Raw genomic sequence first — 119,275 nt, 5'->3', positions numbered from 1 at the left:
ACCCTTTACTAAATATAAGCAAAATAATTAGCCAGATGTGCTGGCATGCCTGTGATTCTAGCTACTTGGGAGGCTGAGGTGGGAGGATTGTTTGAGCTGGGCAGGCTGAGGCAAGAAGATTACTTGAGCCCAGGAGTTTGAGACTGCAATGAGCTATGATCACTTCAGCGTGGGTAACAGAGTGAAATTCCAGCTCTAAAACATTAATACATAAAATAGGCTGGGTGTGGTGGCTCACACCTGTAATCCCAGCACTTTGGTAGGCTGAGGCAGGTGGATCATGAGGTCAGCAGATCGAGACCATCCTGGCCAACATAGTGAAACCCTGTCTCTACTAAAAATACAAAAATTAGCTGGGCACAGTGGTGCGTACCTGTAATCCCAGCTACTCGGTAGGCTGAAGCAGGCGAATCTCTTGAACCAAGGAGTCGGAGGTTGCAGTGAGCCGAGATCGCGCCATTGCACTTCAGCCTGGCGACAAAGCAAGACTGCAGCTCAAAATAAATAAATAAAACAAAATAGAAGCCTGGCTTCTACCCCTATGTTCTGATTTAATTGACCTGGAGTACCTTTTATTTTTTAGTTTTTTGAGGTGGAATTTTGCTCCTGTTGCCCAGGCTGGAGTGCAATAGTGCAATCTTGGCTCACCACAACCTCTGCCTCCCAGGTTCAAGCAGTTCTCCTGCCTCAGCCTCCCAAGCAGCTGGGATGACAGGTACGCACTGTTATACCCAAGCGAGTAAAGGAATGCGCCACACTCTGAGATTTGAGTTGTGAGTCCTTTACTGCCGGTGACCAATAGATGGCTAATGCCCAAAATTCCGTCGGCCCCAAAGAAAGAATTAGGTGGTTTTCTTATACCCTAATCTGAAAAGGGAGGGGGAACCTAGCTGAAGCAATTTTTTTCACAGAAGCAGAGCAAGCAAAGAGTTAAAAGATAAACTAGTACATAAGAAGTAAACAGTGCCAGGTACAGGGGCTTAAGCTGTCACAAAAGACATACAACGTATAGATATGGAGCTCTGTGTACTTAGCAACAGCTGCATTCCCAGGGGCTGCTGGTACCGCTTGACTCGGTGTCTAGCAAATGCATTCCTGGATGTGCCTGGTGTCATCCTGCTCCCGCCACACGCTACAGCTACGTACTTAATGGAGGGGAAACAACTAGAAGTGAAGAAGCTAAGGTGGAGTTTGTCTGGCTTCTTCAATTAAGAATGAGTTAGTAAGGCCAACACAAGGTAGGATAACACATTCCCCACTTGTGTTTTTGGGGATTCAAATCATTGATTCCTCAGTTATAGTGAGGGGGTAAGAGTGGGTTCTAAGATACGTAAATTTAACAGAAGCTATGCACTGTTTTACAAATTAATTGACCAATTTACTATACAGGGCCCAAAAATTAAACCCAACAAGAGGAGGAGAAGAGGTCCCGTTAATCCAGTTATGAAAGTAGTCAGCCAAGGGTTCCAGTTAAACATGCTTTGGTACCATGGGGTGTTACTTTCCCGCTCCTGTTGGCATTTATCTAGATTTTCTCAAACTCTTTATGACTCCAGACTGGTTAGCATAAAAACAGCAACGTCCCCCCAAAGCAGTGCATAAACCTCCTTGGGAGAGGAATAGTAAATCTAAGCCCTGGTGGTTTTTGAGAACAATCTCAGCCAGGGATTCTACCTAGGTATGTAGCATATTTACGGCTGATTGGAGATTTCTTAAGTCGGCATCTACTTGTTGAGTTAGGGACACTAGTCCAATTTTTCCTCGGACCAAAGCGGCAGTGCCGATTGCTGCCAACCCAGCTACACTAAGGCCGGCCAGAAGGGGCCCTAGGAATGGGGCATCCTGGCAGATCCTGGGGTGCAGTTCAGGCGGAGCAATAAGAAGTTGTCCCTCTGGTCAGCTGTACCAGAGGAACCTAGAGAAGTACATGAACTAACACGCACAGGAGAGGTCCAGGTTCAGTTCCATTGATGCAGTGGGTGAGGCCTGAGGTGTAAGCCAGCCAAGTATTGTTGGGTGCCTGGTAGGAGACTGAAGGGTTTAGGGAAGTAAGCAGAGACTGGTTACAGGTGACCTGAAATGGGGAAGCAGATAGGTTATATCCATTACTGACTAGGCAGGAGGCATTTCCTGAAACATCTCTTAGTATAAGGGAACGGGGATGAGCATGACAAGAAAAAGGGCCAATATTAAGCTTAACCTCAACTCCCAATCCAACATAATACTGGGGGTTTTGCCTTTAGGGATAACCAACAATCTTGGGCCAGTTTAGGCTGAGTAACACTAGGAAGGTAATGTACTCCATTTAGAATGGACATTAAGCTGGGTTGGAGGTGCTGATGCTGCAGCCGAGGTTTAGGAGCTTGGACTGGCAATGAGACAGTTGGGCCGATGGGGCTGACTCTATCTGGATGTGGGCGGAACACAGGGTCTCCTAAATCAGTTAAGGGACCGATTGGTTTAGGGGGGCTCCAGGGGATCAGGACCTTCTTCTGAATGGTGAACGTAGTTCCGAGATCAAACCCTGTGATATAGAGTCGCAGTCCCCATGTCATACTGTAGTACCATTGAACTGAACTAGGGTTATGGACAGTTATGGTAATAGGATTACAAGCTCCCATGGTACATGGTCTAGGACGAGAGGTACGAGCTATAGAAAGGGTCAGGGACCGAGTCAGTCCCCCCGGTAAGTATCCAAGGTTACACATGACCAGAAAGGGCAGAAAAACTCGTAACCATCCCCAGCAGGTGGCATCAAGGTGATCTCCAGGACAGAGGGAGAAATCTACACGTTGGAGTCCCTTTTCTGCACCCCTAGAGCTGCCGCATCCACTCTCACTTCTGCTGTGTCCAAACCCAGCAGCAAGGTCGACAAATCCCACTCCTGCCCAGAGGGACATATTTCGCTGCTCTTCGAGGGTATGGCTGGGCTTTGGGAATAAAACACATAAATCAATTGTAAAAGAGACTTCATCGGAGGTACTCTCCTTCCAGGTGGAGTTCGCAAGCACACAGCCTGTTGCAAAAGAACTAAGGAGAAAGGCCTAGGAGGGGACAGAAGGCTTAACGACTGAAAGCAGACAAGAGCCTGATGGAGCCTGACCTGGGCTTGGGGACCCATATTTCTTGCTGCGTTTTGTTGGCCTACTTGATATGGGAATGGTGAATCCAAGCAGGAATGCCATCCACTTTTAGGGCTGTGGGCATGGTTAGGATGACAATGTGAGGTCCTTTCCAAGCAGGAACGAGTCCTTCCTTCTGGAACTTTTTGACATACGCCAGGTCACCAGGACAGAAGGGGTGGCAGGGTCCCGTCAGGTCAGGAACCAGATTAGGATGTGCTCCCTGGACGAGTGGCTGGATGATACCTTGAACCTGTTGGAGAGACTGCAAGTAGTATAACAAGTTAGCTTGGGGTATCTCTGCTAACTGCATGTCCCTCAGTTTAGGCCAGATAGGTGGGGCCCTCCCATACATGATTTCAAACAGAGAGAATCCCACCTTCTAACTTTTAGAAGGGCTGAAAGAAGGAGCTTTATCCAATTTTCACTAGTTTCCAGGATTAATTTGGTAAGAGTACTTTTTAAAGTACAATTCATGTGTTCTACCTGTCCAGAGCTCTGGTGGCAATAGGCACAAAGGAGTTTCCACTGAATATTTAACGCCTTGCTGACTGACTGCGCGGTGGAAGAGGTGAAGGCCGGTCCATTGTCATACCCTATGGTGACAAGCAGCCCATATTGAGGGATGATTTCATTGAGTAAGAACTTAACTGGGCAGCCCCCTGGCACCGGGCAGCCTGCAAGTGCCCCAGCCCAGAAGCTAAGAACTTAACTACCATAGTGGTAATTTTGTTGTTGGTGGCAAATGTCTAAGGTGTTTACTAGTCCAGGAGGTACTTATACCCTGCCCAGTGTGGTTTTACTTTGGTAAAGTCAACTTCCCACCTCTCTCCTGGGCTACATCCTCGGAGACGATGGCCCAATTCAGGCTTCGGACCTTGTTTGGCGTTCACCTGGGCACAAGCCATGCATCGGGAGACCACTTGGCCAGTTAAGTCCTGGAGGTGTGGAATTTTAAAATGGGTCCTTAAAAGCTGGGCCAACTTCGTTCCTCCCAGAGGAGGGGAAGAATGGAGGTGGCTGATTAAGGTTTCCCAGAGGGCCCAGGGTAGGAAGATTCTGGAGTCTGGGAGGATCCACCACCCATCCCGATTTTTACTGGCCTGAAGATCCGATGCTTGCTTCTCTTCTTCAGAGGAGTACGTCGGGTGGTTGGGTAGATCAGGTTGTGATCTACCCAAAAGAAAGAGATGGCTGGAAGCAGAGTTAATGGGGTAACTGGGAATGCCTTGGCTTCATGGGCTGCAAAAATATGCCTTTTGGTTTCTCCTGGCAACAGCCGTGTTTTTCTTCTGGTGTCCTTTGCAATGAATTACAGCCACATGGAGGGGAGCCAAACAGCCTCGAGCAGGGCTAAAATTTCTTCCTTGATTTTAGTAGTCTTTCCTGCTGAAGTGAGTAGCCCACGCTCCTGATAGATGGTCCCATGAACATGCACAGTAGCAAAGGCATATTGGCTATTGTTGTAGATGTTAACACGTTTGTCCTTACCCCAATAGAGGGCTTGAGTGAGGGCAATTAACTGAGCCTTCTGTGCAGAGGTACCAGCTGGCAGTGCCTGGTCCCACAGTATGTCAGTCTCCCTGGGGACGGCCGCACCAGCTGTTCGTACCCCTTGCTCAAGGAAACTGCTACCATCTGTAAACATGGTGGCATACACCTTCCCCAAAGGAGTGTCCTGGAGATCAGGTCGACCTGTTTCTGTAGTTTCTAGCAGTTCCTGGCAGTCATGGACAGGGGTGGTGAAGTCTGGATCAGGGAGTAGAGTAGCTGGATTTAAACACCTTGTGGGGGAGAAAGTTAAGCAAGGCTGATAATAGCAAACTGTGATATTGCGGGATACGGGCATTAGGCATCCATTTGCCGGGAATACCTTGTAGTAGTGTCTCTATGGCATGCGGTGCCGTGAGGATTAAATTCTGGCCCAGAGTGAGCTTATCTGCCTCATGAACTAGGCTTGCTGTTGTAACTGCTCGCAGACAGCTTGGCCACCTGGAGGCCACGGGGTCCAATCTTTTAGACAAATATGCCAGGGGGCATTGCCATGGCCCCAAAGTTTGAGTGAGTACCCCTTTAGCAACTCCCTGATTTCCATGGACAAAAAGGTGAAATGGTTTTGAGATATTTGGGAGGGCTAAAGCAGGGGACTCAGTCAGTGCCTTCAAGTTTTTGAAGGCCTGTTCTTCAGTGTCAGTCCAAACTAAGGTGCCATTTCCTCCTGTAGTGGTGTACAGAGGCTTGGCAATTTCCATGAACCCTGATATCCACAGTCGACAGTATCCCACAGCCCCCAAGAATTCACGTACCTGTCTCTTGGTGGTGGGGGTAGGGATTAGCAAGATGGCTTCCTTCCAAGCATTGGCGAGTGCTCTTTTTCCTTGGTTTAGTTCGTATCCCAGAGAGGAGACCCTAGATAGACAAAGCTGGGTCTTTTTGGCTGAGACCCAGTACCCAAACTCCTGAAGGAGGTGAAGTAAGTCTGTAGCATGTTGCAGGCACCTTTTGGTAGTCTCAGTAGTCAATATCAAGTCATCCACGTATTGGAGTAAGGTACTGTTGGGATGGCTGGCTCAGAACATCACAAGGTCCTACTGAGAGCTTTCCCAAAAAGAGTGGGGGAATTCTTAAAACCCTAAGGTAACTGAGTCCAAGTTAATTGGGTTGTGTCTCCCAAACCAGTATCTGTCCATTTGAAAGCAAAAACAGGTTGGCTTTTAGGAGCCAGAGGAATGGCAAAGAAAGCATCCTTTAAGTCAAGGATGGTATACACGGTATGCTCTGGCAGGAGCAAGCTGAGTAGTGTGTAAGGGTTAAGGACAGTGGGATGGGCTGTGACTGTCCATTTGTTAACTTCCCGTAAGTCCTGTACAGGCCAGTAATCATTTGTCCCAGGTTTCTGAACCGGCAGGAATGGAGTGTTCCAAGCAGACTGGCAGTGTGTAAGTATATTGGCTTGTAAGAGCATTGAATATGGGGCTTATTCCCTCTCTAGCACGCTGACTCATAGGATATCGCTTGACCCAAACAGACAGGGCAGTAGCCAGAAGTTCTACAACTACCGGCGGTTGGTGCTTTGCCAGTCCTTGAGGGTTTGATTCTGCCCAGACCCGGCAAAAAAGAGTTTGTAGATCTAGTAGGTGAGGGTTAGTTTTGTCTTTTTTCATTGGTGTTGATGAGACTAAGAGCTATTCCTCTAATAGAGGGGCAGTCAGCAGGAGCAGAGCAAGAGAGGGCTCTGTGTCCCCTAACTTGAGGTGAATTTGCTGAGCTGACAAGGAGATGCATGCCTGCAACTTGTGAGCAGGTCTCACCCAAGGAGAGGGAAGGGGCACTCTGGAACTACTAGAAATGAATGGGTTACTCGGTTTTAACCTATGTTCGCCTCACGTGAATGGGTGACAAGATATTCCTGAATACCTCCAGTAGCCCTTCTTGTTAGAGACATTGCCCAAGGGTGTTTGCAGTACAGAATGTTCAACCCCCATGTTGATTAAAAAATGTACAGGCTGGTGCCCCACAGTAGCGGTAACCATGGGCTCCCTAGGGCCAAGTGAAAAGGAGCCCCCGTCCCATCAATCATCAGATTCCTCCTCTGCAGGCAGTGTGAGGACCCTTTTCTGTTCGGTTTCTTCTCTGACTTTAAAGGACATGCAGTCTTCCAGTGTCCAGTTTGTTTGCTATAGGCACACTGGTCCTTTTGTAAGAGAGCCTGCTCACCTTTCTGGCCTTTCTGGTGGGGGTCCAGGGTCCTCTGACTGGTGCTCTGTGATGGAAGCTCTTCCTTTTTAGTTCCCTGGAGGGCAGCCACTAAGATTTTTGCCTGTCTTTTTTTTTTTTTTTAAGATGGGGTTTCACCATGATGGCCAGGCTGGTCTCTTGAACTCCTTACCTTAGGTGATCCACCCACCTCAGCCTCCCAAAGTGCTAGGATTACAAGTGTGAGCCACCGTGCCCGGCCTAGATTTTTGTCTGTCTTTTTCCAGCTCTGTCAGCTGCCCTATCGAGCTGCCTGCTTTTGTTTTCAAGCTCTCAATTGTCAAAAACTTTCTGGGCTATTTCTAAAAGCTGAGGGATGTTCATTTCAGCAAATCCCTCCAGTTTTTGTAACTTTTTTCGAATGTCTGGCGGTGGCTGGGCCACAAATACTAAATTAATAGCGTGGCTATTTTCTGAAGCCGCTGGATCAAACGGGGTGTAAATTTGATAAGCCTCCTGTAGGCACTCTAACAACACTCCAGGTGACTCATCGGGCCCCTGGACAACTTTGGTTGTTTTAGACAAGTTCATGGGTTTCCAAGTGGCCCCCTTTAATATCTGTGGAAATCTTCCAAAGCCCTTCTTCCCTCTGAGGTATGGGGATCCCACTCTGGTCGCGTAGAAGGAAAAACCTCCTCCAAGAGGTTTTGGGCTTCTGCCTCTGGCCTATCAGCTGAGGTAAGGAAATACTTTCTGGCTTCCCTTTGAATTCAGTCCCTCTCTTCAGAAGTGAAAAGGGTCAGAAGGAGTTGCTGGCAATCATCCCAAGTGGGCCTATGGGTCCAGAACACAGACTCCATCAGTGAAGTTAGGACCTGGGGCTTTTCAGAAAAGGGAGGGTTTGGGGCCCTCCAATTGTACAGGTCAGAGGTGGAAAGGGGAACATAAACCAGAAAGGGGGCAGAACGCTTGTTACCCAATGGGGGTGGTGCCTCACTCAAGGGGAGGAGTGAGGTAGCTTCCTTTGACGGAGGCCATACCCAAGAGGCAATAGGCAGAGAGACCACAGGAGACAATGGCTCAGGGGCTGGTGGCAGTGGAGGGGCCACAGGAGGTACCAACTCTGGGGGATCCTTGGGGAGCAGGAGGGTTGTAAGGTGGAGGCAGTGGTGCAGGTAGCTTTCCTCTTCTTCAGAGGAAGGAAGTACAGGAGGAGCAGAAGGTGCCACTTGAGCAGTAGGTTGAGGCAGGGAAGGGGTTTTACTCAGAAGGACCTTAGAGGTGGGGTTATGAATGCTGCAAGACTGGAGCCATGGGGGAGGATTCTGAACCAAACTAAACCATTGATCAATGTAAGGAAACGGATCAGGGTGTCTGGGCATTCTGTTAACAACTTGCCACACAGCTTGAACCATTATGGGGTCCAATGACCCTTCTGGGGGCCACCGGTTTCAAGTTTTGGCCATTCCACTTCACAGAGAGTCTGGAGTTTGCCTTTCTTAAGGCGGACTCCATAGTCTTCTGAGAAGCCCAGAGAAAAATTCTTTAACACACACTGCAGAGGGCTTAGCAATTGGGGATGGGAGGAAGAGTTTCCCATTTCAGGAAAAAAAGTCAACAGGATTTAAGCAGAGATATTAAACCCAGCATGGACAAAAGTATTCATGGCCTGGGGGTGTGGAGAATCAGAAAAACAGAAAGACAGAAAGATTATGACCAGGAGAAATAAGAAAACGACTATAGCCACTATTTCTTATAGCCACAACATTGGATATTCTTGAACCTTGAATTACGGGGAGAAGACAGGATGCTGGGGCCAAGGGGTCCCTGGTCTATAGAATCTAGGTGGCCCCCTCCTCAATTTATATCTGAGATACCTCAGATGCCTCCACATCTTAAAGGCAGAATGGTCAAATTCGGCCCTTTCTTTCAAGGATTTTAGGAAGGATAACAAAGCCAAGTCCCGGAGATGCTGGACTTGCTGAGACATAGGAAAATGAGATGTTCGGGGTAAAGGATGGGGATGAAGAGGAAAAGGGCCACCTGAATCCTTCTGAAGATTCGAGAACAGCCATGAGGGAACGTAGTAGGTGAGCAGAAGAATTAGAGCATTACGAGCATAGGTTTCCCTACACAGTGCCCTATTTAGGGGCACTGGGAAAGTCATGGGGTGACAGAAAAGGTGGGTGAGGAGATCTGCAGGATGGCTATTTTGAATCCACCAGTGCTTTGAGAAGGAGAAATTTAAACAGGCGTTGGGGCATGGAGTCTGACAAAACAGGCACCAACAATTTTTGTGGTGCCAGAAATCCCAAACTGGTGAATGTTTTTCACAATGTTCCCCGTAACAACACCTGAACTGTTTTTGACAGAAAACACAGGACTGGGATCGTCAGCCCAACTGGCAAATAAGGGATTTGACCTTCTCAGATAGGAAGTCTGCACTGAGTACCTTAAAGAAGTTCTTTCCCAGTCGTCTCTGACGGTAGCGATGACGGGACATACAAATTCAGACATCAGGAACAAACAGGACACCAGAGGCTTAGGTATATAAACGCTAATGGCAATTTTAAAGACAAACAAAGTTGGGGGGGTCCCATATTGGGATCATTCAGATACCCGCCTGGCCACGCCCCTTACAGGGACTTAGGCTCCTCTTGGCAGTGGCAAGTTGGTATAAACCCCAAACTCAGATTGAGCTAGACTCGATACCACCATAAGCCTTATGACGTTGCCACGGAACCACAGGTTAGGGCCCACCTGGACTCCATACTTTTCACCGTGAAGCCACAGACTGGAGATTCAGGCGCAAGCCCCTGAATTCCACATTCACTCACTCACTCACTCACTCATTCAGAGTTTATTACAATTCCAAAGTAGAGGCCTCTCTAAAAGAAAAAGAGAAAGAACGAGGGGGAGAAAAAGAGAAAGAGAGAGAGAGGGAGTGAAAGAAAGGTTAAATTCAACAAAAAGCTTACTGACAGAAACCCCGACTCTGTCCTCCAGTATCCTGGATTGTTGACAGAGTCATGAGGGAGGATCACCATCAGGGTCAATTCCCTCTCAGAGGCAGACAGAGTCAGATCTGACTTAGCTTCCCGGGACCAGAGACAGAGGACTTAGGGCCCGAATTTGGTGAGCACATCGACAGTTGATACATTCCCCTATGGAAGACAATGACCTCCGGGACCCTGGAATGTCTCGGGAGGCGCCTCTGCTATAGCCCGCCGTTCATCCAGGGAAGGCCAGAACGAGTCTGGTCATGCCCGGTGGCAATATAATATCTCGCTGGGGCCTCCAAATGTTATACCTGAGCAAGTAAAGGAATGTGCCACACTCTGAGATTTGAGTTGTGAGTCCTTTACTGCTGGCGACTGAGAGATGGCTAACGCCCAAAATTCTCTTGGCCCTGAAGAAAGAGTTAAGAGGTTTTCTTATATCCTACTCTGAAAAAGGAGGGGGAATCTAGCTGAAGCAATTTTTTTCACAGAAGCAGAGCAAGCAAAAAGCTAAAAGATCAACTAGTAGGAAACTAGTATATAAGAAGGAGACAGGCAGGGCACGGTGGCTCATGCCTATAATCCCAGCCCTTTGGGAGGCCGAGGCGGGTGGATCACAAGGTCAAGAGATGGAGACCATCCTGGTCAACGAGGTGAAACCCCGTCTCTACTACAAATACAAAAATTAGCTGGGCATGGTGGCACGTGCCTGTAATCCCAGCTACTTAGGAGGGCGAGGCAGGAAAATTGCTTGAACCCAGAAGGCGGAGGTTGCGGTGAGCCGAGATCGTGCCATTGCACTCCAGTCTGGGTAACAACAGCGAAACTCCGTCTCAAAATAAAATAAAATAAAATAAAATAAAAAGATAATAAAGGAGACAGTACTAGGTGTAGGGGCTTAAGCTTTCACAAAAGACATACAACTTATAGATATGGGGGCTCTGGGTACTTAGCAACAGCTGCATTCCCAGGGGCTGCTGGTACTGCTTAACTCGGTATCTTATCAGCAAATGCATTCCTGGATGTGCCTGGTGTCATCCTGCCCCAGACATGCGCTACAGCTACATACTTAATGGAGGGAAAATAACTAGAAGTGAAGAAGCTAAGATGGAGTTTGTCCAGCTTCTTTAATTAAGAATGAGTTAGTAAGGCCAACACAGGGTAGGATAACACAGTGCCACCATGACCAGCTAATTTTTTCTACTTTTAGTAGAGACAGACACATGCTGGTCAGGCTGGTCTCCTGACCTCAGGTGATCCATTTGCCTCAGCCTCCCAAAGTGCTGGGATTACAGGCATGTGCCACTGCCCAGCCATACACTTGGAATTTTTAAGCTTTCCAGGTAATTCTGAAGTACAGTCAAGATTGAGAACAGTATTCCAGGGTTTGGCAACCAAAAAATGTATATATATTGTGAATGACTAGTCTCATGGAACACACATGGAAATGTTGTTTTTGCAGAAAGCTATAATGGAGTTGGAGAAAGGCTCACATTTTTACTTTACCTGCCTCTGTACTGTTTTACTTCCTTACACCTAAAGATGAGAGAAAAGTTCTGTATCTTGATTTTGGTGATCACTGAATGAATTTGAACATTTTTCAAAATTCAATAAACTATACCCTCTAAATTTGTCCATGACTTACTGTATGTAAATTTTACCTCAACAAGGTCAATTTAAAAAACAAAAAAAGCAAACAAATGAGTGACACTCCAAGAGGATTTTATGCTCCTCTGCTGTGGCTTGCTGCTCACTTGAGGTAGCCATGAGAAGCACTGAAGAGGGATAGAGCCTGGAGGATCTGGCAGTCCATGCCAAGGGTAAGAAAGTCTGAGCTAATTAATGAGTGACAAGATGGACATCAAGGAGGGTTTGAAATCACCCTGTAAACCATTTGGATATGGGCTGCAGGTAGGGAATGTCAATTTCAGTCTAAGAGACATAGGAAACCACCAGTGGCTTAGACAGTGGAGACTGAGAAGTGATCAGATTCTGGGTTTATTCTGGAAGGAAGCAGCTCTCAAAGCACCAGTTGATAAACTGGATGTGAGCTATGAGGGAAAGGAAGGAATAAAGGATGACTGCCAGGTTTGCAACAGAGCTAGTGTGGACTGTGGTGAATTTGAGATGAGAAAGGCATGGGAGCAACAGATTTGGTAGAGGAAAGAGAAAGTCGTTGCTTCTGTTTCAGTCATGTGATATTTGAGGTGCTACTTGACATCCAGGAGATAACAGCTACAAATAGAGGTGGGAGCGATATGGGTCCTCACCATTTTATAGAATGCATAATACATGGTATTAGAAGCCATAGAACTGGATGAGGCCATGCAGAAGTGAATGGAAGTAAGTCCTTAATTTCTGAAATTAACACAATTTGAATATTGCTTAGAATCATAGGATTATTCCAAGTAAAGAACCAAGAAAAAAAAAAAAAGAATCATAGGATTAGAGCTGGGTGGAATGGCTCACGTCTGTCATTCCAGCACTTTGGGAGGCCGAGGTGGATAGACCAACATGAGATCAGGAATTCGAGACCAGCCTGCCCAACATGGTAAAACACTGTCTCTACTAAAAATATGAAAATTAGCTGGGTGTGGTCGTAGGTCCCTATAATCCCAGCTATTGGGGAAACTGAGGCAGGAGAATCACTTGAACCTGGGAGGCAGAGGTTGTAGTGAACTGAGATCATGCCACTACACTCCAGCCTGGGCAACAAGAGCAGACTCCGTCTCAAAAAAAAAAGTGACTGTAGTCATCTGTCTTCCAATACTTAACTTTCTTTTTTTTTTTTGAGACGAAGTTTCGCTGTTGTTACCCAGGCTGGAGTGCAATGGTGCGATCTCGGCTCTCCGCAACCTCCGCCTCCTGGGTTCAGGCAATTCTCCTGCCTCAGCCTCCTGAGTAGCTGGGATTACAGGCACGTGCCACCATGCCCAGCTAATTTTTTGTATTTTTGGTAGAGACGGGGTTTCACCATGTTGACCAGGACGGTCTCGATCTCTTGACCTTGTGATCCACCCACCTCGGCCTCCCAAACTGTTGAGATTATAGGCATGAGCCACTGCGCCCGGCCAAAACCCAGAAATTTCTAAATAAAAAACATTTTAAACTATTCCAACCACTAAGAAACTTCAATTCCCAGGCCAGGTATGGTGGCTCATGCCTATAATCCCAGCACTTTGGGAGGCCGAGGTAGGTGGACCACCTGAGGCCAGGAGTTTGAGACCAGCCTGGTCAACATGGTGAAAACCCGTCTTTTGTAAAAATACAAAAATTAACCGGGTGTGGTGGCAGGTGCCTGTAATCCCAGCTACTCAGGAAGCTGAGGCAACAGAATCACTTGAATCTGGGAGGCAGAGTTTGCAGTGAGCAGAGATCACACCACTGTACTCCAGCCTGGACAACAGAGCGAGACTCCATCTCAGAAAATAAAGAAAAAAAAAAGAAACTTCAGTAACTTCAATTCCCTGGCCAGGTGCAGTGGCTCTCGCCTGTAATCCCAGCACTTTGGGAAGCCACGGTGGGTGGATCACATGAGGCCAGGACTTTGAGACCAGCCTGGCCAACATGGTAAAACCCGTCTCTACTAAAAATACAAAAAATTAGCCACGTGTGGTGGCACACATCTGTAATCCCAGCTACATAGGAGGCTGAGACATGAGAATTGCTTGAACCCGGGTTGGGAGCAGGCAGAGGTTGCAGTAAGCCGATATTGTGTCACTGCATTCCAGCCTGGGCAACAGAGTAAGACTCTGTCACTCCCATCAAAAAAAAAAAAAAAAATTGCCAGGCATGGTGGCACATGCCTGTGGTCCCAGCTACTTGGGAAGCTGAGGTGGGAAGATTGCTTGAGCCTGGGAGGGCAAGGCTGCAGTGAGCCCTGTTCATGCCACTGCACTCCAATTGGGACAACAGAGTGAGACCCTGTCTCCAAAAAAAAGCAGCTTTCAGGTCAGGCACAGTGGCTCACACCTTTAATCCCTGCACTTTGTGAGGCTGAGACAGAAAGATCACCTGCAGTCAGGAGTTTGAGACCAGCCTGGCCAACATGGTAAAACTCTGTCTCTACTAAAAATACAAAAATTAGCTGGGCATGGTGGCAATGCTTGTGATCCCAGCTACTCAGGAGCGCCTGAGGCATGGGCATCATCTGAACCCAGGAGGCAGAGGTTGCAGTGAGCTGAAATTGTGCCACTGCACTCCAGCCTGGGGCAACAGAGTGAAACTGTGTCTCCAAAAAACAAAACAAAACAAAAAAAACCTCTTTCATTTCTCTATTATTCTTTTTTCTGTCTTTTGATTTCCAGGTGGTGTAGATTATTTTATACTATTCGACAAATGTAAGCAAATGATCAGGGAGATGACAATCAGTTATAAAGAGAAAACGTGGCACCAATAAATATAGATATCTTATAACTGTTTTCAAAATATAAATCTGGTAATGATCTACAATTACTGAAATTTTGCATGTGTTAGTTGGCTAAATGATTTTTTTTTTTTTAAAGAAACAAAAGTAGGCCAGGCACAATGGCTCATACCTGTAATTTTAGCATTTGGGGAGGCCAAGGCAGGAGGATTGCTTGAGCCCAGTTTGAGACCAGCCTAGGTAACATGGTAGGATCCTATCTCTACAAAAGATCGAAAAATTAGCCGGGCATTAACGGTCCCAGTTGCTTGGGAGGCTGAGACAGAAGGATCGCTTGAGCCCACGAGGTCAATCAAAGCTGGAGGGAGTCATGATTATGCCACTACTATACTCTAGCCTGGACACCAGAGGGTGTCTCCAAAAAAAAAAAAAAGAAACAAAAGAGTAAATGTGAGCAATGTACAATTGAAGACCACTAGTAACTTCTCAGGAATTAAGGAAGTGACAATTTTAAGGATGATTTACAACCCTCGAGATACTAGATTCATTATGGAATCAGGAAAAATGTGTGCTTATAATCTTTAACCCAAATCGGAGGAATAGACTTAAATTATTATAATTATTCTTCATTACCCTGGTTCAAAATGAAATGACAGAAATCAAGACTTAATGAGTAATTTTTTAAAAAGTGTATGTGTTTTTAATGTCACAAGGATTAACCAAATTAGACTATACAAAAATCTGTAAGGAAATGTAACACCAAGCAAGATAACACTATAGTTTTATACTCTTTTAAGAAGACAAACCATCAAAATATGACAGTTACTGAGTTAAGTTAAAAGGATGTTTACAGTAACTCATCTAGACCACATTTGGGGGAAAAAGGACATTTATGATATCGGGTTGCATGTCTCAATTCTTCAGATCCCATTTTTATATCTAGTCATTTTGTTCTTGTTTGCTTAAAACATATTTCTAAAAAGTAAAAACTTGAAAGCAAAAAGTTCCAATTCTGAGTTTGGTATACAGCAATAAAAACTGTATAAATACCTTCCAATTTCCCATGTATGAAGTATTTCTCTGATTAAATACTTGTGCTGGAGTAAAACTTAAGATACTCAACAAGAAATGTTACAATGTGCAGACTTAACACTAGACAATTCAGTTTCTTTCATTTTATTTTTAAGATGACTTCATTTCTCAGGACAGATTGACACAAATACAAGAAGCAGTCTTTAGGCTGAGACCACGTTTATCTGCTCTCCTAAAAGCACTAGCTCAGCTCCCAAAGAATTACAAATCTGAGAAGTTAGAGGAAAAATACAGAATAGGGGTTCTGATTAAAGAAGAAAAAATCAATTAATGACATTGGTACTCTATTCTTCATGAGTCAGTACTAATATAAACTCAACCCTTTTAAATCAGGGAATCTGCCATTCTATTTCTAATAAAGTAGTTTTACAACCCCTAAAGTAAAAGAATTACATGAAGGTGTAAACCAATTTGCCTCCTTTAGAGACATTGCAATGTAGAAGACGAATTTTTTTTTGTAAGCTTCTCCTTCTCAGTTCTGCAGGCTTCATGGTACTTCAGAGCCCCAATAATCAAGCAGTTCATGACAAAAGATAAAGGTGAAAAAGTAGACACAGAGATCTGTGAAGACTTCACCCATTTTGCTATAGGTATCCATTGATCGATTGATCACTTCAGCAGGAATACCCGATAATAGAAGTGCAGCTGTTAGTACTGTTGTCTTTATCTTCTTTTCACTCTGTGCAGAGAAAGACTCAAATTAATATTCCAAGTTTCAGCAGACTACAAAAGCAATATAAAAAAAACATGGTCGATACTACTATTTTTACCTAAATGATTTAAAAACTGTTAATGACATTTCAAAACAATCAGTTATATACCAACATGTACTGACCATGTAATACGTAAATCATTGAACTGCTAGGGAATAGCAGACTTCAGTCTTGCTATTAAAAGTTTTTAAAAACTATCATCTTGGAAGCATGACATAAATAACAATTTATGATATATACAACAGTACTACATAAAACAAGAAAAATATTACTAGACAGGACATAAATAACTGCTAAATGACTGACATGGATGATGTGTGGCATAGGAAAATACATACCAGTGTTTTATGTAAATAAAGCACAGGGAGGACTTCAGAGGAAGCAGAATTAAAAACAGGCCTTCAGGCCAAGTGCAGTGGTTTACACCTCTAATCCCAGCACTTTGGGAGGCTGAGGCCAGCTGATTGCTTGAGCCCAGGAATTTAAGACCACCCTGGGCAACATAGGGAGACTCTGTCTCTATAAAAAAAAATTTGCTGAGTATGGTTGCATGTACTTGTAGTCCCACCTACTCAGGAGGCTGAGGTGGGAGGATCTCTCGAGAGGTTGAGGCTGCAGTGAACCGAGACTACACCACTGCATTCCAGACCAGGCAACAAAGTGAGACCCTGTCTCAAAAAATAACTAAAAACAGACCTTCAAAGAGAAGCAGGCTTTAGACTGGCAGAGTGAAAGGAGAAATTTTTTGAAGGGTTAAGTCTCATGACAAGTCAGAGGCAGAAGAATGCTTGGAGAACTATGAGTAATTTGTAACAGAATTACAGGCACATCATGTAGGGCCTTAATTGTTATGCAAAGGAATTCACACTTGATTACACATGCAATAGAATATCACTGAACAATTCAGTATACTTCTGGGGGAAGAGAGAACATTTACTTAGTAATATAATTTTCTAGTCTCATTTTTTAAGGGATTAAAAGCTACATTTATCTTTAATTTATTGATTTATTATCACAAAATCCAATCATATGGTTTAAAATTGTTTTAAACATAAAAACCTATAGTTACCTAAGATAAATGAAAGCTTATGTTCACAAAAAGCCTGATACAAGAAAACTCTTAGTTTTAGTCATATTAACCCAAAACTGAAAACAACTAAGATGTCCATCTGCAGGAGCCTAGATAAATGGAGACAGTCATACAGTGGAGTATTACTAAGCCAAGAAAAAAAGGGAATTAACTACTGATCTATCTAACAACATGGATACATCTCAAAAAATATTATGCAGAATAGGCTGGGCTCGGGGGCTTATGCCTATAATCCTAGCACTTAGGGAGGCCAAGGTGGGCGGATCATGAGGTAAAGAGACTGAGACCATCCTGGCCAACATGGTGAAACCCCCATCTCTACTAAAAGTAGAAAAATTAGCTGGGCATGGTGACGTGCACCGGTAGTCCCAGCTACTCAGGAGGCTGAGGCAGAATAATTGCTTGAACCTGGGAGGCAGAGCCTGCAGCGAGCTGACATTGCACCACTGCACTCTAGCCTGGCAGCAGAGCGAGACTGTCTCAAAAAACAATTTTTTTTTTTACTTAAAAAAAAAAAAAAAACCTTAAGCAGTAAATTTTAAGTTAATGTTATGCAGGAGGGGTGAGGTATACCAACATGTACACCTACAACATACTTTGAAATGCATCAAGAAAAATTAGATGGATTATCTTGGGTTTGAAAAATAAAAGAAAATCTGATAGATATGTAATATAATAAGATGTTAATTGTAGGATCTAGGTGGCAGATATTATATAGATGGGTGTTCATGGCACAATTCAACTTGTGTTTATGTTTTTGTTTTTTTGAGACGGAATCTCACTCTGTGTCCCAGGCTGGAGTGCAGTGGCTTGATCTTGGCTCACTGCAACCTTTGCCTCCAGGGTTCAAGTGATTCTCCTGTCTCAGGCTCTCAAGCAGCCGGGATTACAGATGCGTGCCACTACGCCCAGCTAACTTTCTGTATTTTTAGTAGAGATAGTGTTTCACTGCATTAGCCAGGATGGTCTCAATCTCCTGACCTCATAATCCACCCACCTTGGCCTCCCAAAGTACTGGGATTACAGGTGTGAGCCACTGCGCCTGGCTATTTATTTATTTTTGAGACAGAATTTCGCTCTGTCGCCTAGGCTGGAGGGCAGTGGTGCTATCTCAGCTCACTGTAACCTCTGCCACTGGGGTTCGAGAGATTCTCCTGCCTCAGACTCCCAAGTAGCTGAGATTACAGGTCCGCACCACCATGTCCAGCTAATTTTTGTATTTTTAGTAGACACAGGGTTTCACCATGTTGACCCCAGGCTGGTCAAGAACTCCCAGCCTCAGGTGATCTGCCCACCTGGGCCTTCCAAAATCTGTAATTACAAGTGTGAGCCACTGTGCCCAGCCAACTTTTGTGTTTAAAACTGCTGTAACAGGCCAGGTGCAGTGGCTCACACCTGTAATCCCAGGACTTTGGCAGGCCCGAGTGGGCAGATACCTGAGGCTGGGAGTTCAAGACCAGCCTGGCCAACATGGTGAGAACCCCCCATCTCTACTAAAAATACAAAAATTAGTTGGGTGTGGTTGCTCACACCTATAGTCCCAGCTACTTGGGAGGCTGAGGCAGGAGAATAAACCTGGGAGGAGGAGGCTGCAGTGAGCTGAGACTGCACCACTACACTCCAGCCTGGGTGACAGAGTGAGATGCTGTTTCAAAAACAAACAAAAGAAGCCAAAAAAAACAAACCCTACCATAACAAAATGCTGTTTGGTTGGGAGAACATATATATAGTGAAGTTTCCCTTTTCTCTCTTCTATTTACATAGTACCCATAAACATCTCTATCACACACATAAGTATTGTTAATAATTTCGTGTATATTCTTTCAGAGATTGCTTATGCATATATAAGCTAAATCAAATAATATATCATTTTTTCTTTTCAAAAGAAGTAAGTACACTATAAATTCTATTCTGAATTTTGATTTTTTTTCTCTTAATATTTCTTGGAGACCTTACTCAGTACATTGAGAGTGTCTTCATTCTTAATAGACGTTATAATTTTTTTTCAATGTAGTCACTCAGTGGACATTTAGGTTCCAAACTTTTGCTACTGTAAAACTACAATTGAGGTTTCAAAGGAAGGTGAATTTCTTTTTCTTTTTCTTTTTTTTTTTTTGACACAGAGTCTTGCTCTGTTGCCCAAGCCGCAGTGCAGTGGCACAATCTTAGCTCACCACAACCTCCGCCTCCCGGGTTCAAACAATTCTCCTACCTCAGCCTCCCCAGTAGCTGGGACTATAGGTGCGCCACCACACCCAGCTAATTATTTGTATTTTTCGTAGACATGGGGTTTCACCATGTTAGCCAGGATGGTCTTGATCTCCTAACCTCATGATCCACCTGCCTCAGCCTCCAAAAGTTCTGGGATTACAGATGTAAGCCACCACGCCCAGCCTTTTTTCGTACTTTTAGGAGAGATGGGGTTTCACCATGTTGGCCAGGTTGGTCCGAATTCCTGACCTCAGGTGATCCACCCACCTCGGCCTCCCAAAGCTTAAGGATTACAGGTGTGAGCCACCATGCCCGGTCTAAATATAATACCTTTCTTAAACAAGTACTATTCAAACTCTGTCATGAAGGGCCTCAATCCACAGTAGACCAATATTTTCGTAAAACAGAGTAACGATGTTATGGCAATGTCAAATTGCTATAAAAGTTTCTAATTACTCATTTTTTGAACTTAATGTATCACAAACACAAACACATAGTTTGGAGATAAGTGGGCAAACCACACTTTGAGTAGCACCGATTCAGACCATAAATAGGACTAACATTTTAAGTTCCTTCAATTAGCTAGTCATAAATCAATTCAAATATATCAAAATTTAGAAAAAAAATTAATTTACCTTGGGAAAATATTTGTACAATCCCATGTACGCAAGTTGTAAAGTAAGAAATGGAGCAAATATGGACTGTGAAGATAGAAGATTAAAATTAAGTATTTCCAACATAAGCATTTAAAATCACAATAAATCAAACAGCAGCTATAAAATTCTAAGCAAAAGCTGTAAGAAAATATTATTATTATTTTTTTTTTTTGAGATGGAGTTTTCCTCTGTCCCGAGGCTTGAGTGCAATGGCATGATCTTGGTGCCCAGCTTCGGGCAATTCTCCTGCCTCAGCCTTCTGAGTAGCTGCGATTACAGTCATCTGCCACCACACCTGGCTAATTTTTGTATTTTTAGTAGAGACGGGGTTTCACCATGTTGGCCAAGCTGGTCTCGAACTCCTGACCTCAAATGATCCACCCACCTTGGCCTCCCAACATGCTGGGATTACAGGCGTGAGCACCTAGCAATTATTTTTTTGTTGAGACAGGGTGTGGCTCTGATGCCGAAGCTGGAGTGCAGTGGCACAATCTCAGCTCACTGCAACCTCTACCTCCTGGGCTCAAGCCATCCTCCCACCTCGGCTTCCTCTGTAGCTAGGAATACAGGCATGTGCCACCTTTTTTTTTTTTTTTTTTTTTTTTTTGTAGATATGTGAGTTTCATCATGTTGCCCTGGCTGGTCTCAAACTCCTGAGCTCAAGGAATCTGCCTGACTTGGCCTCCCAAAGTGCTGGGATTACAGGCATAAGCCACCATCCTTGGCCTAGCATATTAATTTTAATGGTTAAAAGTAATCTTGTTTATGCAGAACAGTGAAGAAAATAAGATATTTGATTTCCTAACATAAAATATGTCTCTCAATTCTTTAATATGCTTTCAGTGTCCCCAAAACTGTCTTCTCTCATAAAAACTTACCTTATAAATTATTTAAAATAATGGCTGGATTTGGTGGCTCACGCCTGTAATCCTAGCAATTTGGGAGGCTGAGGCGGGCAGATCACAAGGTCCGGAGTTTGAGACCAGCCTGGCCAACATGGTGAAATCCCATCTCTACTAAAAATACAAAAAAATAAGCTGGATGCGGTGGCTCCTGCCTGTAATCCCAGCACTTTGAGAGGCTGAGGTGGGCAGATCACAAGGTCAGGAGTTTGAGACTAGCCTGGCCAACGTGGTAAAACCCCATCTCTACTAAAAACACAAAAATTAGCTGGCTGTGGTTAATGTGTGCCTATAATCCCAGCTACTTGGGAGGCTGAGGCAGGAGAATCACTTGAACCCAGGAGGCAGAGGTTGCAGTGAGCCAAGATGGCCCCACTGCACTCCATCCTGCCTGAGCAACAGAGCAAGACTCCGCCTCAAAAACAAACAAACAAACAATAAAACAATAAAATTAACCAGGTGCGGTTGCACGCACCTGTAGTCCCAGCTACTTGGGAGGCTGAGGCAGGAGAATCGCTAGAACCCAGGAGGTGGAGGGTGCAGTGAGCCGAGATCACGCCACTTGCATGCCAGCCTGGGCAACAGAGCAAGACTGTGTCTTAAAAAAAAAAAGTATTAAATGATGACAGATGTTTAACACATTATGCAGTAACATCTCCCTCACCCAGAGGAAATTAAATGACGTCCAGCAAGCACACATAAAAGGCCTAGCACTGAAAAAAGATGCCATTCTTCCAGCTACTCAGAAGGCTGAGGCAGGAGGATTGCTTGAGCCCAGAAGTTCTAGTCCAGTCTGGGCACCAGAGCAAGGCCCTATCTCTAAAACAACAACAAAAAGAAAACTAAAATAAATGCTACTCATTCCTCAGACTTCAGGGCAGGGAATCAACTCACAGAGTTACCATCCCTGAGTCTCCCATGGCAAGCTATTCTTTTTTTCTTTTTCTTTTTTTTTTTTGAGACGGAGTTTCGCTCTTGTTACCCAGGCTGGAGTGCAATGGCGCGATCTTGGCTTACCACAACCTCCGCCTCCTGGGTTCAGACAATTCTCCTGCCTCAGCCTCCTGATTAGCTGGGATTACAGGCATGCGCCACCGTGCCCAGCTAATTTTTTGTATTTTTAGTAGAGACGGGGTTTCACCATGTTGACCAGGATGGTCTCGATCTCTTGACCTAGTGATCCACCCGACTCAGCCTCCCAAAGTGCTGGGATTACAGGCTTGAGCCACCACGCCCGGCCTCTTTTTTGAATTTTTAATTTTTTTTTAAATAAAATAAAGATGGGGTTTCACCACGATGGCCAGCCTGGTCTTGAACTCCTGACCTCAGGTGATCCACCCACCTAGGCCTCCCAAAGTGCTAGGATTACAGGCACGAGCCACCACGCCCGGCCAGCAAGCTATTCTTATTAGAGATAAAATGGCTGGGTGAACAAAATAGAAAAGATCAAAATAACATTCACATAATTCCTTTTTTTTTTTTTCCTGAGGCAAAGTCTCACTATGTCGCCCAGGGTAGAATGCAGTAGCATAATTTTGGCTCACTGCAACCGCCACCTTCTGGGTTCAAGCAATTCTACTGTCTCAGCCTCCCGAGTAGGAGGGACTACAGGCACCCGCCACCATACCTGGCTAATTTTTCTATTTCTAGCAGAGATGGGTTTCACCACATTGGTCAGGCTGGTCTCAAACTGCTGACCTCAGGTGATCCACTCACCTTGGCCTACCAAAGTGCTGAGATTATAGTCATGAGCCACTGTGCCTGGCCACCACATAATTACTTTTAAATAAAAACTATTAGGCTGGGCACGGTGGCTCACGCCTATAATCCAAGCACTTTGGGAGGCCGAGGCAGGTGGATCACGAGGTCAAGAAATCGAGACCATCCTGGTCAACAAGGTGAAACCCCATCTCTACTAAAAATACAAAAATTAGCTGGGCATGGTGGTGCGTGCCTGTAGTCCCAGCTACTCGGGAGGCTGAGGCAGAATTGCTTGAACCCAGGAGGCGGAGGTTGCGGTGAGCTGAGATCGCGCCATTGCACTCCAGCCTGGGTAACAAGAGCGAAACTCTGTCTCAAAAAAAAAAAAAGGAAACTATTAAGAAGGGAGTGAAGTAGTAAACATTACTAGAATGCAGTACATGAGAGCTGCAAGAAGCGGTTGAAAATCTGAGAGCGAAAAAAATAGAAAACCAAAACAAAAAAAACTCACATAAAAATAGGACATAACCTTAAAAGCATGAAAGCACAGTACGCTTCAGATAGAGATAAAAAAGAGCTAGGCAGCTCACTAAATGCTGAAAGCATCACTGATCTTTGCATTACAGCAAACTATAATGACAAGTTATCATCAGCAAAAAACAAATCAAATCTGTTTAACAGATTCTATTTATGAAAACATTTGCATAAAAATAGATTTAAAAAATCGTTTTGCTTAATCATATAAATTTTAATTACCTGGATAATTTATTTATGTGCCTGGTACATATGCTTAAAATTTCTACTGTATGGAAAAACCTCAGAGCAAGACCCTGAACTGTGACCTATGCTTTTCTGCATTTTCCAACATACTAGAAAACAAAATGACCACATCATGGTACAACCAAAATGGATGTCATTATGATACTACATTAGGAAATGCTGAAATGTCTTCTGAACCATAGGACAATTACCTCATATTCAAGACCACAGGAACTGCATTTTCCTACTGTAAATTATTTGAAATTTGATTTCATATATATATATATATATATATATATATGGCACTTAACCCTTTGGTTAAGAAATGAAACTGCCTGGGTTTAATCCCAGCATCACTTAGTAGCTGTGTAACCTTGGGCAAATGATGAAACCTCTCTTGAGTCTTCATTTATCAATACATTCAAATAATACCAAGTTCATAAGAACGAGGATTAGATGAATTAATATAGGCAAAGCCATTAGAATGTACATAGCATGTAAAAAGGGTTTCAGTACAGTCATCCCTCAGTATCTGGGAAGAACTGGTACCAGGTTCCTCCAGATACCAAAATCTATAGATGCTCAAGTCCCTTATGTAAAATGGCACAATATTTGCATGTAACCTACTCATTTCTAGATTTTTTGATGCCAAATACAACGTAAATAGTTGTTATTCTGTATTTACTTGTATTATTTATTACTTGTTATTGTTGTGTTTTTTTTTTCCCCCATACAGATATAGATATAGATTTTTTTTTTGAGACAGGGTCTCACTCTGTTGCCCAGGCTGGTATTATCCTGGCTCACTGAAACCTCCACCTTCCAGGTTCAAGCAACTCTCCTGGCTCAGCCTCCTGAGTAACTGGGATTACAGGTGCGTGCCACCACGCCCAACTAAACCCAGTATGTTTGATCCAGTGGGTTGAATTCACATATGCTGCAGAACCAACATTACAGAACCCATTGATATGGAGGGCCAACAGTAATTATTAGGCTCTGTATCTAAGCAGAACACCTCATTCTGTAAGATGAACAGCAAAGTTAATAATACATCTTCAAACAGCCACATGGATCTAGTAGATATTAATACTGGCAATGACTTCTATGGATAAAAAGCACTCGTAAACACTTTGCATTTTCCATTAAGTTAGTTAATAATTTATAGATCTTTTCTTACCAAGTATTTGCAAACAAAAGCTCTGACTCCAAGAGCAAGGAGAGCACATCCCACCAATCTAAATATTCGAAAAGAGTCAAATTCTTCAGTTGTACTTCCATCCTCTTGATTGGGTTTTTCACTAATCAGCTGTTTCCTTAGCTTCATTGCTTCTTCGAATCTGGAAAGGTACTGCTCTAGGCCATGGCGAGAACCCCTGTGGACCGTGTCCGCTGTCAGGTCCCCTCTGTTCCGCTGCCGGAGCTCAAGGTTGACATCATTACTGCACTCAGGTGGTTTAATGAAAGAGTCCAATTTGTCTCCCAGCTGGGTCCCCTTTACCTCGGCCATGCCACCCTGCTGGTCAGTAGTTCCTGTACTGACCGAATCACCCAGCACCACTCGCTTTGACACTGAAGGAATGCTGAGGGAGTTCAGTTTGTCACTGTCCTGCTGCTTTGATTTTGTTTGACTTTCTTCTTCTGACAAAAGAAATTTAAAAGCCTTATATATTTATTCAATACTGGCAAACACCTTACATGTTTATATTTTAAAATATGCTGCTTCGGGCCGGGCATGGTGGCTCACACCTATAATCCAAGCACTTTGGAGGCCAAGGCAGGCAGATCACCTGAGGTCGGGAGTTCAAGACCAGCCTGACCAACATGGTGAAACCCTGTCTTTAAAAACAAAATAAAATAAAATATGCTGCTTCAGCTAGAACTCAGCAGTCCCTGAATCAAAATAAATAAATACTGAGTCTGCATTAAAAGAAGCTTGTTTCTTCCTCTACATCCTCAAAATGTATCACCCAAAAAGAGTATTCTGCAGAGGAAATAACTCAAACGTTGTGGGTAGAAGATTAGTAGACAAACTGGGAAAGATATTCAGAGATGGAGCAAACTGAAAAGACCAACTTTTTATGGATAATATATCCCAGACGTATAATTGCATTATCTGCCTTAGCTTATTTGGTTAATAATATAAAATCAGTAAGCAGGGTGCAGTGGCTCACGCCTGTAATCCCAGCACTTTGAGAGGCCAAGGGGAGCAGATCACGAGGTCAGGAGTTCAAGACCAGCCTGACCAACATGGTGAAACCCCTTCTCACTAAAAACACAAAAATTAGCCAGGCATGGTGGCACCTGCCTGTAGTCCCAGCTACTTGGGAGGTTGAGGCAGGAGAATCCCTTGAACCCAGGAGGCGGAGGCTGCAGTGAGCTCCAATGGCACCACTGCACTCCAGCCTGGCGACAGCAAAACTCCGACTCCAAAAAAAAAATTACACGCACACACACACACACACACACACACACACAAAATTAGTAAAGCCTTTAAAATCTATATTTTAAAATTAGATTTCTGAATCCAGTGCCCTATGACCATAGGGTGTGGCATATTCCCACAGCTACTGTTTTTGTAGTCAGCCAGCCATTAGTAGGTACTTCAGCAGTTTTAAGATGCTGCTCTGGTATTGCTTTTTTTTTTTTAAGGGGGGGCTGGGCACAGTGACTCATACCTGTAATCCCAGCACTTTGGGAGGTCAAGGAGGGCAGCTCAGGTCAGAAGTTTAAGACCAGCCTGGCCAACATGGCAAAAACCTGTCTCTATTAAAAATACAAAAAAGGCCGGGCGCGGTGGCTCAAGCCTGTAATCCCAGCACTTTGGGAGGCCGAGGCGGGCAGATCACGAGGTCAAGAGATCGAGACCATCCAGGTCGACATGGTGAAATCCCGTCTCTACTAAAAATACAAAAAAATTAGCTGGTCATGGTGGCGCGTGCCTGTAATCCCAGCTACTCAGGAGGCTGAGGCAGGAGAATTGCCTGAACCCAGGAGGCGGAGGTTGTGAGCCGAGATCGCGCCATTGCACTCCAGCCTGGGTAACAAGAGCGAAACTCCGTCTCAAAAAAAAAAAAATACAAAAAATACAAAAAAATCTGCCAGGCGCGGTGGCTCATGCCGGTAATCCTAGCACTTTGGGAGGCCAAGGTGGGTGGATCACCTGAGGTCAGGAGTTCAAGACCAGCCTGGCCATCATGGTGAAATCCCATCTTAAAAAAAAAAAAAAAAAAATCAGTAGCTAGGATTATGTCTGTAGGCCCAGCTACTCAGGAGGCTGAGACAGAATTGCTTGAACCCAGGAGGTGCAGGTTGCAGTGAGCTGAGATCATGCCACTGCAGTCCAGCCTGGGTGACAGAGTGAGAGACCGTCTCAGAGAGGGGGGACAAAAAAAGTCCAGGCACAATGGCTCACTCCTGCAATCCTGTAATCTTGGCTTTTGGAAGTCAAGGCTGGTGGAATCACTTGAGCCCAGAAGTTCAAGACCAGCTTAGGCAACACAGTGAGACCCATCTCTACAAAAAAAAAAAAATATTTTTTAATTACCCAGGCATGCTGGCGTTCACCCGTGGTCCTAGCTACTCTGGAGGCTGAAGGAGCAGGATTGCTTAAGCCCAGGTTTGAGGCTGCAGTGAGTGAGCTATGATCATGCCACTGCATTCCAGCCTGGACTACAGAGGGAAACCCTGTCTCAAAAAACAAAACAACCTTTAAAGACACAAAATTTTCAAAGCAAAAGAACAAAATATAGGAAGTACTTCTCAGGTAAGATAATAAATAATGCTTCAAGAAAGAATACATAGCCTGATAGAAAAAAATGTTTCTTCTATTGTTCTAGAAGAATTTGAAATGGTTTTCTTACCTCTCATTTAAATCAACTAAAAGTTCAGGGCTATACACCCAAAGCCGTACAGAACAAAAGTCACAAAGATATAAGGAGCTTGCGACCAGTGACTAATGGCCAATTCCTAAAGAAAACAATGGAAACTTAGATAACACTAGGGCAACACACACGAAATAAAATTTTTTTAAGGAAAATCATTGGACATGTGTTTGGGGGAGGAATGAGGCGCTCTCCTTTAGAAATGTGTAGTTTGGGGCCGGGAGCGGTGGCTCATCGCCTATAATCCCAGCACTTTGGGTGGCTGAGGTGGATGGATCATGAGGTCAGGAGCTTGAGACCAGACTGGCCAATATGGTGAAACCCGGTCGCTACTAAGTATACAAAAAATTAGATGGGCGTGGTGACGTGTGCCCGTAGTCCCAGCTGCTCAGGAGGCTGAGGCAGGAGAATCGCTTGAACCTGGGAGGCAGAGGTTGCAGTAAGACGAGATTGAGCCAGAGCAAGACTCCATCCCCCCAAAAAAGCAAGCAAGCAAGAAAGAAATGCAGTTCCGGACACCAATCACACCAATCTCAGCTGATGAGGACAGGAAACCTCAGGTGTGCACGTCGCACTTGCTGGGTCTCTGAAGAATGCTCACTCTCACTTTTCCCACCTTTTCTAACCGGCCCATAAGTGATAGTGTTGAGGGCACCGAACACAGACACTAGGATATGACCACAAGAGTCCGTGATACACGTAGGACGGACTAGCGGGCAGTTCAGTAAAGACAAGCTGATGTAGGCAGACAAGAATTACACAGCAAAAGGCTAGAGAAGGCACCGTGAGGAAAAGCACTTGGAACCTTAAGAAGGAAGGCCACCTTCTTAAGGGGAGCAGCGGGCACAGCAGTCTGAGGATAAAACGTGCGCCCTTCAAGAAAGACGAGGGGTGGCTAAAGAAGAAAGGAGTTGTTGAAGGTAACTGGGCAGAGGGAGCCAGGGCTCTGCAGGCAGGGTGGGGAAAATCTCACGGCGAGGCCCCGGGAAAACTGAGGGGAGCGACCGGGAACGTCCTGGGGTTCAGGAGTGAGAACTTGGGATAATCACCGAAGGGGCGGGACAGACAGGAGGTCAGAGAGCAGGGCTTGGTCAAAAAGGTCAGCGGAGTGGTGGTGGGGAGGGAAGAATTACCCTGAAGATTTAAGGGGATGGGCGGGAGACTGAGGGGAAGCCGAGGCTCTCACCGGCGCCGCTCCCGGGCCTGTGAAAGCCCATGATCCGGTTGATGCGTTGTTCCGAGTTCATGAGCAGCTTTCTCCGACGCAGCTCGGCCCGACGCTGGGAAGCCGACAGGCCTGAGCCCGCTGGGACCCCTGGCCTGTCCCCATCGTCGGTAGCGACGGCTATCGACTCCATCCTCCCGTCCAGTCTGGGAGGGGTGACAGTGGCGGCGGTGTCGGCAGCAGCTGCGAGGCCGATGACTAGAGTCTGGGCCGCAGGGCGCGCGTACCCTCTCCCAAGATAGACCCGCCCCCGAGCGCGGTGCCCGAGCCTGAGAGCTAAGCACGCACGCGCCGCTTCGCGCTACCGAGCCCGAGGCGATGGCCGCCATCTTGAGTGAGGGCAGCGCGGCACGCCCTGGTCCCTCCCCGCCTCGTCCGGCCCTCACCCAACAACCCCCTCTGCTGTTCACTCGGTGGTGAAGAAAACAGGGACTCAGGGCTGGGCGCGGTGGCTCAGTCATGTAATGCCAGCATTTAGGGAAGCCGAGGCGGCGGATTACAAGGTCGGGAGTTCGAGACCAGCCTGGCCAACATGGTGAAACTCTGTCTCTACTTAAAATAAAAAAAAAAAAAATTGGCCAGGCGTGGTGGTGCGCGCCTATAATCCCAGCTTCTCGAGAGGCTGAGACAGGAGAATCGCTTGAATCTGGGAGGCAGAGGTCGCAGTGAGCCGAGATCACATCACTGCACTCCAGCCTGGGGCGACAGTGCGAGAATCTATCTCGAGAAAAAGAAAAGAAGAAAACCAACACCCTGCCGGAGGAGTGGGAAAGGGATGACAAAGACTAGACCAGCCTAGATTTGGTGCCGGAAAGTAAAATGGAGGTTGCAGCGGCCGCCTCTTGTTTACGGACCTGCAGACTCGCTTGTAGGCTATGGCAATACGTAACCCCAGGAGCCACGCTTAAAGGGAGCCTTGCGCTGGGTTTTGATCTTGGTGCCAGTTCTTCATCCTTGACTTCTCTACACCGTAGTATACAGCTGATGTGTTCCTAGGCGGTTCTCGCGTTTTTGTTCAAATCAGACTTTTCCAGCCTTTCGTCCCAAGCCTTTCAGGCTTGCTCAAATCAGACTTTCCCAGCCTTTTAGATAGATTACATTCTATCTAAATTGCCAACACTCCCCATTCCCCTTCTCCACCTTACTTTTTCTTCTTGTCATTTATGACCACCTAGCTTGCTAAAGATGCTAATTTTACTTATCCGATTCTCACTGACTAAAACGTAAGCTCCATGAACATAAGCATTGCATTTTCTTCACTGCTACACTTCGTGTCTAAACAGGCCTGAATTATTCAGTATGCACAGCTTTCAGGGCCCCCCATAGTCTGGGGAGGCTCACAAAAATGTTTTAATTTTAATTTGAAATCAGAAGAAGGCCGGGTGTGGTGGCTCACGCCTGTAATCCCAGCACTTTGGGAGGCCGAGGAAGGCAGATCACAAGGTCAGGAGTTTGAGACCAGCCTGACCAACATGGTGAAATCCTGTCTCTACTAAAAATATACAAAAATTAGCCAGGCATGGTGGTGCGGTTATAGTCTTCTGTAATCCTCCCAGAACACTGTGGCAGGAGAATCCCTTGAACCCAGTAGGCTAAGGTTGCAGTGAGCCAAGATTGCGCCACTGCACACTAGCCTGGGCAACAGGCTTAAAAAAAAAAAAAATTAGATGGCCGGGCGCTGTGGCTCATGCCTTTGATCATCATAACACTTTGGGAGGTGGAGGCGGGTGGATCACCTGAGATCAGGGGTTCAACACCAGCCTGGCCAACATGGTGAAATCCTGTCTCTACTAAAAATACAAAAATTAGCCAGGCATGGTGGAGCGAGCCTGTAATCCCAGCTACTCCGGAGGCTGAGGCAGGAGAATCGTTTGAACCTGGAGGCGACAGTGCAATGAGCTGAGATTGTACCACTGCACTCCTGCCTGGGGCAACAGAGCAAGACTCCGTCTCATAAATAAATAATCAAAAGAAAAGACCGGGTGTGGTGGCTCATGCCTGTAGTCCCAGCACCCTCTAGACTAGTCTGGCCAACCTGGCAAAACCCCTGTATCTACTAAAAATACAAAAATTAATGGCATGTGCCTGTTGTCCCAGCTACTTGGGGGGTCTAAGGTGGGAGGATCACCTGAGTCTGGGGAGATTGAAGCTGCAGTGAGCCATGATCGGGCCACTGCACTCCAAACTGGGCGACACAGTGAGACCCCCGTCTCAGAAAAATTTTTTTTGGAAAAAAATAATATAACTGCTATATATAATGAATCCAATCTGGATTATCATTATCATTAATAGCAATACAGTCATAAAATATAATTTTAAGTATGTTTTCAGGCAGGAAGGAGCCACGAAGGCAAAAGAGTGTAGGGTCCTTGAAAGTCATAATGTAGCCTTAGCATTCAGTAATAACTTACTAAGTGAATGATTAGATAAATGAAGGAACTGAATCCATCAACCCTTGCTGAGAGGGAGCCATGGACAGTTCACACCTGAGGCTGCAGTGGGTTCTGAAGCAGCTTACTGGGTGGGCCCCCTGCAGCTAAGCTTGCCACGCAATCACCCTCAAAATAAGGAGGTGGGTGAAATACCACTTAGAAGATAATAAAATATTTATATTAATACTTAAAAAGAAGTGAAAACAAACAAGAAAGTTTGGTTTGGATTCAACAACATAAGGAAGTCAAAGAAAATAGACTGAACTTTCACCCTTGATGGAATGAAAGTTAAATTCCAGGGAGCACTCGGGAAGATGGCTGATCACTAGCAGCCGGGATTGTAGCTCCCAGTGAAAGCACAGAGAACGAGACGATGCCACACTTTCAGACGAATTTTTGTTGCTCATGGACCAGGAGATTCCCAGCGGAGGAGCCCCATGGGTCGCCAGCATGACTCTTGTGGCCAGCGTGGCAGTTTTGCTGGTGCCTCGATGCGGCGATTCTTGGTGCAGAGTAAACGGGACTGTGTCCTCTTTTGGTCAACATTTGGAGCTCCGGGAAGGCAGAGTTGCCTGTTCAGCTGATTGAAGGACAGACTCAAGAAGGAAGCCAGACTGGAGATGCCCAGGCAGAAAAGCACCATCAATCTTAACACTGCTGTTTTAGCCGGCACAGTGGATTGCTCAGATTCTGGCGCTGGGAATCAACAAGTTGGACGTCCACTCAGAGACCTAATTAGAAAGTCGGTAATTTCAAAGGCAACAGACGGATAAATTTATAATGATGGGAAGAAACCAGCCTAAAAAGGCTGAGAATACCCAAAATCAGAATGCCTCTCCCTCTACAGGGGATGACAGTTCCTCATCAGCAACAGAACAAGGCCTGATGGAGAACGAGTGCTTTCCATTAACAGAAGTAGGCTTCAGAAGGTGGATTATAAGAAACTTCTGAGGCCAGGTGCGGTGGCTCACGCCTATAATCCCAGCACTCTGGGAGGCCAAGGAGGGTGGATCACGAGGTCAGGAGATCGAGACCATCCTGGTCAACATGGTGGAACACTGTCTCTACTAAAAATGCAAAAATTAGCTGGGCATGGTGGTGTACGCCTGTAGTCCCAGCTACTTGGGAGGCTGAGGCAGGAGAATTGCTTGAACCCAGGAGGCGGAGGTTGTGGTTAGCCGAGATCGTGCCATTGCACTCCAGCCTGGGTAATAAGAGCAAAACTCCATCTCAAAAAAAAAACAAACAAAAACTTCTGTGAGTTAAAAGAACATGTTCTAACCCAATGCAAAGAAACTAAGAACTTTGAAAAAAGGTTTGACAAAATCCTAACGAGAATAGACAATTTAGAGAGGAATATAAGTGAATTAATGGAACTGAAGAATACAATGCAAGAACTCCATGAAGTATGCACAGGTTTTAACAGTCGAATTGATCAAGCAGAAGAAAGGATATCAGAGGTTGAAGACCAACTTAATGAAATGAAACAAGAAGACAAGATTAGAGAAGAAAGAGTAAAAAGGAATGAGCTAAGTCTCCAAGAAATATGGTACTATGTGAAAAGACCTGATTAACGTTTGATAGGTGTATCTGAATGTTATGAAGAGAATGAATCCAAGCTGGAAAATATTCTTCAGGATATTATTCAGGAAAACTTTCCTAACCTAGTAAGGCAGGACAATATTCAACTCCCGGTAATACAGAGAACACCACAAAGATATTCCTCAAGTAGAGCAACCCCAAGACACATAATCGTTAGATTCACCAGGGTTGAAATAAAGGAAAAAATTATAAGGGCAGCTAGAGAGAAGGGTCAGGTTACCCATAAAGGGAAGCCTATCAGACTCACAGGAGATCGCTCAGCAGAAACCCTACAAACTAGAAGAGAGTGGAGCCAATATTCGATATCCTCAAAGAAAGAATTTTCAACCCAGAATCTCATATCCAGCCAAACTGAGCTTTATAAACGAAGGAAAAATAAAATTTTTCACGAACAAGTAAGCACTCAGAGATTTTACCACTATCAGGCCTGCTTTATAAGAGCTTCTGAAAGAAGCACTATACACAGAACGGAACAACCAGTATCACTCATCCCAAAAACTTACCAAAAGGTAAAGAGTATCTCCATAATGAAGAATATATCAACTAATGGGCAAAATAGCCAGCTAGCATTAAATGACAATATTAAACTCACAAATATCAATATTAATCCTAAATTTAAATGGATTAAATGCCCCAATCAAAGACAGAAAGGAAAATTGAATAAAAAGTCAAAACCCATCGGTACGCTGTATCCAGATCCATCTCATAAGCAAGGACACACAATGACTCAAAACAAAGCTTTGGTGGAAGACTTACCAATCAAATGGAGAGCCAAAAAAACAAAAACACAGGAGTTGTAACTTTCGTCTCTGACAAAATAGACTTTAATAGTAACAAAGACTAAAAGAAACAAAGGACATTATATAATGGTAAAAGGATCAATGCAACAATAGGAGTCAATGATCATAAATATATATGCACCCAATATAGGAACACCCAGATACATAAGACAAGTTCTCAATGATTTATAAAGAGACTTGGACTCCCGCACAATAATAGTGGGAGACTTTGACACCACATTGTTAATATTTGATGGATCAATGAGATAGAAAATTAACAGGGACGTTTATGATTTGATCTCAGACCTGCAACAAGTAAATTCAGTGAATATCTATAGAATTCTTTATCCTAGGTCCACAGAACATATATTTTTCTCAGTATCACATTACACCTATTTTGAAAGTGACCACATAATTGGAAATAAATCATTCTTCAGCATTTGCATAGCATTTCACAGACTTAAATGAAATATTGGTTGGCTGTCTGTTTGTTATTTTCTTCCCTTATTCCTTCCTGTCTCCGCTGATAAGTACAATTATTGGCATAAAAGAGGTTTTTAATACCTATTTTCAGACTGCATTCCAGCCTGGGCAAGAGAGCAAGATTCTTATTCTCTCTCCCCCTTTCTCTTTCTCTTTTTTTTCTTTTGAAAAAAGAAAAAAAAGTTTAGAGCCATTCATTTATCTCTTTGTTTAAAGAAACATTTATTGAGTGCCTTCTATGTATAATGAAATATGCTGGGTAATGTCTAATACAGAGCTTTTCTCAACCAGGTCTCCAGGAGAGAAATGAGTTTTCATAACCTAGTGCATCTATTGTATGTAATGAGTTAACATTTTTCCTAGGTATCTAGAAGGGTACAAGTTATGTACCTTCCTTGGGGAAATTAGAAAAGTTATCACTTAAGTAAGTTTCTGGGTTCTATGACCAGATAGGAAGTTCGGTTGAGAAAGTCTAGGAGGTGGGGGGCGGGGGGCGGAAAGAAAGTTAAATCCCAGGGACATGCACTAGTTAATAATTTTAAAGTAGGCTGGGTGCAGTGGCTCACGCCTGTAATCCCAGCACTTTGGCAGGCTTAGGTGGGTCGATCACGAGGTCAAGAGATTGAGACCATCCTGGCCAACATAGTGAAACACCATCTCTACTAAAAAAATACAAACATTAGCTGGGTGTGGTGGTGTGCGCCTGTAGTCCCAGCTACTCAGGAGACTGAGGCAGGAGAATTGCTTAAACCCGGGAGGTGGAGGTTGCAGTGAGCCGAGATCGCGCTACTATACTCCAGACTGACGCCTGGCGACAGAGCAAGACTCTGTCTCAAAATAATAATAATAATAAAGTATTAGAGGAAGTTCTTCTGCCTATCTGCACAACATTGATCTGAGTCCTAGGCTATTCCTTAAAAAATTTTAATACACAATTGAAAATAATTGAAATAACTGTCAAATAGTAACAAATGTGCAGAATTTGATGAGGCACAGCTCTAGGAGGCAGAGGCTGCAGTGAGCTGAGATCGCGCCTCTGCACTCTGGCCTGGGCGACAGAACAAGACTCTGACTCAAAAAACAAAACAAAACAAAAAAGAGGGCAGGGATGGTAGCTCACGCCCAACACTTTGGGAGGTGAAGGTGGGAGGATCACTTAAGCCCAGGAGTTCAAGACATAGTGAGACCTCATCTCTAGAAAAAAAATTTAAAAATTAAAAAAAAAAACAAACAACGAGGCAGGAAGATTGCTGCAATGAGCCATGATCAAATCACCCCAGGACCACCTGGGTGATAGAGCCAGACCCTGTCTCAAAAGAAAAAAAGAAAGTAAAAGAATGAATTGATTAAACTGCTCAAAAGAAATTCAGGAAAAATCTACAGAAATTAGCAAATTATTTCCTCTAAATTCCAAAATGAATCAAATTTTTATTTTTATAAAGGGTCTCACTCTATGGCCTAGACTGGAGTGCAGGGGCACAATCAGCACACTGCAGCCTACAGCCTTGAACTCCTGGACTCGAGCAGTCCTCCTGCTTCTGCCTCCCGAGTAGCTAAGACCACAGGATTAAGCCCTGATAAATTTTTTAAAATATATATTTTTGTAATGATAGGGTCTCTATGTTGCCCAGGATGGTCTTAAATTCCTGGCCTCAAACAGTCCTCTCTCCTCAGCCTCCCAAAGTGCTGGGATTACCGGTGTTAGCCACTGCACCCAGCCTTTTTAATTAATTAATTAATTAATTTGTTTGTTTATTGAGATGGGAGTCTTGTCTTGCTCTGTCATCCAGGCTGGAGTGCAGTGGCAAGATCTTGGCTCACCACAACCTCCACCTCCTAGGTTCAAGCCATTCTCCTGCCTCAGCCTCCTGAGTAGCTGGGATTACAGGTGCATGCAATCACACCTGGCTAATTTTTGTATTTTTAGTAAAGACTGGGTTTCATCATCTTGGCCAGGCTGGTCTTGAACTCCTGACCTTGTGATCTACCCACTTCAGCCTCCCAAAGTGCTGGGATTACAGGCATGAGCCACCGTGCCTGGCCAGAAATTTTATTTCAATAATTTTCTCAAGTATAATTGTTAAACATCCTTAAACACTCAAAGTTTAAAAGAAACAGAGAGAATTAACAGTTTCAATAGGAGACATGTCAGTAGTCCTCTCCTTAATGAGATTAGAGCTTAATATAACAAACTGAAAGCCAAGTAATGAACCTCATGAAATAAATGTTACTTTAGATGGTACTGAGTATTTTGTTTCGCAGTATTTATTTATTTATTCTGTCACCCAGGCTGGAGTGCAATGGTGCAGCTCACTGCAACCTCAGCCTCCTGGGTTCTAGTGATTCTCATGCCTCAGCCTCTGGAGTAGCTGGGATTACAGGAGTGTACCACCACACCTGGCTAATCTTTGTATATTTAGTAAAGATGGGTTTTCGCCATGTTGACCAGGCTGGTCTCCAACTCCTCACCTCAGGTGATCCTCCCGCCTCAACCTCCCAAAGTGCTGGGGTTACAGGCGTGAGCCACTGAGCCGGGCCTATATTAACTTTTAGTGTGGTTTATAAACACTACAAAACAGGCCGGGCGTGGTGGCATGTGCCTGTAGCCCCAGCTACTTGGGAGGCTGAGGCACAGGAATCTTTTGAACTCAGGGAGCAGAGGTTGCAGTGAGCCGATATCCAACTATTGCACTCCAGCCGGGGTGACAGAGGTAGACTCCGTCTCAAAACAACAAAAAAAAGAGTTAGTATAAATGTGTGAATGTTGTGGGTTGAGACAAAATCATTTGGTTCCTTGGATAATGTTACTCTCCAAGGTTACTCCAGGGTGACCCTGATGAGAATTTCTGCTACTGTAGGAGAATGGCAGTTTAAGGTTTCTGGCCTCCCTTACCCCTCAGGCAGTCCTCATGCTTTTTTTTCTTCTTTGAGACAGAGTCTCCCTCTGTTGTCCAGGCTGGAGTGCAGTGGCTTGAAGAGGGCTCACTGCAGCCTTGACTTCCCAGGCTCAAGTGATCCTCCCACCTGGCCTCCCAGGTGGCTGAGATCACAGGCACATGCCACCACACCTATTTATTTATTTTTAACTTATTTTTATTTATTTATTTATATTTTTTGAGACGGAGTCTCGCTCTGTCGCCCAGCCGAGGCTGGAGTGCAGTGGTGCAATCTTGGCTCACTGCAACCTCCACCTCCCAGGTTCAAGCGATTCTCCTGCCTCAGCCTCCCAAGTAGCAGGGACTATAGGCATGTGCCAGCAGGCCCAGCTAATTTTTTGTATTTCTAGTAGAGACAGGGTTTCACCTTGTTAGCCAGGATGGTCTCTACACCTTGTTAGCCAGGATGGTCTCTATCTCCTGACCTTGTGATCCCCTGCTTCGGCCTTCCAAAGTATTGAGATTATAGGTGTGAGCCACTGTGCCTGGCCTATTTTTTACTTTTAAAGACAGGGTCTATGCTAGCAGTGAAGTTGTTAAAAAAAAAAAAAAAAAGACTGGGTCTTGCTATGTTGTCCAGGCTGTTCCTGAACTTCTGGGCTCAAGCAATCCTCCTGCCTCAGACTCTCAAAGTGCTGGGATTACAGGCATGAGCTACCACGCTTGGCCTCTCCAGGCTTGTGAAGACCTCCTGTACCTGCTGTTTTCAGCAATCCTATAATGTGAGTCATTTTCATGCCTCATCTCTTTTGCCAAATCCTTGTAAGTGAGTATTATCCTGACTCAAAGCCCCAGATACTTGAAGGAAGAATTCAGGGAGAAAGCTTCCAACACAGACCAATTGGTTTATGCCATTGTTGCCATGATTTGCTAAGAATCTTACTGTTCTAAATGATGCTGCAGTTTGGTCTCACCACAGAGAAACATGATTTGAGGAAGTGATAATTATGACACCCTGATTAATCCTGCCAACTAATAAAAAGAAATAGTCCCTATTCATGAGGACAAACTTATGCTCCAAATCATAACATGCTGATGATAAATTAGCATTCTCACATGTGGTAAGAACTTAAAAAAGTCTCTTGATTTATAATATTAATCACTTAAAACTTAACAAAGGTAGGCCGGGAGTGGTGGCTCACACCTGTAATCCCAGCACTTTGGGAGGCCAAGGCAGGCGGATCACCTGATGTTGGGAGTTCAAGACCAGCCTGACCAGCATGGAGAAACCCTCTGTCTCTACTAAAAATACAAAATTAGCCTGGCATGGGGGTGCATGCCTGTAATCCCAGCTACTCGGGAGTCTGAGGCAGGAGAATGGTTTGAACCCAGGAGCCGGATGTTGCAGTGAGCCAAGATTGTACCACTGCACTCCAGCCTGAGCAGCAAGAGCAAAACTCCTTCTCAAAAAAAAACCTTAACATAGGTAAGATATTCACACACACACACACACACACACACACACACACACACACACACAGTAAGAGTGTTAAATATTCGGGTGGAAATAAATTCCCAGAAAAACCATCCTCTGCCATCTCAGTGTCTCACCAGTTATCTAAAATATGAGCCCCAGTTCTGGAGAAGGGGTCAGGAAAAGGCAATTGCAAAACTCATAGATAAGAAGTAGGCAGAAACAAAGCGAGATGAGCTAAAACAAAAATAAAAATATGCCCACTCAAATATGCCTGAAAACCCATATTCCAACAAACATGAAGAAATACAACACTTACATTCTTCCAGCCGAGTTAGAAGTTGGAATAGAAATTTACTCCAGGGCCGGGCGCAGTGGCTCAAGCCTATAATCCCAGCACTTTGGGAGGCCAAGGCAGGTGGATCACGAGGTCAAGAGATCGAGACCATCCTGGTCAACATGATGAAACCCCATCTCTACTAAAAATACAAAAAAATTAGCTGGGCACGGTGGCGCGTGCCTGTAATCCCAGCTACTCAGGAGGCTGAGGCAGGAGAATTGCCTGAACCCAGGAGGCGGAGGTTGTGATGAGCCGAGATCTTGCCATTGCACTCCAGCCTGGGTAACAAGAGCGAAACTCCGTCTCAAAAGAAAAGAAATTTACTCCAGAAAGATTTAATTTTAGAGAACAGTTTTCAGATATTTGAAAAGGAAATGACAGGGAGTTTTTCAGAATTGTAGACAAGGATCTTTAAAGTGTGCTCTGACTAACAAGCAGGGTTAAAAAAAAAAACAACACCAAGAGTAATAAAACTATAGAACATTAAAGATAAAAGCCAAGACAGGTGGATCACTTGAGGCTAGGAGTTTGAGACCAGCCTGGTCAACATGGTGAAACCCTGTCTCTATTAAAAAGGCAGGCATGTGCCACCACACTCGGCTAATTTTGTATTTTTAGTAGATAGGTTTCTCCATGTTGGTCAGGCTGGTCTCATACTCTCGATCTCAGGTGATCTGCTTGTCCTGGCCTCCAAAAGTGCTGGGATTACAGGTGTGAGCCACTGCACCGGCCTGGCCAGTCATCTTAAAACACAAGGGTACAGAAGACAATGGAGCAGTATCTTATCAATGGAAAAATAACCTTTGATACATAATTTCAAACCCAGCTATCCTTGAGGAGCAAGCATCAAGAATTCATTTAGGCCAGGCGCAGTGGCTCATGCCTGTAATCCCTGCACTTTGGGAGGCCGAGGTGGGTGGATCACAAGGTCAGGAGTTCAAGACCAGCCTGGCCAACATGGTGAAACCCCGTCTCTACTAAAAATACAAAAATTAGCTGGGCACGTGCCAGTAATCCCAGCTACTCAGGAGCCTGAGGCAGGAGAACTGCTTGAACTGGGACCTGGGAGGTGGAGGTTGCAGTGAGCCCAGATTGCGCCACTGCACTCCAGCCTGGGCTACAACTGACTTCCCACACATCTACTTATGCTATTTAAAGCACCTTCAGGGCCGGGCACGGTGGCTCACGCCTATAATCCCAGCACTTTGGGAGGCCGAGGCGGGTGGATCACGAGGTCAAGAGATCAAAACCATCCTGGTCAACAAGGTGAAACCCCGTCTCTAATAAAAATACAAAAAAAAATTTAGCTGGGTACGGTGGTGTGCGCCTGTAGTCCCAGCTATTCGGGAGGCTGAGGCAGGAGAATTGCTTGAACCCAGGAGGCGGAGGTTGCGGTGAGCCGAGATCGTGCCATTGCACTCCAGTCTGGGTAATAACAGCGAAACTCCGTCTCAAAAATAAATAAAATAAAATAAAATAAATAAAATAAAATAAATAAAATAAAATAAAATAAATAAAATAAAAAAATAATAAAATAAAATAAAATAAAATAAATAAAATAAAATAAAATAAAATATAAAATAAAGCACCTTCAGCAATAGTTTTTCATTGACTTAACCTGGATGCACGACATAGTACTACTCAGTAATTGGCAAGTTGTTCGTGTCACTTTTTAGTTATTTCAAGAGACAGGGTTTTGCTTTCTTGCCCTGGCTGGAATGCAGTAGCCTGGCAGTCACAATTCATTGCAGCTTCATGCATCAGGGCTGGAGATCCTCCGCCTCAGCCTCCCGAGTAGCTGGGACTACAAGCAAGAGTCACCATGCCCCAGTACTTTTTTTTTTTTTGAGATGGAGTCTTGCTCTGTCACCAGATTGGAGTGCAGTGGTGCAATCTCTGCTCACTGCAATCTCTGCCTACCAGGTTCAAGCAATTCTCCTGCCTCAGTTTCCCAAGTAGCTGGGACTACAGGCACCCACCACCACGCCCAGCTAATTTTTGTATTTTTAGTAGAGACAGGGTTTCAGCATGTTGGCCAGGATCATCTTGACCTCTTGATCCGCCTACCTCAGCCTCCCAAAGTGCTGGGATTACAGGCGTGAGCCACCACACCTGGCTTTTTTTTTTTTTTTTTTTTTTTTGAGACTGAGTCTGGATTTGTTGCCCAGGCCAGAGTGCAGTGGTGCGATATCGGTTCACTGCAACCTCTGCCTCCTGGGTTCAATCAATTTTCGTGCCTCAGTCTCCCGAGTAGCTGGGATTAGGCGCCTGCCACCATGCCTGGCTAATTTTTGTATTTTTAGTAGAGATGAAGTTTTACCATGTTGGCAGGGTGGTTTTGAACTCCTAAGCTCAGGAGATCCACTCGCCTTGGCCTCCCAAAGTGCTGGGATTACAGGTGTGAGCCACCTCGCCCAGCCTACTTTTAAAAACTATTTTGTAGAGACAAGGTCTCGCCATCTGGCCCAGACTGGTCTTGAACTCCAGGCCTCAAGTGATCCTCATACCTGGGCTTCCCAAACTGCTGGGATTACAAGTGTGAGCCACTGTACCAGGCTCATATAACTTTAAATAACTAGTCACTATATATAAGCTCTTTCAATTAACTTTATTGAATATCCAAGTTGATAAGTTAGCACAGATCAAATGATTGTTTGCATGGGTTACAAATGACTTTGTTTTTTTATACAGAAATAAGACAGTGAAAATGACAAACTGTAAAAAGGAAGACAAATCTTGTCTCCAACATTTCAGAGAACCAAGATTTAACACAGCACGTTGAAGATCAATACATACTTGAATCTGAGAACAAGAATTTAATATTACAATATTATACACTACTTTACAAAATTAAAATTTCTATATAAGGATTACATTTATAATAGTTAACGAAACCTTGAAATCACATTTGGTGGTCCCCTAGATAATAGCTGTTATGCATCTTTGATTAGAAGAAATAAATCTTTATTCTAATTATTGCAAAACAGTCTATTAGACTCAATACATTACATTAAATTAAAAACAGTGAAAATATATGCAAACTAAAATAAATAGTAACTGCTTGAGTGACTATTAGTATGTCAGACTTACAGAAATGTTATTTTAAAAATCCTAGAAATTAGAAAAATAGAGTACTTTTTATGGTAGAACTGCCATGCTCAGATTTAAATACCAAGATTGCCCTTGTCTATTACTTTAGTAGTTGTAGATCTGTAGAAAATTCAAAGATCTTTCATAATTTACAACTATGATAAAAAAAATATGGCATAGTGTAAATATTAGTTGCTTTACATCAAAAAGTAATACAAGATGATATGGCAGGTAGTGCCCTATTGGAAAAAAAAAACAAAGAATCAAACTAAAAACACATTCATCATTGCAAAAAATAATTGCTTTGTATCAATATCTCCAAAGGCTCATTCATTCTCGCATTATGTGGAGAACAAATATTGTGAATCCTAACTAAAGTTATGTTTTTCATGACCTGTTATAAAAATTATTCTGGATTGCACATGTTACACAGTATCTAAAATAATTTTTAAAAGTAAATTTGTGAAACATACTAATAAAGCATGTGGTAATAACAAGAGTCATACCCACTGAGGGATGTAGTGAGGCACAAGGAAGATTATCCCTAGAAGCATAAATGTTTCCCTCTGGAAGATTCTTTACTACTTTTAAGAAAGGACCTACAAATAACTCCGCTTAAAATCACATTAAGAGGAACATTTTAGTTATTTTAAGAAACATTTGTGCATAATGACTGTTTATTTTTTTATCTTTGAGACAGAGTTTTTGCTCTCTGTTTATTTTTTTATCTTTGAGACAAAGTTCGGAGTGCAATAATGGCGTGATCTTGGCTCACTGCAACCTCTGTCTCCTGGGTTCAAGCAATTCTCCTGCCTCAGCCTCCCGAGTAGCTGGGACTACAGGCACCTGCCACCATGTCCAGCTAATTTTGTATTTTTAGTAGAGATGGGGCTTGTCCATGTTGGTCACGCTGGTCCTGAATTCCCGACATCAGGTGATCCACCCACCTCAGCCTCCCAAAGAGCTGGGATTATAGGCATGGGCCACCACACCCAGATCATAATGACTGTTTCTTTAAAAGAGGGGATAATATAATTTGCTACAATTTGAAAATTGCTTCTTATAAGATGAAGCGGCTTTCAAGAAAACTTCCAGTTCAATGTGCCACTCGCACACTGCAAACCAACCTTAACACTGCTTAAGGGAGATATTTTCATAAAACATGATTATTTTGATCCAGCTGGCAAGCAGTAGTTGTATACTGTAAAGGGACTGCTTCTTCCCTATCCCAAACAACTCCGTTAAAGTCAGCTCATATTGATATAAACCTGAAAGTTCCTATTTCATTGGTGATCATGTAAGACCAAGATTGTAAACACATTTTCTAACCCATTAAAACAAAACAAAAAACCCCAAAATATTTTGATCAAGTATTACACATGAACATATTTTAAAAAATTCATAGGACAAAATGAATTATGAAAACTGAGCCACTCTTAAAGATATTATGTCACAGCACTTTAAATATACAAATGTATAATTTACCTATTTGTAAACAAAATTCACTCAATAGTTTTGACTATAATATTTCTCTAGCTGAATCAAGAAAGCAGTCTCTTAAGAATTTTCAGAAATCAAGTTTCTTCAATATGTTGGATGTGTGTAATCAATATCCATCAAATCTATCAGCAGCATTTATGCTTTAATAAAATTTTCATATTAAAGAATAAATACTTCTTATGAGTGATTTCCAATTTAACAATTAAACTCCTTAGAAAAATTTTACTGATGTTTTTGGGTAGCACTTTAAAACCTTTCATTTCTTTCATTCACCCTCATTTCACCAAAAAAACCCCACTTTTACTACATACCCAGAGCAGAAATGTACCAAACAAAATCCACTTAAAGGATCAAGATAATTAAAGTTTCTTATCTCCCTATTATTATTGCCAGTCCCAGTGTTTATGAAGCAGCTCAAATCCTTTTCACTACAGAGTAATACAGTAGGTCCCAGTGTTGGGCAGGAAATCAGAAAACCACCTAATGATAGTTCTCACTTCAAATCAAAGAGACTTTGTTCTTCAAGTATAAAGAATACTGACAGATTTTAAAGCTTGAATGTGTTACTTCATATTTTTCTCAAGCTATACTATAATTAGTTTATTCTAGTTTTAGGCAACATAATGATCCTTCCCCTTCCTTAAAAAAGAAAAAAAAAAAAAGGACAGGTATGGGAATTGAATTCTAGTCTTCCTACATTATATTTACTTCCAATTGTTTTTATTTTAAAAACATTACTATCAATGAATCTGTAACTTCCCTGAAACACTTAGTCTTGTGAGGTTTTAAATGTAGCAGCCAAAAATTCAGAAAAATAAAAAATGAGAAATATACAAGTAGAACACAGAAATCTTTATTTTACAAAATGTACTTTGCCTCTGCAATATTGTCTTGTCTTATTTTAATCCATAACAACTTAAACATAATTGGCAAGAAAAAAGTATCCAATCATATGTAGCTAGATTCTGATTTGAAAAATACAGTATTTCAAAGTTGCATGTTTGATTCTCTGCTGTGGTCTTTTATTTGCTATAGGTTGTTGAAATCACAGTGAGAACATCTCAATCAACATATTAGTCCACAAACAATAGAAAAAGAAGGTATTACACATTTCCAGGTATTCTGCACTATTGTGACATTCCTTAGAAATAATTAAGTCAAACTTCTTCATTTGTTCATTTATTCACTTGTTGCTGTATATGCAACAGGAATTCATAATATGATAATGCAGATTCTGTTCTGTCTTCTATCATGTTTTGAAGGAAGTTTGCTTTCATTGGACTCTCATCCCTTAGGAATAAAAGGCAAAAACTTTTAGATAAAATGTAACAGTAAAATAAACAGACTTGTCAGAAAGCTTTTTTTTTTTTTTTGATACAGAGTCTCAAACTGTCCCCCAGGCTGTAGTGCAGTGGCGAGACCTCTGCTCACTGCAATCTCCGCATCCTGGGTTTAAGCAATTCTCCTGCCTCAGCCTCCTGAGTAGCTAGGGTTACAGGCGTGCATCACCATGCCCAGCTAATTTTTTTGTATTTTTAGTAGAGACGGGGTTTCACCATGTTGTCCGTGATGGGCTCCATCTCCTAACCTCGTGATCCACTTGCCTCTGCCTCCCAAAGTGCTGGGATTATAGGCGTGAACCACCAAACCCATCAGAAGGCTTTTGATTTTCTCATAACCATCATAACATTTACTATATAAACAGTTATTTCTAGAAGCTTTCTCTGAGAATACTTGGTTATGTGAACTATAAGTTGTTAAAGGGAAAAGCTTATGGTGGAATTAAGATAAACAGTTGATCCAGAAATTCCACTTCTGAGTACATATCCAAGGGAATTGAAATCAGTTTATCAAAGAGATGCCTGCACTTCCATGATCACTGCAGCATTATTCACAACACCCAAGATATGGAAATAACTAGATGAATGGATTTTTCAAATGGGGTATATATACACAATGGAATTCTATTCAGCCTTTAAAAAACAGGAAATTTTGTCATTTGTGACATGGATGGAGCTAAAGGATATTATGCTAAGTGAAAAAACCAAGCACAGAGAGACAAATACCACAAAATCTAGCTTATGTGTGGAATCTAAAAAAGTTGAACTCATCGAGGCTGAGTGCGGTGGCTCACGCCTGTAATCCCAGCACTTTGGGAGGCTGAGGTGGGTGGATCACGAGGTCAAGAGATCGAGCCCATCCTGGTCAACACGGTGAAACCCCGTCTCTACTAAAAATACAAAAAATTAGCTGGGCATGGTGGTGCGTGCCTGTAATTTCAGCTACTCAGGAGGCTGAGGCAGGAGAATTGCCTGAACGCAGGAGGCGGAGGTTGCGGTGAGCCGAGATCGCGCCATTGCACTCCAGCCTGGGTAACAAGAGTGAAACTCCGTCTCAAAAAAAAAAAAAAAAAAAAGTTGAACTCATCTAAGTACAAAGTAGAATTATGGTTATTAGAGGCTAGGGGGCAGAAGGTGGGTGTGGAGAAGGAAAGAAGAGATGTTAGTCAAAGGGTACAAAATTTCCTTAGGAGGAATAGATTCTGGTTACCTATTACACAGTATGATGACTATAGTTAATGATAACATATTGCATATTTTAAAATAGGCAAAATAATGGATTTTAAATGTTCTCACTACAAAGAAACAATAATTGGCTCAGGAGATGTATATGTTAATTAGCCTAATTTGACCAGTCCATAATGTATACAAGGATCAAGAAATTTTGGTGGCTCATGCCTGTAATCCCAGAACTTTGGGAGGCCGAGGCGGGTGGATCACAAGGTCAGGAGTTTGAGACCAGCCTGACCAACATGGTGAAAGCCCGTCTCTACTAAAAATACAAAAAATTAGCCAGGTGTGGTGGTGTTTGCCTGCACTCCCAGACTTAGGAGGCTGAGGGAGGAGAATCACTTGAAACCGGGAGACAGAGGTTGCTGTGAGCCGAGATCTTGCCACTGCACTCCAGCCTGGGTGACAGAGCGAGACTCCATCTCAGAACAAAAACAAAAAAGAAATCAGTGTACCCCATAAATATATACACTTATTATTAGTCAATTAAAAATGAAAAAAGTGGGCCAGGCATGGTGGCTCATGCCTGTAATCCCAGCACTTTGGGAGGCCGAGGTGGGTGGTTTGCCTGAGTTCAGGAGTTCAAAACCAGCCTGGGCAACGGGCGTGGCAGCATGCACCTGTAGGCCCAGCTACTTGGGAGGCTGAGGCAGGAGAATTGCAAGAACCCAGGAGGCAGAGGTTGCAGTGAGCTGAGACTGTGCTACTGCACTGCAGCCTGGGCAACAGAGCGAGACTCCATCTCAAAAAAAAAAAAGACAGTGGCTCACACCTGTAATCACAGCACTTTGGGAAGCCGAGGAGGGTGGATCACAAAGTCAAGAGATTGACACCATCCTGACCAACATGGTGAAACCCCATCTCTACTAAAAATACAAAAAAATTAGCTGGGTGTGGTGGCATGTGCCTGTAGTCTCAGCTACTTGGGAGGCTGAGACAGGAGAACTGCTTGAACCCAGGAGGCGGAGGTTGCAGTGAGCTGAGGTTGCACCACTGCACTTCAGCCTGGCGCCTGGTGACGGAGTGAGACTGTGTCTCAAAAAAAAAAGAGCCGGGCTCGGTGGCTCACGCTTGTAATCCCAGCACTTTGGGAGGCCGAGGCGGGTGGATCATGAGGTCAAGAGATCGAGACCATTCTGGTCAACATGGTGAAACCCCATCTCTACTAAAAATACAAAAATTTAGCTGGGCATGGTGGCACGTGCCTGTAATCCCAGCTACTCAGTAGGCTGAGGCAGAATTGCCTGAACCCAGGAGGCGGAGGCTGTGGTGAGCCGAGATCGCGCCATTGCACTCCAGCCTGGGTAACAAGAGCGAAACTCTGTCTCAAAAAAAAATAAAATAAAATAAAAATAAAAATAAAAAAGTGTAGTATTTTCAATAATTGGATCTAAGGCATGCTTTACTGCTATTTATTGAGAAGAATTCTTCTTTTTTTTGCTACACTCTTGTAAAAGGTTGCTTAAACATGAGATCACATATATCCATTATTTGAAACAGGTTGTGGCAAGGCCAAACAAAGTGTCTTACTACTAGCAAATGGAAAATTCAACTTACCTTATTACATAAAGTATTGGGAAGAATGGTCTCTGCTCTCTAAGCCAAGAGATGAAAGTTATTATTCTGGCAGATTCTGGTGTACCAAGTTCTGGAAGGTCTGTCTGTTAATCAAAACCAACAAGATTCAAATTAATTATATATCTAATATTATGGTTTATGGTACTTCTCAAATTTTAATTCTTTTAATTACATTTTTTTTTCTGTTTTCTTTTTTGGGACAAGGTCTCTGTCGCCAGGCTGGAGTGCAGTGGCACAATCATGGCTCACTGCAGTCTCAACCTCTTGGTTCTGGTGATCCTTCCACCTCAGCCTCCTGTGTAGCTGGGACTATAGATGTGTACACCATGCCTGGCTATTGTATTTCTTATAGAGACAGGGTTTCACCATATTGCCCAGGCTGGTTTCAAACTCCTGGGCTCAGGCAATATACCTGCCTCAGCCTCCCAAAGTGCTGGGATTACAGATGTGAGCCATTGTGCCCAGCCTACTTCTCAAATTTAACTTACTTTTTTGAGACAGGGTCTTCCTATGTTGCCCAGGCTGAAGTTCACTGGTGCAATCATGGCTCACTGTAACCTCCACTGCCTTCCAAGGCTCAAGTGATTCTCTCACCTCAGCCCCCTAACCTCCAGTAGCTGAATAACAGGTGTGCCCCACCTGCCAGCTAATTTTTATATTTTTAGTAGAGATAAGGATCTCACCAGGTTGCTCAGGCTTGTCTAGAATTCCTGGGCTCAAACAATCTACCCACCTCGGCCTCCCAAAGTGCTGGGACAACAGGTGTGAGCCCCTGTACTTGGCCTTAAATTTTAACATGCATATGAATCACCTGATAATCTTGTTGAACTACAGATAAAGATATAGGAGGTCTAGGGCAAGGGTGTGGTCCTAAGATTTTGCTTTCCTAAAAAATTCCCACAGTCATGCCAATGCAACTTGACTTGGGACTACAATTTTCTACAAATAATCCAGAACAGGAGTAGGCAAACTTCTTAAAGGCCCAGATGGTAAATACCTTAGGCTTGTAGGTCATTTGGTCTCTGCTGCAACTACTCAATTTGCCATTGTTACACCAAAGTAGCCATAAACAATATATAAGTGAATGGGCATGGATGTTCCAATGAAACCTTTTTTTTTTTTTTTGAGACAGAGTTTTGCTCTTGTTGCTCAGGTTGGAATGCAATGGCGTGATCTCAGCTCACTGCAACCTCTGCCTCCCAAGTTCAAGTGCAAGAGCCACCGCACCGGGCCGCAAAGAAACCAAATTTACAAAAACAAGTAGCAGGTACCCCTTGGGCATAGTTTGCTAAGCCCTCATCTAGAAAACCCTCTTAGTTCTTCTCTTCATTTTAGCATGACATCCAGAATTAATTGATTCATTCAGGTATTATTAAAAATATAACCATTTCTTATTTACTCATTACTTAAAACACTTAGTCATCCAGTCCAGTAGTTTTGTTCCAGGCCTGAAATCCACTGCATATCCTAGCTATAATCCTGATATAGCTGTCTTTTATTTTTTGAGACAGGTTCTTGCTCTTTTGTCCAGGCTGGAGTGCAGTGGTGCAATCATTGCTCCCTGCTGCCTCAACCTCCCAGGCCTTAGCAATCCTCCCACCTCAGTGTCCTAAGTCGCTAAGACCACAGTTGTGTGCTACCATGCCCAACTATTTAAAAAATTTTTTGTAGTTATGGGGTCTCACTATGTTGCTCAGGGTGGTCTCAAACTCCAGAGCTCGAGTAATCCTCTCACCTCAGCTTCCCAAAGTGCTGGGATTACAAGTGTGAGCCGCCATGCCTCGCATATCTTTTTTCTTTTTTTTTTTTTTGAGATGTAGTCTTGCTCTGTCACCAGGCTGGAGTGCAGTGGTGTGAATGCAACCTCCGCCTCCCAGGTTCAAGTGATTCTCCTGCCTCAGCCTCCCGAGTAGCTGAGACTACAGGCTTTCGTCACCACACCCAGCTAATTTTTGTATTTTTAGTAGAGACAGGGTTTCACCATATTGGCCAGGATGGTCTGAATCTCTTGACCTTGTAATCCACCCACCTCGGCCTCGCAAAGTGCTGGGATTACAGTGTGAGCCACCATGCCTGGCCTATCTGTTGTTTAAATACATAAATTCCTCAGTGATTCTATGAATGGAATAATAGAATCCATCAATATAAAAACCTATCAATAAAAATGGTATAATTTTGTTATTATTTTCTGATATCAAAATAGTGGCTATTCATGTTTTTGCCACCTTTGAAATGCCCTTTATAATCACCATAATAAAAGTCTTACCATAGGCTGTGGAATTGATGCATAGTTTTGAACTCCTAGAACTTGGCTGAGAAAACTCTGTGCACAATTTTTTCCAACCCAAAGCATCAGTACCTAAGGACAAGAATAAAATTATTTTGAGATGTACCATACATAAAGGTGAGTGAGTCTGTTGACTGAGTATATTTTATTTTTATTTTTTATATATACTTCTGAGATAGGGTCTCACTCTGTCGCACAGGCTGAAGTGCAGTGGTACAATCTTGGTTCACTGCAACCTCTGCCTCCTACGTTCAAACAATTTCCCACTTCAGTCTCCCGAGTAGCTGGGATTACAGGTGTGTGCCACCATGCTCACATAATTTTTGTATTTTTAGTAGAGATGGGGTTTCACCATGTTGGGCAGGCTAGTCTTGAACTCCTCACCTCAAGTGATCCATCTGCCTTTTCCTCCCACAGTGCTGGGATTACAGGCATCAGCCACCATGCCCAGCCTGACTGAGTATATTTTAAAATATCAAAAAGCTAAGTATATTTAGTTAGATTGTACAGCCTTTAATTGAATTAATAATAATTACTATTTACCATATGACATTTTATGCTTGGTATGAAACAAGGAGGATATGGAGGGGGAAGGTGACAAATATACTGCCATTAATCACTGAACAATGGGGATATATGCTGAGAAATGTGTTGTTATGTGATTTAATTTTGTGAACATCATAGTGTATTTACATAAGCCTTGATGGTAATAGCCTACTGCATACCTTGGCCATATGGTATAGCTTATTGCTCCTAGGCTACAAACCTCTAGAGCATGTTACTGTACTGAACACTGTAGGCAACTGTAACACAATGATAAGTGTGCATTTAAAAACAGGAAAGGTATAGTAAAAATATGGTAGAAGAGATAAACAGATATTTATATAGGGCACTTACTATGAATGGAGCCCACAAGACTGAAAGTTGCTCTGGGTGAGTCAGTGAATGGTGAGTGAATATAAAGGCCTAGGACATTACTGTATATACTGCTATAAACTTTATAAATACTGTACATTTAGGCCATACTATATATATATATATATAAAATTTCTTTCTTAAGGTTAATTTTCAGTAATTAACCTTAGCTTACTATAACTTTTATAAACTTTTTTTTCCTTTTCTTTTTTTCTTTTTGAGACAGAGTTTTGCTCTTGTTGCCCAGGCTAGAGTGCAGTGATGTGATCTCAGCTCACTGCAACCTCTGCCTCCTGGATTCAAGTGATTCTCCTGCCTCAGCCTCCAGAGTAGCTGGGATTATAGGCATGTGCTACCATGTCCGAATAAATTTGTATTTTTAATAGAGACAGGTTTCACCATGTTGGTCAGGCTGGTCTCGAACTCTCGAACGCAGGTGAACCACTGGCCTCAGCCTCCCAAAGTGCTGGGATTACAGGCATGAACCACTGCACCCGGCCTCTTTTAATTTTTTTTTTTTTTTTGAACAGGGCCTTGTTCTGCTGCCCAGGCTGGAGTACAGTGGTATTATCTTGGCTCACTGCAACCTCGACCTCCTGGACTCAGGTGATCTTCCCACCTCAGCCTCCCAAGTAGCTGGTACTACAGGTGCACATCACTAGGCCTGGCTGATTTTTGTAGGGGTTTCACCATGTTGCCCAGGCTGTTCTCGAATTCCTAGGCTCAAGCAGTCCACTCTCCATGCCCTCCCAAAATGTTGGGATTACAGGCATGAGCCACTGGGCCCGGCCAACGGCCAACAACTTTTTTTTTTTTTTTTTTTGAGACTAGGTCTCATTCTGTTGCCCAGGCTCAAGTGCAGTGTCATGATCTCAGCTTACTGCAGCCTCAGCCTCCTCGGTTCAAGTGATTCTCTCACCTCAGCTTTCTGAGTAGCTGGGACTACAGGCACGAGCTACCATGCCTGGCTAATATATGTATTTTGAATACAGACAGGGTTTCACCATGTTACCCAGGCTGGTCTCTAACTCCTGACCTCCAGCGATCCACCTGCCTTGGCCTCCCAAAGTGCTGGAATTACAGGCATGAGCCACCATGCCCAGCCAACTTCAATTTTTTGACTCTTTTGTAATAACACTTAGCTTAAAACACACATTGTACAGCTATACAAAAATATTCTTCCTTTATATCCTTATTCTATAAACTTTTCCCTATTTAAAAAATTTTTTTATTTTTTACTTTTTAAATTTTTTGTTAAGTACTGAAACACAAACACACGTTAGCCTAGGCCTCCACAGTGTCAAGATCATCAATCTCACTGGCTTCCACCTCCCCATCTTGTCTCATTGGAAAATCTTCAGGGGCAATAACATGCACAGAGCTGTCATCTCCTATGATTACAACATCTTTTTCTAGAATACCTCTAAAAGACCTGCCTGAGGCTGTTAACTATTTTTTTTAATTAAGTAGGAGTACAGTTCTAAAACAATAATTAAAAAAATTACATAGTAAATACTCTGTGATAGGAATTCTTCAGCTCCATCATAAATCTTATGGGATCTCCATCATATAAGCGATGACTTACACATCATTAATCAGTGTATGACTCTACATAGGTTAATGTATGAAATCTGTTCAGGAAGATAGATATTAAAGGAAATGAAACCAAATGCTAAATTAAAACAGTACAGTAGTTTGCAGTGAGGGTCAGGATAAGTCAAACTACTTACAGAGCCTGCATCCATGAGGAAAGCTCCATCTCTGCTTAGCTTCTCTACTGAAAGCTGAAGAATAGGGGGCTGAGGTATGGTTCTATCATTAATGTTGAGTGCTCCCTGAGGAATTAAATAAAAGAGTAAAGTTTTAATTATAGGAAATAAGGAGTCGCAATTAAACAACAACAAAAAATTAAATGAATGTTTCCTCTAAGAGTTTGGGCCTTGCTTAGGTAAATCACAATTATTCCTATTTAAGCACAAAGATGACGATGATAGTTACAGTTAGATAGTTATCACTTATCTAACCAAGCCATTGTGACTCCCAATAAAGCCAAATTAACTTCTGATCTTGTTTTTTTTTTTTTCTTTTGAGATGGAGTTCTGCTCTTGTTGGCCCACATCTTGGCTCACTGCAACCTCCACCTTCAGGGTTCAAGGGATCCTCCTGCCTCAGTCTCCCGGGTAGCTAGGATTACAGGTATGTGCCACCATGCCTGGCTAATTTTTTGTATTTTTAGTGGAGAAGGGGTTTCACCATGCTGGCCAGGCTGGTCTTGAACTCCTGACTTCAGGTGATCCACCTGCCTTGGCCTCCCAAAGTGCTGGGATTACAGGCATGATCCACCATGCCTGGCCATCAACTTCTGATCCTAACCCTTGTTTTAAAAAAGAATGCAGGCCGGGCGCGGTGGCTCAAGCCTGTAATCCCAGCACTTTGGGAGGCCGAGGCAGGTGGATCACGAGGTCAAGAGATTGAGACCATCCTGGTCAACATGGTGAAACCCCGTCTCTACTAAAAAAAATACAAAATATTAGCTGGGCATGGTGGCGCGTGCCTGTAATCCCAGCTACTCAGGAAGCTGAGGCAGGAGAACTGCCTGAACCCAGGAGGCGGAGGTTGTGGTGAGCCGAGATCGCACCATTGCACCACTCCAGCCTGGGTAACGAGTGAAACTCCGTCTCAAAAAAAAAAAAAAAAAAAAAAAAAAAGAATGCAATAGGCCAGGCATGGTGGCTCATACTTATAATCCCAGCACTTTGGGAGGCCAAGGTGAGTGGATCACTTGAGGTCAGGAGTTAAAGACCAGCCTGACCAACATGGTGAAACCCCATCTCTACTAAAAATACAAAATTATTCGGACATGGTAGCGCACGCCTATAATCTCAGCTACTTGGGAGGCTGAGGCAGGAGAATCACTTGAATCCAGGAGGCAGAGGTTGCAGTGAGGTGAGATTGTGCCATTGCCCTCTAGCCTGGGCCATGTGAGCAAAACTCTGTCTCAAAAAAAGAAAAAGAAAGTTACCTCAAATTTCACAGGCAATTTTCCTTTATATTTGCAAGGTATCTTAAATTCTTCTTCTTTTTTTTTTTTTTTTTGAGATGGAGTTCTGTCGTCACTGAGGCTGGAGTGCAGTGGCACGATCTTGGCTCAGTGCAACCTCCAACTCCTGGGTCCCAGTGATTCTCCTGCCCCAGCCTCTCAAGAGGCTGGGATTATAGGTGTGCACCACCATGCCTAGCTACTTTTTGTATTTTTAGTAGAGATGGGGTTTTGCCATGTTGGCCAGGCTGGTCTCTAACTCAGCCTCAGGTGATCCACCTGCCTCAGCCTCCCATAGTGCTGGGATTACAGGCATGAGCCACCTCACCGGTCCTGTATCTTAAATTCTTTATATTTTGAAAGATTTTTAACCAGAACATTACTTCCAAAATATGTATCTTAACTTGATCACAGTTTTAGAAGGATTTTGATTTAACATTTTCATTCTTGTGACTTTAATTCCGGTAAATTTCTACCAAAGGAAAACAATGTTGCAACTTAGATAAATATTTTTTCTTTAATTCAAGGACACTGTTACATTGAACTGGGTGTTCAGATGTAACTTCACTCTCAGATCTAGATGTACTTTTGTTCCAGTCTGGAATGATTTCTATAACAAAAAATACCCCTATTCTCCACAAAAAAGATATTTTAAAAATTCACCCAAAATTTTTTTTAACTATACTTTAAGTTCTGGAATATATGTGCAGAACATGCAGGTTTGTTACATAGGTATACATGTGCCATGGTGGTTTGCTGCACCCATTCACCTGTCATCTGGGTTTTAAGCCCCACATGCATTAGGGATTTGTGCTAATACTCTCCCTCCACTTGCCCCCCAACCCCTGACAGATGCCAGTGTATGTGATGTTCCTTTCTTTGTGTCCATGTGTTCTCATTGTTCAAATCCTGCTTGTGAGTGAGAACATTCAGTGTTTGGTTTTCTGTTCCTAAAATATGGAACACTTCACACATGTGTATGTCATCCTTGCACAGGGGCCATGCTAATCTTCTCTGCATTGTTCCAATTTTAGTATATGTGCTGCCAAAGAGAGCATAAATATACCCAGAACTTTTAAAATGTCAGTTGTTAAAAGATCAATTTGTTTGAATAAATAAATAAGTTGCTCTGGTCAATTTGACAGTCTTCCCATTTCTTAGATCTGTTCTACAGATGGTATTTTAGGAGACTTACTGACACTATTTTTAGGAGCTTCCCTATACTAAAATTTCTTTACTGAGTCTTAACAAAAAAAACAAAAACAAAAGATAAAGCCTTAAATAATAAACCTTCCTCATTTCTGTACTTGATTATGATTAGCCTTACTAATCTTCAAGTAAAAGCCACAAAAAAGCAATCCATCTTACCTCATCTGAGAGATTGTCAACTCTATACAAATTGGGATGAGTTGTGAGCATAAGGTAAACCAAGGGCTGATTTTTCACTTGACACATAGCAAAAATGCGTTCATCTAGACGTGCATTTGTTCCAGTCTGGAATGATTTCTGTAACAGAAAACGCCCATTCCCCACAAAAAAACTGTATTTTAAAAATACATTTAGAACTTTCAAAATGCCGGTTGTTAAAATAATATTTTTTAAAGTATCTTTTTTCAAGAAGTCCACACATCTATTAAAATGTAGCAACAGCCCCACCTAAAAGTCTTGTGAAATTAACCAACTGACCATGGCAAAGTTATCTGATCTCCCTGGTGTCTGTTTCCTAGTTGATAAAATAGATCTAAATACTTTATCTACCATGTAATGATAGTGATGTAACAATCCAAGCAGCACCATAGGAAGGATGAAGTTATGCTGCAGATGACAAAGTAAAGGCATATGTGAACAACCAAAAAGATATCTATTAAGTCAGTGGTCCTTTCTGGCACCAGGGATTGGTTTTGTGGAAGTCAATTTTTCCACAGACTAAGGGGGACATGGCAGAGGATTATTTTGGAATGAAACTGTTCCACTTGATATCATCAGGCATTAGATTCTCATAAGGAGTGTGCAACTCAGATTTCTCACATGCGCAGTTCACAATGTGGCTGGTGCTCCTATAAGAATCTAATGCTGTCGCTTATCTGCCAGGAGGCAGAGCTTAGGCAGTAATACTCCCTCACCCACCAGTCACCTCCTGTTTTGGGGCTCGGTTCCTAACAAGCCACCCACTGGTACTGGTTTGTGGCCCGGGGGTAGTGCAGTGAGAACCCTGCACTAAGTGTTCTATAAATGCTGGGTGATGATTAATGGCAGCTGTCATTGACCCACCATATAAACAATATAACAAAGAATACTAATTACCAAAAAAAAAAATAATAGTACTACAAATGAGGACAGCTTCTTAGTAAAATTTGTTAATAAGTAAATATGATATTTAACTTATTTTCTTTACACAGATAAAAATGGAGAAGAATAAAGTTATGGGTAAGATTTTAAGTATTCCAACTGATGGAAAGGAGGTAGAGAGAAAAGAATAATGAAATTATATATTAAAACAAGTACACTTGGCAGGGCGCGGTGGCTCACGCCTGTAATCCCAGCACTTTGGGAGGCTGAGGCGGGTGGATCACGAGGTCAAGAGATTGAGACTATCCTGGTCAACATGGTGAAACCCCATCTCTACTAAAAATACAAAAAATTAGCTGGACATGGTGACACGTGCCTGTAATCCCAGCTACTCAGGAGGCTGAGGCAGGAGAATTGCCTGAACCCAAGAGGAGGAGGTTGCGGTGAGCCGAGATCGCGCCATTGCACTCCAGCCTGGGTAACAAGAGCGAAACTCCGTCTCAAAAAAAAAAGTACACTGAAGATTATAAAAGCTCTTAAGATTTTAATGTTAGAAGAAAAGTTCCATCTATTCATTTAGAATATATTTCCTGTGTGTCTATTATATACTAGGAGCTATTCTAACTGCTAGGACAAAAAAGTGAATGAATAAAATAAAAATCCTTGTCCTCATGGAACTTACATCCTATTAAGGGAAGAATAAAAAATAAGCAAAAAAATATGTGGTATGTCAATGATAAACGCCATAGGAAAAATACAGAGGTAAGAGTGATTAAGGGTGTCAGAATGATGTGGGATGGGTTGGGATTAGAGTGTTGCATATTAAATGAGGAAGATCAGAGAATGTGGGCTTTAGAAAAAAGCATTTCAAGAAAGGCCTGAAGGAGAAAGAAGAGCTCAGATTTTTAAATGTTAAAATTTAAATACTTATGTAATCTGTGTACTTATATTCAGAAATTGAAATAGATAATTTGAGTTAAAGAAGTGAGAACTAGAGGCTGGGCACAGTGGCTCAGGCCTGTAATCCCAGCCGAAGGGCGTGGATCACAGGGTCAGGAGTTCCAGACCAGCCTGGCCAACACAGTGAAACCCCCGTCTCTACTAAACATACAAAAAATTAGCCATGCGTGGTGGCAGGTGTATCTAAAGAAGATTAAGGGCCAGGCGTGGTAGCTAAAGGCTGTAATCCCCACACTTTTGAGGCTGAGGCGGATGGATCACATGAGGTTGGGTGTTCAAAACCAGCCTGACCAATATGGTAAAACCCTGTCTTTAATGAAAATACAAAAATTAGCCGGGCTGTGGTGGTGCATGCCTATAATCCCGGCTACTTAGGAGGCTGAGTGGGGAGAATTGCCTGAATCCAGGAGGCAGAGGTTGCAATGAGCTGAGATCTTGTCAGTGCACTCCAGCCTGGGCGACAGAGGGAGACCCTGTCTCAAAAAAGATTAAGAGGTGTAATGTTGACTGGGTGTGGTAGCTCAGGCCTGTAATCCTAGCACTTTGGGATGCCAAGGGGGGGCAAATCACCTGAGATCAGGAGTTTGAGACCAGCCAGACCAACATGGTAAAACCCTATCTCTACTAAAAACACAAAATTAGCTGGACGTGGTGGCACACCCTTGTAATCCCAGCTACTCGGGAGGCTGAAGCAGGAGAATCACTTGAACCCTGGAGGCGGAGGTTGCAGTGAGCCAAGATGGTGCCACTATACTCCAGCCTGGGTGACAGATTGAGACTCTATCTCAAAAAAAAGAAGTATAATGTTGCTGAAAGTCTGTAGGGAACAAGAAAGAGCAAAAAAAAAAAAATCACATGTATGCTCTTTTTTTAAAAAAAGTTAACTTTAACTTTTTATTGGTGAAAAATTTTAATTGTATATATTTATTAGATACAAAGGGATGCGATGATATAGTATACAATGTGGAATGATTTAATGAAGCTAAGTAACATATCCATGATCTCCAATGGTTACATCATTTATTCCTCCTGCCTAACTAAAGCACTGTACCTTTTGTTCGATATCACTGCTTTCCTTCCGCACCACTCAGCCTCTAGTAACACCCATTCTGCTTTCTGCTTCTGTGTGTTTGATTTTTTAGCTTTTACATATTAAGTGAGAACATGCAATCCATGTGTGCCTTCTTGCACCAGCAATATGATATATAATTCTTGTTTTGGAAAACTGATTATCAGTTGAATTTTTTATAATGTCACTGAATACTTTGCTTAGAGAAGCATCTTTCTTTTTTTTTTTTGAGATGGAGTCTCTTTCTTTTGCCTGGGCCAGAGCGCAGTGGTGCGATCTTGGTTCACTACAATCGCCATTTCCTGGGCTCAACCGACTCTCCTGTTTCAGCCTACAGAGTAGCTGAGACTACAGGTAGGTGCCACCATGCCTGGCTAATTTTTGTATTTTCAGTAGAGAAGGGGTTTCATCATATTGGTCAGGCTGCTCTTGAACTTCTGACCTCATGATTTGCCGACCTCAATCTCCCAAAGTGCTGACATTACAGGCATGAGCCACTGCACCCAGCCAGAGAAGCATCTTATAAATGAGAAACTTGTTCTGAATCAGTTATTTGCAAGTTTCTTTGGTTATAAAATTTTCAAAGTTCAATTAAGAGGCAAGGCCCCTGTCCTCAGAAATTTAACCAGCATAAAGTTATGTATACAATGTTTAGGGATTCATAGGATAAAAATTTTGCCTTTTGATGTTTCCACTGTGTTCGTTTCTTTTGTTCTGGCTCCCCCCCCACCCCCCCCCCTGTTCTGGCTCCCCCCCCACCCCCCCCCCACCCCGAGACGGAGTTTCGCTCTTGTAACCCAGACTGGAGTGCAATGGCGCGATCTTGGCTCACCGCAACCTCTGCCTCCTGGGTTCAGGCAATTCTCCTGCCTCAGCCTCCTGAGTAGCTGGGATTACAGGCACGCGCCACCATGCCCAGCTAATTTTTTGTATTTTTTTAGTAGAGACGGGGTTTCACCATGTTGACCAGGATGGTCTCAATCTCTTGACCTCGTGATCCACCCGCCTTGGCCTCTTTTGTTCTGTTTTGTTTTGAGACAGAGTCTGGCTCTGTCACCAAAGCTGGAGTACAGTGGCGTGATATGTGCTCACTATAATCCCCGCCTCCTGGACGCAAGCATCCTCCCACCTCAGCCTCCAGAGTAACTGGGACTACAGGCGTACACCACCATATCTGGCTAGTTTTTTTGTATTTTTTGTAGAGATGGGGTTTCACCATGTTGGCCACTCTGGTCTCAAATGTATGGACTCAAGCAAGCCACCCATGTCAGCCACCCAAAGTGCCCGGACTGAGGTGTAGGCCACAGTTTCTGGCCCTCATTGTGTTAGTTTCTGTATCTGTTTTTCTTACCTGTTTAAGGAGAGCCAACACAAAAAGTGGGAAAAGCCGCAAAGAAAAAGGAACCATCAGTCCAGGCTGCTGGTTACTTAAGACTGAAGAACGGTAAGCAGAAAGGGAGTCAATGACTGCATTCACTAGAGCATCCCGAGCGTCACTCAGACTGGCAGTCATGGATCTGTCAACAGCTAAGTGAGGTGAAAGTAAGGACAAAAGAGAAATATAACAGAAGTTTAGCTATTCCACTGTTAAGGATAGAAGAGATAATTTTTTAAAACTATACTGTCTTTCTCCAATTTACTATATATACAAACAAGACGAAACACAGCAGCTACAAGCATGCTCTGGAGAATTGAGCCAACCTCATTTGAAATGCTGCTCTGCTATTTCCTAGTTGTATAATAATTTGGCAAGTAACTTAACCTTTCTGAGCCTCAGTTATGCTATTGATTGTAACCCAACATTTTATATACCATTGAGAAAGAAAAACATTGCAATTAAACATATAATGCTTTCCTGTTTCCTGAAATACACAGTGTTTAGAAACAGAGTTCTTTTGACATTTTTATTTTAATTAATTAAAAAAATTTTTTTGGCCAGGCACGGTGGCTCACACCCAGCACTTTGCAAGGCCGAGGCAGGCTGATCATGAGGTCAAGAGATTGAGACCATCCTGGCCAACATGGTGAAACCCCGTCTCTACTAAAAATACAAAAAAATTAGCTGGGTGTGGTGGCACATGCCTGTAATTCCAGCTACTTGGAAGGCTGAGGCAGGAGAATTGCTTGAACCTAGGAGGTAGAGATTATGGTGAGCAGAGAACGCACCATTGCACTCCAGCCTGGGCAAAAAGAGTGAAACTACGTCTCAAAAAAAAAAAAAATTTTTTTTTTTTTACAGTCTCCCTATGTTGCCAAGGCTGATCTCAAACTTATGGCCTCAAGCAATCTTCCTGCCTCAGCCTCCCAAAGTGCTGGGATTATAGGCATAAACCACCATGCCCAGCCCAGAGTTTTTATTTTATATTTACAGAAAGAGCTCTTAGAGATATTTACTTATTTAGAGATGGAGTTTCACTCTGCTGCCCAGGCTGGGGTGCAGTGGCGTGATCTTGGCTGCATCTTTTGCCTCTCGGGTTCAAGTAAATCTCCTGCCTCGGCCTTCCAAGTAGCTGGGACTACAGACATGTGCCACATCCGACTAATTTTGTGTGTGTGTGTGTGTGTGTGTGTGTGTGTGTGTGTATTTTTAGTAGAGATAGGGTTTCTCCATATTGGCCAGGCTAGTCTTGAATTCCTGGCTTCAAATGATCCAACCACCTTGGCCTCTCAAAGTCCTGGGATTACAGGCATGAGCCACCATGCCTGGTCTTTTATTTAGACAGATTTTCATCATTTGTCATAGCACTCTGTTTATACGCAGAAATTTTTTTTTCAATATTTTAAAAAAAACATAATTGTTTTGAAGACTTCTCAAACTTTAAACACCATTCATGTGGTACTAAAAATACATTCAATATGGTAGCAGAAAGAATACTTACAAAGTTGTGACAATTTATCACAAATCCACAAAACCTACCTAATAGTTATTGCTGCCAATAATAATAATCAGTTACCAAAAAATGTAACTTAAACAAAAAAATAAAGGCAGTGATCTTCAAATTTCCTAGGTCACAATCTTAAACACCTAACAACATAAAAGACTTAAGTGTGGATGAATCCTTTACGAGGCTCCATGTAAAACATTTTTCCCAAATTCAAGAAAGTGGGTAACTATTCCTGATACAGACAGATTTAAATTTAAAGCAAATGGACCTACTGAGGCTGGGTATGGTGGCTCACGCTGGTAATCCCAACAGTTTGGTACACCAAAGCAGGAGTACTGCTTGAGCCTAGGATTCAAGATCAGCTTGGGCAACACAGTGGGACTCTGTCTCTACAAAAAGTTTTTTTAAAGTTAGCTGGGTGTGGTGTTGTAGGCCTTTAGTCCCAGCTATTCATGAGGTTGAAGTGGGAGGATCCCTTGAGCTCAGGAGGTTAAGGCTAGAGTGAGCTAGGACCACATCATTGCACTCTACCCTGGGTGACAGAGCAAGACTCTGTTTTCAAAAACTAAAGAAAGAAAATGGACCCACTGAAATTCTTCCCTCCAGTAGAAAGATTGCAAGAATCAAATTGATGTTATTAAGCTGTATGTATTTGAAAAGGGAAAAGGGACCAAAAAAAACAAGAAGGCAACTGTATCTGAGATAGAAATAAATAGTTAAAGATATCAGTAAGTTTTCTATTGGCTCACATGATTTGGCTGCAAAGAAATCTGTGGTGGTAAACTGGTTTTCAATCCCCAATTCCATGACTCCAAGTCTAGTGATGTTTATGGTATACTGCTTCTCTTGTAATCTAAGTTACAGAGCTCATAAAAAGACTATTAAATAGCACTAATATTCAGCATTACCTAAGACATAGTTAAGTTCAGTGTAGACAAATACATAGAGACAAAGTAGTTTAGTGGTTACTTAAGGCCAGTAAGGGAGGGAGGAAGGAGTAGGCAGTAACTGCTAATGAGCATGAGGTTCCTCTTGGGGCGACAGAAATGTTATAAAATTAGATTGTGGTGATAGCTGTACAACTCTGTAAAAACACTAAAAACAAATTAGTATCGATTAAAATGGGTGAAGTGGTATGGTATGTAATTATATCTCAATAAATTTATTTAAATAAACAAACAAAAAAGATAAGATTACCTGCAGCAGATCTTTTCATTCAAATAGTTACTTAGCAGGCACCCACCCAGGGGATCTAAAACATTCAAACTATAAAGCTAACTATTTAAAGGAAAACAAAACTGTTTGGACTTTGATTAATGTTATTACTTGTAAAATATTTATAACAGATAACAACTCTTACCCATATTGGCCAATAACCCTGAAATTGCTTGAATATCAGCTCCAAGAAACACATCATTTAGAGTTGAAACTACTGGCAAACACAATGTATGAACACGAATTCTTCTTTCACCTTTGGGGAAAAAGCACAAACAACAGTGAGAGGCAACTATATATAACAAAAGATTATGTTAAAGTCACTTGGAAAAATCACTTTTTAGCTGGGTGCAGTGGTGTGCTCCTGCAGTCCCAACTACTCCAGAGGCAGAGTCAGGAGCTTAGGAGTTGAAGTGCAGCCTGGGCAACACAGTGAGACTCCATCTCTTTAAAAAAAAAAAAAAAATCTTTGTGTATATATATATACATATATATTAAAAAAAATCAATTTACACCCAGGTAATGTAGTTATATACTAAGCAAAGATAATATCAAAAGTTTTATATTGGTCAGGTACAGTAGCTCACAACTGCAATCCCGGCACCCAGCACTTGGGGAGGCCAAGGGGGGAGGATCACCTGAGGTCAGGAGTTCAAGATACGGCTAGGCAACATAGTAAGACCCTATCTCTATTAAAAACAAGTAAGTTCATAAATATTTATCTTTTTTTTTTTTTTTTTTAAGAAACAAGGTCTCATTCTGTCACCCGGGCAGGAGTGTAGTGACGCAATCACAACTTACTATAATCTCAAACTCCTGGGCTCAAGCAATCCTCCCTACTCAGCCTCCAAGTAGCTAGGACTACCAGTCTGTGCCACTATACTTGGTTAATTTAAAAAAAATTTTTTTAAGAGACAGTGCCTCACTATGTTGTTCAGGCTGGTCTTGAATGCCTGGCTTCAAGCGATCTCCCCCAGTCAGCCTCCCTATATGCTAGGATTATAGGATACCACACCTGGCCCTACTTCTTCCTTTTTTTTTTTTAAACTATAAAATTCTTTTCATTCAGGTTATTACTAAATAAATAGGGATCATATTCAAACGACAATACACTGAATTTAAAAAAATATCTTTTTTGAACTTTTTAGTTGGTTTACTGCTTTTGGTAAATTTTATTTTTTATTTATTTTTTTATTTTACAGGGCTACCCCACAGGCAGTGTGCCCAGAGTAGCCCTGGTAATAAAAATTTTAAGTTAACGAACATAAGACATGCTACATGTGTTTTATAGCCTGTTTTGACATTTGAAGTCCAGACAATACATGAACATTTAAAATCCAAACAAGCGAACAACTTACCTTTGCTGGATGTATACAAGAGCGCTGATTGAAAAGAAACCAACTGAATGTCAGTAAGACTCTCTTCCACTGACATCTGCACGGCATACCCAGCATCTGGGTTGACGTTAGGCAAAGACAATAAGTCAGTCGACCTAACAAAGAAGTTCCCATGGAAAGTATGAATGGAAAGACCTAGAAGAAAAAAAGTTAACAAAATGGTTTTCATATACCTACATATTGATATTTACATTTTATCCTAGTTATTCAACAGATTGGCAAAAAGTAAAGAAATTTAGATAATATACAGTACTTACTGAGGTTAAGGAATAATAGATGACTTTTGAAATTAAGGTGGGGATACTAATTTTCAAAAACCATTTTTGGGCCAGGTGCCATGGCTCATGCCTGTAATTGCAGCACTTTAAGAGGCCAAGGTGGATGGATCACTGAGGTCAGGAGTTTGAGACCAGCCTGGCCAAAAACATGGTGAAACCCTGCCTCTACTAAAAATACAAAAATTAGCCTGGTGTTGTGGTGGGTGCTTGTAATCCCAACTACTCAGGAGGCTGAGGCACAGAATCGCTTGAACCTGGAGGCGGAGGTTGCAGTGAGCCAAGATCCCACCACTGCACTCCAGCCTGGGTGACAAAGCAAGACTCTGTCTCAAAAAGAAAAAAAAAAAAAAAATCGGAGGATAATTTCATCATCAAAATTCTAGATACTTATTTTGACGTTAGCAATCACATATCAAAGAATGTATCCTACAGGTACACTCATTTACGTGCCAAATTTAGACATGCAAAAAAATTTGAAGTAGACTGGTATGTCACAGCAAAAAAAAATTCAGAAATGCCTTCAATGGGTAACAGTAGAAAAAGTATGCCAGGCATAGTGGCTCAATCATGCCTGTAATGCTAGCACTTTGGGAGGCTGATGCAGGCAAATCACTTGAGGTCAGGAGTTTGAGACCAGCCTGGCCAACTTGGTGAAGTCCTGTCTCTACTAAAATAGGAAAATTAGCCGGGCATGGTGGTGGGCACCTGTAATCCCAGCTACTAGGGAGGCTTAGGCAGGAAAATCGCTCAAACCCAGGAGGTGGAGGTTATAGTAAGCCGAGATCATTCCACTTCACTCCAGGCTGGATGATAGAGTGAGACTTGGTTTCAAAAAAAAAAAAGAAACTAAACTGTCATTTGTCCAATCTGCTGAATACCAAGTAGAATAGGTAGAAGTTTAAATGAATGTGATAGATTTATGTGATCTAAAATTAATGAATCTTGAAGGTTTATTGAATACAAATATATGCAATATTCGCTTATGTAAATAGATCATATGATATGTTTTCCATGGAGATGTACTTAAGTATGTAAATCTGCAGGAAATTCTGAAATATACCAAGTGATATATACCATTTTGAACAGTAAATTTGAATATATTTTAACTACGTAAAAGTGAAGTGAAAGTATATGTGTCACATACACACTCAAGCTGATACAGGAAGATTTTAGCTTTACCAAAAAATGTTTTTATTTTATTTTATTTTTTTGATAAATAAATAAAATAAATATTTATTTTTATTTTATTTATTTATTTCGTGCTCTTGTTACCCAGGCTGGAGTGCAATGGCGCGATCTCGGCTCACCGCAACCTCTGCCTCCTGGGTTCAGGCAATTCTCCTGCCTCAGCCTCCTGAGTAGCTGGGATTACAGACATGTGCCACCATGCCCAGCTAATTTTTTTGTATTTTTAGTAGAGACGGGGTTTCACCATGTTGACCAGGATGGTCTTGATCTCTCCACCTTGTGATCCACCTGTCTCCGCCTCCCAAAGTGCTGGGATTACAGGCTTGAGCCACTGCGCCCGGCCTTATTTTATTTTACTTTATTATTTTTTTATTTTATATTTTTTTGAGACACAGTCTCGCTCTGTTGCCCAGGCTGGAGTGCAGTGGTGCCATCTTGGCTCACTGCAATCTCCATCTCTTGGTTTTCAAGCAAATCTCCTGCCTCAGTCTCCTGAGTAGCTGGGATTACAGTCACACGCCACCATGCCTGGCTAGTTTTTTTTTTTTTTGGTATTTTTAGTAGAGATGGGGTTTCACCATGTTGGCCAGGATGGTCTTGATCTCCTGACCTCGTGATCAGCCTGCCTTGGCCTCCCAAAGTGCTGGGATTATAGGCGTGAGCCACCGTGCTTGGCCTAATGTTTTTATTTTTTTTTAACAAGAAAAATAGATGCACATTTTGCTTGTGAAATAAAAACCAACTTAAAAACAGTAATCAGAATGAAAAAGAATACTGGGCATAGTGCCATATGCCTATAATCCCAGGTATTCAGCAGGCTGAAGCAAGAAGATTGTTTGAGCCCAAGAGTTGAAAGCAAGCCTGTCTCTCAAAAAGAAATACAGAACATTTAAAAAGGCATGAAGGAAAAAGAGAATGTGGGTTTGTACATACAAAAATAGAAAGGTGTTCAAGATATTGTGATAAAAATTAAAAAGCCACGTGTAATTCCCCACTGCTTTTATTTGAAGTAAAAGCCAAAATATATGTTTATAAATGACATAGGAAAGTTTCTGAAGGGCATATAATTAACTATAGAGTGGAACATATCAAGTTGTGCTTGATAGGTCATTTAATATCTTTTTGTACATTATCTTTTCTGTGTTAACTTTTCTAAGAGTATGTATTTGATCTGTAGTGAATTTATCATTAAAAAAATACAAAGAGAAACCTAAGCAGGCTAATCACAAAGCTTTATTAAATTAAGCACTCAAGAAAGAGGGCAGCCAGGTGTGGTGGCTCATGCCTGTAATCCCAGCACTTTGGGAGGCTGAGGTGGGTGGATCCTGAGGTCAGGAGTTCAAGACCAGCCTGATCGATATGGTGAAATCCTATCTCTATTAAAAACACAAAAATTAGCTAGGCACGATGGTGCGCACCTGTAATCCCAGCTACTTGGAAGGCTGAGGCAGAAGAATCACGACCACAGGAGGTGGAGGTTGCAGTACACGGTTGCAGTACACTGAGATTGCGCCACTGCACTCCAGCCTGGGCAATAGAGCAAGACTCCATCTTCAAAAAAAAGGAGGGCAAAGGAGTTGCTTGGTATATCCCAAAGCTCTTTATGCAAAATAAGGCACATATAAAAATAGCCTCCATCTTGACAATTAAAAAAGGTCTTAAAAAGCACATTAGGGGCCGGGCATGGTGGCTCACGCCTGCAATCCAAGCACCTTGGAGGCCAAGGCGGGCGGATTACCTGAGGTCGGGAGTTCAAGACCAGCCTGACCAACGTGGTGAAACCCCGTCAATTTAAAAAAAAAAAAAAAAAAAAGCATATTAGGATGTACACTTCCCTTAATTTATAACAGGTGTCTGCAGAAATAAATAGTTTTGAGGTCCATCAGTCTTCAACAAATGGGATCCAACAAATGCACCTTTTAAAACAAACACTAAAACACCATTAGGTGCTCACTTTGACAGCTCATATACTAAAATTGGAATGATACAGAGAGATTAGCCTGGCCCCTGCACAAGGATAACACCTAAATTTGTGAAGCGTTCCATATTTTAATTAAAAATTATAAAACAAAAACTGTTAGAATTAATAAATTCACCAAGGGTATATCATTACAGTGAAGAACAGACAAGAAAGAGCTTCATCTGGCTCATGGATTGACCAATAGATTTCTTTTTTTTTTAGAGTTTCTTTAGTTGCCCATGCTGGAGTGTAAAATCTTAGCTCACTGCAACCTCCACCTCCTAGGTTCAACAGATTCTCTTGCCTCAGCCTCCTGAGCAGCTGGGATTACAGGCATGTGCCACCAAACTGGGCTAATTTTTTGTATTTTTAGTAGAGACAGGGTTACTCCATGTTGGTTAGGCTGGTCTCAAACTCCTGACCTCAGGTTCCGCCTGCCTCAACCTCCCAAAGTGCTGGGATTACAGGCATGAAACACCACGCCTGGCCGACCAATAGATTTCAATGTGAAAGGGAAGGTTAGTGGATCTTTATCTTTTTTATTTGCTATAGACTTCACATAAGTAATTTTGCCATTGCAAAGAATATTATTACACTGGGCATGGTAATTCACACTTGTAATCCCAGCACTTTGGGAAGCTGAGATGGTAGGATCGCTCAAGTCCAGGAGTTTGAAACTAGCCTGGGAAACAGTGTAAAACCTCCACCTCTACAAAAAATTAAAAATTAGCTGGGCATGGTGGCATGCACCTGTGGTCCTGGTTACTTGGGAGGCTGAGGTGAGAGGATCGCTTGAGCCCAGGAATTGAGGCTGCAGTGAGCTATGATCATGCCACTGCACTCCAGCCAGGGGAACAGAGCAACACTCTGTCTCCAGAAAAAAAGAGAAGAAGAAAGGACATTACTGCTCTACACCCCCTTACAGAGCAATTATATTTATTTAAATAAAAACTCAATTTGTGCAGCAGCAATGGACCCAGTCTCTACAAAGAAAATTAAAAATTAGCCAGGCATGGTGGCTCACACCTGTAGCCCCAGCTACTAGGGAAGCTGAGGTGGGAGGATCAATTGAGTCATGGAGGTGGAGACTGCAGTGAACTGTGATCACACTACTGCACTCCAGCCTGGGCAATGGAATGAGACTCTCAAAAAAAAAAAAAAAAAAAAAAAAAAGACTCGGTCAAGCACAGTGGCTCATGTCTGTAATCCCAGCACTTTGGGAGGCTTAGGCAGACCATCTGAGGTCAGGAGTTCAAAACCAGCCTGGCCAACATGGTGAAACACTGCCTTTACTAAAAATACAAATATATTACTCTACTAAATATACAAAATAGACTCTTTTTTTTTGAGATGGAGTTTCACTCCAGGCTGGAGTGCAGTGGTGTGATCTCGGCTCTCTGCAACCTCCACCTCCCAGGTTTAAGCGATTCTCCTGCCTCAGTCCCCTGAGTAGCTGGGATTACAGGCACGTGCCACCACACCCAGCTAATTTTTGTATTTTTAATAGAGATGGGGTTTCACCATGTTGGCTGGGCTTGTCTCAAACTCCTGACCTCGTGATTTGTCCCCCTTGGCCTCCCAAAGGGCTGGAGTTACAGATGCGAGCCACTGAGTCTATTTTTTTTAAAAAACAAGGTCTCACTGTTGCCCAGGCTGGAGTGCAGTGATGTGATCTCTGCTCACTGCAACCTCTGCTTCCCAGGCCCTAGCAATCCTCCCACTTCAGCCTTCTAAAAAACTGGGACTACAGATGTGCACCACCATGCTAAGCTAAATTTTTGTATTTTTTGTAGAGATATTGCTTCGCAATGTTGTCTGGGCTGGTCTCTAATTCCTGGGCTCAAGCGATCCACCAAAGTTATGGAATTACAACCAAAGTTCTGGAATTACAGGCATGAGTGACTATGCCCAGCTAGAAATAAGGACTTTTTAAAAAATTGAAATAATTCACACACCATAAAATTCTCCATTTAAAAATATACAAGACAGTGCTTTTGAGTATATTCTCAATAGGCACCCCCCGTTTTTGGTTGCAGTATTTCTTCTCTCTTCTTAATTGCACATTCCACAGTCAGTGAAGTATCTTGGAAGGGCAGATCTTATCAGACTATATAAAAACACATGTATTTACTGGCACAAAAAATATTATTCACTCCTATTAAAAAAATACGTATTCCTACCTTTGGTGCACCGAATCCTCATGACTGCTTCAAAGCCAATCTTCCGAGTAAGGTATCTCTGTAGTTCTTTCTGTAATTTCTGTACTTGGACTGGGTTGTGTCGATAATGGTAAGAGGGATAGTAATAAACACTACCTGCTGAATACCGAGAAATACAACCTGGAAGAGAAAACATACTGCTTTAAACTGTGCCATTAACTACTTCTACTACACCAAAGTAACTGCAGACATTGGAATCAATCTTTCTTTAACTTTCCAAGGTAAACTACTGTCAGGAAGGATATTTCATTTCATTTTTATGAGACAGAGTCTCATTCTGTCACCCAGGCTGGAGAGCAGTAGTGATATCATAGCTCACTGCAGCCTTGACCTCCCAGCTCAAACACTCTTCCCACCTCAGCCTTCCGAGTAGCTAGGACCACAGGTGTGTGCCACCATGATTGGCTAGTTTTTTATTTAAAAAAAAAAAATTGTTTGTAAATATAGGGTCTTCCTATATTGACCAGATTGGTCTCAAACTCCTGGCCTCAAGTAATGCTCCTGCATAGGCCTCACAAATTGTTAGGATTACAGGCATGAGCCATCATACCCAGCCTGCATTCCTTTAAAATAGTAGTATGGAAATTTCTCTATTATTAAATGTTTAGACTAGAAGACTATAAGGTTTTTAACAGACTAAACTGACTGATTAACTCTCCCAAAGGCATAAAAATTATTTAACTTTGTCCTGTATTCAGAACACTATCATATAAGTACAATTTTGATATTCATTTAACAGAAAAAAAATCATTAGGAAGAACTTACCCAGAGAAGCCAAATCAGAATACTGTCCACTGAGAAGGAATAAGTCAACAGCTACTTGCTGACCAGAACAGTCCAAGGCTAATTTCTTATAGAAGTCAGTGGATGGTGTCAGGTGTATATCCTATTTATAATAAATTACAAAGAGACATTTAAAAAAATCATTACATTGTCATAAAATCTAAATACACATCTACATATATCATGATGTTAACAACAATTGCAGTTATTTCTGGGCATTCTACAAAGTCCTTTTCCTTTGAGGTACTATTTGATTTTTCATTAAGAAGGAAGTACTGCTTAGGAATTTTCTGTAAGTTCTGGCCAGGCATAGTGGCTCACACCTGTAATCCTAGCACTTTGGGAAGCTGAGGTGGGTGGACTGCTTGAGCCCAGGAGTTTTTGACCATCCTGGGTAACATGGCTCTATTTATTTAAAAAATATATAAATTTTTATTTATTAAAAAATATAAATATACATAAAAAGATTTTGTAAGTTTTCTTGCTTTACTTTTAAAAAGAAATACATCTACTATAATAATTTCATAATTGGCAAAGACTTTATTGTAACTAAAATCCACTCAATGTTCAGTATGCTGGCAACTGTTCTAAACAATTCATACGTAATACTTATTTAGCCCTTTCAAATACCCTAAGAGGTAAGTGCTATCATTATTTTCTTTCTTTTTTTTTTTTTTGAGACAGAGTCTTACTCTGTCACCCAGGCTGGAGTGCAGTGATGTAATCTCAGCTCACTGCAACCTCCTACTCCCACATTCAAGCAATTCTCATGCCTCAGCCTCCCAAGTAACTGGGACTACAGGCACACACCACCACACCTGCCTAATTTTTTTTTTTCTTTTTTTTTGAGATGGAGTTTTGCTCTTGTTGCCCAGGCTAGAGTACAGTACCGTGATCTTGGCTCACTGCAACCTCCACCTCCCGGGTTCAAGTGATTCTCCTGCCTCAGTCTCCTGATTAGCTGGTATTACAGGTGTGTGCCACCACACCCGGCTAATTTTTGTATTTTTAGTAGAGACAGGGTTTCACCATGTTGGTCAGGCTGGTCTCAAACTCCTGACCTTGTAATCGGCCCGCCTCAGCCTCCCACAGATTATAGGTGTGAGCCACTGCACCTGGCTAATTTTTGTATTTTTAATAGAGACAGGGTTTCATCTTGTGGGCCAGGCTGGCCTGGAACTCTAGACCTCAGGTCATCTGCCCGCCTCGGCCTCCCAAAGTGCTGGTCTTATAGGCATGAGCCACTACACCCAGCCATCTTTTTGTTGTTCTTGTTGCCCAAGTTGGAGTGTAGTGGCATGAACTCACTGCTATCTCCTGGGCGCAAGTGATCCTCCCACCACAGCCTCCAGAGAAGCTAGGACTATAGGCTCTCAGCATCACACCTGGCTAATTTTTTTGTATTTTTGTAGGCTCAGGGTCTCACTATATTTCCCAAGTTTGCCTCAAACTCCTGAGCTCAATCAATCCTTCCACTTCAATCTCCCAAAAAATTATAGGCATAAGCTACCACACCGGACCCTTTACTTTCACCTTATATAAGAAACAAAGGGGCAAAGAAATTAAGTAATATTCCAAGTTCCCATGTATAATAAACTGGCAAATAGGCAGTGTGACTCCAGGAATGATATCATACCCAGTAGTACACAGGTGTCTCTTTCATAATCTTTTGGGAAAAACTTTTATTTTGAGACGGCGTCTCACTCTGTTCTCAGGCTGGAGTACAGTGGTGCAATCTCGGCTCAATGCAATCTCCTCCCAAGTTCAAGCAATTCCCTTGCCTCAGCCTCCCAAGCATCTGAGACTACAGGCACACACCACCACAGCCGGTTAATATTTTGTATTTTAGTAGAGACAGGGTTTCACCACGTTGGCCAGGATGGTCTCGATCTCCCGACCTCATGAGCGGCCTGCCTTGGTCTCACAAAGTGCTGGTATTACAGGTGTTAAGTCACCGAGCCTGGCCTCAAAAACTTTTAAGTTTATACACACAAGGTACACATAAGCACCTTCACCATCAATGTACCAAATAAGACTATTCTTTTTCTTTTTTCTGTGTGTGTCAGATGGAGTTTCGCTCTTGTTGCCCAGGCTGAAGTGCAACGGTGTGATCTCGGCTCACTGCAACCTCTGCCTCCTGGGTTCAAGCGATTCTCCTGCCTCAGTCTCCTGAGTAGCTAGGATTACAGGCATGCAGCACCATGCCTGGCTACTTTGGTATTTTTAGTAGAGACAGGGTTTCTCCATGTTGATCAGGTTGGTCTCGAACTCCCGACCTCAGGTGATCTGCCTGCCTTGGCCTCCCAATGTGTTGGGATTATAGGCATGAGCCACTGCACCCGGCCAAATAAAACTATTCTTCTTTCTTTATTTCTTTCTTTCTTTATGAGATGGGAGTCTTGCTCTGTTGCCTAGGGTAGAGTGCTGTAGCACATTCTCAGCTTATTGCAACCTCCACCTCCCGGGTTCAAGCAATTCTCCTGCCTCAGCCTCCCAAGTAGCTGGCATTATAGGCACCTGCCACCAGGCCCAACTAATTTTTTATTTTTAGTAGAGCCGGGGTTTAACCACGTTGGCCAGGCTGGTCTCGAACTCCTGACCTCGTGATCCACCCGCCTCAGTCTCCCACAGCACTGGGATTACAGGAGTGAACCACCACACCTGGCCATAAGACTATTCTTAACTGGTCAGTCAGGTTCTCTTTGTCCTTATCAAGCATATTCTGTTAGTCTCCCAGGCTGTCTCACTAAAGGCAGGATGAACTGCTACTGATCTACTAAAGATATTGCAAATTAAAGAAGGGTAAATCAGGCAGAAAAAAATGTAATAAAATAAAAATGTCTACATAAAAGTTAAACCCTTTACCAATTTCCTTATAGTCCATCCTCCCAACAATTGAGAAATAAATTTAAAGAAACCGGTTCTGTGGTCACAGGGATGGCACCGCAGCATAAATCTCAGACATTTCATGGCTCTCTAACCTTAGCAGATGACCTGTGGTTAGGCTCCTCTCGTGGTTTCAGGGCTCCCACTCCAAGAGTTGGGAGTTGTGTTTGAAAAACAGACATTCGACCACCAGTTGGAGACATCAGCTTAAAGGCAGCTTGAAGTGCAGGACCCAAGGCACTCTGGGTCTCCAGAGTCTTGGTAAACATTTGTGGCAATGTTTTCAGTAAATCTTGCACAAGCTTGTAAAATAAAGCAAGAAAACTCAAGAATGTCACAATTTTTTTTTTCACATTTAGTCAGTATCTAATACAATAGACAAGACATTGATGATGATCAGAGAATCTACAGACACTAAACAATGAAATTGGTCAAATGACAAGAAAGCCATTTTAAGTCAACATTATAAATTGGCAGGCAAGACAAATCAAAGTTGGGGCCTTACAGTTCTTGCACATGCAATAGTCCAGCAAGACTATAAGTCCAAAATGTATCCAAAAGAACCATCACAGTTCAAAGAATTGATATATTTTAATGCCATGAAAAATGGCCTTCTCCATCACCTCTACATACTTTATTCTTTTAAGTTCCACAGTGAGCTTAGCTCTTCCCTGTTGCAAATCTATGATATCCAGTAACTTTGCCAACTAGTAATATCACTAAAAAAGAAAAACAACTACCTTTACAGGTTAGGTTGTACAAATAGAGTTAATGGGGAAAAAAAAATACTTCGCACTATGGCACAGTCACCATTGCCAACAGCAGAGACCACAGACTTGCTAGTTAAAATGTTATCCCTACGGCATATATGCATGTACAGGGTACACAACATCCCCCCTTCAGACACATTCTGTTCACCTCTCACTGTATTATCTCATGGCAATTTCCAGGCAGGTAATAAGAGTTTCTTCTGAACTGACCCCAATGACACTCTGTGAATCAGAAAAGCAAAGGGCACTGAAAGCAGCCTACCTAATGCGCTTCTATGTAGTGACCAGAAGCTTTATTTCAGCAACCCTCCCAACTTCCCAAATGGCTGGCAAGACAGATTTCCTTCAGGTGTTCCTCCTATATGTAATATGCTTATTTTCTACCCTATTACAAATAACTTGCTTCATTAGACTTAAAAATGATCAGCTCAGGATTGAACTCAAGAGCTGTTCATCTTGTTAATTTTAACTATGAGCAAATATAAAATGCTACACATTTTAGAAATGTCACAGAAAGAACCAAAATTTTACTTCAAGTTCATTTCAAAAACATATTCCTTCAATATTTCGATTAAACATGTCAGGTAGAAAAATGTGCCTTACCTCTTTACTTTCATTTAAGTTTACTAATAAGTTGTCTGGCATAGGTATAAAAACATCTGAAAGAAAAAAAAACACATTTATTTTAAACAAAATATAACATTAAAGGTGTTCCAAATATATGACACAAATGTGATTAACCACCCACTTCGTTAAAGATAAGCCACTTCATCCACTATTACAGCACGGTTTACCTATGTCCAAAGAACCACCAAAAAACCACTCTGATTCAGGTATCTACTGCAAAATTTTCTGCTTCTTGTCTGCTACCTTGTAAAAGGTATAGACTCCCAATTACAAAATATTTATTTGGGCCAGGTGCAGTGGTACACACCTGTAATCCCAGCACTTTCAGAGGCCTAAGTGGGTGGATTACTTGACTCAGGAGTTTCAGACCAGCCTGGGGAACATGGTAAAACCCTGTCTCTACAAAAAATACAAAAATGAACCAAGCATGGTGGTAACACGCCTGTAGTCCCAGCTACGTGGGTGGACTGCTTGCCTAGGAGGTTAAGGCTGCAGTGAGCCAAGATTGCACCACTGCACTCCCAGGCTAGGCAGGAGGATGAGACCCTGTCTCCAAAAAGAAAAAAAAAAGAAAGAAAATATTGATCTGTACTCACTGAGTAAGGATGTGCATAACTGCTCTGCTTCTTAGGCTAAAGGTAATATTTTACAATCCTACTTTGACTTTTTTTTTTTAAATGGTTGGTCCTGGAAGCCAGCCAAAGATATACTCTTGGCATTAAGAAAAATTTTTTTGACTAACATGACACACAAGAATGCTGTCTTTATAAGGAAGCAATACAGCTCACCAATAGCTGTCATTCAAAAAGCAGAAGCTTTCTCATAAAGAAGGCCCACACCAGTGTCTTTAAGAATGGGACTGTAGGCTGGGCACAGTGGCTCATGCCTGTAATCCCAGCAGTTTGGGAGGCCAAGGCAGGCAGATACTGAAATCAAGAGATCGAGACCATCCTGACCAAAACGGTGCAACCCCTCACTATGTTGGCCAGGCTGGTCTTGTGTTAGCCAGGATGGTCTCTATCTCTTGACCTCAGTATCCGCCTGCCTCGGCCTCCCAAAGTGCTGGGATTACAATTTCATTGTTTTATAAAGGCTGAATGATATCCCATTATGTGTTTATACCACATTTTGTTTATTCATCTGTTGATGGCTACTTGGGGTGTTTCCACCTTCTAGCTATTGTAAATAATTGCTATTGCTATAAACAGTAACGTACAAGGATCTCCTTGAGTCACTTCTTTCAATTTTTTGGAGTATATATTGAACAGTGGAATTGCTACATTATGTGGTAATTCACCTTTAACTCTGAAGAACTGCTAAGGAATTTTCCACAGCAGCTATACCATTTTATATTATGACCAGCAATGCACCAGGGATGTTTCCACATCCAGGGGCATAAATATTTGCCCCTGTTTTCTACTTTCAGCTCTTAAGTATAGGTCTTTAGTCCATGTCAAGTTAATTTTCTTTACATGGTATAAGGTGGTAAAGGTCCAACCTCATTCTTTTACATAGGCAGTATTGCTACAACTATTTGTTCAGAAAACTGTCTCTTCTCCCCCTGATTGGTCTAGGCACCTTTGTCAAAAATCAATTGACTGGCTGGGCCTGTTGGCTCATGCCTATGATCCCAGCATTTTGGGGGGCCGAGAGAGGCAAATCACTTGAGGTCAGGAGTTCGAGACTAGCCTGGCCAACATGGTGAACCCTCGTCTCTACTAAAAATACAAAAATTAGCTGGGTATGGTGGTTCATGCCTCTCGTGCCAAGTACTCAGGAGGCTGAGGCAGGAGTATTGCCTGAACCCAAGAGGCAGAGGCTGCAGTGAGCTGAGATCACACCACTCCACTCCAGCCTCGGTGACAGAGTAACCCTCCATCTCAAAAAAAAAAAAAAACCACAATTGCCTATATGTGCAATGGCTTTATTCTGAGCTCTCAATTCTATTTCTTTGCTCTATGTCTATCCTCAAATACTTTTTGAATGAATGGAAAGAAGTGGGAAAAAGGCCTAAATTTGATCTGAGTTCTAACATTAACTTGTTTTTGTTGCCTTGTACAGAATTCATGTTGTCTCCATAACCCGTTTCCTCTTCCAAGAAATAAGAGATTGAACTGAAAGATTCTTACAACTTCAACAATCATGATTTTATACTCAAGATTTTCCCTGATATAGTACAAACAATACACATCCAATGTCAAGTAATCAAGAAATGTTTCTAAAATTGGAAATTATGAAAATAGTTATAAATCTATACCTTCAATATCTGAAACTATTAGCATCTGAGGTTGAGAGAGACCTTCTTGAAGACTGTAGAAATGGATTGTACTGTCAAATGTTATGAAGCCAATTTTTGTTCTAGTGTTGCCAGGAAGCCTAAAAACAAATTCGTAAGAGTATTTTACCAAGTTTTAACTATATACAAATATACAAAAAATGTGTCCTAAGAATTACATGCAAATATCTCATTCAGTATTATGGAAATTGGCCCAACACAAACAATTGTTTAAACCACCCAATGTTTACCATGAAAACATATGTGACTATAAGGGAAAACACTATACATAAACCAAACAATAAAAAAACCCCCGGCAATAATACAGAAATCCAAAACCAAGTATAGCTATCAAGTTACATATAATCACTTAGGAAACAGTACGCTAAAAATACTGAAAAGTATGAAATTTTCCAGATGATTTTAAGTTATAAACCATGCTTCAAAAAAAAAAAAAACCATGCTTCAAAATATTGTGATACACAAACTAATATTTAAGAACAAAGAAGAGCAAAGCATCTATTTTAAAGAACTACAAATATGTGGAACTACAGCTATATAAGGGGAAAAACAAATTTTCACTCTTGTTCATGCATGGCTGAGTCAGTGAGAATCTCATCAATTCACAATCCCCATTCACAATCTACAGCATTAAAAATACAAATGCTGGCAGGAACAAGAATGAGCTTTTCACCAAAGGGAGAGAGTTACTCCACTTGTGATGAGATTTGGTCTTCTATATTCCTCCATACCACATACAAGCACTATACTTCATGACATAGAAAGGTTACATTTGCTTTTATGGGTTACACTAGGTGTCTAAGCACCACTGGAAACAGATATTTTAAGAGACTTAAGACACTTGATAACCAAATGCAATGTATGTATGCTGTTTAAATTGTTACTCCAACAAACTGACAGTAAAAAGACATTTTTGAGACGAGGAACAAAAAATAAACTGGGTATTAGATCATATATGGAATTACTGCTAATTTTCTTGATGCTTTAGTATTACAGTTAGGTATAAAAGTTACTCTTGAAATATGTATAGGTAAAACAGTATGCTGGCTGAAATTTGCTTTAAAATACTCAAGGTAAGAAAAGGTATGTGTGTGAAGGGGAAGGATTAGATGGAGCAAGAACAGTACAATGCTGAAGATGATGAAGCTGGGTGACAATAGGTGCCCGGAGGTTCATTATATTATTCTTCCTACCAACTATAGGTTTAAAAATAATGTTTCGAAGAGGAAGTGAGGCCTAAATTGACAACTGATTTAGGTGAAGTTTTAGAAAATAATTATATAGCTTTCTTTTCTTTTGGATTTCAAAAACTACTTATTCATTTAGAAAATATTACTAGTTTCAAATTTAAGTTGAATGAGAAACTTACAAATCCAGATTGTCTAACAAACTCTGGCAAACTGAATTCAAGTATCCAGTTTCGACTGCATTGTGAGATACATCAAATACAAAGAGATACACTGGAGGTTGAGGTGGTCGTAACTGAAGAAAAAAAAGATCTTGTTAAGTACATTTAACAGGATTAAGTTTAAATTTATTTGCTGGGTACACATACAGCAAAACAATTTAAAAAGTATAATTTACAAATTGAGTATAGATTATAATAAAAAAGCAAAGCTATACTATATTGTTTACAGATATATACATATAAGAAAAATGAGTCTGTGACTGCCATAATTCAGAAGAATGTTTTCTCTAGGACAAGAGAGGGAAGAGATGTGATCAGAAGGGCTTCAGGCCGGGTGTGGTGGCTCATGCCTATAATCCCAGCACTTTGGGAGGCAGAGGTGGGTGGCTCACCTGAGGTCAGAAGTTTGAGATCAGCCTGACCAACATGGCAAAACCTCGTCTCTACTAAAAACACAAGAAGTAGCCGGGCGTGGTGGTGGGTGCCTGTGGTTCCAGCTGCTTGGGAGGCTGAGGCAGGCGAATCGCTTGAACCAGGGAGGCAGAGGTTATGGTGATCCGAGATCATGCCACTGCACTCCAGCCTGGGTGACAAAGCGAGGATTACAGGTGCCCACCATCACGCCTGGCTAATTTTTGTATTTTTAGTAGTGACAGAGTTTCACCATGTTGGCCAGGCTAGTCTTGAACTCCTGACCTCAGGTGATCTACCCACCTCAGCCTCCCAAAGTGCTAGGATTACAGGCGTGAGCCACCGTGTCCGGCCAAGACTGTATTTCAAATTTCCAAATCCAAAAATTTATTTTCAGTTCAATAAAAAGCATCAAATAGCCACAATCGGAACTGAGTATGTAGTATACAGTCCTCCCTTGGTATCTGCAAGAGATTAGTTCTATGATCTCCCACCTCAAATACCAAAATCTAAGGATGCTCAATTCCCTTACACATAGGTTATATTTGCATATAACCTATACACATCCTTCTGTATACCTTAAATCATCTCTAGGTTTTGACAATAATACCTAATACAACATAAATGCTATATAAATAGTTGCTATACAGTATATTAAAGTTTTATTTTTTTTTTTAAAGAAAAGGTCTCACTTTGTCACCCAGGCTCGAGTACAGTGATGCAATCATAGCTTACTGCATGCAGCCTTGAACTCCTGGGCTCAAACGATTCTTCCACCTCAGCCTCCCAAGTACCTGGGACTGTAAGCACACACCACCATTCCTAAAATCTTTATAGAGATGGGGTCTCACATGTTGCCCAGGCTGGTTTCAAACTGTTGGCTTCAAACAATCCTCCTGCCTTGGCTTCCCAAACTGCAGGGATTATAGGTGTGAGCCACTGCATCTATCCTATAATATTTTTTACTGTGTTTTTCTGAACATTTTCGATCCATGGGTAGTTGAATCCATGGATGCAGAACCCGTGGATACAGAGTCAACTGTATTTTTATATATTTTTGCATGTATCACTTACCAAATTTACATAACCTGCCCGTCAAGAGATAAGCCAGAAAGGAGCAAAAACCTTCTGCCAATAGTTTCTAAATTTAAGGAAGCGATTTTTGCAAAACATGGGCGATAAAGGGAAACTAGACAGGTAAATTCAAAAGAATATGTGCTTCTGTTTTTTTTGGTTTGAATCCAATTAAAAAACAGGTACTCGGCTGGGTGCAGTGGCTCATGCCTGTAATCTTAGCACTTTGGGAGGCCAAGGTGGGTGGATCACCTGAGGTCAGGAGTTCAAGACCAGCCTGGCCATCATGGTGAAACCCCATCTAAAAAAAAACCAAAAAACAAAAAACAAACAGGTACTCTGCAGATGGCTATTACCAATCAGTTAAGTCCACTTAAGGGCAACAAAATGTTTTCTTTTCTTTTTCCTTTTTTTTTTTTTTTTTTTTTGAGACAGAGTCTAGCTCTGTTGCCCAGGCTGGAGTGCAGTGGCACAATCTCAGCTTGCTGCAACTCCACCTACCAGGTCAAACGATTCTCCTGCCTCAGCCTCCTCAATAGCTGGGATTACAGGTATGATCCTGACCTCGTGATCCACCTGCTTCAGCCTCCCAAAGTGAGATGGAGATCTTGCGCTGTCACCAGAGCAACCACGGTGTCACCACCACGGCTGGCCTTATCTTAGTGTTCTTATTTTGGCCAGGTGCTGTAGCTCCTGCCTGTAATCCAAGCACTTTGGTTGGCTGAGGCGGGCAGATCACAAGGTCAGGAGTTTGAGACCAGCCTGACCAACATGTTTAAACCCCATCTCTACTAAAAACACAAAAATTAGCCGGGTGTGGTGGTGCGTGCCTGTAATCCCAGCTACTTGGGAGGCAGAGGCAAGAAAATCGCTTGAACCCGGGAGGTGGAGGTGCAGTGAGCCAAGATTGCACCACTACACTCCAGACTGGGAGACAAAGTGAGACTCTGTCATTTAAAAAAAAAAAAATAATTATGAGCCCAATATTATTTTGGAAATTTCTGGATGTCTCACAAGACACTTAAATGGGACTTTACATAAACCTTTACCTTTCAAATATACCCTTACATACTAATTACTAGTAAACAAATATTACACTTTTATATATTTAAAAACATAAAATTTTTGCTGAGCACAGTGGTTCACGCTTGTAATCCCAGCACTTTGGGAGGCCAAGATGGGCAGATCACTCGAGCCCAGGAGTTTGAGACCAGTCTGGGCAACATAGCAAAACCCTGTCTCCACTAAAAATAAGCCAGGTGTGGGAGTACGTGCCTATAGCCCCAGCTACTCAGGAGGCTGAGGTGTGAGATCACTTGAGTGTGGGAGGTTGAGGCTGCAGTGAGCCATGATCATGCCACTGCACTCCAGCATGGGCAATGGGAGTGAGACTGTGTCTCAAAAAAAAATTTTTAAATAAAATTTTGTTAAAGGATGCCATATTGTTTTACTTAAAACCTGGTAATAAAAACTGGGTATACTGTATTAAAAAATTAAAGTTTACCATGTATTCTGAAGGAGCCATAAACTCAATGGTAGCATTTTGAACTTCAGGTCTTCTGTGAGGTTCTCCATAAACTCTGGTCAAAGGGTTGTACAAGAACTCTTCAGGAACTATAACAATACAAATATTGAAAAAACTGAAAGGATTAATATAATATACCTTGGATTTGGCCACTTTCTTGCTTGAAAAGGTGATAAAAACTCATTAAATGCCAATTCTTTTCTTTTTTTTGAGACAGAGTTTCACTCTGTTGCCCAGGCAAGAGCGCAGTGGTGCAATCTTGGCTCACTGCAACCTCCGTCTCCCGGCTTCAAGTGATTCTCCTGCCTCAGCCTCCCAAGTAGCTAGGATTAAGGCATACGCCACCAGGCTTGCTAATTTTTTAATAGAGACGGGGTTTCTTCATGTTGGTCAGGCTGGTCTCAAACTCCTGACCTCTGGCTTGGCCTCCCAAAGAGCTGGGATTACAGATGTGAGCCACTGCGCCTGGCCTATTTTCTTAAATTCCACAATTATACAAGAATATTAACCTTTGACATATGAAATATATAGACTCTGGCTGGCACTAGAAGCTATGGTAAGACAATTTCAGAGGTCAAGGTCATAAGGTTTAGTGAGTTTCATTAATTAATGAGACCTTTATGGAATATCAGTTACCTACCACTTATAATACATTAGTGGTCAAAGAATATTTTCTAAATTAATTATCATTGTATCTGTCTTCCTGTTAATTGCTCAGAAATACAAATCCCTATGCACTGTAAAGGGTAAGCTATAGTTCATGAAATAGCCTGGTTTGCATATGAAAGAAGCTTCAACTTTTATTACAATTTCATTTTGTATATTAAAGCACAAAACCATAGAGATTTTAAAGGTATACTAAATACTACATTTTATGAATTATTATAGTGCAAAAGTAAGTTCTTAACCTTTTCTTACTTTTCTATACTCAAAAGAAAACACATACAAACAATAAAACTCTTAAAAAACTCTTGGCTGATAAGTAGTGGGATCGCACATATGAATAGCCACTGCACCCTAGCCTGGGCAACATAGCAAGACACTGTCTCTTTAAAAAAAAAAAAAACTCTTGGCCGGGTAAAGTGGCTCATGCCTATAATCCCAGCACTTTGGGAGGCTGAGTCAGGAGGATCACTAGAGGTCAGGAGTTCTACACCAGCCTGGCCAACATGGCAAAACTCCACCTCTACTAAAAATATAAAAATTAGCCAGGCATGGCGGCAGGCACCTGTAATCTCAGCTACTCGGGAAGCTGAGGCAAGAGAATGGCTTGAACCTGGGAAGCAGAGGCTGTAGTGAGCCACGATCATGCCACTGCACTCCAGCTTCGGTGACAGAGTGAGACTCTCCATCTCAAAACAAAAACAAAAACAAAACTCTTTTATATTCCTCTATTTCCCAAATCTTTCAAACAGACACTGTGGATACTGGCATACTCATTTCCTTCTCTAATCCCAACAGAAAAACTGTGACATAGTTACTAAGAGAAACCTCCTCCTCAATCACTGAGAAAAGCACATTTTAACTAACCTTCTAGTACTGCCCACCTCCCTTTATTCAGCAGTGAATGAATTGGGCAGTTACTGTGAACTTACTTCTTTTCACCCTAGAGAAAAGGCATGGGACAATTTCTAAATAAAAATGTTTCTTAAATTACTGGCTTAAGTAATACCACGAAATATACCATTCATTATATGCCCAATACAATGTAAAAGAGGGATATCCTTTTTTATTCTATTATAATTTTTTGCTTAAAAATAATTTATTTATAAATATAAATGCATAGAAAAAAGTTAACAGTAGTTTTCTCTGAGTGGAAGGATTGATTACAGGTAAAGAAAAGGGGTTTCTTTTTTTTTTAAACTGTGTTTTGTATTATCTGATTTCCCTACAACGAAAGTAGAAATGTTTGGCTGGGTGCAGTGGCTCACGAGGCGGGCGGATCATGAGATCAGGAGTTCAAAATCAGATTGGCCAACATGGTGAAACCCCGTCTCTACTAAAAAATACAAAAATTAGCTGGGCATGCTGGCTTGTGCTGTAATCACAGATGCTTGGGAGGCTGTGGTAGGAGAATTGCTTGAACTGGGACCCAGGAGGCAGAGGTTGTAGAAGCCTAGCCAAGATCACGCCACTTGCACTCCAGCCTGAGCTACAGAATGAGACTCCATCTCAAAAAAAAAAAAGGAAGTAGAAATGTTTAAATGTTTCAAAAAAGCATGCCATACCATCATTTACTCGATAACATAAGTTACACTTCCATCTCCTTTGATCAAGAAAGCTGACAAAAGGATTGATGTACGTCCTGCATGAACGGCATCTCACAATTGTACTGGAGGTAACCACAGGCAACTGCTGAAAAAAACAGAATTATCTTTGAAAAGGAATAATCATCATGTTGAAAATGTGACCATTAATCCATCCTGTCTAAATAACTGTTAGGATATTATCATTTTCAAGAAAACCTAGAGTACAAGATGTACCTAAACTGCCACACACAAAAATCATGTAGCTAAAATGTATTCATTTTAAACACTACTGCTTTGCTCCAGGACCATTCTTATTAAAATTTGCCTTTTTTTGTTTGTTTGTTTTTTGAGATGGAGTTTCGCTCTTGTTACCCAGGCTGGAGTGCAATGGTGCAATCTCAGCTCACCACAACCTCCGCCTCCTGAGTTCAAGCAATTCTCCTATCTCAGCCTCCCGAGTAGCTGTGACTGCAGGCGCGTGCCACCATGCCCAGCTAATTTTTGTATTTTTAGTAGAGACGGGGTTTCACCTTGTTGACCAGGATGGTCTCGATCTCTTGACCTCATGATCCACCTGCCTCGGCCTCCTAAAGTGCTGGGATTACAGGCGTGAGCCACTGTGCCTGGCCCTAAAATTTGCCTTTTAAAAAAAAGTATTGGCTGGGCACAGTGGCTCACACATAATTCCAGCACTTTGGGAGGCCAAGGCAGATGGATGGCTTGAAGCCAGGAGTTTGAGCCTAGCCTGGGCAACACAGTGAAACCTGACCCTCTCAAAATATTTTAAAAATTAGCCTAGTGTGGTGACTTGGGTTGAGGTGGGAGGATCATTTGAGCCTGGAAGGTCAGGGCTGCAGTGAGCCATGATTGAGCCCCTGCACTCTAGCATGGGCAACAGAGCAAGACCCAGTCTCAAAAAATAAAATAAAACAAAAATTTAACAAGAATGTATTCTCTCATTAAACATTCACATTGCAAAACCAAAATAGTAGGCCAGGCACAGTGGCCAACATCTATGTCTAAAATCCCAGCACTTTAAGAGGCCAACGCGAGTGCATCACCTGAGGTCAAGAGTATGAGACCAACGCGGGCAGGAAAGTAAGACCCCGTCTCTATTTTAAAAATAAAAATCTCCCAGGCCGGGCACAGTGGTTCACGCTTGTCATCCCAGGACTTGAGAGGCCGAGGTGAGCAGATCACCTGAGGTTGGGAGTTTGAGACTAGCCTGACCAACATGGAGAAACTGTGTCTCTACTAAAAATACAAAATTAGCCAAGTGTGGTGGCTGTAATGCCTGTAATCCCAGCTACCCAGGATGCTGAGGCAGGAGAATTGCTTGAACCTGGGAGGCAGAGGTTGCGGTAAGCCAAGATCACCCCATTGCACTCCTGCATAGGCAACAAGAGAGAAACTCCATCTCAAAAAAAAAAAATCCCAGTACTTTGAAAGGCCAAAGCAGGGGGATCACTTGAGGATGGGACCTCGAGACCAAACTAAGCAACAGAGCAAAAGCCCATCTCTACCAAAAAAAAAAAAAAAAAAAGTTTTTAAATAAATAAATAGGCCAAGTGTGGTGGCTCACACCTGTAATCCCAGCACTTTGGGAAGCTGAGGCGGATGGATCGCCTGAGGTCAGGAGTTCCAGACCAGCCTGGCCAACATAGTGAAACCCTGTCTCTACTAAAAACACAAAAAATTTGCCAGGTGTGATGGTGGCACCTGTAATCCCAGCTACTTGAGAGGCTGAGGCAGGAGAATTGCTTGAACCCAGGAGGCAGAGGTTGCAGTGAGCCAAGATTGTGCCACCACACTCTAGCATGGGCAATAAGAATAAAACTTCATCTCAAAAAGAAATAAATAAATAAAGTTAAAAAATAAAACCAAATTGGTAAATTTACAATGTACTTTGGCATGGACGGTGAAGTAAAAAAAAAACAACTCTAAAATACACGACCAATGAAATTATTACAGTTCGTTGATGTTACATTAAGAGGCCTACTTAGTTTTCAACTGTAATAAAGTAAGGTGAGGTTAATTTAAATAATTAAACTTTGGAATTACACTGCTAAAGTTTATCCAGTGCTCACTTTGGCAGCACATATACTAAAATTGGAATGATACAGGGAACATTAGCAAGGCCCCAGCTCAAGGATGACATGCAATTTCATGAAGTGCTCCATATTTTAAAAAAAAGTTTACCCCACATATTAAAGGTTCTAAAGGCGGGCCAGGCACAGTGGCTCACGCCTGTAATCCCAGCACTTTGGGAGGCTAAGGTGGGTGGATCACGAGGTCAGGAGATCGAGACCATCCTGGCCAACATGGTGAAACCCTGCCTCTATTTAAAAAAAAAAAAAGTTCTAAAGTCTTAGCTGGGTATAGTGGTCAGTGCCTACAGTTCCACTTACTCTGTCTGGAGGCTGAGGCAGGAGGACTGCTTGAGCCCAAGAGTTCAAGGCTGCAGTGAGCTATGATCATGGAACTGCACTCTAACCTGGGTGACAACGAGATACTCGGTCTCTAATAAAATAAATAAATAAATAGCAGTAAATACATGGGAAGGGTCTTTGTAAGATTATCAGATTTGGGGAGATTTGTTTTGATTTACCAGAAACCCTGAGACAGGTGAAAGAAATGTTTTTGCTTATATTGATCAACTTGACTGAGAGCCAGTGCCTTGGACAACAATGACATGCCATCTAATCTTTAAAAGAAGATTTTATTTATTCATCTTTTTTTTAGTCCCACTCTGTTGCACAGGCTGGAGTACAGTGCGGGATCTTGGCTCACTGCAACCTCTGCCTCCTAGGTTCAAGCAATACTCTTGCCTCAGCCTTCCCAGTTGCTGGGATTATAGGTGTGCGTCACCACGTTGGGCTAAATTTTCTATTTCTGGTGGAGATGAGATTCACCATGTTGGTCAGGCTGATCTTGAACTCCTGACCTGAGGTGCCTGCCTCAGCCTCCCAAAGTGCTGGGATTACAGGTGTGAGCCACCGCACCTGGCCTTTATCTATTTTAAAAGAAGGATCTCTTAAAAAATAGATAAATCCTCAGCAACATAGTTAAGACTCTGCTTCTTAAAAAAAAAAAAAAAACAGTACAAGCAATAAAATCCCATCACCACCAAAAAAAAAAAAAAAAAAAAATCCTATTAAGCAAAGTGTTTTTTGGGAAAGTCAGCAATCCTCAAGAATACATGGCCACAGAGCTTTAGGACAAAGGTAGATCAGCTTTTTTCTTTTGAAACAACTTTTTTGATACAGGGTCTCACTCTGTCATCCAGGCGGGACTGCAGTGGTACAATCATGTCTCACTGTAGCCTCAACCTCCCAGGCTCAAGTGATCCTCCCACTTCAACCTCCCAAGTAGCCAGGATTGGCTGGTCTTCAACTCCTGGACTGAAGTAATTCTCTCACTTTGCCCTCCCAAAGTGCTGGGATTACAGGCAATGAGCCACCACATGTGGCTTAAAGCAACTTTTTTTTTTTTGAGGCAGAGTCTCACTCTTGTTGCCCAGGCTGGAGTGCAATGGCAGGATCCTGGCTCACCGCAACCTCTGTCTCCCAGGTTCAAGCAATTCTCCTGCCTCAGCCTCCCAAGTAGATGGGATTACAGGCATGTGCCACCACATCCAGACAATTTTTATATTTTTAGTAGAGACAGGGTTTCTTCATGTTGGTCCAGCTGGTCTTGAACTCTCGACCTCAGGTGATCCACCTGCCTTGGCCTCCCAAAGTGCTGGGATTACAGGTGTAAGCCACTGAGCCTGGCCCAGTGCAACTTTATAAGATAACAAATTTTACTCCACCAATGACAGAATGGGAAGACTAGAGTTAAGTACTTTAATGGGTAAATAATTCACAGCCTATTAAAATAGTATGATTCATTTATCTAGTTTCTCTCAGTACCTCTATTCTATTCAGTACTTTTTGAATTTTCCAGCAATGTATTTCCTTTACCTAGTTTTTTAAAGTGTTTAGTAATAAAACTTTTGGTTGAATTATAAGAAATCTGTCAATCATCAACTTCCTAAAGATAGATTAAACAAATTCTATGTGTGATTCTTGCATCGTTGCAGAAAATTTTCACCATGAAGATAATTCTGCACAAAAGACATTTACTTTCACTAAAGAAGCTAGGTGCAGGGGCTCATGCTTATAAATCCCAGCACTTTGGGAGGTAGGCAGATCACCTGAGTCAGTTTGAGACCAGTCTGCCAATGTGGTGAAACATCATCTCTACAAAAAATACAAAAATTAGCTGGGTGTGGTGGCAGGTGCCTGTAATGTCAGCTACTCAGGAAGCTCAGGAGAGTGAATCGCCTGAACATGGGAGGCAGAGGTTGCAGTGAGCTGAGATCTCACAATTGTACTCCAGCTTGGGAAACAGAGAGAAACCCCATCTCAGATTTAAAAAAAAAAGAAAGAAAAGAAGCTGGGCACAGTGGCTAACACCTGTAATCTCAGCACTTTGAGAGGTTAAGGTGGGAGGATAGCAAGGTCAGAAGTTCAAGACCAGCCTGGCCAAGATGGTGAAACCCCATCTCTGCTAAATATTAGCTGGGCCAAGTGGCAGAACCCTGTAATCCCAGCTACTTGGGAGGCTCAGGCAGGAAATGGCTTGAACTCAGGGGTGGGGTGGAGGTTGCAGTGAGCCGAGATTGCACCACTGCACCCCAGCCTGGGCAACAGAGGGAGACTCCATCTCAAAAAAATAACAGAAAAGAAAAGAAAGGAAACATACCACTAAGTCTTTGAAAGGATGAAGCAGCAGCCCCAAAGGAAGTTTGGCTTTATTCAGTAAGGCCTGAGTCTGAGGAATGCTAGTCAGTGTGCATCGAAATAACCTATATCAAAGTAAAAAGTATGTATAAGTTGCAGCTATGATTACTTTTGAACAAAATAACTTCAAAGATTTAAAAGGTATACATTTTAATACTGGATCAGATTACAGATGAAATATCAATAGATTCTCTGAAATTTTATCCCATTTAAATATTTAAGTCTAAGTCCTATGCAGAAATAGAGTAGATGGTTATCCTACATTATATAACTAAAACACAGTCTCGTCTTGGCTTGTGCGCAAAACAGTCTAAACTTATTTTTTGTTATGTAAGTGACACTGGAATTAAATTAAATTTAGGTGACAGTCCAAATTGCAAAGTTTATTATTTAAAAGTTCAGGACAGGCACAGTGGCTCAAGCCTGTAATCCCAGCACTTTGGGAGGCTGAGGCAGGCAGATCACCTGCGGTTGGGAGTTCGAGACCAGCCTGACTAACATGGAGAAACCCCATCTCTACTAAAAATATAAAATTAGCCAGGCATGGTGGCACATGCCTGTAGTCCCAGCTACTTGGGAGGCTGAGGCAGGAGAATCACTTGAACCCAGGAAGCAGAGGTTGCAGTGAGCCAAGATTGTACCACTGCACTCTAGCCTAGGCAACAAGAGCAAAACTCTGTCTCAAAAGAAAAAAAAGTTCAGTTTTGCTGAAGATTCTAAATACAATTTAAAGGTACCAAATTTAATTCATCAGAAATTCTTGAGCACACACATTTAAGCTTATGGTAAGTTTTTAGGAAGAAAAAAAGTATTATGTTTGTTATGAAATCAATTTTAAATGACAGCAAATAAAGGATTATGTAGAATAAAATCCCTGTACTTTGAAGAAAGAATGTAACCACCATAATGATAATGAATTTCATAATCTCATTAGAGCTGATAAGAACAAAATCAGTTCAGGGGTTACATCCCAATTTCTTGACATAGGACTTTTCAAATGTCTATTAAGTAAACAAGTAAAAGTTCTATCTTGTGTACCCAGAACTTCTTTCATAAATTCATAATTTGTACAGCTTATTCATAACAACTGACGTGCTGTCCCAAAAAGCAAGAAAATTTTTAGGACATGAATAATGTCACATCTGAAGCCTTACTCTGGATTACAGTTGAGTTTCTGGATGTCTTCATGCAAATTTGGAACTGGAGGCTTCAAAGGTGTTGATGGAAGCATGTTTCTTTCTTGAAGAAGATTGACAACTCTTAGACCCTCTGGATGTAGACTTAATCCACTCATGCTTGGGGTTAAATGATTAGCACCTAAGGGAGTCTACAGATATATAATTTCAAAGTAAGTAACTTTTATTAAGTGTGTAGAAAAGTGGTTAATTTATCTATAAATAACAAAAGTGTAATCTAGATCTCTTGGCCAATCTTTTGGTTCTGGAAAAATGTGTACACAAAGGCTTTATGATATATCCATTATTACTCTAATTGGTTATAAAAATATGTAAGATATCTTCCTAAAACTTTCTTCATGTGTATACAGTTTAAACCAAATGGAGAAATAGGTTAAAGGAAATCCCAAAAAGTTTACCTGAATAAAGGCCTGTGGCCCACTTGAGTAATTCAAAGAAGAGGATGGCACTCCAGTTGCACCAGGTGGTGTGTTCTGATAACCAGGCAGTAAGGAGGGATATGAATATCCAACACTTCGGCTCATTTTGGGATTCTTGTTAGTAAGCTGTGGTGTTGCTAGAAACAAGGTAACTTTTAAGTTCTATTTTATACTCCAGAATACTTAATTTATTTAAAAAACATTTTTTTGGAGAAAGAGTTTCACTATCACCCTTAGGCTGCAGTACGGTGGGGCAATCACGCCTCACCACAGCCTTAACCTCCTGGGCTCAAATGATCCTCCTGCGTCAGCCTCCCAAGTAGCTGAAACAAGTGGTGTATGCCACCATGCCTGGCTAATGTTTTTGTATTTTTTGTAGAGATGGGACTTCACCATGTTGTCCAGGCTGGGATTATATGCGTAAGCCACCACGCCTGGCCCAGAATGTTTTGAATCAACACATAAATCTAATAAATTATAGATGTAACTCCAAAATTATTTGGATAATTTAATACTTTCATTTATCAACTTTGTAAAATAAGACACACACCAGTAACAAAGTAATAGCAATGATTAAAATCTATTTATTTTATTTTATTTTTTGAGACAGTCTTGCTCTGTCACACAGGCTGGAGTGCAGTGGCACAATCTCAGCTCATTGTAACCCCTGCCACCTGGATTCAAGTGATTCTCCTACTTCAGTTTCCCAAGTAGCTAGGACCACAGGAGTGTGCCACCACATCTGGCTAATTTTTGTATGTTTAGTAGAGACAGGGTTTCATTATGTTGGCCAGACTGGTCTTGAACTCCTGACCTCAGGTGATCTGCCTGCCTTGGCCTCCCAAAGTGCTGGTATTACAGGCATAAGCCACTGTGCCTGGCCAAAAATCTAGTTAATAGATTTATCCTAATTAATATTTTATACTATAGTAGTAGACACATAAAAACTAGTTCGCACAGTTAATTTACTTTCATATCGGCTGGGTGTGGTGGCTCATGCCTATAATCCCAGCACTTTGGGAGGTTGAGGTGGGTGGACCACTTGAGGTCAGGATTTGGAGACCAGCCTGGCCAACATGGTGAAATCCCATCCGTCACTACCAAAAAATAAAAAAATTAGCCAAGTGTGGTGGCACACGCCTGCAGTCCCAGCTACTTGGGAGGCTGAGGTGGGAGAATTGCTTGAATCCAGGAGGCAGAGGTTGCAGTGAGCAGAGATTGTGCCCACTGCACTCCAGCTTGGGCGACAGAGGGAAACTGTCTCAAACAAACAAACAAACAAACAAACAAAAGAACAGTTAATTTATTTTCATATAATGCATTAAATTTTGTATTCAGACTAAAATTTTAATTTAAAACAACTTTAATAAAAACATCCAGCTGGGCTCACATCTGTAATCCCAGCCCTTTGGGAGGCCGAGGCGGGTGGATCATGAGGTTAGGAGATTGAGACTATTCTGGTTACCACAGTGAAACCCTGTCTCTACTGAAAAAAAAATTAGCTGGGGTGGTGGCACGCGCCTGTAGTCCCAGCTACTTGGGAGGCTGAGGCAGGACAATCTGAACCCAGGAGATGGAGGTTGCAGTGAGCAGAGATCATACCACTGGACTCCAGCCTGGTGACACAGCGACACTCCCTCTCAAAACAAAACCAAAACAAAACATCCTAAAAGGGCTGGGTGAGGTGGTTCACACCTATAATCCCAGCAAATCGGAGAACCAAGGCAGGAGGGATCCCTTCAGGTCAAGGGTTCGAGACCAGTCTAGGCAATATAGTGAGAACCCCTCTCCATCTCTACAAAAATAAAAAAATTAGCCTGGCATGGTATCATATGCCTGTAGTCCCTGCTACTCCAGAAGGGTGAGGTGAAAGATCGCCTGAGTCCAGGCGTTTGAGGCTGCAGTGAGCTCTAACAGCGCTACTGCACTTAAGCCTGGGTGACAGAGACCTTGTTCCTAAAAAAAAAAAAAAATCCTAAATGTGCTCTATAGTCAAAACATAGTAATAATAAAGTCCATGATCCCAATTCTGACAGGAATAAGAACAAATCTAATGCACAGAAATAAAAAAATGTTAAATAGTAGAGCCAGATGTTGTGGCACATGCTTATTATCCCAGCACTTTGGAAGGGCAAAATGGGAAAATCGCTTAAGCCAGGAATTCAAGACATCCTGGGTAACATGGTGAAACCCTGCCTTTACAAAACGTACAAAAATTAGCCAGGGGCCGGGCACAGTGGCTCATGCATACAATCCCAGCACTTTGGGAAGCCAAGGCAGGTAGATCACTTTCAGTCAGCAGTTTGAGAACAGCCTGGCCAACATGGCGAAATCCCATCTCTACTAAAAATATAAAAATTAACAGGGTGTGATGGTGGGCGCCTCTAATCCCAGCTAATTGTGAGGGTGAGTTGGGAGAATCACTTGAACCTGGGAGGCAGAGATTGCAGTGAACCGAGATCTCGCCATTGCACTCCAGCTTAAGCAACAGAGCGAGACTCAGTCTCAAAAGTAGAAAAAAAAACAAAACAACAAAAAGCTGGATATGGTGGCATGTGCCTATAGTTCTAGCTTCTCAGGAGGCTGAAGTGGGAGGACTGCTTGAGCCCAGAAGACTAAGGCTGCAGTGAGCCATAATTACACCACTGCACTCCACAGCCTGAGCAATAGAGTGAGACCCTGTGTCCAATAAATAAATAAAGTTAATAGTATGTATGGCTACATAAAGTTTCCTATAATGAGCATACATTTCTGCAATGACCACATATTATTTCTATAATCAGAAAAAAGAGATTAAAAAAAAAAACTTTCATAGCATCTCACCCAAGAAGCCACCTCCTTCAATCTCATCGTAGCTACTGTGGACCACCGTAGATCCATTATTGATATTTGATGTAATACCTAAGAATGAAGTTCATTAACAAGATTTTAATTGGAATAATTATTACAATCTCTGCATAATTTGAACTAATATCCAAAATTTTAGATAATTTTCTAAATAACAAATAGTTTAAAACAACAGCCTATTAAAAACATCAAAAATCCCAGTTTTTACATATACAATAGTTTCAAATAATTTAGCTGCAACTTCAGGGAAAAAAAAATGAGTCCTTGGGAGGAGTCTTTTCACCTTATGTTGTACCTAGACCAAAAACCCAAATAACAAGGCTTTTTCATAACCCACTCCAGCAAAATAACTTCCAGCAATGGGTGGTTCTTTATGAAATTTATAAAATTATATACCATATGAAAGATTTCAGCAATTGTGAGAGCTGCATTAAAAACCTCTAAGGGGCTAGGTGCAGTGGCTCATGCCTATAATCCCAGCACTTTGGGAGGCTGAGGCTGGTGGATCACTTGAGGTCAGGAGTGAGACCAGCCTGGCTAACAAGGTTGAACCCCATCTCAACTAAAAATACAAAAATTAGCTGGGCTTGGTGGTGGGCGCCTGCAGACCCAGCTACTCGGGAGGCTGAGGCAGGAGAATTGCTTGAACCCAGAAAGTGGAGGCTGCAATGAGCTGAGATAGCACATCCCCACTCCAGCCTGGGTGACAAAGCGAGACTCTGTCTCAAAAAAAAAAAAGAAAAAAGAAAAAAAATGGCCGCACGTAGTGGCTCACACCTGTAATCCTAGCACTTTCGGAGGCCGAGGTGGGTGGATCACCTGAGGCCAGGAGTTTAAGACCAGCCTGGCCATCATGGTGAAACCCCATCTTAAAAAAAAAACACAAAAAAAACAACAACAAAAAACCCTCTAAAGAGCAGTACACAATGAAAAGAAATTATCAAAATCAAAACTACTTAAAGAAAAAGAGGCTAGGCACAGTGGCTCATGCCTATAATCCTAGCACTTTGGGAGTCTGAGGCGGGCAGATCACGAGATCAGGAGCAAACTTGTCTCTACCAGAAATCCCATCTCTACTAAAAATACAAAAAAAATTAGCCAGGTGTGGTGGCGAGTGCCTGTAATCTCAAATACTTGAGAGGCTAAGGGAGGAGAACTGCTCGAACCCAGGAGGCGGAGGTTGCTGTGAGCTGAGATTGCCACACTGCACTCCAGCATGCTTGATGGTAATGAGACTCCATTTCAAAATAAATAAATAAATAATAAAAAAATAAAGTCAGTAACTTCTTTCCAGTTCTCAATACCAACTTGACTTTAGCCATGAATTAATAACAGAAAATCACAGTAAAACTTTTAGCAGAAACAAAATCACTGGGCATATTGTGAATTCTCTTTAGTTGTTAAAAAATATAAGCCAGGTGTAGAAGTTCACACCTGTAATTCCAGCACTTTCGGAGGCCAAAGTGGGCAGATCACTTGAGTTCAGGAATTCACACCAGCCTGGGCAACATGGGAAAACCCTGTCTCTACTGAAAATATAAAAATTAGCCAGGTGTGGTGGCGCATGCCTGTAATCTAAGCTATGAGGAAGACTGGGGCACAAGAATCACTTGAACCTAGGGGACAGAAGCTGCAGTAAGCTGAGATCCTTCTACCACACTCCAGCCTGGGCAACAGAGTGAGACTCTGTCTCTAAAATAAAAACAAAAAACTAGCTGGGTGTGGTGGTATACACCTTTAGTTCCTGCTACTCCAGAAGCTGAGGCAGGAAGATTGTGTGAGACCAAGAGGCTGAGGCTACAGTGAGCTATTCTCACACCACTGCACTCCAGCCTGGGTGACAGAGTGAACTCTTTAAAAAAATTTTTTTTAAATAAGTATTTATGGTAACTTGATCTCCAAAGTAATACTGTGGCAATCAATGAGACAAAGCCTCATCATTCTGTTACTTTTTTTTTTTTTTGAGACTGAGTCTTATTTTGTCACCCAGGCTGGAGTGTAGTGGTATGATCTTAGCTCACTGCAACCTCCGCCTCTTGGGTTCAAGCGATTCTCCTTGGCCGGGTGCGAAGCTCACACCTGTAATCCCAGCACCTTGGGAGGTCAAGGCAGAATCGCCTGAGCTCAGGAGTTCGAGACCACCCAGGGCAACATGGTGAAACCCCATCTCTACTAAAAATACCAAAAAACTGCCGGGCGTGGTGGCTCACACCTGTAATCCAAGCACTTTGGAGACCAAGGCAGGCGATGACCTGAGGTCAGGAGTTCAAGACCAGCCTGACCAACATGGTGACATCTTAAAAAATAATAATAATTAATTAATTAATTAACTAGGTGTGGTGGCGCACGCCTCCAGTCCCAGCTACATGGGAGGCTGAAGCTTGAGAATCGCTTCAGCCCCAGAGGCAAAAGCTGCAGTGAGCTGAGATTATACCACTGCACTCTAGCTTGGGCTACAGAGTGAGGCTATGTCTCAAATTAAAAAAAAAAACAACTTTAAGAACTTGACTTTGTTTCTTGATTCACTTAACTTACCTTCTTGGTTGACAGATGAATTAAATGAGGGCTGGGGTACATGTCTATATGATGATTTCTGGGGTGTGAGGGCGCTTATTGGGGGTGGGCCTCCAGCTGGAGGGGGCCCATGAGGAGCTCCTGGTTGAAAAATTGTAGGCAGAGGTGGATTCACTAAGGGAGGTACAGATGAACCTATGGAAACATTGGTTTTTCACGTCATTTAAGAACTTAAGACAATTGCCAAAACCAGCCTTTTACCAAAGCTGAGTAATTTCCAACCTTACATTTAAATTATAATCACCAAAACATTACCAGAAACATGTTAATTTCCTAAATTTACAATGTTTCAATCTATGTGCATAGTTTACACATTTCTTTCTCTTTCTTTCCTTCTTTCCTTTCTTTCTCTCTCACTCTCTCTCTCTTTTTTTTTTTTTTGTCACCCAGGCTGGAGTGGATTAGTGAGATCTCAACTCACTGCAACCTCTACCTCCCTGGTTCAAGGGATTCTCCTGCCTCAGCCTCCTAAGTGCTGCAGTTACACGCATGCGACGCCTTGCCTGGCTAATTTTTTGTATATTTAGTAGAGTTGGGGTTTAACCATGTTGGCCGGGCTGGTCTTGAACTTCTGACCTCAGGTGATCCGCCCACCTTGGCCTCCCAAAGTGCTGGATTACAGGCATGAGCCACTTTGCCTGGACCATATTTTAGAAATTTCTAACTCTCCCCTACCAGGCCTCTTACCTGTCAATTATTAGAGCAGAATAAATAGAAAATTTGGATGAAAACACTTTTAAAGTAGATACATTGCCCTGTTTGTTTTTATTATTTTTTTTTAAATTTTAATAAAATAGAGAAGGGGGGGGTCTCATTTTGTTGCCCAGGCTGTTCTTAAATTCCAGGGCTCCAGTGATCCTCCTGTCTTGCCCTCCCAAAGTGGTGGGATTACAGGCATAAGCCACTGTACTTGGCCAGCCGTGTTTATTAATTTTTTATAAACTGATCACGACCGGGCGCAGTGGCTCACACCTGTAATCCCAGCACTTTGGGAGGCCAAGATGGGTGGAGGATCACCTGAGGTCAAGAGATCGAGACCACCCTGGCCAACATGGTGACACCCCATCTCTATTTAAAAAAACGAAACAGCCGGGCGTGGTGGCTCACGCCTGCTGTAATCCCAGCACTTTGGGAGGCTAAGGTGGGTGGATCACGAGGTCAAGAGATCGAGACCATCCTGGTCAACATGGTGAAACCCCGACTCTATTAAAAATACAAAAAATCAGCTGGATGTGGTGGCGCGTGCCTGTAATCCCAGCAATGCAGGAGGCTGAGCGGGGAGAATTGCCTGAACCCAGGAGGCGGAGGCTGCGGTGAGCCAAGATCGCGCCATTGCACTCCAGCCTGGGTAGCAAGAGTGAAACTCTGTCTCAAAAAACAAAAAAAATACAAAAAACTGATCATTAGGTTCAATAGGCCATGTGAGATACATTCTAGTACAAATTAACATAACTATTTTAATGTTATTAATTTTGTAATATTTTGTTAATTTTGTTTACTAACATAGACTGTTCCATTAACATCAACTAAGTTTAGAGTGAGTCTAAAAATAGAGGGCCGGGCCAGGTAGAGTAGATCACCTGTAGTCAAGAGTTCGAAACCAGCCTGGCCAGCATGGTGAAACCCTGTCTCTACTAGAAATACAAAAAATTAGCCATGTGTGGTGGTGGGCACCTGTAATCCCAGCTACCTGGGAAACTGAGGCAGGAGAATCATTTGAACCCGGGAGGTAGAAGTTGCAGTGAGCCAAGATCCTGCCACTGCACTTCAGCCTGGGTGACAGAGCAAGACTCTGTCTCCAAAAAAAAAAAAAAAAAAAACAGGAGGTCAGGCACAGTGGTGCATGTCTATAATCCCAGGACTTTGGGAAACCAAGGCAGGAAGCTAGGAATTCAAGACTAGACTGTGCAACATAGAGAGGCCAAATCTCCACAGAAACAAGTAAATAAAAATACATGTTATTCTAAATTCTCTAAATTTCATTTTCCTTTGTTTTATTAGGGTATAACCTGTTAAAAATGAGAAACCTAGTTTACCTTCTATAACAGCCTAATATTAACATTATATAATTCTGTAACATTATATTAACAACATTCTCTAGGCTTAAAAATCGGAATTGATCCAAAGTTCATATATAAACATTATAAAATAAAATATTCATCAAAATAAACTAAGGGCTGGGTGTGTAATCCCAGCACTTTGGGAGGCCGAGGCAGGTGGATCACATGGTCAGGAGTTCAAGACCAACCCAACCAAGATGGTGAAAACCTGTCCCTTAAAACAAAAACAAACAAACAAAAAAATAGTTTTAGTAGAAAAAAAAAAGAAGAAGACAATAAACTAAGAATGACATGGTAGGCAAGGCTCAGTGGCTCACACCTGTAATCCCAGCACCTTGGGAGGCCAAGGCGGGAGGATCACTTGAGGTCGAGAGTTCGAGACCAGCCTGACTAACATGGAGAAACCCTGTCTCTACTAAAAAAATAAAATAAAATATATAACTCAATCAAGACAGTTGAAGACGAGCAAAAAAATAAAATAAAATAAAAAAATAAATTTAATTAGATTAAAAATTTTTTTAGATGACATGGTATTTGTTCTTCTATCTACCAGTATCTCACTGCCCTAACTTCATCATTTTTCTATTTGGACGATAAGTTCAAAAACAAGTGTAAAAACATGATCAGTTATCCTTAGGGAAATTATTCTATGTGATATCAAAGTTTCAAAACACACAACCACCTGTTCTTTCAAATTAACTACATTGCTTCCACCTTCTCATTTACTAAAGTAGAATAATAAAGTCTACAGAGTAGACAAAATACCATTGATAAATGTATGCTGATTTTTCATTCCAAGACTTTTTTTTAATACCTGAGTTTTTAAGCGAAATAGGTAATAAATTTTACTTATAACACAGCTAATCTTATATTTTACAAAACTAAAGGAATAAATGTACCCAGTTTGGAAATTTTTCAAAATGGCACTCCAGCCTGGGCAACAGAGCGAGACTCCATCTCAAGAAAGCAAAAAAAGAAAAATTGCCTATTACTGAACCTTACACCCAACAAAATTAATCAGTGCCTTGTTGACAAAACTGAAGACAAAGATTATTGCCATCTAACTCCCTTATCAAAAAAGTGCTCACACATATCTAGGGCAATACAGACAAGTCAAAGAAACAAAGGGGCAAGGTACATTACCAACTCAGCATGAACAAAAATGTAAGATACATCTGGCCACAAAGATGTAACAACCTACAACCTAATGTTTAACAGAATAAAAGTAAGCTTATAGAGATTTTCATAGCTTTTAGAAGAATATTTTTGAAGAGATTATCATATGTTTCATAAAATGAACATTTTTCAAGGTTGAATAATTCTTATTTACGGCACTAATAATTAGAGTTTCAGAGTCTGCCCTCTCAGCTAAAAGGTAGACCATTTAAAAAATTCAGGAAATTTTAATATATGAACTAAAAACTTAGTATAAAATAGATACAGCTTTGATATCAGACTATCAGATACCAACTATCAGTTATGAGTTGACAAACAGAAAAAAAATGAGGAGTTTGAAGGTTCTTTGAAGGTTCAAATGAGAAAAAAGAAGGCTCTTTTTTAAATACATTTTACTAGCATGTGTGCATATATATATAATTTTTTTTTTTTTAGTCTTGCTCCGTCTCCCAGGCTGGAGTGCAGTGGCGCAATCTTGGCTCATTGCAAACTCCACTAAAGGAGGAGGTTCAAGAGATTCTTCTTTGTTAGTCCCCTGAGGAGCTAGGATTATAGGTGTGTGCTACCATGCCTGGCTAATTTTTGTGTTTTTAGTAAAGACGTAGTTTCACCAGGTTTACCAGACTGGTCTCAAACTCCTGACCTTGTAATCCGCCCACCTCGGCCTCCCAAAGAGCTGGGATTACAGGCGTGAGACCCCACATCCGGCCAGTTGATATGTTTTTATTTCTCCTTCTTTCATAAGTTTCAGCACCTTTTTTTTTTTTTTGAGACAGAGTCTTGCTGTTGCCCAGGCTGGAGTGCAGTGACAGGATCTCAGCTCACAGCAACCTCCGCCTCCTGGGTTCAAGCAATTCTCCTGCCTTAGCCTCCTGAGTAGCTGGGATTGCAGGAATGTGCCACCATACCTGCCTAATTTTTGTATTTCTAGTAGAGACAGGGTTTTCATCATGCTGTCCAGGCTGGTCTCGAACTCCTGACCTCAGTTGATCCACCTGCCTCAGTCTCCCAAAGTGCTAGGATTACAGGTGCGAGCCACCATGCCCAGCCTCAGCACTTATATATATCTCTCTCACCACATCCATACTGGAGACAAGGTTCACCACCTGAGGGTTTCTGTTATAGCTAAAGACATTTCAGATTGTTGATAATGTACCTTTTTAAGAGAAGCTACACCGATTCTTAAATAGTTTGTATTATTTATTTATTTTTAAATAAAATTATTTAAAAAAAATAGAGATGGGGTCTTGCTGTTTTGCTCAGGCTAGTCTTGAACTCCTGGCCTCAAGTGGGTAACTCCTACCTCAGCCTCCCAAAGTACTAGTATTATAGGCAGGAGCTACCATGCCTGGCCCTTAAATAGTTTTTAAATGTTTTCCCAAACTATTTTATTGTGGTTTTGGACAAATTATTCAAGTCTTACACTTCACATCAGTAAGAGATTGTTATAAAGATAATGCAGGCCTGGCTAGGTGGCTCACACCTGTAATCCCAGAACTTTAGGAGTTCCAGGCAGCAGGATCACTTGAGATCAGCAATTACAGTGAGCTATGTTGCAGTTATAGTGAGCTATGATGGTGCCACTGTACTCTACCCTGGGCGGCAGGATAAGACTCTGACTCTACAAAAAATAAACAACAAGACTAGCCAGGCACTGTGGCACACCTACCCAGGGAGGTGAGGCTGGAGGATAGTTTGAGCCCAGTTTGATGTCACAGTGAGCTATGATTGTGCCACTGCACTCCAGCCTGGGAAACAGAGAGACAGCCTATCTCTAAAAAATAAAAAACAAAACACAAAAACAGATAATGTATATAAAAGTTTGGTAGAGTCTGGAAAATAATATAAATACCATCTTTTTAAAGACTTTTTTTTTTTGGAAACAGAGTCTCAATTTGTCACCTAGGCTAGAGTGTAGTGGGGCAATCACAGCTCACTGCAGCCTCGACTAACTGGGCTCAAGCAATTCCCCCACTTCAGCCTCTTGAGTAGCTGGGACCACAGGCATGCACCACCATATTCATTCATTTCAAGTGACTGATGCTCACTCATGGTATCAAATGAATTAGGACAAAAGTAATGTGAAGGATTTTGGCTCTAGCAATTGCAGGTCAGAAGATTTCCATAAAGACACTTAAGTTTCTAGAAGCAGCTTTAATCTTTACAAGACCAAAATGCATTCACCAGAGCCAATGTCTGATCAAAGGCTTGGAAAAATAAAGTTTCAGCCATTAATCTACAAGCCTGATGGAGTATATGCTACATAAACACACACAAACTGTAAAAGATAGCTATTGATATTACTATTTCACTTGGAAGCCTTCACTAATTCATAAACTTAAGGATGTCTGTTGAGCAGCATCAACCTGCAGATCCCAATATGGAATTTTAAATGATTTTCAAATACTACTAATGTTAATAAATATGGCTGGGTGTGGTGGCTCACACCTGTAATCCTAGCATTTTGGGAGGCTGAGGCTGGTGGATTACCTGAGGTCAGGTGTTCAAGACCAGCCTAGCCCATATGGTGAAACCTGTCTCTAATAAAAATACAAAAAATTAGCCGAGTGCAGTGGCACGTGTCTGTAATTCCAGCTACTCTGGAGGCTGAGGCAAGAGAATTGCTTGAACCTGGGAGGCAGAGGTTGCAGTGAGCCGAGATCATGCCACTGCGCTCTAGCCTGGGCCACAGAGCAAGACTCAAAATAAAAAAAAAAAAATGTTCAAGCCTGTAATCCCAGCACTTTGGGAGGCCGAGGCGGGTGGATCACGAGGTCAAGAGATCAAGACCATCCCGGTCAACATGGTGAAACCCCGTCTCTACTAAAAAAATACAAAAAATTAGCTGGGCATGGTGGCGCGTGCCTGTAATCCCAGCTACTCAGGAGACTGAGGCAGGAGAATTGCCTGAACCCAGGAGGCGGAGGTTGTGGTGAGCCGAGATCGCACCATTGCACTCCAGCCTGGGTAACAGGAGCGAAACTCTGTCTCCAAAAAAAAAAAAAAAGTGTAACACCTTGCTAATTTTAATAGCAAAAAAGGAAAAATCCAACTAAACACTGATGTTAAAAGATAAAAAGATAAAAGTCAGTCTAAGAATATATAATATGCAGCTTTCTCCTCAAACTGATTCAACACAATCTCTACGAAAATTCCAGATATCTTTTTTTTTTTTTTTTTGAGAAAAAGTGTAACTCATCCAGGCTGGAGTGCAGTGGTGCAAACTCAGCTCACTGGACACCTGATCTCCCTGGGCTCAAGCTATCTTCCCACCTCAGCCAACCAAGTAGCTGGGGCCACAAATGTGTGCCACCATGCCTAGCTAATTTTTTGAAGAGGCAGTGTTTCGCCATGTCTGTCACCCAGGCTAGTCTCAAACTCCTGAGCCCAAGTGATCCACTCATCTCAGCCTCCAAAGTGCTGGTATTACAGGTATGAGCCACTGTGCCTGACCCCAGCTATCTCTTTTTACAAAAATTGACAAACTGATCCTAAAATTCTTACGAAATTCAAGAGAACCAGAAGAGCCAAAACAATCTTGAAAACAAAGTTAGAAGAGTCATACTTTTCAAATTCAAAGTTTACTACAAAGCTACAATAATCAATATGTTTTACAGACATTAAAATAGACATACACGGTGGCTCATGCCTATAATTCCAGCACTTTGGGATGCCGAAGTGGGAGAATCACTTGAACTCAGGAGTTCGAGACCAGCCTGGGGAACATGGAGAAACCTTGTCTCTACTAAAAAAAATAAAATTAGCCAGGCGTGGTGGCACATACCTGTAATCCCAGCTACTTGGAAAATTGCTTGAACCCAGGAGGCGGAGGTTGTAGTGAGCTAAGATTGTGCCATTGCACTCCAGCCTGAGCAACAAGAGCAAAACTCCATCTCAAAAAAAAAAAAGAAAGAAAGAAAGCGAGACCACAGGGATTCATTCAGCCTTGACTGTAAGATGGAACCTAGTTCATTAAAGTAATAGCCAGTCTGCGTAAGGTGGTTCTGCACGCAAACTTGAGTCTCTGAAATATTATGGGTGACTCAAAGAAAAAGACTAGAAAGAAGCAAAGCAGGAAAAATGCACAAATTTAAGTTATTTCAGTCAATTCAAAGGTTAGAAAATTAATTTATTTAAAAACTGCTAATGAGGTCAGGTACCGTAGCTCACACGCCTATAATCCCAGCGCTTTGGGAGGCCAAGGCAGGTGGATCTCTTGAGGTCAGGAGTTCCAGACCGGCCTGGCCAACATGGTAAAACCCTGTCTTGGCCAAGTGCAGTGGCTCATGCCTGTAATCTAAGCATCTTGAGAGGCTGAGGCAGGCAGATCACCTGAGGTCAGGAATTCAAGACCAGTCTGGCCAACATGCTGAAACCCTGTCTCTATAACAAAAAGTACAAAATTAGCCAGCTATAGTGGCAGGCACCTGTAATCCCAGCTATTTGGGAGACTGAGGCAGGAGAATCACTTGAACCTGGGAAGTGGAGGTTGCAATAAGCATAGATCGCACCATTGCACTCCAGCCTGGGCGACAAGAGCGAAAATCTGTATCAAAAAAACCCACAAAAACCTGTCTCTACAAAAAATACAAACATTAGCCAAGCATGGTGGTCACGCCTATAGTCTCAGGGGAGGCTGAGGCAGGAGAATCACTTGAACCTGGGAGATGGAGGTTGCAGTGAGCTGAGATTGTGCACTGCATTCCAGTCTGGGTGACAGAGCAAGACTCCATCTCAAAAAAGAAAAAGAAAAAAGAAAAAAAAGGAAAAGTTTTAATAAGTGTTACAGCTTGTTTAGAATTTGTCTAGCAGGCTTTCTAGTTTTTTGCTGGAAAACACAAAAACGAAAAAACAACAATGAAAACTACAAATGATTTTTTAAAGTCACATTTTCCATATGGTTTTAAGGTTTCAAGTATTATTTCAAACATCTAAATAAGCAAAAGTTTCACATTTCTATATTTTAAGCACTTCTATAAGAATACTACCTGACTTTATGAGGGTATTTTGAGGTGAAGGATATCCAGAAGAAACATATTGATGATTTGTGGTTAGACTTGTATTTCCAGATACAGTTGGTTGGGATGATGCACGAGGACAATGGTTTGTTTGTGAGCCTGTGGATGGATAGTTATATTGCCAATTCAAAGGCGGTGGCAGATTGGCTCCAGGAAGAAAGCTACCAGAAGGCAATGGTGTAGAAGATGGGTTCTGAGAAGCAGGTAATGGCAATTGGGAAGCAGGATCACTATGAAGCAAAGGTGTCATTGGATTAGAGGCCACGGGTGGTCTATTAAAAGTCTGACCAGATCCCTGAGAACTACCATGGTTAGATTGTCCAGAGACTGGATTCAAAGTCTTTGCTGGTATTAGATGAGGGTAGGATCCCGGAAGCTGGAAACCGTATCCTTGGCTCACTGACTCTTGTGAAGACAGCAGTGCATTTTGGACAGGACCTTCCAATAAAAGGAGGAAAAATTAGTCTTGCAAATGAATATAGCAATACTCTAAAAGATAAAGTAAAACACACATTCTTATAGTCAGTAAAAAAAACGCATAACCCAATTAAAAAATAAGCAAAGGACTTAGACATTCAAATATACTTCCAAAGAAGACAGCTATGCCAAATGTCATTAAGCACATGCCAAAACATTCAACATCATTAGTCATTAAGAAATACAAACATCAGGCTGGGCACGGTGGCTCACGTCTGTAATCCTAGCACTTTGGGAGGCCGAGGTGGGTGGATCACCTGAGGTCAGGAGTTCAAGACTAGCCTGGCCATCATGGTGAAACCCCATCTTTAAAAAAAAAAAAGAAATAAATAAAAAAGAAATACAAACATCATTAGTCCTAACAGAAATGCAAATGAAAACCACAATGAAGGCCAGTGTAGTGGCTCATGTCTGTAATCCCAGCAGCTGGGGAGGCTGAGGCAGGTGGATAGCTTGAGCCCAGGAGTTCAAGACTAGCCTGGGCAACATGACAAAGCCCCATGTCTATAAAAAATACAAAAAGTGGCAGGGCGCAGTGGCTCATGCCTGTAATCCTAACACTTTGGGAGGACAAGGTGGGTGGATCACCTGAGGTCGGGAGTTCAAGACCAGCCTGTCCATCATGGTGAAATCCCATCTTTTAAAAAAAAAAAAAAAGCCGGGCACAGTGGCTCATGCCTGTAATCCCAGCACTTTGGGAGGCTGAGGCGGGTGGATCACGAGGTCAAGAGATCGAGACCATCCTGGTCAACATGGTGAAACGCTGTCTCTACTAAAAATACAAAAAATTAGCTGGGCACGGTGGCACATGCCTGTAATCCCAGCTACTCAGGAGGCTGAGGCAGGAGAATTGCCTGAACCCAGGAGGCGGAGGTTGCGGTGAGCCGAGATCGCGCCATTGCACTCCAGCCTGGGTAACAAGAGCGAAACTCCGTCTTAAAATTTAAAAAAATTAAATAAATAAATAAAGTAGCTGGCCTTGGTGTGTGCCTGTGGTCCTAGCTCCTTAGGGGACTGAGGCAAGAGAATCACTCGAACCCAGGAGGTCGAGGCTGAGCTGAGGCAGGAGGATCACACCACTGCACTCCAGCCTGGGTGACAAAAAAAAAAAGATGGACTAAACAGTAGCAGAGGGAATACAGACATGTTTGAATAAATGAAAATATTTGTAAAAAATTAATTTATAAGCCTATTTTGGGTCATTTGGATAAAAATAGGCAACCTCACAGCCTAATGTTGCCACAAGATTTCCTGGCCTAGTTTCATATTTGTATTACAATTTTATTTATTTATTTACTTACTTATTGATTGATTGACTGCGACAGCATCTCACTCTGTTGTCCAAGCTGGAGTGCAGTGGTACAATCATGGCTCACTGTAGCCCTGACTTCCTGGGCTCAAGCAATCCTCCCATCCAAGCCTCCAGAGAAGCTGGGACTACAGGTATGCACTACCAAACCCAGCTAACTTTTTTTTTTTTTTTGTAGAGACAGAGGCTCACTATGTTGCCCAGGCTGGTCTCAAATTCCTGAACTCAAGTAATCTTTAAGTGCTAGGATTACAGGCATGAACAAACACGCCTGGTTGTATTTACAATCTTATCGCAAGCTAATATGCTAAAGATGTGCCTTCAAGCCAGATGCAGCCAAGTGAAAGCCAAATATAATCAAAATATACAAAATAAGCAAAAATTTGACAGGTCAATAAAGATGAAAATATGCTGGGCACAGTGGCTCACACCTATAATCCCAACATTTTGAGATGCCAAAGCAGGCACATAGCTTGAGTCAGGAGTTTGAGACCAGCCTGGACACAACAGTAAGACCTCATCTCTATAAAAAATATAAGAATTAGCTGGGCATGGTGGGGCATACCTGTGTGACACATGCCTGGAAGTCCCAGCTACTTGGGGGCCGAGGCAGGAGGATCACTGAACACAGGAGGTTAAGGCTGCAGGGAGCTGTGTTCACACCACTGCACTCCAATGTGACAAAGTAAGACCCTGTCTCCTGTCTCAAAAAAAGAAAAAAAAAAAAAAAAATGCAGTCAGTCATAAAGCCAACTGGCAGGAAGACTAATACAAAAGAACTTGTTTTGTGGTAGTCACCATCACAGACCTATTGTGAGTAACTATTAGATGAAAATTATTTTTTTCTGACATCCCTCCCCACTATGTGAAAATCTTACAAGAATCAATTTGCAAGCAGTTCACGAGAAGTGGAGTAATGGCCGGGCGTGGTGGCTCACGCCTGTAATCCCAGCACTTCGGGAGGCCGAGGCAGGTGGATCACAAGGTCAAGAGATCGAGACCATCCTGGTCAACATGGTGAAACCCTGTCTCTACTGAAAATACAAAAATTAGCTGGGCATGGTGGCGGGTGCCTGTAGTCCCAGCTACTCGGGAGACTGAGGCAGGAGAATTGCTTGAACCCAGGAGGCGGAGGTTGCAGTGAGCCGAGATCGTGCCATTGCACTCCAGCCTGAGTAACAAGAGCAAAATTCCGTCTCAAAAAAAAAAAAAAAAAAAAGAAGTGTAGTAATAAATATATAATGACACTTTCACTAAATGGGTAATTTTTTAAATTCTGTTAAAACAGTCATTACTAAGTAGCCGATCAAAATAATGGGTCAGTGATTGGGAAGGGGCCCAGAATACACTACTATGGTATAAAAATTATTTTAAGCAGAAGGCATTTGAATTCCTAAAATCTCTTATCTGCCTAAAGCAGAGCCTTCCAAAAGAACTCAATTTTCATAATCTACTTCCCAGGGGCAACCAGGAAGATGTCAATCTGACTCATCACTTGAGATGAGTAATTTGTACATCACAGCTAAACAGACATCATCATAAAACTATCATATCCATTCTAAGCGACCATTTATCCTTCCTACAAGTCATCTGTTTTACAGTAAATGTCCTTTCTCCCTATTAAAATGGTATAGAGATTAGACATGCAATTCCAGGCCTGTAATCCCGGCACACTGGGAGGCCAAGGCAGGAAAATTAATTGAGCTCGGGAGTAGGAGACCAGCCTGGGCAACATACAGAAACTCCATTTCTATAAAAATTAAAATTAAAAATTAAAAAATTAGCCAGGAATCACAATCACGTTGCTTTTCTAAAAAAATTAGCCAGGGGTGGTAGCACAAGCCTATAGACCTAGCTTCTCATGAGACTGAGGCAAGAGGATCTCTTGAGCTCAGGAGTTCGGACTTCAGTGAGCTATAATTAAGCATTACACCCTGGGATACAGAGTGAAAACTTGTCTCAAAAACAAAAAGTGGGGCTGGGCGTGGTGGCTCACGCCTATAATCCCAGCACTTTGGGAGGCCTGAGGCGGGTGGATCACGAGGTCAAGAGATCAAGATCATCCTGGTCAACGAGGTGAAACCCCGTCTCTACTAAAAATACAAAAATTAGCTGGGCATGGTGCTGCGCGCCTGTAGTCCCAGCTACTCGGGAGGCTGAGGCAGGAGAATTGCTTGAACCCAGAAGGCAGAGGTTGCGGTGAGCTGAGATCGCGCCATTGCGCTCCAGTCTGGGTAACAACAGCAAAACTCTGTCTCAAAAAAACAAAAACAAAAACAAAAACAAAGTGATCATGACAGTCAACTAAGTAATGTTCCAACATCTTCAAAATTAAGACAATCAAATCAATTGTGATTTCAAACAAAATAGGATATTATTTAATGTTTTTAAATTGAATTATATTGCTTTTGTTGATTATTATTTTTTTTTTTTTGAGAAGGAGTCTCGCTGTGTTGCCCAGGCTAAAGTGCAGTAGTGTGATCTCAGCTCACTGCAACCTCCGCCTCCCGGGTCAGGCAATTCTCTCGCCTCACCCACCTTCTCTAGTAGCTGGGATTACAGGCATGCACTACCACGCCTGGCTAATTTTTGTATTTTTTAGTAGAGACAGGATTTCACCAATGTTGGCCAGGCTGTTGTTCTTCAATTTCTGATCTCAAGTGATCTGGTCACCGCAACCTCCCAAAGTGTTGGGATTACAGGAGTGAGCCACTGCACCCAGTCTTTTGTTGATATTTTTAATGTTTGGTTTTACAATAGTACAACAGCTATAAACCTATGAATATACATCTAGTTTTGTGTTTGCATACACACATTTAGTAAAAATAATTTTTGCCAGGCATGGTGGCTTAATCCTGTAATCCGAGCACTTTGGGAAGCCAAGGTGGGAGCAGTGCTCGACCTCAAGACTTCAAGAAAAACTTGGGTAATATACTGAAACCCCATCTCTACAAAACATAAAAAAATTAGCCAGTGGCATATAGTTACTCAGGAGGCTGAGGCAGGAGGATCACTTGAGCCCAAGAGATCAAGACTGTAGTGAGCTGTGATCATGCCCTTGCACTCTAGCCTGGGTAACAGAGTAAGAACCTGTCTGCCTCAAAAATAAATAAATAAATAATTTGACATTGGGATCACAGAGAAATATTTAGTATCTATACATTACTCAAATTTTCAAAAACTGATTTGAGGAAACAGCACTCATGGGATTTTACATGGAACTGAATATGGATGATAAACAGAGGAAAGAATCTAGAATGACTCCTAGGTTTCTGACCTGAGCAACCTGGTAGATGGCAGTGTTTATGCATTGGAACAGAAGGAGAAGAGAATTGAGAAATGTAGGCCAGGCATGGTGGCTCATGCCAATAATCCCAGCACTTCAGAAGTTGAGGTGGAAGGATCACTGAAGGCCAGGAGTTTGAGACCAACCTGGGCAACATAGCAAGTCCCTATCTCTACAAAATATATGTTTTGGTTGTGTGTGTTGTTATTTTTAGAAAAGAGGTCTCACAGTCACCCAGGCTGAATGTGTCACAGCTCACTGCAGCTTCAATCTTCCAGGCTCAAGTGATCCTCCCACCTCCCCTCTTGAATAGCTGAGACTACAGGCATGCACCATTATGCCCAGCTAATTTTTTAATTTTTTGTAGAGATGGGGTCTCCCTAAGTTGTCCAGGTGGTCTCAAACTCCTGGGCTAAAGAAATCTTCCTGACTTGGCCTCCCAAAATACTAAGATTACAAGCATGAGCCACTCCACCCAGCTCACATAACTTTTAAAAATTAGCTGAGCCTGGTAATAACTGGGTCCTAAATACTTGGGAGGCTGAGGTGGGAAGATCACCTGAGCCCAGGAGTTCAAGGCCGCAATTGAGCTATCATTGCATTCCAGCAAGGGCAACAGAGTGAGATGCTATCTCTTAAAAAAAAAAAAAAAAAAAAGATGGGGAATGGCAGAAGGAAAAGAGACTGAAAGAGTTATTTTAAACACGCTGATTTTCAGGTGCCACCAAGAAATCTAATTGGAGATGTCCAGTATAAAGATATTTATCTGCAGCCAAAGTGATAGGTTACAGCTTAAGATATAATTTTGGGAATCACTGATTTATGTATAAGATTTAAAACCATGGGGGCTAGGTACAGTGGCTCATGCCTGTAATCCCAGCACTTTGGGAGGCCAAAGCCGGTGAATCCCCTGAGGTCAGAAGTTGGAGACCAGCCTGACCATCATGGAGAACACTAAAAATACAAAATTAGCCAGGCATGGTGGTGCATGCCTGTAATCCCAGCTACTCTGAAAGCTGAGACAGAAGAAATGCTTAAACCTGGGAGGCAGAGGTTGCAGTGAGCCAAGATGGCGCCACTGCACTCCAGCCTGAACGAAATTCTGTCTAAAAAAAAAAAAAAAAAAGATTTAAAACCAAGGGAATTAAAGACACCCAGGGAGTATATAAGAGTAAGAAAAAGAGGGCTGGGCTCAGTGGCTCACTCCTGTAATCCCAGCACTTTGGGAGGCCGAGGCGGGTGGATAACGAGGTTGAGTTCAAGACCAACCTGGCCAACGTAGTGAAACCCCATATCTACTAAAAACACAAAAAATTAGCCGGGCATGGTGGCAAGCATCTGTAATCCCAGCTACTCGGGAAGCTGAGGCAGGAGAATTGCTTGAACCCAGGAGGCGGAGGTTGCAGTGAGCCAAGATTGCACCATTGCCCAGGTGACAGTGCAAGACTCCGTCGCAAAAAAAAAAAAAAGAGTAATAGGTCACTTTGAAGAACACCAATAGGAGAGAAAAAAACAATAAGAAAAGGAAATATTGAGAATACTGCTGTTGAGAAATAGCAACCAAAAAAAAAAGGAAAAATAAAACTGTAACTACCCTTCTGCTGATATCCTAGAAACCAAAGAAAGCAACTGTTGCAAAAATAAAGTAACAGCCAAACATATCGTATGCAGCTCAGAGAATGAGGAGGGAAAAATATTTTTCTATTTAATAACCAGGAAGCCATTTGTGGCCTTTTTTTTTTTTGAGATGAATTCTTGCCCTGCCGACCAGACTGGAGTGCAATAGCATGATCTCGGCTCACTGCAACCTCTGCCTCCCAGGTTCCAGTGATTCTCCTGCCCAGCCTCCTGAGTAGCTGGCCTTACAGGTGCTCGCCACCACACCTGTAGAATTTTTTGTATCTTTTTTTTTTTTTGAGATGGAGTTTCGCTCTTGTTACCCAGGCTGGAGTTCAATGGCGCGATCTCAGCTCACTGCAACCTCTGCCTCCCGGGTTCAGGCAATTCTCCTGCCTCAGCCTCCTGAGTAGCTAGGATTACAGGCACAGGCCACCGTGCCCAGCTAAATTTTTGTATTTTTAGTAGACGCGGGGTTTCACCATGTTGACCAGGATGGTCTTGATCTCTTGACCTCATGATCCACCCGCCTTGGCCTCCCAAAGTGCTGGGATTACAGGCGTGAGCCACCGCACCGGCCACTTTTTGTATCTTTATTAGAGATGAGGTTTCACTATGGGTCTCCTGATCTCTCATAGTGCTGGGATTACAGGTGTGAGCCACTGTGCCTGGCCTTGTGGCCTTATTAAGGACAATTTTGGTATGTGTGGGTAAAGAGGCTAACTTAGAAAGTCAGAGGCAAGATTGAATGCAGATGAGTGCTTCCCACCAAACCAGGAGCTTCAGAATCAGAGGAACCTGCTATAATAATGGTCTAAATTGAGATCCCAGGTCCCACCTTTATAAAATCTTATTCATAGGATTCAAAAGGATCCCAGAATCTGCATCAGTAAAAAATCTCCTATGGCTGGGCCTATAATCCCAGCACATTGAAAGGCCGAGACGGGAATATCACCTGAGGTCAGGAGTTTGAGGCTAGCTTGGCCAAAAGGCTATTAGTTTCTTAAAGAAAGCCTGGCCCAGGCATGGTGGTTTATGCCTATAATCCCAGCACTTCGAGAGGCTGAGGAAGCTAAGGCAGGACAATAGCTTGAACCCGGAAGCCGAAGGTTGAAGTGAGCCAAGATTGCGCCACTGCAGCCGGTGGCTCAAGCCTGTAATCCCAGCACTTTGGGAGGCCGAGGTGGGTGAATCACAAGGTCAAGAGATTGAGACCATCCTGGTCAACATGATGAAACCCCGTCTCTACTAAAAATACAAAAAAATATATTAGCTGGGCATGGTGGTGTGTGCCTGTAATCCCAGCTACTCAGGAGGCTGAGGCAGGAGAATTGCCTGAACCCAGGAGGTGGAGGCTGAGGTGAGCCGAGATTGTGCCATTGCACTCAAGCCTGGGTAACAAGAGGGAAACTCTGTCTCAAAAAAAAAAAAAAAAAGCCTGCTCAAAGTCACAAAAAAGAACCAAATAAATACCCCTTTTATATAAATTCCATAGCAGGGAAAAAAGATGTCTTCCAGAATTTTAGATTTCCCCTAGAATTCCAAGTAAACACTCAAAATCTTTTTATTCTTAAGCTATCCATTCATTAATACATTACATAAATATATTTGAGCTACTATACGCCAGGCACAGTTCATACTTTCCACCTATGAATCCAATTGAATGACCAATTTTAAGTTAATTCAAGGCTCTCCATAATATGGTTCCATTAATTAGGGTGTCCTACATGACAGTATAAATAAAAGTCACAGAAAAATAGCCAACTATTAGCCAAATGCAGTGTCTCACATCTGTAATCCCAGCACTTTGGGAAGCCAAAGTGGGCAGATTGCCTTAGGTCAATAATTTGAGACCAGCCTGGCCAACATGGTGAAATTCCAACTCTATTAAAAATACAAAAATTAGGCCGGGTGTAGTGGCTCACGCCTGTAATCCAAGTACTTTGGAGGCCAAGGTGGATGGATCACCTGAGGTCGGGAGTTCAAGAACAGACTGATCAACATGGTGAAACCCCATCTTAAAAAAAAAAAAAAAAAAAAAATTCGCCAGGCATGGTAGTGGGTGCCTATAATCCCAGCTACTCAGGAGGCTGAGCCAGAAGAATAGCTTGAAGGGGTCTCACTCTGTGGCCCAGGAGGCATAGGCTGTAGTGAGCCAAGATCGTACCACTACACTCCAGCCTGGGTGACGGAGCAACACTCCATCACAAATAAATAAATAAATATAATTAAAGTAATAAAATGCAGTTTCTGGTCACGTGCAGTGGTTGTAACCCCAGAATTTTGGGAGGCCAAGGCAGGTAGGTCTCTTGAGCTCAGGAATTTGAGACCAGCCTGACCAACATGGTAAAACCCTGTCTCTACAAAAAATACAAAAATTAGCTGGGCATGGTGGCACATGCCTGTAATCCCAGCTACATTGGGGGCTGAGGCAGGAGGATCGGTTGAACCTTTGCAGTTATGGTTGCAGTGAGCCAAGACTGCATCACTGCACTCTAGTCTGGGGGACAAAGTGAGACCCTGTCTGAAAAAACAGAACAAAACAAAGCTGCAGTTTCCAACTGACTTTGCAAGTTGATTCAGTCAATAAAGGCACTAATTAATGGTGGGAGTCATTATTTGCCTTTGGTCTTATTACATGATAATCAGATTAAGATCCATTACTTTACATGGTGTTGCAGTCCAATTTGCTATTGATTTTTTTTTTTTTTTTAGACGGAGTTTCGCTCTTGTTACCCAGGCTGGAGTGTAATGGCTTGATCTCGGCTCACTGCAACCTCCGCCTCCTGGGTTCAGGCAATTCTCCTGCCTCAGCCTCCTGAGTAGCTGGGATTACAGGCACACGCCACCATGCCCAGCTAATTTTTTGCATTTTTAGTAGAGATGGGGTTTCACCATGTTGACCAGGATGGTCTCGATCTCTTGACCTTGTGATCCACCTGCCTCAGCCTCCCAAAGTGCTGGGATTACAGGCTTGAGCCACCGTGCCCGGCCTTGCTATCAATTTTTGCAAAGGAAATGTGTACACACAAAGACTTAGAAAAACCTGTCCACTGGGTGCGGTCGCTCACACCTGTAATCCCAGCACTTCAGGCAGCTGAAGCAGGTGGATCATGAGGTCAAGAGATCAAGACCATCCTGACCAACATGGTGAAACCCCATCTGTACTAAAAATACAAAAATTAGCTGAGCGTGGTAGTGCCTGCCTGTAGTCCCAGCTACTCAGGAGGCTGAGGCGGGAGAATCACTTGAACCCGGGAGGCAAAGGTTGCAGTGGGCCAAGACCACACCACTGTACTCCAGCCTGGGCGACAGAGCAAGACTCCATCTCAAAAACAAAAAACAAAAGCAAACTGAAGATCCAATTATACTGTAACATGTAGTTTAAACAAACTTCATTAAATACTTGAGAGTTTCTGGCCAGGCGTGGTAGCTCATGCCTGTAATCCCAGAACTTTGGGAGGCCAAGGCAAGTGGATCACCTGAGGTGAGGAGTTCGAGACCAGCCTGACCAATATGAGGAAACGCTGTCTCTACTAAAAATACAAAATTTAGGCCAGGCACAGTGGCTCATGCCTGTAATCCCAACACTCTGGGAGGCCAAGGCAGGTGGATCACAAGGTCAAGAGATCAAGACCATCCTGGCCAACATGGTGAAACCCCTAGGCCGGGCGTGGTGGCTACCGCCTGTAATTCAAGCACTTTGGAGGCCAAGGCGGGCGGATCACCTGCGGTCGGGAGTTCAAGACCAGCCTGACCAACATGGTGAAACCCCGCCTTTATTTAAAAAAAAAAAAAAACAAACCACCCTGTCTCTACTAAGAATACAAAAATTAGCTGGGCATGGTGGCAGGCACCTGTAGTCCCAGCTACTCAGGAGGCTGAGGCAGGAGAAGTGCTTGAACCTGGGAGGTGGAGGTTGCAGTGAGCCGAGGTCTGCCACTGCATTCCAGCCTGGCTTCCAGCAATGGAGTGAGACTCTGTCTCAAAAAAAAATACAAAAATTAGCCAGGCCTGGTGGCATATGCCTGTAATACCAGCTACTCAGGAGGCTGAGACAGGAGAATTGCTAGAATCGGGGAGGCAGAGGTTGCAGTGAGCTGAGATTGTGCCATTACACTCTAAGCCTAGACAACAAGAGTGAAACTCCATCTCAAAAAAAAAAGTTTTCAACAGAATATGTAAGCAGCAACTACTGCTTTGGAATAGTTAGCCAAAACTAGACCCCAGCATTGAAACATTTTCTCACCTCTTAAAAAATACCCTCTCCTTCAACTTGATACCACATCCCTACTCTTTGTATTAGTGGGATGAACAATAAAACAACCCAGGTCAGGCTCAGTAGCTCATACCTAATCCCAGCATTTTGGAAGGCTGAGTCAGGAGGATCACATGAGGCCAGGAGTTTCAGACCAGCTTAGGCAACATAAAGAGACCTGTCTCAACAACAACAACAACAAAAAGGTGTGGTGGCTCATGTCTATAATCTCAGGCTTGTAATTCCAGCACTTTGGAAGGCTAAGGAGGGAAGAGTGCTTTAGGTGGGAAGTTAAAGACCATCCTGGGCAACACAGGGAGACCTCATCTCTAGAAAAATATTATTAAAAAAAAAATGCCGGGCGCGGTGGTTCACACCTGTAATCCCAGCACTTTGAGAGGCCGAGGTGGGTGGATCACAAGGTCAAGAGATCGAGACCATCCTGGTCAACATGGTGAAACCCCTACAAATACAAAAATTAGCTGGGCATAGTGGTGTGCGCCTGTAGTGCCAGCTACTCGGGAGGCTGAGGCAGGAGAATTGCTTGAACCTGGAAGGCAGAATTGCAGTGAGCTGAGATCATGCCACTGAACTGGCGCCTGGCGAAAGAGTGAGACTCTGTCTCAAAAAAAAAATATTAGCCAAGTATTGGAAGGCTGGGAATGCAGTAAGCTGTGATCACGCCACTGCACTCCAGCCTGGGTGACAGAATGAGACCTTGTCTCTTAAGATAAATGACAAACAAAAAGAGGCTTTAATTGCAGTCCTATGGTTTCATTCCCCACCTCTCAGTTGGTCACATTCTTCCAGCTGCCATCATCCTGAATTGCAGTCGCCAGTTACATATGTGAATTCCTCAACTGGCTATGGGCAACCTATGTACAGGTAATGCTTTCTTATTCTCTTTTATATCCTCAAGACAGAACTTAGAATATGTGCAACAAATGTCTGTTGGACTGTATCAAATCAACATAGTGATAATATCTCTAATACAGCATACCACAGTGGTCAAACCTCTTCATTTCAATATTATGACATTATGTCAAACATTTCAATATTATGACAACTACACCCATCTACAAACGTAGAAGCACATTTAAGAATTTGTCATTTAAAGTTGATGTAGGCTGGGCGCAGTGGCTCACGCCTATAATCCCAGCACTCTGGGAGGCCAAATCGGGTGGATCACAAGGTCAAGAGATTGAGACCATCCTGGTCAACGAGGTGAAACCCGTCTCTACTAAAAATACAAAAATTAGCTGGGCATGGTGGTGCATGCCTGTAGTCCCAGCTACTTGGGAGGCCGAGGCAGGGGAATTGCTTGAACCCAGAAGGCGGAGGTTGCGGTGAGCCGAGATCGTGCCATTGCACTCCAGTCTGGGTAGCAACAGTGAAACTCTGTCTCAAAAAAAAAAAGTTGATGTAAAACTGCAATTTACAGATTATAAGAAAAATCCGCTGGGTGCGGTGGCTCACGCCTGTAATCCTAGCACTTTGAGAGGCCGAGGTGGGTGGATCACCTAAGGTCAGGAGTTCAAGACCAGCCTGGCCATCATGGTGAAACCCCATCTTTTAAAAAAAAAAAAGAAAATCCATAGCCATATAACATTTTAAGTTGTTCTCATCCTCAGTGTAAATGTTACTAAATATCCTAGAATAAAATGTAGTTTACATAATCTGTTGCCATAATTTTGAGAAAGGATAATTAATTCAACTTAACACCCTTTCAGTGGCTTTCCTCCATTTATTCTTCTGCCCACATAGTTGCCTACTCAGACATTTTAAAAAGTCTTTTAGAGGCATCTCTGTAAAGAAAACAGCAGTCTTCTCTAAAAACAATGTAAATTAGCAATTTTAGTCACTATCTGTTTTCTCCAACTTCACAGAAATCTTAGACTCCAATGGGCAACTAAGCTCTTTAGCATCATTCTACTAGTCCTATTTCTGTAAACCAGAGATTTGTAGGTAAATTTGTAAGTAGGCAACCTGTTGGCAGAAAGACTTTGTCTATTATAACAATTGAAATAATCTTAGCAAATCATAAAGTAGGATGATTTAAGGAATCCTAGAAGAGGTATAAAATTATAAGACATTCTCACACCAAATGACAAACTATAATGTACATGTAGACACCTGTCAGAGATTCAAAGAGTTGGGTCCAACAACTTTCCAAGTGCTATACAGACATCTAGAAATCAAACAGGAGATTATCCCTTCTATTTGGTTTTTCAACAGCTGAAACACTGAACAGGTGTTGTAGGTACAATTCTGGGAAGGTTCTGGGAGGGATGAGTAGGCCCTAAAAGGGGTGTCCCAAAAGCATGCATTCATCTCCAGAAAATCAGACTGGGTACGACTGCCAACCCACTTCAGGGCCTGCAGAACCCAGTTGAATCAGACCATAAATCCTGCTTTCTAGGAGACTGGGGTGAGGTGGCACGGAAGGTGAATGCACACAAACACTATGATCCTTACATTCGAGTTTTGAGGCATTTTCTCACCCATGTTTCACCCAGGACGCTGCATACAGCCGGTACTTAATTATTGTTTTGGTGACCGACTGAATACATGTGAAAGCCTAAGACGATCCTGGGGCTGCGGGTGCACAGTCGCCGTGGTCCCCTGGCCCAGCCGCCCACCACCATCCGGACCAGAACCCAGTAGGGAGGTCACCCTCTCCATGTCGCCTCGAGCAGCAGCGGCACGCAAAGGTCGGTTTCAGCCCCGGTCAGGCTGAGCCCTCCCCTCGGACAGCACTTACCGTTAGCGTAGGGAGACCCCGAGGTCGAGGCTGCTCCGTTCTGGGCCTGGAAGCTGGCTGGGGAGCCGCCGGAGACCGGTATTCCCGGCTGGGACATGACGACGGCAGTTATTTGGGTTGGAAGGGGCTGGTCCGGGTCGACAACAGGGCCAAGAACAGAGCTAAAAGACGACTGCTGAAAGCGAAGGGAGGAGGCTAACGACTTAAGACTGAAGTCTGGGAAAAGAGAGGGCGGCGCATCAAGCCCGAGGCATGGCGCCGCACTCTCCCCAGGCCACCGGCGGCCACGGCCTAGCCTGGGAACTGAGGCTAGAAAGTCGGGCCGGCGGGGCCGCGAATGCCGGGCAACAAGGTGGCAGCCAAACCTAGAAGGAAGGAGGCCTCGGCCGGAAGTGTCTGTCAGCCGCCGGCCGCGCAGCCGCAATCAGGACACGTGGCACTTCCGGCTCCGGCCTCCCTGCCGCAGAGACTGCGGGCGAGCTCTTCTCTCCCAGCGGGGTTGCCCCGAGGGCACCTGACAGCTCCTGGTGCCCCGACCCCGACGACCGTGCCCAGCCTCGCCGCCACGTCACTGACTCTCACGGCCGGCCGGAAGTGCCGTGTGTCACCGCTGTGGAAACTCCCGCCGTTGTGAACGTGACCTTGCTCGCAGAACCGAGATCGTGGGGCAATCTGGGATTCAGTAGCCGCTTTCGTGGGGTGGGACTGACAGTTCAGCTCCCTGGGTTTTGCGAAGATTACTTGAGACCTCAGAAGTCATCGTCCTCCGTTGAGACCGTACCACCGCTAGTAGCTGGGACGGTTATTGTTCATCGCAGTATTTCATTCACATTTCGTCATCATCTTCAGTGTAAATGTTACTAAATCCTATAATAAAATGCAGCTTTATTTATTTTATTAAGAAAGCTCGTCGTAGGCTTTCATATTTATTTATTCAGTCGGTCACCAAAACAGGTGTAAATTGTAAGGGGTTTTAAAAAGCGGTGGTTGAATATGTGTACATATTAATAGTGTGATCAAGCCAAGGAGGAAGCCTTTGCCTTTTGACTAGAGGACTCAGGAATATTCATTTTCAAACTCGCTGATTCATAACATAGTCATGCTCAAGTTCATTAACAGCAAGCCCATTTAAATGGCAGTTTTGTTTCCACTTCTAAGAGTTTACAGTAAGGTAAATAATTCAAACTTCCTTTCAGGGCAAGTAGACTTTTTTTTTTTTTTTTTTTTTTTTTGAGATGGAGTTGCTCTTGCTACCCAGGCTGGAGTGCAATGGCGCAATCTCGGCTCACTGCAACCTCCGCCTCCTGGGTTCAGGCAATTCTCCGGCCTCAGCCTTCTGAGTAGCTGGGATTACAGGCACGCGCCACCATGCCCAGCTAATTTTTTGTATTTTTAGTAGAGACGGGGTTTCACCATGTTGACCAGGATGGTCTCGATCTGTTGACCTCGTGATCCACCCGTCTCGGCCTCCCAAAGTGCTGGGATTACAGGCTTGAGCCACCGCGCCCGGCCCCGCAAGTTGACATTTTTGACTTTTGAAGCCAAACGGAGGTAGAAACCGGGTGATTAGACAACATAGTTAATTAACGACTCAGTAATCATCTTAGCTACCTTTGTTCGGTTTAGGGTTTTTCCTGCTCTGTGCTGATAATAAAGCCCTTCTTTACAGATTTGTACTGTTGATTAAAATGTCATGCCACGTGGTTCTGAAACCTCAATGTGAAGTACATCTTACCTAATTCATTTAATATCAAATACCTGCTATGAAGTGTTATATTACATACATAACAAAAAAAGCAAGATCTAAACCACTGTGTCAGACTGGGCAAGGTGGCTCACTTCTTGTTATTCAAACACTTTGGAAGGCTGAGACAGAAGAATTACTTGAGGCCAGGAGTTTGAGACCAGCCTGGACAACAAGGAGAGTCCTCTTATCTATATTTAAAAAAAAAATTTTTTTTTTTTAAATGAAGCCTTGCTGTGTCACCCAGGCTGGAGTGCAGTGGCACGATCTCAGCTCACTGCAACCTCTGCCTCTCAGGTTCAAGCAATTATGCTTCAGCCTCCCAAGTAGCTGGGCTTATAGGTGCCTGCCACCACACCTGGCTAAATTTTGTATTTTTAGTAGAGACGGGATTTCACCATGTTAGCCAGGCTGGTCTCGAACACCTGACCTCAGGTGATCCACCCATCTTGGCCTCCCAAAGTGCTGGGATTATACGTGTGAGCTGCCACACCCAGCCAATTTTTTAAAATTAAATAACAAATTTTAAACAGCTGGCCAGCGTGGTGGCACATCCCTGTAGTCCCAGCTACTCAGGAGGCTGAGGTGGGAGGATCACCTGGGCCCAGGAGTTCCAAGTTACAGTAAGCTATGATCTCATCACTGCATGCCAGCCTGCATGACAGAGCAAGATCCTGTCTCTAAGAAAAGAAGAGTAAACTACTGTGTCAGGCCTAAAATAAGCAGTAAAAATTCAAATAACTACTAAATTTTATACTAACCCTGTTTTTATCATTTCCCTCAGAACTTGACTAAAAATGTATTTGCTCTAAGTAGCATTCAACAATTAATTCCTTTGTACAAGATCCAAGTACTATATATATATATATATATATATATAT

The 119,275-nt window shown here is 42.5% G+C and overlaps 2 protein-coding genes and 4 non-coding genes across 16 annotated transcripts; 3 read left to right on the top strand and 3 right to left on the bottom strand.

Moving 5' to 3' along the window:
• Positions 1-14,860: 14,860 nt before the first annotated feature.
• CAMLG (calcium modulating ligand) lies at positions 14,861-28,665 on the bottom strand. The gene is made up of 4 exons (XM_002744164.6): positions 28,375-28,665; positions 24,485-24,945; positions 19,925-19,990; positions 14,861-15,954 (listed from the first exon to the last, which is right to left on the bottom strand). Exons 1-4 carry the CDS (start codon positions 28,544-28,546, stop codon positions 15,763-15,765), a joined length of 891 nt encoding a protein of 296 aa, XP_002744210.1. The 5' UTR covers positions 28,547-28,665; the 3' UTR covers positions 14,861-15,762.
• A 12,323-nt stretch (positions 28,666-40,988) lies between these two features.
• SEC24A (SEC24 homolog A, COPII component) lies at positions 40,989-117,023 on the bottom strand. 11 transcript variants are annotated; one of them, XM_054249549.2, is made up of 24 exons: positions 116,651-117,023; positions 105,294-105,432; positions 102,913-103,380; positions 94,650-94,823; positions 92,091-92,168; positions 89,247-89,404; positions 88,807-88,979; positions 87,615-87,717; positions 82,848-82,974; positions 80,599-80,708; positions 77,571-77,683; positions 76,163-76,281; positions 73,882-73,937; positions 72,604-72,810; positions 69,605-69,725; positions 68,801-68,959; positions 63,156-63,329; positions 61,943-62,053; positions 59,049-59,224; positions 54,748-54,885; positions 52,070-52,174; positions 49,404-49,496; positions 47,117-47,220; positions 40,989-44,279 (listed from the first exon to the last, which is right to left on the bottom strand). In XM_054249549.2, the coding sequence occupies exons 2-24, from the start codon at positions 105,304-105,306 to the stop codon at positions 44,165-44,167; spliced, it is 3,195 nt and encodes a 1,064-aa protein (XP_054105524.2). In that variant the 5' UTR covers positions 105,307-105,432; positions 116,651-117,023; the 3' UTR covers positions 40,989-44,164. The 11 variants fall into 11 exon arrangements, 10 of the variants coding, with proteins under 10 accessions (XP_054105524.2, XP_078215653.1, XP_035140813.3 ...); XM_078359527.1 differs by having other exon boundaries at positions 82,848-82,971; XM_035284922.3 differs by having other exon boundaries at positions 105,294-105,428.
• On the bottom strand, positions 54,331-54,437 carry LOC118151819 (U6 spliceosomal RNA). The gene has a single exon (XR_004740226.1). It is a non-coding gene; the product is annotated as a U6 spliceosomal RNA (small nuclear RNA).
• On the top strand, positions 66,607-66,712 carry LOC118151836 (U6 spliceosomal RNA). The gene has a single exon (XR_004740241.1). It is a non-coding gene; the product is annotated as a U6 spliceosomal RNA (small nuclear RNA).
• Positions 84,948-85,054, top strand: LOC118151828 (U6 spliceosomal RNA). The gene has a single exon (XR_004740234.1). It is a non-coding gene; the product is annotated as a U6 spliceosomal RNA (small nuclear RNA).
• LOC118151915 (U7 small nuclear RNA) lies at positions 102,703-102,765 on the top strand. The gene has a single exon (XR_004740308.1). It is a non-coding gene; the product is annotated as a U7 small nuclear RNA (small nuclear RNA).
• Positions 117,024-119,275: the final 2,252 nt, after the last annotated feature.

The sequence above is a fragment of the Callithrix jacchus genome, chromosome 2, assembly GCF_049354715.1.
Source record: "Callithrix jacchus isolate 240 chromosome 2, calJac240_pri, whole genome shotgun sequence".
In the NCBI taxonomy this organism is placed as follows: Eukaryota; Metazoa; Chordata; class Mammalia; order Primates; family Cebidae; genus Callithrix; species Callithrix jacchus.
The sequence above is the reverse complement of the archived record's forward strand: the minus strand, read 5'-3'. Positions and strand labels throughout refer to the sequence as shown.

What these genes read in the sequence shown, in the direction of transcription:
- SEC24A (XM_035284915.3), bottom strand. Translation starts at nt 116,747, where the DNA reads ATGTCCCAGCCGGGAATACCGGTCTCCGGCGGCTCCCCAGCCAGCTTC. An exon ending in CTTGTATACATCCAGCAAAG is followed by an intron (nt 62,054 to 63,155) that starts GTAAGTTGTTCG and finishes TTTTCCCCAAAG; the next exon opens with GTGAAAGAAGAATTCGTGTT. An exon ending in AGGGTTATTGGCCAATATGG is followed by an intron (nt 59,225 to 61,942) that starts GTAAGAGTTGTT and finishes CACCTCACTTAG; the next exon opens with CTGTTGACAGATCCATGACT.
- CAMLG (XM_002744164.6), bottom strand. Translation starts at nt 28,546, where the DNA reads ATGGAGTCGATAGCCGTCGCTACCGACGATGGGGACAGGCCAGGGGTC. An exon ending in CAGGCCCGGGAGCGGCGCCG is followed by an intron (nt 24,946 to 28,374) that starts GTGAGAGCCTCG and finishes TTCTTTTGTCAG; the next exon opens with AAGAAGAAAGTCAAACAAAA. An exon ending in CTTTTGTTTGCAAATACTTG is followed by an intron (nt 19,991 to 24,484) that starts GTAAGAAAAGAT and finishes CTATCTTCACAG; the next exon opens with TCCATATTTGCTCCATTTCT.